Source organism: Oncorhynchus keta, chromosome 11 (genome assembly GCF_023373465.1).
Source record: "Oncorhynchus keta strain PuntledgeMale-10-30-2019 chromosome 11, Oket_V2, whole genome shotgun sequence".
NCBI classification, from domain to species: domain Eukaryota; kingdom Metazoa; phylum Chordata; class Actinopteri; order Salmoniformes; family Salmonidae; genus Oncorhynchus; species Oncorhynchus keta.
Genome location: NC_068431.1, coordinates 39215106 through 39354025, shown reverse-complemented (window position 1 = coordinate 39354025; position 138920 = coordinate 39215106). Strand labels below are relative to the sequence as shown.

The 138920-nt window shown below is 42.3% G+C and overlaps 6 protein-coding genes across 9 annotated transcripts; 3 read left to right on the top strand and 3 right to left on the bottom strand.

Annotated features, from left to right (window-relative positions):
• Positions 1–6074: 6074 nt before the first annotated feature.
• Positions 6075–11566, bottom strand: nup62l (nucleoporin 62 like). Of its 4 annotated transcripts, none has more exons than XM_035780604.2 (13): positions 11244–11566; positions 10619–10844; positions 9783–10177; positions 9579–9662; positions 9309–9341; positions 9063–9182; positions 8809–8905; positions 8518–8662; positions 8324–8373; positions 8041–8175; positions 7824–7935; positions 7014–7080; positions 6075–6882 (listed from the first exon to the last, which is right to left on the bottom strand). In XM_035780604.2, the coding sequence occupies exons 1-13, from the start codon at positions 11260–11262 to the stop codon at positions 6791–6793; spliced, it is 1575 nt and encodes a 524-aa protein (XP_035636497.1). In that variant the 5' UTR covers positions 11263–11566; the 3' UTR covers positions 6075–6790. The 4 variants fall into 4 exon arrangements, with proteins under 4 accessions (XP_035636497.1, XP_035636494.1, XP_035636496.1 ...); XM_035780601.2 differs by having other exon boundaries at positions 9309–9407; positions 11244–11565; XM_035780603.2 differs by having other exon boundaries at positions 9309–9407; positions 11260–11565.
• Positions 11567–25843: 14277 nt separating this feature from the next.
• cnga2b (cyclic nucleotide gated channel subunit alpha 2b) lies at positions 25844–46440 on the bottom strand. Its single transcript, XM_035780600.2, has 7 exons — positions 46141–46440; positions 34593–34715; positions 34218–34337; positions 33861–34037; positions 33451–33558; positions 33179–33285; positions 25844–33000 (listed from the first exon to the last, which is right to left on the bottom strand). The coding sequence occupies exons 2-7, from the start codon at positions 34697–34699 to the stop codon at positions 31514–31516; spliced, it is 2106 nt and encodes a 701-aa protein (XP_035636493.1). The 5' UTR covers positions 34700–34715; positions 46141–46440; the 3' UTR covers positions 25844–31513.
• Positions 46441–47485: 1045 nt separating this feature from the next.
• Positions 47486–64962, bottom strand: LOC118390241 (plastin-3). Its single transcript, XM_035780598.2, has 16 exons — positions 64795–64962; positions 58444–58548; positions 58000–58151; positions 56703–56832; positions 55854–55986; positions 55613–55694; positions 55144–55309; positions 54751–54893; positions 54140–54235; positions 53810–54005; positions 53622–53700; positions 53379–53496; positions 53043–53176; positions 51069–51192; positions 50710–50834; positions 47486–50460 (listed from the first exon to the last, which is right to left on the bottom strand). The coding sequence occupies exons 2-16, from the start codon at positions 58502–58504 to the stop codon at positions 50328–50330; spliced, it is 1872 nt and encodes a 623-aa protein (XP_035636491.1). The 5' UTR covers positions 58505–58548; positions 64795–64962; the 3' UTR covers positions 47486–50327.
• A 14155-nt stretch (positions 64963–79117) lies between these two features.
• On the top strand, positions 79118–122544 carry LOC118390239 (transcriptional regulator ATRX). The gene is made up of 35 exons (XM_035780596.2): positions 79118–79388; positions 89405–89514; positions 89600–89655; positions 89762–89805; positions 90122–90243; positions 90379–90495; positions 95644–95753; positions 98897–98964; positions 99083–100893; positions 101039–101105; positions 103830–103981; positions 104220–104384; positions 104506–104620; positions 104747–104846; positions 105071–105244; positions 105399–105543; positions 105655–105764; positions 106881–107024; positions 107592–107769; positions 107876–108013; positions 108203–108378; positions 108518–108635; positions 108751–108881; positions 108992–109029; positions 113903–114048; positions 114208–114364; positions 114504–114604; positions 114719–114827; positions 115033–115210; positions 118384–118578; positions 120258–120401; positions 120635–120751; positions 120885–120980; positions 121087–121215; positions 121320–122544. The coding sequence occupies exons 1-35, from the start codon at positions 79369–79371 to the stop codon at positions 121434–121436; spliced, it is 5898 nt and encodes a 1965-aa protein (XP_035636489.1). The 5' UTR covers positions 79118–79368; the 3' UTR covers positions 121437–122544.
• Positions 83210–84039, top strand: LOC118390240 (protein transport protein Sec61 subunit beta). The gene has a single exon (XM_035780597.2). The coding sequence runs from the start codon at positions 83325–83327 to the stop codon at positions 83616–83618; it is 294 nt and encodes a 97-aa protein (XP_035636490.1). The 5' UTR covers positions 83210–83324; the 3' UTR covers positions 83619–84039.
• A 7295-nt stretch (positions 122545–129839) lies between the features above and the next one.
• Positions 129840–134188, top strand: LOC118390734 (cysteinyl leukotriene receptor 2-like). Its single transcript, XM_035781450.2, has 2 exons — positions 129840–129945; positions 130469–134188. The coding sequence occupies exons 1-2, from the start codon at positions 129909–129911 to the stop codon at positions 131503–131505; spliced, it is 1074 nt and encodes a 357-aa protein (XP_035637343.1). The 5' UTR covers positions 129840–129908; the 3' UTR covers positions 131506–134188.
• The last annotated feature ends 4732 nt before the right edge of the window (positions 134189–138920 follow it).

Sequence of the window (138920 nt, the reverse complement as noted above, 5' to 3'; positions counted from 1 at the left end):
GATGTCTATATCATGCTCAATTAAGTGGGTTTGCAATAGTGTGTCCGAAAACAAAACAGGGTAGTTTCTAATAAGAGCTACCAATTCATCACTTTTCTCAGAGTCTAAATGATCGACCAAAACCAAGGTTTTGCAAAGTCTGGGAGTTTTTCAACCGATCTTGTAAGACCTCATCCGAAACACTAACTTCCTCTTCTCCCCCCTCCACCAAATTAAAGCCACAAGATGCAGTGACTGGAGCAACAGTCAATGCTGACCTCACTGCTGGAGTGCTTTCAACTTTGCTTAGATCACAGGAGTGATAACATTTTAACAGGTTCACATGGCATAATTTAGAGGACTTCCTATGACTAGGGGTTTCAATAAGATAGTTCAACTCTGACACTTTACGCAACAGTGAAAGGACCACAGTATTTTGCCTGAAAAGGGGAACTTACAAGATGCAGAAGAGCAAGTACCCGATCACTGGGACTAAACTCACGCAGCTCAGCCTCTGTCATTGCAGTTTCATTTTCTGTTGAGAACATTTTAGTTTATTTCACCAGTTCACCAGCCCTACACAACTTCAACCTAAAACCATTTACATAGTCAGTAAGGTTCCGAAGTGGTTCCTCAGGCAAACCACCATCCTGCAACACTGCTAAAGGCCCACACACCTTATGACCAAACCCTAAGTAATTTGGGCTAAACCCTGTGCTTTCCTGCACTACTTCACGAGCAGCTAGTAACAGCCAAGGTAAACCCTCCTCCCAATCTGAAGACAGTTCTGTACAGTATGCACGAAGCAAGGATTTTAAAGTTTGATGAAAAAATTCCAAAGCTCCCTGGCTCTGGGCATGGAATGCAGTAGACTTGTTTAACTTTAAGCGGTTTGAGAACCTGAGGAAATAAATGAGGTGAAGTTAGACCCCTGATCTGACTGGATAATTGTTGGAATCCCAAATGTTGAAATAAATTGAGTTAACGCTTTAACTACTGATTTTGAAGTTATGGTACGCAAGGAAAAAGCTGCCAGATATCTGGTTGCTTGACACAACAGTTAATAAGTAGCTATGACCTGACTTGGACCTTGGTAAAGGCCCAACACAATCGATAAGATGCTCAAAAAGTTGCCCTACGGCTGGTATTGGATACAAAGGTGCTGGCTTTACAACCTGGTTTGGCTTACCTGTGCGCTGACACATATGACAAGATTTAATAAACTGAGCTACATCCCGCTTTTAACATGGCCAGAAAAAAATAACAGAGTATGTGATCATAAGTTTTACGAACACCCATATGACCTGCCACATCACCATGTGAAGTTTGCAACACTATTTCGCAAAGTAGTATGTACAACTATTTGAAAGATTGGTTCTCCTAGACCCTGATCAGTGTGGAACCCATTTCCTGACCAACAGCCCATCAAGAAGAAAATAACACTGAGCACTATACCTCATCACTGAATCAGGAACAACTTTATCAAACAGATCAGCCAAGGTAGTATCAGCCTTTTGCTCAGCCATCAATGAATTTCTAGAACTAGTCAACTGTTCTGTCTGGAGTTTCACTGGCAACTCAAGACTTTCTGGCTTACTCTCAATCTCCTTACGAGAGGCCGCACGGGTAACCGCACAAACTGGAAATGCCTCAGGAGACCGTTTTGACCCAGAGATTCCCTTGCAGGGGACACTGAAGGTTGCTTCTTACAGATGTTTAGTTTGCCATCTGCCCACACCTTACTACCTGCCAAGTCATTCCCCAAAATCATGTGGACTCCCCTACTGGCAACTGGGGTCTAAACCCAAAATCTATATAACCTAAAATGTGGTCTGGTAGAGGGTAACTTCATGTAAAGGACAAGATAAGAACTAAACCCATACCATTACACAACTGCCAGTATCAGACTCGTTAGAGAATGGCTAAACAGATTCCAGAATAAAATAATCTAAAGCTCCAGTGTCTCTTAAGATCTTGATTGAAACATTTTGGTTGCCATCTACCAGGGACACTACACCATCTGAAATAAAGGCTGAAAAATCAGTGGGAAGACTGAGAATCAAACTCAACTAGTGGCTTAGAAATCTCACCCTGGTGGTCAGAGGCTGTAACAGTAGCTGCCATTACAGCAGGTTTAACTTGACCTGACTTTTTATTTAAGCAGAGGACAATCTTTCTTCTAATGTCCTTCAACTAAACAGTAGCGACAGGTATTAGCATTAACCGGTGCTTTACGTCCTCCAGAACCAAACTTGTGCTGAGGTCTTTGGAAAGAAGCTAAAAAAAAAGGTGCCCTACTACTCCTAGGAGTAAAGTTATTTTTATGGTACATGTCACTGTTTGACTCAGTGGCTTTTATGTGTTGCCTGTACTCATCTGCAAGGATTGCTGCATCACTTGGAGACTTACCTTTACATTCAACCTGTTCAGACAATTTTTTTAACTGTTCTAACAATCAAATTAGACAGACCCTCAAAAGTACTACATTCAGAAGCTGTACACCAACGATTAAATGCAGAAGTCAAATCACGAACAAACTCAGAATAGGTTTGTGAATCTAACTTTTTCCTGTAACGAAAACATTGACGATATGCCTCTGGCACAAGCTCTTAGACCTTCAGAACTGCTGATTTAACTTTACCAAAAACTTTACTGTCAGCTACACTCAGTGCTGCAAAAGCCTCACATGTTTACCTGTAAGTACACATTGCAACAACATAGTCATGTCCAAATCTGACCCAGCTCTCGCTTCCGCAATACGCTCAAATAAAGAAAAGTATGTGTCTGGATCTGACTCATCAAATTTAGGCAACAAACGAAGATTGTGAAACATCAAACTGGTAGTCCTTCTGGTCTATTACCATTTCTCAAGCGCACTCTAACTGCATTTGCAACAGCTCCCTCTGCTGCTCAAAAGTCAATGAATGGCTAGACTGAACTTGCACCCTCACTACTAGCAGACTGACCCCCCAAAAAACACACATTTCCCTAAGACCCTGCTTTAATCAAGTTAAGTCACATTTTTTATCAACAATCTCAATCTGATAATGTTCAGCAATTTCAATTAACTGCTCCTTAGTACACAACTCTAAGGCTACCCTCTGAAGGAGCTTGAACAAAACTACTCAGAATGGAAGACATTTTCCTCAACCAAAACAACTATTACAAACGCTCCAAAAAACACAACTCACCTGCTGTCAGTCTGGGTTCAAGGACAGGAGCCACACCCCACTATCCTCCAAAAAAATGGCCCTGGTCTTCGTGCAGTCACATGTGGTGGGTTTTATGCACACAACCAGTGGAGTGGGAAAAGAACCAGAAACTGGCACCCCCCCCCCATAACTACGGAGGTGCTCCCGAGCCGATGTAGGGGAAAGGGAAAGGGATGCTCTACACGTTCACTGCCACCTAAAACACCACGAGCCTCCTATTGACACTCGCTGATAAGCCTGAACAGGAGAGGACTCCCACCTGAACAAAACCCAGAAAAACCGAGTGAATTGCTAACCAAATTCAGCTACCAAGCTAACTGAACCAAAAGGACACATGGCTCTCAATGCTCTCATCAACAATATTGGCCCAACCAAAACATCCCCTCAAACAAAATTTGTCAAACTAACCCAAGTTAAATACAGAATAATCAAATAAGCCAAATTACAAATAAACAAAACATATCAATAAGACAGACAATCTAGACAACCTTAATCAACTATGACAATTTTAAATTAGACTAAAATACTAGACTAAAGTACAATTAACTTTAACTTACGGATGAGCCTACACTTGTCACAGGCCGGCTCATAGCCTGTGGCAAAAATGAGGGGACACAAACAGGTATAGGCCAATCAAAAATGTTCTTTATTATAAACCAAAACTATTAACTTTAAACAAAGAAAAATGAATGAGGTGTGAAAGTATCATAATGTAGGGTGTGTGTAAAGTGCAGGGATGCGTGAATATGACAGTGAAAACTACGTAAAACTACAAAGGAACAAACAAAACAGGATCATACCTGGAGGAGCAGAGAGAGACATGAGTGGTTAGTGAAGCAGTTTAAATACCCTGAACCCATGTGGCTCCAATCACTATCGACCCTCTGCCTGTAGGAGGAACCGCCCCTGCAATGCAGAGGGGCCATGACATCTCTCAGATTGTTCACAGCTTTGTGGAAGTTACCTGTGGCACTGATATTTAGGCCAAGGTACGTATAGTTTTTTTGTGTGCTCTAGGGCAACAGTGTCTAGATGGAATTTGGATTTGTAGTCCTGGCAACTGGACTTTTTTGGGAACTCCATTATTTTTGCCTTACTGAGATTTACTGTCAGCGCCCAGACTTGACAGAATCTGTGCAGAAGATCTAGGTGCTGCTGTAGTTGGGGACAGATGCACCAGATCATCAGCAAACCGTAGACATTTGACTTCAAATTCTCGTAGGATGAGGCCGGGTGCTGCAGACTTTTCTTGTGTCCTCACCCATTCATTGATATATATGTTGAAGAGGGTGGGCTTAAGCTGCATCCTTGTCTCACCCTATGGAAATGTTTTTTTGGCCAATTCTAACCATGTTTGTATATATGGATTTTATAATGTCGTATGTTTTTCCCTCAACAATGCTTTCCATCAATTTGTAGAGCAGACCCTCATGCCAAATAGATGTTTTAAAATCAAAGCATAAGAAGACTTTGCCTTTGTTTTGTTTGTCAATTAAGGTGTGCAGGGTGAATACGTGGTAAAAAGTCTGCGGTTAATGATAATGCATAGGATTTTCCCAAGATTGCTGTTGACGCATATTACATGGTAGTTATTGGGGTCAAATTAGTCTCCACTTTTGATTGGCTCTTTCCTTCTTTTCCTACAGTGACTGACCTGAGTCGACAAGTCTTCCACCTGAATGCAAAACTCGAGTTGCACCACATCTGCCTAATGCACATATTCATTTTGCTCCTATGACCAGAGGAAGTGAAATATTCCTTGATATTTAAATAATGTTACAAGCTGCTAATCATAAAAACACTGGACTATAAATACACTTGGCTACTCATTCATTGCAGTGCAAGTAGAAGTTGGGAGAAGCGTGTTTAATGTTTTGTAATAGGGTTGACAGTGCTGAATAAAAACATGACCCCTCATAAAGAATACAGCAAATAGCTGCTGTTTTTGACAGTCTCTGGTCGTGGTTTTGAAAGCTATGAAATCTCACATAGGCTAGTATCAAACTTAGCTGTGGCCGAGGCCATGATTTGAGCTAACCAATTGGTCAGCACAGTAGGCACACTCGATTTAGCAACAGATCTCCCGGTCCACCAGATAGACGGAGTTTGAATTTGCAGACAAATTAAATGGTTAAAAATGGGAACACTTTGTCTATCCGGTGCGCTGGGCTTCTGAATCAAATGCACCTACCACCAACAGTGCAACACCAATATAAAAAAAGGAGTGCAAGCCTTTATTGGTTAGCTTTTCTACAGAAATGTTAGGTGATCAACTAGAAATACCTTGAAGATCGACCAGTCGTTTGCAATCGACCAGTTGGTGACTGTTCTAGACAAATTTCATGGGAACGTTGCAGGGACATTTCTGTGTATCAATTGTCAGGCCGGAGAAGGACATGCATTACTACCAATTCTGTCTGAAGGGGATCCTCCAGAATTACCGACACCAAGGTCTGCTGCATGGTGCACTAAATGGATCTGGTTCAAGAGGGCCAGAGCGACCTGGTGAGCTGGGGTTCACACAAACTGGACACATTTTAGTACATATACTCAGACACGCATTGCATTTTAAGACACTTTTGTTACTGTCCCCACTAAAACAAATACTTAACATGTAATCTTTGAAACATTGAATTACTGTGGAATTCTATTCCTTCCTATGGAAGACTGCCAATATGGCCACCAGTGCATAGCATCAGCAATCCAGAGTTTATATAGATCATTGGTCTACCCCTGACCAATGCATACAAGCAGCACTGCTACCCTGTATAACACATTTTCCTTAAGACTGACAGTTGTCTGATTTTAAAAAGATTTAGAAAAATCTATGAAATGCTCATTTTACTGTTAGTGGACACCAACACCATTTTTTTTGTCACAAAATGATATGCACAGTATTTTTATTAGGAAAGAAACAAATTATGTTCTGCTTTGCATAGTCACTAACTAGCTTTACAATGACCTGCTGTTGTCTGTCGGGGCTAGTGTACATTTCTATATGGATATGGAGTAAATGTAGTCAAGGCTTTGATGCTGAATTCTATAAATGCTATGGAGGTGATAATTGGTGGGGGAGGGATATGGTCAAAACTCAAATACAGTGTCTCACACTGAACAAAACATGGAATGGTACATTCATTAGTTTTTTTTGAACTGCCAAATAAATACATTTGTGTTGTGTTCAGCAACACGTTGGTTAATTGAAGCTCAATTTAATCCGTAGCACTAAAGACCTCCGCTACAGTGGTCGCAGAGACTGCGTTCACGGTAAATGCATGTTGACTCAATCTGAAATTACCTTTCTACAGCGCTGAGCTTACATTTTACAGAATGAATCGAGCCCTAAAGCATATGAGCACAATATGTGCCGAATTGTTCCTTTACTCAAAGAATGTATTATTTGCCCATCACCGGTGTGGAAGTTCATATCCAAAACCCTAGCTTGGAGTATTTATAAAAAATAATTAAAATAAATAAATATCACAATTGATGCATTAAGCACATCTTTATCATAACTCCTCTCAAAAATATCTTCATTGCATTAAAAACAAGCCTAAAGCACATTCACATTATTTTCTGAGACATTACAATTCTCTAGGTTAACCAAATGTTATACGAAGAGTCTTCTCCTGCTCTATGCGTCGGTTGTCGCAGAGTTTGGACACATCCTCCACCCTTCTCTGTAGAAGCACTGAGGAAAGACAAGGAGATATGACATAGTTAATATCGATTGAAGGAAGTCTTGACTCCATATCAGAAAGGTCAAGTTAGTTGTGGAAGTAGTTTACTCAATCTTCACTAGACCACAGGTTAAATACTGACCCGAGTTCTGGTCAATCCATTGAAGAGAGTCCATGTGGGCATTGAGAATTTTACAGATCTGCTGAAGCTAAAAGAGGGGGGAAAAGTGTCAGCATAACCAATTATTCAATTCCTCCTCCCTAAAATTTATTTTTTAAAACTATACAAGGGTGTATTCATTACAGGTAAAAAACAGTTATGAAAAATGCTGTTTTTGCCAATAAAAAAAATATTCCTAGTTATACAGTATGTACAGATCTACTTAAATTACATACCCCTGCACATCAACTGTATTAATGAGCACATTGTACTGGTACCCCTTGTATAGTCAAGTCACCATTACTTATTGTGTATTACTACATGTTTTACTTATTGTGTATTACTACATGTTTTACTTATTGAGTATTATTACATGTTTTACTTATTGAGTATTATTACATGTTTTACTTATTGAGTATTATTACATGTTTTACTTATTGAGTATTATTACATGTTTTACTTATTGAGTATTATTACATGTTTTACTTATTGAGTATTATTACATGTTTTACTTATTGTGTATTATTACATGTTTTACTTATTGTGTATTATTACATGTTTTACATATTGTGTATTATTACATGTTTTACTTATTGTGTATTACTACATGTTTTACTTTTCTATTATTTCTCAATTTTCTTTCTCTGCATTGTTGAAGGGCCCATAAGTAAGCATTTCTCTGTTACTCCACACCTGTTTACAAAGTATGTGACATAACATTTGATTTAGAATAACTGTAGCAATATAGAAGCATCCAGGTATTCAAGTAGACCATCTGTTTTTCTTTCTCACCGGGTCACTGGTATCAGCTGGCCCACAGGATGTGTTCAGGTGTTCAATTATTTCCTTTAGATCTTGGGACATCCTCTTCAGCTGGGCGTCCACGTTCTCTGAAAGCTTGTACCTTCAGAAAGAGAATGCATAAATATGAAATATCAGAACCATATAGTCATGAATCAGTTCTCACTGTGCATTGGTTCTCACTCAAAGCCCTTTGTTAAAACCTTACGTTCTCTCGCGTTCCTCATCGGCATTCTGCATGTAGATGGTTCCACTCTGTTCTTTGACAGACTCCTCCAGTGGGGACAGCAGGTCCTCCAGTTCCTTCTGTTGTGACAGGATGAAGTCCAGCTCCTGGTCCAGCCTGGGATGGGTTAGAGAGCAAAAACACAAGGTCATCCCATAACTTTGACACAATAGTAACACAATGACTACTTCTCACAGATAAAGGACAGAATTCAGAATCTGGTGTATTCAAATACTCCATTAGACATAAACCGGTTAACTCCCACCTTCTTTGGTCCAGTTTCACCTTCTCCATCTCCCTGTGCAGTGATGTGATCTGTAACAATGAGATGAACATCCCCTTAAAATCTGCCATGAAGACACCAAAGTTCAATTGAAGGCCATTTCATGAGATTGAAACAAATAGCATGGCCTAGATTCTAGTGGTGCAGTTACCACGAGAAGTGCCATGTCTGTTTACCTTCTCTCCATTCTCCACCAGTGTGCGGTCCCAGGCGTTGACCTGGGTAGCTTGCTGCAAGAAGTGCCTCTCCTGGTCCTCCAGCTCAAGACTCCACTTGTTGATGAGACCCTCTAGTTGGGTGTAGGACATCACTGGAGGAGCACTGCAGAGGGGGAGTAAATGGACAGAATCACATTGAAACGACTAGGGCTAAGAGTGGATAAGGATGCATTTAGAGAAAAGTAAAAAAAGTTGAGTACAGAAGCAGTGAGAGACGTAATGAACTTGGCTGGCTAAACCCTGCAGTACCTTGCTGTAACAGTAGTGATGGTTGTGGCTATTCCAGTGATTGGGACCGTTGAGCAGATGCCAGTGGCACCCGCAGGTTTCATACCCAGTGAAAAACCTGTTGTAGCGAAAACATAAAATCCACTACAGTGATGAATTCCTCAATATGACCAGAATTAATCAACGACAAACAAGCCCAGTTACAGAATTTTGCATAAACGAGCAACAATATCAAGCTTTAGTTATTCCAATAACCCTGTATGATGGTACGGTACCTGTGCCAGCTGATGCTGTGGTGGTGGCAGTGACTGCTCCCAGGGGTTTGAGCATGAAGCCCAGGGTATTTCCTGCTGCCGATGTGGCAGCCGGGGCAGCTGAGGTGGGGGCAGCACCCACTGATCAGGAGAGAGTACGGGTAACAGACAAGAAAATTAATGCCACCACAGAATGCCAGAAAGACCATTTAACTTTAGTTATGAGTTATTTGCTCTCTCAGGCAAGAGTTAGAGGATAAAACTCACGAAAACCTGTGACTGCTGCCGTTGATGCTGGTACTGCAAAGAGAGAAGAACCTAATGAGGCCTGGGTAGCCAAGGCAGTTACAGCAGGGGCTGGAGTAGCTTTAGAGAAAGAAAAATAGATCAACTTGATATCAGTTGAAAAACAGGCACACACATGTCCATTCAAAGATAAAACATTTTCTGAGACAGATTCAAACATTTATTTTTCGCCAATTTGTCAGCTATTTATTTGAATGACATATGCCAAATGTCTCCGACTCCCCCATTTACCTGAAGGTTTGACACCAAAAGCAAATCCTCCACCCTGGGTTGTGGTTGGTGCAGCTGTTGAGGCCGGGGCCACAGAGTTCAGACCTGAGGGAAATAAAATACACTCATTCAGGATGCACAAAACACGCTAATGTAATCATGTCATATACTGTACATTAACCATGATCTGATCAACTGAGCTGACTAGAAGCTCAGAAAACTCACCTGTGGACTGGTTCCCCAGGGAGAGGGTGGCAGGGGCGCTGTTCCCAAATGAGAAGCCCCCTCCTGCGGTCACAGTAGGGGCTGCCTGGACCTTGGCGGCACCAAAACTAAACCCACCTCCCATCATTTGAGTGGTTGCAGCAGGAGTTCCTAAAGAGAGCCCACCAGCTGCTGCTGCTGGTTGAGCCGGGGTTTGGGCAACAGGGGCTCCAAGCCCCCCTGCGGTCCCAAAGCTGAACCCCCCTCCTGTGGGAACAGCAGTGGTTTGTGTGGCGAAACCCCCACCAAGTCCAAAGCCTGCCCCAGAGGTGGGGGTTGCCATCCCCATAGTTATCCCTGTCAGTGCTGGTTGAGAGGCAGCAGGTGTGCCCAGATTGAGTTTAGCAATGGGAGTCCTAGAGATAAAAGAGCACATTAGAAAATCTACATTACAAATTCTACTAAAAGTTTGCCTTGCTAACCACTCCTTTGTTCCAGCCAAACGCTACGCCCATGGATGTCAGTTTCTGCTCCGCAATGAGTCGATCTGAGAACCTCCCAGAATCTTCACTGAATGCGAACACATTCAGGGCAGTCTGAATGGTCCAAAAACCGCCTTTAATTGGTTAGCGACGAGACAAACACTGGTAACTATTTTGTTTAACACCTCTTGTTCCCCTCGTCCCCAAAAATGACTTTAATGATGGCAGTCTCAGACTAAAAGTATGAGCAGCCGAAGAATTGTGTGAGTCGTCAGGCTAACTAAAAGCTCAAATGGGTAACAACCTACCCAAGATTAATATAAGTGCTATAACTATCCAAACATTCATGTAAATTACATCATCCAATGCACCCACCCAATAGAGAAGCCTCCACCTGCTGGAGTACTGTTCTGTGTAGGGTTCCCAAAGCTGAATCCTCCAGTTGAGTTTGTACTGTTTGGGGGCTGGGCAGGATTGGGGGGTCCAAAAGAGAAGCCACCACCTGAAGTTGTAGGTGCAGCACTTGCAATCCCAAAGCCTGTGGCTGGCGCAGCTGTGGTTTTGGGAGCTCCAAAGTTGAATCCTCCACTCATTGTCCTATCTAGGTAGGAGGACACAAGGTAGAGATGAATACAATGACATTACATCGTACCGATGTCATAGTCCCTTCAACGTCTTCACCCACTTGCACAATTTAGCTAGCCACATAATAAGATATGCAGAGTTATACTGGTCAACCCCATGTCACTTCTTTGACTTATCTATTTTTTACACTGAAAATATTTATAAACAGACATTCTGGGAGAACGGTTGCTATACTATAGCAAGTTGGCGTACTTACTTGGCTAACTTTAGTGTTCTTGCTAGTAAGTTAGTTACTTAACGTTAGCTAGCTCGCTACTAAAATACGAATGAGTTAGCTAGTGAACAAAACGCCATATATTAACGTTGTATTGCAATACCACCAGCTAAACAACAGTATACATGTTCGTTCACTGACATGGAAAAAATATTACCATACCTCCCCTCTTCTTCCGACAAGAGATGAAATTGAACGATTTCTATCTGCGCGCACTATGAACGCTTTTGAATGCGGTAACGACATCGCTATGTAACTAAGTGCTTCCGGGACAATGATTTTTGGAATCCTTCATAAGAGTCCCGTCCTGCATACTTTGTAAATGAAATAGGGCGAAAATGGAAAACGTAAAGGTGGATAAGGGAGTGAAGAGTGGTTAAGTTTGATAGTTTGGTTGTTTGCTATTCGAAAACGCGCCTTACAGATCCGACTTGATAACCTAAAGCTATAAACTTCACAACTCTTTAAAACATCAATGGAGCCACAACCAATGGTTTAGATCATTGGCTGCAACAACGCTGCCCTTAAAAAAGGATGGCCATTTTGAAAGCTGCAGTATATATTTTGGACACAGTAATTGCAATATTACTGCAGTAAAAATGTGTTATTTTGGACAGTACCTGCAGCATACTGCAGTTATACTCGTGTACTGTGGTTACACTGCATTCAACAAGTAGAATTATCATTTTATTTTGTAGTAGTACATGCAGTGGATTATTTATGGCTTCAAATAAGTGCAGAAGGGCATTAAAATAAGAATTTATTTGAGCAAACAAGATTCTAGAAAAGCCCCCTTCAATTTAGACTTTTACAGATTGAGAAAAATTGAATGTCAGAAAATGCAGGTACTAAGGTTCAAGGCCCCCACACAGACAACGTTTTCAAAATGTAGTTTCTTTATTTCGTTCAAGGACTAAAGAGTGAACACATTCAAAAACACAGATACATAAACAAGAACAGTCCATCCTGGTAGAAGACACAATTGCACTGCGTTGAGTCCATTTGGGGATTGGTCACTGCCGCACAGTTGCTGGACTCCATTGCACGCCACTCTAGCACAGGCCTCAATGAGGGGGAGAACAGAGCAAGGGTGAGGGGATCATTCTCAAGGAGCATCTCAAAATCACTCACATGGGTTCAGAAAGTTGTTTCATATCTGGGAAATTGTGTGCATTAGTGAGCTCCTCCAATGCAGTTTTCAAACACTACTGATCGTTTCAAAGTAACATCATGTGATCAATGACTTCTGAAGCTCCTGCTGCCTCTTGTTCTTCTATATAATGGCGGTCCGCAAACAAACAAAGGTGCATGCCGCTACCTACTATGCAGTCAATCACAGTTTATAACATTATCTACCCCTAAATCCTCCTACCTAACTCAGTACTTCTGAGAAAATAAGAGCCACATCCCATAGGCCACTATAATATTAGCTACCTCACGAAGCGAACAACCATCTGAGTCACTGTAGACACAGACAGACCTGGCATTTCTCTATCTGAAAATTACATCTTACTACGACTGCAATTATTCTCTGATTTATGTTCAAGATAGCTTTGTAGCTATATTCAGCTGCCTCTAGATCCAGTTCACTTTTAATAGTCTCAAATTGTTTGCCATGCTGTCACTAGCTAGCTACAGTACACCTTTACTGAATGACAACAATGTAGCCTGAACACTTCGGTCTAGCTAGTTGGCTTTAGACATTGATAAATTAACATACGGAGGGATAACAAATTCATGCAGCTGTAGTCGTGTCACTTGTTTAGCCATTTACCTGCTTTAAAAAAAATATATATATTTTTTTTTTAAAGAGTGAAAGTACTCAACCTTCAGTCATACCAGCAGGTCTCCCATGAAAAAGTGATGTTGACTTCAGTGGGATAACCAGGTAATTAAAGCTAAAATGTTCTGTTCACTCAATAAATAGAAGTGTGTGTGGTTCAGTGGCAGATTCTCCTAAAGAAAATAGACCAAGATAGTATCAGCAGTTCTCAATCAGATGACACACCTGGTCTCATTCATTTATAGATGTTATTTATATTGAGAATGATTTCCATATCTGTTATTGTTCATGGTGTAACTATGTGCTATTTTTAAAAACATGCAGTAAACAAAACGCTGCCACCATTGTGGGTGCCATATAATTTGTGTGCATATCTTTAAGTTATGCACATTTCATGTTAATATTCCATTACCCTAAGTCCTCCATTCTCGAACATGAAGCTGCCTGACCCTAGCCGGAAGGACCAGAGAAGTGTTAGCTTAAGGTATGAATTCATATTGAGTCAAATTAGGTTCTTATTTAGTGACTGACATGAATTGGAGCATGAACAGGCTTAGTCTACACTCCAGTTGAACAACGGCCATGTAATCCATTTGTCAACAACGATTGTGCCAATTAATGCATATCACAACTGTCAAGAGGTGTGTACACACTAAGCCTTAGAGGTTTTGTAACTTCACATGATTAGGCCTATGTAAATACAGATCTGAATGTTTGATATCCTTTCTACTGTAAACAGTTGATTGTAGTTCATGCCAAAGCTAATAATTTAATATTCTACTACAAGGACTGTCAGCTTTTAGATGTGTGCATTGTTAGATACTACAGTACTGTTGGAGCTAGGAACACAAGCCTTTCACTACACCTGCAATAACATCTGTTAAATATGTGTATGTGACCAATAAAATGTCATGAGACTGAAAAGTAGAGATGGATGCTGGAGAAGGGGGAGTGACTACAGACAGAAATAAGTGCTGAAAATCTATTTCCATTGATGGAATTGGTTTGGACTTATTTGATGTATATTTATTTGCAGGTACTGTGCATCCATTATTGTTCATTACTATTATGTTAATGTGGTGAATGTCTTTTATTAAACCAACTTCGATAGTAGGTTCGTTGTACAAAGGATTGTGCTCCAAAAATCATAAATATGGCTTTGATTTCATTATAGTAAACCTCAACGTAAAGCAATCTGTTTAATATATTGTCTTTATATGCATTACAATGGCAAATGAAATGTCCTCCAGATGCAAGACGTTCTCCAGCAATGGCTGAAATGTTACTTTTGAAAAGCAACATTCCAACCACAAGCACAGTACACACACTGAAGGGTAAAAAAAAACACATTAACAAGTGTTTTTTAGACAACTTTGTAGGCATTCAATAAATTGGTCTGATAGGAATGGGATGTCATCATGCTTGAGGAACAATACAGAACAAGAAGAGGAAAGCCCCCACTTGTGCAATGTTATGACTTAACTGGACCACCTATTGAGATGTGCCTCTTGTTAAAGTGAATCAGGTGTTACATTAGGTGAAAGGAGACAAGTATCATTAAGAAAATAAAAAGCAGTGTATTTACATACTGTTTCCACTAAACAGACCTAAAACATCTGGGTTTGTTGCATGAAGAAATTAATAAATAGGTGTTGATGATTTAGAATGTAACTGCCGAGGTAGAATATTGAAAGTCAAACATTCTATTTTGTGTGTTAAGATTAAGATTCTTCTTCTTTTTTAAAAACATTTCACAGGATATGCCTTGCTCTAAAGAAGCACTCAGTTAATCACAGTGGGTTCTCTCCTCTCCTATAAAACTATTTGGTCTGAAGGACTGAAGGAATAAAAGCTATTATATTAAAGACAAATTCCATAAACTGATGTATTTATTTATTATGCTACGGCTGTAAACGACTGACCCCATCAACCCCTACATGCACATATCTACCTAGCACCTCTGCACATCAGCGTGTATATAGCCAGGTTATTACTCATTGTGTATTTATTCCGTGTTTTTTTTTCCATAGTTTCTCTGCATTGTTGGGAAGGGCCTGTAAATAAGCAGTTCACTGGTACTACACCTGTTGTTTACAAAGCATGTGACAAATACAATTTGATCTATATAATACAATTCTCCTCATGGTGCAAAATGTAACTTCTAGACTTAGGGTTTTTACTACTGTTGGTTGTGGTCATTATGTAAAACAATTAGAGGAATCATTTGGAACAGCATTGTGTATACCTTTCTCCATGTATAAAAAGTATGCAAACATTTTGCAGATTCACACCAAAACAAACCTTTGTTGCAGTTTTAGAAGATGCTGCTTCAAACACTTAAGGAGAAATGTCAGAGACTCATTATCGCCAGACTCGCCAGAACTAAAACATTCGCATGGAATTTATCACACCCTTTGTGATAAGCCATATCTAAATTGCAGTAGTCTAACAAACAATCAAACAACAAACTACCATTTGCATTTATAGGTGACAAAATTATTGTCTTCCCTCTTCATCGATTGTCTTCTTCTTCACATGGATTGAAATTGGTTGTGCTCTGTGTTAGTTACCATAGGCTACCCATACTAATAAGGAAATCAGGTCAATCGGGTGACCGAGGTAAAGACAGTTTCAAGTTGGATATTCGACAGATATTCACGCTTTCAAACCACTTGAGCCAAATAAGTGTCATTATGTTGGAAAAATTGGCTACAACATTGCACAGGTCTTATTTTCACGATTTGGACATTAATTTGCTTTCCAAAGAGAATAAACATGTGTAAATGTGAGCACCATTTTGTATTCCTAGTTGAATTGGTAAACAAAGTACAAGTATTTTTTGCATTCGAATTTCAATAGCTCCTTGGTCATGTGACCTACTTGACTCAAACAAGGTCCAGAATGTCCACTGACTACCCTTCTATATTGCACACCCTTTAGTTAGTCCACTTTCATCTCACAAGATTTTACATACATTTTTCAAAATGTAAAATTTCAATAGCTCCTTGGTCATGTGACCTACTTGACTCAAACAAGGTCCAGAATGTCCACTGACTACCCTTCTATATTGCACACCCTTTAGTTAGTCCACTTTCATCTCACAAGATTTTACATACATTTTTCAAAATGTAAAATTTCAATAGCTCCTTGGTCATGTGACCTACTTGACTCAAACAAGGTCCAGAATGTCCACTGACTACCCTTCTATATTGCACACCCTTTAGTTAGTCCACTTTCATCTCACAAGATTTTACATACATTTTTCAAAATGTAAAATTTCAATAGCTCCTTGGTCATGTGACCTACTTGACTCAAACAAGGTCCAGAATGTCCACTGACTACCCTTCTATATTGCACACCCTTTAGTTAGTCCACTTTCATCTCACAAGATTTTACATACATTTTTCAAAATGTAAAATTTCAATAGCTCCTTGGTCATGTGACCTACTTGACTCAAACAAGGTCCAGAATGTCCACTGACTACCCTTCTATATTGCACACCCTTTAGTTAGTCCACTTTCATCTCACAAGATTTTACATACATTTTTCAAAATGTAAAATTTCAATAGCTCCTTGGTCATGTGACCTACTTACTTCAAACAAGGTTCAGAATGTTCACTGTCTATACCTTCAAATCTTACACTCTGATGTTTGTCTACTTTCATCTCATGCTATTAGACTTAAATCTGTAAGCTTTGCAGGCCTTCATTTCACATGGGTGTTAAAAAAATATTTTGAAGTTAACAAATGTTCCAGCCTCGCAATAACTATCTTTCACATGGACACTGAAAAGATCCGCAAATGAATGTATGTGGTATGGATCAAGGACAAGAGAGGTGTTCGAACAGAGGTGCTTAAAGGAAGGTGCACAGGTAGGCCTCGTGAAAAACAATGTTTCATATGCTCTTTTTAATCACAGTAATAGGCAGTGATCTGTCAGTCAGAGTGAGCTTGATAAGGTGAAATAATCATTTTCATAGCATCACTTTCATATACTGTACATTAAGACAAATCCTTCAACGTTGAGGATTAGAACGCAGTTTCCATAACCATAATGACTTGATATTTGAGTGCATTCACAACCAGCCATCTGCAGACAACTTACAAAATGCAATAGCGCATTTGAGGGTTAGTTTTTCTGATGAAAATAGTTATTTGATGCATGGCCTACTATTTCTAACTGGAAAAATACATTCTTACGTCTTTTGTGAGTAAAATCCTTTTTCCAAAATGGATTTAGGTACTTTTTTGTGAAGAGGTATGAGGGTTGTGATATGGGTCATTTAATCGTAAAATCATTTAAGGGATCAATACATTTCTATATTGCTTCCCCAGTATCTGCATGAACCATCAGGCCAAGTGTTTTGGTTGACCCTGCTGGACAGAAAGAGAAGGAGGAATCGGAACATGCTGCATTCAAATTCAGATCTTTGTTATTCCATTGTACTGGATCTAATACATATTAGCATTTTACCTACATTCATAAGTGTAATACATTTTTATGACAAACTGTGAAAAACTCTCTTGACTGCTGGCTCTGTCGCTTTCAGACATGCACAGAGCAGACTGAAAGGGGAATGGTAGCTCTTGACTTGAACCACAGGGGTTCTCTAAAGAGAGAGTAATCCAAAAGGCACAGACACACCCCTTGACTTTCAGTTGGCACCGTTGACCTGTATGTATTCTCTCCTGATTGGCTCTGTGGTGCACAGTCTGGCAGTCTGACTAAAGTGCCAGAGGTATATGTATTTGTATTTATGGGAACAAATATTTCCTCACACTTTGGATCCTATTTTTTGGACAGTTAGAAGACACAATGCATCAATGCAAAAAAACAAAACAAAAAAAAAGACTAATAACTGTCCATGAGTAACCTCAACCTTGTGGGTCTGTGGGTGTTTGGGAAAATAAGGTACCAACTCAATTCTACCAGTGACGAGTCTCTCATGCCCCTATGAATGGGGACTCAGGGCAATAGTTTATAATCTAAACCAGACCTTTTTTACTGGAGTACACTAGCCCCTAATTGGGGCTCTTTTCTTGACACATAGTAGCAGTTTACCAGATAAGAAGTCAAGAAGAACAAAAGTAGATTGTTGTAAGGGATTATTACATCCTGTCCTGGCCCCATTGTCATATCCATTCTGGATTCTGAGTGGTAAAATCAGAGCTGAAAAATGCCTCTATGTACAGTGAGGGAAAAAAGTATTTGATCCCCTGCTGATTTTGTACGTTTGCCCACTGACAAAGAAATTATCAGTCTATCATTTTAATGGTAGGTTTATTTGAACAGAGAGAGACAGAATAACAACAACAAAAAATCCAGAAAAACGCATGTCAAAAATGTTATACATTTATTTGCATTTTAATGAGGGAAATAAGAATTTGACCCCCTCTGTTTCGAGGCTGACGTTTGGCAACTCAAACCTTCAGCTCCCTCCACAGATTTTCTATGGGATTAAGGTCTGGAGACTGGCTAGGCCACTCCAGGACCTTAATGTGCTTCTTCTTGAGCCACTTCTTTGTTGCCTTGGCCATGTGTTTTGGGTTATTGTCATGCTGGAATACCCATCCACGACCCATTTTCAATGCCCTGGCTGAGGGAAGGAGGTTCTCAACCAAGATTTGACGGTACATGGCCCCGTCCATCATCCCTTTGATACGGTGAAGTTGTCCTGTCCCCTGAGCAGAAAAACACCCCCAAAGCATAATGTTTCCGTTAACCCACTGTTCCTAGGCTGTCATTGAAAATAAGAATTTGTTCTTAACTGACTTGCCTGGTTAAATAAAGGTTAAAAAAAATGTCATGTTTGAATATGAAATTATTTGTGATGGGATGAAATGGGATTTTAGCTTCTAAAATGTGAGATGTGGGTTTTCATAAGATAGGGCTGCTCAATCAGTGGCCCGCCCTGTGAAGGGACATGGGCTATAAAACTTTTCAAACACGCCCTCCTCTCCCTTCCTATATAAGCCCTTGACGACAATAGAACTTCCTGTTCCGGGGATGTAGGACGACGGTCCTATGTCAGAATGGTTCAGATAATAACTACAGAACGAAGCCAACATCAGCGTGAGCTTTGGTTGCGAATGGTATGAACATTGAACTCTTATTCACTACAGAAGTGATACCTCCTAGCCGTTGAGTTAGCGACCACAGCTGCAAACGCAGGTTAGTAAGGAACAGACAGAGTATCCCGTCTCCCATACAACGACGTTACTACAACGTATCCAATTGACCACCAGAGACATTCTTCAAAGGACTCGGTTGGGAAACACGGCCTTCCATCTACCACCAACCTACCGAAGCGCAGCTCAGAGTAAATATTTATTGCATTTTCCTTTTCCAAATGGGCGGTAATTTAGAATGCATAAGATACTGTATTTAAGATAGCACAGCTTCGCCTTTGTTCCTCAGTCTTCCCGCTCCTTCACTCAACTCAGACCCTTTTCTTTTGTGTAACAAGCTGTCATATCTGTTCTGCCCGCCAGGGACGTTTTCCTTTATGATGTAATTTGTAATCAAGTTATGATTAATTGTGTGTATGTATAATTCTGTGTGATTAGTTAGGTATTTAGTAAATAAATAATTAAACCCAATTTTGTATTGCTGATTCAACTTGTTAGCCAGGGTTCGTGCAGATAAAATAATTTACAACTTTCAGATGAGACTGAATTAATATGACGATTGATATTGACTGCTATTGATGTCAAATATTACTAGGTCTTGAAGAGTTTATTTGGAAGATGACAGCTCTATAAATATTATTTTGTGGTGCCTGACTCTCTAGTCAATTACATTTACATGATTAGCTCAATCAGGTGATATTAATTACGGAGAAATTATTTTATAGAATAGCATGTCATATCACTTAATCCGGCATAGCCAAAGACACAACACTGTATGAAAGACAGTGGGAGCCAGAAATCTTTCTGATTGAGAGGGGGTCAAATACTTATTTTCCTCATTAAAATGCAAATACATTTATAACATTTTTGATGTGTTTTTCTGAATTCTTTTGTTGTTATTCTGTCTCTCGCTGTTCAAGTAAAAAAAAAAAAAATCACCTTTATTTAACCAGGTAGGCTAGTTGAGAACAAGTTCTCATTTGCAACTGCGACCTGGCCAAGATAAAGCATAGCAGTGTGAACAGACAACACAGAGTTACACATGGAGTAAACAATTAACAAGTCAATAACAGAGTAGAAAAAAAGAGAGTCTATATACATTGTGTGCAAAAGGCATGAGGAGGTAGGCGAATAATTACAATTTTGGAGATTAACACTGGAGTGATAAATGATCAGATGGTCATGTACAGGTAGAGATATTGGTGTGCAAAAGAGCAGAAAAGTAAATAAATATAAACAGTATGGGGATGAGGTAGGTAAAATTGGGTGGGCTATTTACCGATAGACTATGTACAGCTGCAGCGATCGGTTAGCTGCTCAGATAGCAGATGTCTGAAGTTGGTGAGGGAGATAAAAGTCTCCAACTTCAGTGATTTTTGCAATTCGTTCCAGTCACAGGCAGCAGAGAACTGGAACGAAAGGCGGCCAAATGAGGTGTTGGCTTTAGGGATGATCAGTGAGATACAACTACTGGAGCGCGTGCCATGACACGGGTGGGTGTTGCCATCGTGACCAGTGAACTGAGATAAGGCGGAGCTTTACCTAGCATGGACTTGTAGATGACCTGGAGCCAGTGGGTCTGGCGACGAATATGTAGCGAGGGCCAGCCGACTAGAGCATTCAGGTCGCAGTGGTGGGTGGTATAAGGTGCTTTAGTAACAAAACGGATGGCACTGTGATAAACTGCATCCAGTTTGCTGAGTAGAGTGTTGGAAGCAATTTTATAGATGACATCACCGAAGTCGAGGATCGGTAGGATAGTCAGTTTTACGAGGGTAAGTTTGGCGGCGTGAGTGAAGGAGGCTTTGTTGCGGAATAGAAAGCCGACTCTAGATCTGATTTCAGATTGGAGATGTTTGATATGAATCTGGAAGGAGAGTTTACAGTCTCGCCAGACACCTAGGTACTTATAGATGTCCACATATTCAAGGTCGGAACCATCCAGGGTGGTGATGCTAGTCGGGCGTGCGGGTGCTGGCAGCGAACAGTTGAAAAGCATGCATTTGGTTTTACTAGCGTTTAAGAGCAGTTGGAGGCCACGGAAGGAGTGTTGTATGGCATTGAAGCTCGTTTGGAGGTTAGATAGCACAGTGTCCAAGGACGGGCCGGAAGTATACAGAATGGTGTCGTCTGCGTAGAGGTGGATCAGGGAATCGCCCGCAGCAAGAGCAACATCATTGATATATACAGAGAAAAGAGTCAGCCTGAGAATTGAACCCTGTGGCACCCCCATAGAGACTGCCAGAGGACCGGACAGCATGCACTCCGATTTGACACACTGAACTCTGTCTGCAAAGTAGTTGGTGAACCAGGAAAGGCAGTCATCAGGAAAACCCGAGGCCACTGAGTCTGCCGATAAGAATATGGTGATTGACAGAGTCGAAAGCCTTGGCAAGGTCGATGAAGACGGCTGCACAGTACTGTCTTTTATCGATAGCGGTTATGATATCGTTTAGTACCTTGAGCGTGGCTGAGGTGCACCCGTGACCGGCTCGGAAACCAGATTGCACAGCGGAGAAGGTACGGTGGGATTCGAGATGGTCAGTGACCTGTTTGTTGACTTGGCTTTCGAAAACCTTAGATAGGCAGGGCAGGATAGATATAGGTCTGTAACAGTTTGGGTCCAGGGTGTCTCCCCCTTTGAGGAGGGGGATGACTGCGGCAGCTTTCCAATCCTTGGGGATCTCAGACGATATGAAAGAGAGATTGAACAGGTTGGTAATAGGGGTTGCGACAATGGCGGCGGATAGTTTCAGAAATAGAGGGTCCAGATTGTCAAGCCCAGCTGATTTGTACGGGTCCAGGTTTTGCAGCTCTTTCAGAACATCTGCTATATGGATTTGGGTAAAGGAGAACCTGGAGAGGCTTGGGCGAGTAGCTGTGGGGGGGGCTGTTGGCCGAGGTTGGAGTAGCCAGGAGGAAGGCATGGCCAGCCGTTGAGAAATGCTTGTTGAAGTTTTCGATAATCATGGATTTATCGGTGGTGACCGTGTTACCTAGCCTCAGTGCAGTGGGCAGCTGGGAGGAGGTGCTCTTGTTCTCCATGGACTTCACAGTGTCCCAGAACTTTTTGGAGTTAGAGCAACAGGATGCAAATTTCTGCCTGAAGAAGCTGGCCTTTGCTTTCCTGACTGACTGCGTGTATTGGTTCCTGACTTCCCTGAACAGTTGCATATCGCGGGGACTATTCGATGCTATTGCAGTCCGCCACAGGATGTTTTTGTGCTGGTCGAGGGCAGTCAGGTCTGGAGTGAACCAAGGGCTATATCTGTTCTTAGTTCTGCATTTTTTGAACGGAGCATGCTTATCTAAAATGGTGAGGAAGTTACTTTTAAAGAATGACCAGGCATCCTCAACTGACGGGATGAGGTCAATGTCCTTCCAGGATACCCGGGCCAGGTCGATTAGAAAGGCCTGCTCACAGAAGTGTTTTAGGGAGCGTTTGACAGTGATGAGGGGTGGTCGTTTGACTGCGGATCCGTAGCGGATACAGGCAATGGGGCAGTGATCGCTGAGATCCTGGTTGAAGACAGCGGAGGTGTATTTGGAGGCTCAGTTGGTCAGGATGACGTCTATGAGGGTGCTCTTGTTTACAGATTTAGGGTTGTACCTGGTGGGTTCCTTGATGATTTGTGTGAGATTGAGGGCATCTAGCTTAGATTGTAGGACTGCCGGGGTGTTAAGCATATCCCAGTTTAGGTCACCTAACAGAACAAACTCTGAAGCTAGATGGGGGCAATCAATTCACAAATGCTGACCTTTTTTAGCGAATGTACAATCATCGCAAAATGAATTATGGGGAGTTTTAGGCCCCGAAGTGAACATAATTGCAAACTGGACTAAAAACGAGGGTTGAGGGGCTTACGTTGCAAACTTCCCTTGCTTAGCTAATCATTTGGACCGCCCTCCAAGATGGTGTGGGGATTCCCCCAAGGACATAAGGAGAGGATAAGGGGACGTGGATGTGTCTTTTATCAGACCCAAACAATTCACATGCTTGCCAACCAGATGTAATGACGAGTCAATGTACAATGTCCTAAGCGCAATCAAGCAAACACCATCTCTTCCTTCCTAATCTGACTTTTGAATCTTGGTCCACCGACCTTTCTTTGGAGGGCATATAAATGCCGGCCCTTGGGCTCAGAGTCCTATCTTTTCTGACACACATCTATCAAAATGTCTCTGATCTTACGTTTGGCCTTACTCCTACATAGTGGAAGATTAATATAAATTGTATCTAGTTTTAAAGCTCTTTTGGCTATCTGGTCTACAATTTCATTCCCTTCCACACCTGAATGGGCTGGACATGGCTCACATCAACACCATTATCCCAGAAACCCTAGACCCAGAAACCCTCGACCCACTCAATTTGCATACTACCCCAACAGATCCACAAATGCAATCTCTATTGCACTCCACTTTGCCCTTTCACACCTGGACAAAAGGAACACCTATGTGTGAATGCTATTCATTGACTACAGCTCAGTGTTCAACACCATAGTGCCCTTTAAGCACATCACTAAGCTAAGGACCCTGGGACTTAACACCTCCCTCTGCAACTGGATTCTGGATTTCCTAACTGACCACCCCCCAGGTGATAAGATTAGGTAACAACACATCCGCCATGCTGATCCTCAACACGGGGGCCCCACAGGGGTGCGTGCTCAGTCCCATCCTCTACTCCCTGTTCAATCATGACTGCATGGCCAAGCACGACTCCAACACCATCCTTATTCTTGCTGACGACACAGCAGTGGGTCAACAAAACTAAGGAGATGATTGTGGACTTCAGGAAACAGCAGAGGGAACACCCCCCTATCCACATCGATGGAACAGTAGTGGAGAGGGTAGCAAGTTTTAAGTTCCTCCGCATACACATCACAGACAAACTGAATTGGTCCACCCACACAGACAGCATCGTGAAGAAGGCGCAGCAGCGCCTCTTCAACCTCAGGAGGCTGAAGAAATTCGGCTTGTCACCAAAAGCACTCACAAACTTCTGCAGATGCACATTCGAGAGCATCCTGGCAGGCTGTATCACCGCCTGGTATGGCAACTGCTCTGCCCACAACCGTAAGGCTCTCCAGAGGGTAGTGAGGTCTGCACAACGCATCACCGGGGGCAAACTACCTGCCCTCCAGGACACCTACACCACCCGATGTTACAGGAAGGCCATAAAGATCATCAAGGACAACAACCACCCGAGCCACTGCCTGTTCACCCCGCTATCATCCAGAAGGCGAGGTCAGTACAGGTGCATCAAAGCTGGGACCGAGAGACTGAAAAACAGCTTCTATCTCAAGGCCATCAGACTGTTAAACAGCCACCACTAACATTGAGTGGCTGCTGCCAACACACTGACTCAACTCCAACCACTTTAATAATGGGAATTGATGGGAAATGATGTAAAATATATCACTAGCCACTTTAAACAATGCTACCTAATATGTTTACATACCCTACATTATTCATCTCATATGTATACGTATATACTGTACTCTATATCATCTACTGCATCTTTATGTAATGCATGTATCACTAGCCACTTTAACTATGCCACTTTGTTTACATACTCTTCTCATATGTATATACTGTACTCGATACCATCTACTGTATCTTGCCTATGCCGCTCTGTACCATCACTCATTCATATATCTTTATGTACATATTATTTATCCCCTTACACTTGTGTGTATAAGACAGTAGTTTTGGAATTGTTAGTTAGATTACTTGTTGGTTATTACTGCATTGTCGGAACTAGAAACACAAGCATTTCGCTACACTCGCATTAACATCTGCTAACCATGTGTATGTGACAAATACAATTTGATTTGATTTGGTAGGGCTGATCACAGATAACGACGAGACAGCCTATAGGGAGGAGGTCAGAGACCTGACCGTGTGGTGCAAGGACAACAAACTCTCCCTCAACGTGATCAAGACAAAGGAGATAATTGTGGACTACAGGAAAAGGAGGACCGAGCACGCCCCCATTCTCATCGACAGGGTTTTAGTGGAACATGTTGAGAGCTTCAAGTTGGCGTTCACATCACCAACAAACTAACATGGTCCAAGCACACCAAGATAGTCGTGAAGAGGGCACAACAAAATATTATCGGAATGGGTCCTCAGATCCTCAAAAGGTTCTACAGCTGCACCATCGAGAGCATCCTGACAGGTTGCATAACTGCCTGGTTTGGCAACTGCTCAGCCTCCGACCGCAAGGCACTACAGAGGGTAGTGCGTACTGTCCAGTACATCACTGGGGCCAAGCTTCCTGCCATCCAGGACCTCTATACCAGGTGGTGTCAGAGGAAGGACCTAGAAAGTGTCTGAATACCTGTTGTATTCAGCGCATGTGATTTTGATCCAGCAGAATCTCACTACTACACCCAGTCTATCAATTCTCCATAATAACATTAATACCTCCAATAGTAGGGGACTCCTGTTATATTTACCAGATGATACACTATTTAATACAGACAGAGAATCTGAGCCTACTATAATTCTAACAGGTTGTACGTCCCCGAGTCACTGGAGGGCAACTATTATCGCCAACAGTTCAACTGAGTATACTGACAGTTCATTTGTTAGTCTTCTGCACATCAAATTCAGGAATGTAAATGACCGCTCCTGTGTGCCCACTCTGGGTCCTTCGATCCATCTGTGAAAAGAGCTTAAAAAAAAGCATAAAAACTTCTACCAATGGAATTGTCAACCAGTTTCCCTATCTCACTGACTTCAGACCAATACTCACTCTCACTGTATTACATTACCCCTCATACACCAGTAGGAGTCACTGTTTAGGCAGGAATTGTTGGACCGCGGCTTCAGATGTTATTTAAATATAGGTATCTCTTTATTTAGGTTGATGGCATGACATTGAAACAATGACATTGAATCAACATACCATTTTATTGTCAACTTTGAAACAAGGTAAAAAAAAATATTTTTAATCAAATATGAAATTCAACATAATTTCAACCACCCAATTGAATATAGGATGAAAAATAGACATTGACTAAATAGTAAGAATATGCAAAAATTTCAACATCTAAAATATGATGAAAATGTGACCTGGATTTGGTGTTGCATGTTCAAACGTATTTACAACACCACATTAATTTAATTTAGTTGCAATTTCCATGTCGATTTTATGTGAGATTTTTAACCATTCTGAGAGGAATATTCAACACAATTTCAACGTAATAGATAGTTTTGATGAGTATGTTGAAATTAGATTGATGTAACAACCTGTTAGTCAGGTTAAGTCAATGTATTTAAGTTTTACCATCATTTCGATGTTTGCAATGCTGGTTGAATTGATAAGAAAACAGTACTGGTTGATGACTTTTTGCAAATCCAGATGTTTCAAACATAGATTCAACGGCACAATACGTTGACAAATTATGTTGAAACAACGTTGATTCAACCAGATTGTGTCCAGTGGGTTATGAGTAACCTTAGAGTAAGACCTGTTGGGCTGAAAACATTTAAATTCACATTAGAACACATATGCCATGAATTAGTTAAATGTGTTCAAAGATTTGGTAGGTCATACAACTATTAGCTGTAAAAGACAATATCTCATGATTACTAAACACATTACAGGCCACAGTATGGTAATCAAATTGTGTCAAAATACCAAATGTTTTCAGGGTATACAACAAATCTCCAAGACCTTGAAATACACCAGAGACTGTTCTAGGGACTGCTGATTGCTCTGTTGTTGGCCCACTTCATCATTAGGTAAGAGTTATATGAGGTTGGTTGAGGGCACTCTCCAGGATCTGTCTTACCCTCTGTGCTGCTTATCTGTTCTCATGTAACCTACCTTCGGGGTTAAGAATGTGGAAAATGACTGCATGTGACTTGTGTGTATACGCCTGCAACTCATTGCTCTACCCTATATTCTTATTCTTCTTATTCTGCTTAAAGAACTCTACATCTTATCTTGGCATTGAACTCAAAGAAAACACTTGATTTTCACAGTTATGTTTGTTACATACTGTCACGACTTCGGGCTCCTCTTCTTGTTCTGCGTCACCGGCTTTCTAGCCATCGCCGCTCCATTTTTCATATATCCATTTGTCTTGTCTTGCTTTCATACACACCTGGTTTTCATTTCCCCAATCAATCTAATTGTATTTAACCCTCTGTTTCCCATCATGTTTTGTGTGTAATTGTTTTCATGTCAAGCAAAGTTCTTTAGCGCTTTACTTTATTGTTCTGTTTTTTTGAGCGCGTTTGTTTTGTTGTGCTCCCGGTTTAGAACTATAGTAAAGTGTACTTAATTTATCATACTCTGCTCTCCTGCACCTGACTTCGCCTTTATACACACCTTGACCGAATTACACACAGAGAATATGGAGTCAGCAGGAACAGGTACCCCGGTTAGAGGAGTCGAGGAACGAGTCCAGGAACATTCGGCCATGCTACATCCTCTTGGTGCCATGATGGGTCGCGTTGTCCAGACCATGGACCACTGGGAGAGACAGGAGGTCTCTCCAGTGCCTCGACCAGCACAACCGGGGTTATCTCCACCTGTTCCATCCGGAGGGAATTCTGGGGGGATGCGTCTCTCCCTTCCCAGGGAGTATGATGGAACGGCAGCACAGTGCCAGGGATTCTTGCTACAACTGGACCTCTACCTGGCCACTGTGCACCTAGATCCCTCGGGAGGGGAGAGAGTGGCTGCTCTCGTCTCCTGCCTCACAGGAAGAGCGCTGGAGTGGGCAAACGCCGTTTGGAGAGAAGGCTCCAGACCACTTTCACCCGTCGCTTCAGGGCCGTCTTCGACCATCCACCTGAGGGCAGAGCGGCGGGGGAGAGGCTCTTTCATTTGAGGCAGGGGACGAGGAGCGCCCAGGACTTTGCCCTTGAATTCCGAATCTTGGCAGAGGACGTCTGACGTGAGCTGGCCTGCAGGGATGCCACCATTACCTTTGACCAACTGGTGGATTTGTCCATCCGGTTGGATAACCTTCTGGTCACCCGAGGACGTCCAGAGGGGGCTCTGTTCGTTCCATCATCCAGTAACCCCGCCCGGTGCCCATGGAGTTAGGAGGTGCGGCGCATAGGGAGACGGGAGGAGGAGCCGTCACGTGCGCCATCTGTGGCTGCAGAGGAAACACTGCCGGTCGGTGCCGTGGCATCACCCCAGGTGAGTTTGCACCACACTCATCCAGAGTCCTCTGTTGATCAACTATTTGTGCCTGTTTGTTTTCCCTACATTCCCAGCATGAGGCGCTCGTCAATTCAGTCACAGCTGGGAATTTTATCGACAGAGCATTAGCCATTCGGTTAGGGATCCCCATTTTTCCTACAGTTAGACCTTTCCCGGTACACGCTCTACATAGTTGACCATTAGGGTTCGAGCTAATCAGCGAGGCCACCATCTCCTTGGCTATTTTTATGCAGGGGAATCATGAGGAGAGAATCAGTCTCTTTCTCATTGATCGATCAGCCTTATCTCAGGTTTTCACCCCAAAAGTAACGTGCAGGTAGAGAGAGTCAACCAGGATGTGGGGTTTGTGGGGCCATTTAAAGTCCTGAGGAGGGTGACCGAAGTATGTTACAGATTACAACTACTCTCTTATTATCGTATTAACCTCTCGTTCCATGTGTCTCTCCTCAGGCCGGTGGTGGCTGGTCCACTCCTGGAATCTGAGGTGCAAGAGGTCCCTCCGTCCCCCAGGAGGTCCCTCCGCCCCGGCATACATCGTTCGTTCCATCCTGGATTTGAGGCGTCGGGTGGGGGACCTTCAGTACCTCGTGGAGTGGGAGGGGTACGGACCGGAGGAGAGGTGCTTGGTTCCGGTTGCAGATATTTTGGATCCCGAACTACTGCAGGAGTTTCACCGTCGCCGGTCGGATCGCCCTGCACCTCGTCCTCAGGGTCATCCTCGAGGCCGGTGTAAGAGCCGCGCGTCAAGGGGGGGTACTTCCACCGAAGTCGGCTCCTCTCCTTCTTCGTTCGGCAATCGACGTCACCGGCTTTCTAGCCATCGCCGCTCCATTTTTCATATATCCATTTGTCTTTTTTTCATACACACCTGGTTTTCATTTCCCCAATCAATCTAATTGTATTAAACCCTCTGTTTCCCATCATGTTTTGTGTGTAATTGTTTTGTGTGTAACACCTCCTGTCTCAGCCTCCAGTATTTATGCTGCAGTAGTTTATGTGGCGGGGGGCTAGGGTCAGTTTGTTATATCTGGAGTACTTCTCCTGTCCTATTCGGTGTCCTGTGTGAATTTAAGTGTGCTCTCTCTAATTCTCTCTTTCTCTCTTTCTTTCTCTCTCTCGGAGGACCTGAGCCCTAGGACCATGCCTCAGGACTACCTGACATGATGACTCCTTGCTGTCCCCAGTCCACCTGGCTGTGCTGCTGCTCCAGTTTCAACTGTTCTGCCTTATTATTATTGGGCCATGCTGGTCATTTATGAACGTTTGAACATCTTGGCCATGTTCTGTTATAATCTCCACCCGGCACAGCCAGAAGAGGACTGGCCACCCCACATAGCCTGGTTCCTCTCTAGGTTTCTTCCTAGGTTTTGGCCTTTCTAGGGAGTTTTTCCTAGCCAGCGTGCTTCTACACCTGCATTGCTTGCTGTTTGGGGTTTTAGGCTGGGTTTCTGTACAGCACTTTGAGATATCAGCTGATGTACGAAGGGCTATATAAATACATTTGATTTGATTTAATTGCGCTTTACTTTATTGTTCTGTTTTTTGAGCGTTTTGGTTTGATGTGCTCCCGGTTTGGAACTATAGTAAAGTGAGCTTAATTTATCATACTCTGCTCTCCTGCACCTGACTTCGCCTTTATACACACCTTGACACATACAGAGCCTTCAGAAAGTGTTCATACCCATTGACTTATTCCACATTTTGTTGTGTTACAGCCTGGATTCAAAATAGACTAAATAGTTTCTCTCAATGATCTGCACACAATACCACATAATGACAAATTGAAAACATGTTTTTAGAATATTTTGCAAATTTATTGAAAATGAAATGCATAAATTAGATATTTATGTAAGTATTCACACCTTTGGCTGCAATTACAGCTGTGAGTCTTTCTGGGTAAGTCTCTAAGAGGTTTCAACACCTGAATTGTACAATATTTGCACGTTATTCTTTAAAAATTCTTCAAGCTCTGTGAAGTTTTATTGCAAGACATCCGTCTTGCCATAGATTTTCAAGCCAATTTAAATCAGAACTATAACTAGACGACTCAGGAACATTCGATATTGTCTGGGTAAGCAACTCCAGTGTATATTTGGCCTTGTGTTTTAGGTCCTGCTGAAATGTGAATTTGTCTCAGTGCCTGTTGAAAAGCAGACTGAACCACGTTTTCCTCTAGGATTTTGCTTGGGCTTAGCTCCATTCTGTTTCTTTTTATCCTAAAAAAAACTCCCTAGTCCTTGCTGATGACAGACATTACCCATAACATGATGCAGCCACCACCATGATTGAAAATATGAAGAGTGGTACTCAGTGATGTGTTGGATTTGCCTCAAATATAACACTTTGTATTCAGGACTTAAAGTTAATTTGTTTGCCAGGTCTTTTGCAGTTTTACATTGGTTTCTTATTGCAAACAGGATGCATGTTTTGGAATTGTTTTATTCTGTACAGGTTTCCTCTTCACTTTGTCATTTAGGTTCGTATTGTGACGTAACTACATTGTTGTTGATCCATCCTCAGTTTTCTCCTATCACAGCCATTAAACTCTGTAACTGTTTTAAAGTCACCATTGGCCTCATGGTGAAATCCCTGAGTGGCTTCCTTCCTCTACGTCAAATGAGTTAGGAAGGACGCCTGTATCTTTGTAGTGACTGGGTGTATTGATACACCATCCAAAGCGTAATTAATAACTTCACCATACTCAAAGCAATATGCAATGTCTGTTTTTAATGTTATTTATCTACCAATAGGAGCCCTTCTTTTCGCGGCATTGGAAAACCTCCTTGGTCTTTGTGGATGAATCTGTGTTTGAAAAATCACTGCTCGACTGACGGACTTTACAGATTGTATGTGTGGGGTACAGAGATGAGGTAGTCATTAAATAATCATGTTAATCACTATTATTACACACATAGTGAGTCCATGCACATGTTTACTCCTGAACCTTTTTAGGCTTGCCATAACAAAAGGGTTGAATACTTACTGACTCAAGACATTTCAGCTTTTCATTTTTAATTGATTTGCAAAATTGCAAAAAAAACTATTCCAGTTTGTCATTATGGGGTATTGTGTGTAGGCCAGTGACACGAAATCTAAATGTAATATTCAGGCTGTAACAAAACAAAATATGGAACAGGTCAAGGGGTGTGAATAGATTCTGAAGGCACTGTACTCTTAATGCAACCGTCATAAAGTTAATATGAAAATTATTTTCTTATTAGGAAGGAAATGTATTGTACATTTGTGCATACCCTTGTGAATTTGAAAGTGCTTAGAAAGTGCTAGGCCTAGATCCATGGTCTCAGGCAGCTTTCAAGTTTGAACAGTGGATTCAGTCGGCTCATCATTTCCATGGTCACCCTGCTCAACGGTATTGGCAACGGCCAGAGTGTCTGCCTCAGCCTCAGAAGCTGAGTCTTCGTCAGAAAGGTCTGCGTCTGAGAGGATCCCACAGCCCGTGTGGCACAGCTGGCGCTCCAGGTTGGTGATGCGCCGCTTCAGCCGCTGCTGTGTGGCCGTGTACTCGCTTAGCAGGCGGGCGAAGCGCGTCTGCAGGGTGTCCAGAGAGGACTCCAGCCTCTCCACCTTCTCCTCAGTGTCCTCTCCACCCAGTCTGCCAGCCTCTGCATTCTCATCCAGGAGGCCCTCCTTCATAAGGATCTCCTTCCCCCTCTCCTCCAGCACCTTCTTAGCATCAGGGTACTCGGTCACTGCTTCCATCAGGTCATCCTTAGAGAGGCAGAAGAGGTCAGAATAGCCGATGCTGCGGATATTGGCTGTCCTGCGGTTTCCCATTTTGCTGCCCTGGATGTTGAGGATACTTATCTCCCCAAAGCAGCTGCCGGCGGTGAGGAGGGCGTACTGTGTGACCCCGTCATTTGCCACCACTGCCAGCTTCCCCTCTTTGATGATGTACATCTCCTTCCCTATGTCCCCTTTGCGGCAGATGTAGTCCCCTGGGCTATAGACCTGTGGCCGGAGTTTCAGGACCAGCTCCACCAACAGTCCAGCCTCACAGTCCTGAAAGATACGCACTTTCTTCAGGGTCTCCAGGTGCACATTGATGGCGATCTCAGCCCGCAATTTGTTAGGCAAGTTCTTCAATACCTCCTGCTCATCCACTGCTTTCTTATTAGTCCAGAGGTAGTCAAACCACTTAATGACACGTGCTTCCAGCTCCTTGCTGACCCGGCGGAAGTGCATGTAGTGTTTGATGGCATCAATACGGGCCTGAAACTCTGCACGTGTGGCATTCATGTTGGAAATCATGGAGCCAACATTACCCACAATCGTGGCAAAGATCAGCACCCCAACGAGGAAGTCAAAGACCACAAAAAGATACTCCTCATCCCGTACAGGTGCAGGCATCTCTCCAATAGTGGTGAGGGTGAGGGTGGACCAGTACAGGCAGTAGACATAGCCCCGGGTTAGGGAGCCATACTCAGGGTTGGAGATGTTGGGGTACACCCAGGTATCAGAGCCAAACCCTAGAGATTTGGAAATAGCAAAGTAGATGCAGGCGTTCCAGTGGATGATGACCAGGATGTAGAGCACCAAGTTGCAGATGCGGAAGATGTTGGGGTAGTTCGTGCGTGTCTCAGTGCGGTCAAAGAACTCAAACATGCGTGGGAAGCGCAGCAGGCGATTGAATCTGAGCTCTGGGGTGTGGATTCCTGTGGATATGTAGGCCAGATCAGTGGGTAGGATGGACACGAAATCCAGCTTGAACTGAAATGTGCGGACATAGCTGTCTCTCAGCTTGGAGAGGTCCTTCACCAGCAGACCCTGCTCCAGAAACCCTGTGGTATAAAGAAGGTGTTGCCATTAGCACAAAAATATCTACCCAGGTTATCAATTATCTCTCACATCTCTATGTTTGGATCAGTAAATAATAAATATAGCTATACATAATATAACAAAAGTGTGTTTAGCCTCAAGCTAGGACCTGGTTTAAGGGTGTATATGATGGTGATGTACCTGTGCGGAGTCGGACACATGTGTCCAGGATGTACAAAGCGTCTGAAAGGTAGTCCAGCACCAACCAGCAGATGTAATTGCTTGTCTGCAGTTTGTCAAAGCATGCCCTACACATAGAAGAGAAAAAGAGAATACTTAACTCCAGCATCAAACTTCCATCTATCAGTCCAACATTTATATTGTTTCATTTTACTGATGAATAAACATCCCCTCTGGTGTTGTGCTATGTGTGGACTGTGGACCAAACAGAAAATGCCTGTGTTCTCAACTACCTAGCCACAATGAGGATCCAGTTGTAGAGCACAGCTATAGCAATAACAAACAGCCAACGGTAGTACATGTCGTCTGATGGGGACACAACGAACACACCCCATTTTTTCCTGAGAAATAAAAGAGAATGGTTCATGTCAAATAAGGTTACACAGCCTTTTTGTTTCTGCAGGTAGACATGGGTGGGTCTGATCGTCAAGGGCCATGTGTCTGAAAGACTAACCACTGAACATATATCAGCTTTAATAATGATTACATTATTATGATGAAGCTGTAGACTGTATCAAATGGGGTCCATTTAAGGTAGTAAAGCAGACAATGGATTTTTATTAAACTGAGGTAGATACATGTTGCATTGTAATTCAGAACAGTTTATAGCGTATTTAGAGAATCATCACAGAGACAGACATACCTAAATCTCCCTTTGGTATTGTTGCCATTGGCATCAGGCTGCGTATTGCTGATGCGACTAGGGGCAGTTCTTAGCTCAGGGCCACGGAAGCGTTCCAAGAAAGAGTCTGGCCGCTCCTCCTCCTCTACAAGGCTCCTGTGTGCCCACTCCCTCAGAATCACTACCAAATTCACTAATCTGAGAGAGAGATAGAGAGAGAAAGAGATACATGTAAAGAGTAGCAGAGTTTGTATAAAATAACTGTATTAAGCAGAGTAAATTGGGACAGATTAGCACATGGGTGAGGCAATTTCATCATCACACTATCTATCAGTTGTGAGCTTTGGAAACTACCATTGCTGAGGTACCAGAATTTACCTAGACAGAGCTCCCCGTCCTTGAAAAGAGTTCCTTGAGTTGTGTCCACCATCGAGAGCGGCCACCCGTGCCAGCTCTGAGGATGTGTCATCATTATCATGATCACATTCTGATGGCACTCTAGGAGAAGAGCAGACAGAGGCAGACACAGAGAAGATGCACACTTGAGCAGGGGTAGGTATACATTTGGATGCACAAACAATGACCATTTGAGACTCTGATTAGCAGTTGAAAAAGGGAGGCAGGGTCAAATACTGTACATGGTGGTACATTGTGTAAAACAGGAAGAGTTGTATATAAGCATAAAGGATGCATGCAGCAAAGAAATATAATTCTAGAACTAGAACCCTATGCAGGCCTCTCTGTGTAACCCACCTGCTGAGAGTACTCTCAGCTCTCTCCCTCTCTGGCTCCTCCTCCACAGTGGTCTTCACTGAGAGACGATGGGGGGACAAGTCTCTGTCGGCCACCTGGCCTGTCATCTTCAGCTGAAATGAGCTTTCAATTCATACAGAGAAACATTAAGAGTCTTTCCATTCCATCTGATTTGATACGCCCAAAAACTGACCACTACTTGACCATAATTATGAGCTTTTCATACAGTATGTAACTAACATCTGCATGGCACCATGGTATTTAGTCATATAATCATGAAATGTGGCTGGTGTTTTGCCATGGTCAGGGCCAGATTAATGCAGGGGCTTAAAGGGGCTGAAGCCCTTGGGCCCAGCCCCTTGGGGGGCCCAAGAGGAAGCAAAGTGTTTTTAATAAAATCATACACTGAGTACAGTCGTGGCCAAAAGTTTTGAGAATGACACAAATATTAATTTTCACAAAGTCTGCTGCCTCAGTGTCTTTAGATATTTTTGTCAGATGTTACTATGGAATAATTACAAGCATTTCACAACGGCTTTTATTGATAATTACATGAAGTTGATGCAAAGAGTCAATATTTGCAGTGTCGACCCTTCTTTTTCAAGACCTCTGCAATCCGCCCCTGGCATGCTGCCAATTAACTTCTGGGCCACATCCTGACTGATGGCAGCCCATTCTTGCATAATCAATGCTTGGACTGTGTCAGAATTTGTGGGTTTTTGTTTGTCCACGCAACTCTTGAGGATTGACCACAAGGTCTCAATGGGATTAAGGTCTGGGGAGTTTCCTGGCCATGGACCCAAAATATCGATGTTTTGTTCCCTGAGCCACTTAGTTATCACTTTTTCCTTATGGCAATGTGCTCCATCATGCTGGAAAAGGCATTGTTCATCACCAAGCTGTTCATGGATGGTTGGGAGAAGTTGCTCTCGGAGGATGTGTTGGTAGCATTCTTTATTAATGGCTGTGTTCTTAGGAAAGATTGTGAGTGAGCCCACTCCCTTGGCTGAGAAGCAACCCTACACATGAATGGTCTCAGGATGCTTTACTGTTGGCATGACACAGGTAGCGCTCACCTTGTCTTCTCCGGACAAGCTTTTTTCCGGATGCCCCAAACAACCCGAAAAGGGGATTCATCAGAGAAAATGACTTTATCCCAGTCCTCATCAGTCCAATCCCTGTACCTTTTGCAGAATATCAGTCTGTCCCTGATGTTTTTCCTGGAGAGAAGTGGCTTCTTTGCTGCCCTTCTTGACACCAGGCCATCCTCCAAAAGTCTTCGTCTCACTGTTTGTACAGTTGCACTCACACCTGCCTGCTGCCATTCCTGAGCAAGCTCTGTACTGGTGGTGCCCCGATCCCGCAGCTAAATCAACTTTAGGAGATGGTCCTGGCGCTTGCTGGACTTTCTTGGGTGCCCTGAAGCCTTCTTCGCAACAATTGAACCCCTCTCCTTGAAGTTTTTGATGAACTGATAAATGTTTGATTTAGGTGCAATCTTACTGGCAGCAATATCCTTGCATGTGAAGCCCTTTTTGTGCAAAGCAATGATGACGGCACGTGTTTCCTTGCAGGTAACCATGGATGACAGAGGAAGAACAATGATTCCAAGCACCACCCTCCTTTTGAAGCTTCCAGTCTGTTATTCAAACTCAATCAGCATGACAGAGTGCTCTCCAGCCTTGTCCTCGTCAACACTCACACCTGTGTTAATGAGAGAATCACTGAGATGATGTCAACTGGTCCTTTTGTGGCAGAACTGAAATGCAGTGGAAATGTTTTTTGGGGATTCAGTTCATTTGCATAGCAAGAGGGACTTTGCAATTAATTGCAATTCATCTGATCACTCTACATAACATTCTGGAGTATATGCAAAATAAATAATACATTCTTAAAATGGTTGGGAATTACGTATACTAAGGCATTTGTGAAAATTCTATAGCAATATACAGTGGGAAAGTGGCAGTGCGTTTAGACAATTGATAGACACGGCAGTAAATAAAATCTAACAAAAAAGACATGTCTCATCCAGGACCAGAGTCTATGCAGACCTTAGCCAATCAGTTACAGTAGGCCTTTATGGAAACAAGCCATTTGCCACAGGAGCCTGCCATCATTCATTTGAATTGGACTGTGCAGTAGCACCAGTGCGTCTTTAGATCATTAGAATGCATTTGGCAAAAGCCAAAAAATACACCTGAATGGATTTCTGCAAATATGTAAATACCTTGGGAGTCTTCTTACATTTGGAAACTTTACAGTCCTATTGATCACACAACCATGAATAGGTAGGCTGTATTTCCCTATACATCAACAAGATCACCATCTAAAGCTAGCCAGAGTAAGCAGAGTTCAAATCTAACAAAGGAACATTAGATAAACCCTCTCAAACTTTTTCAGCTAGTTGGCCGTAAGTAGCCTGCTCATCCTTCTGCAGCTTGCCTGCCAATGCCTGCTTGTCCCAACCAAGCACCCAAGCTAACTGGCTAAAGTTGACTAGCTTGCTACCTCCAAACACAGATAAGAACACACCTCACTCTGACCATTTTACTCGCCATAGCAGAGCTAGTTAGGCTGTTTACATGCTATCTAGCGCGTTCGTGACTAACATACTTCTTTGCTGACTGATACCTGTCATATTCAGCAGGTGTTGCGTGTTCGTAATTTCATCAGTCATTCTGCACTCTGGCACACTCAGATGAGAGTGCTCTGAAATCATAGTAGACAGCCAGAGTGAATTTGCGAACGCAAGAGATATGCTAACTGTATAACAGTCGTTCAAGTTCAGCAAAGCTAGCAAAGCGATTCACATTTCTTGCTAGCTAACCAACTGACACCTGACACTCTGGCTGTGTAGCCACCGAAAAACAATATGAGGGAAAAGTCAGTCACTCACTAACTCCTCCAATGATATGACATCCTCCTACCAACTCACTATCTAGCTAATATTAGGCTCTGTGATTTTAGCTATCTACATAAATAGATGCGCTAGCCTACTAGCCACGTTATAACTGACTTGTGATAATTTCCCTTGCTAGTTTGATTGTATTGACATTCCTAGCCTCAGTTGCAGTCAGCCGTTTTTGTCAGAAATAGTTAGTAATTTAAACTGAAACAGTGCATCCCGAATGGAGACAGCAAACAATGTACCAGGCCAGCTGTGATTTACGTGATAGCAATATCTTTTGGACAACCAACAAATGTATTGGTGAATTATATTAATCATGCATTGAACTGTATCCATCTATTCTGCCCACAATGCCTGGAATGTTAAGTCAAATATAACCTATTTTTAAAACCTTTAAAGTTAGTTTTGTAGCATAAACTGGGAATTTGATATTTTGACTGATATTATGATTGTCTGTTTGAATCATATCTGAAAAGTAGTTCAAACGCTATCAGTTCGACTTTAATGTTTTGTACACTCAATGTACACAACATTAAAGCAGTATAAACAGTATACACTCAATGTACAAAACATGAAAACAGTATAAACAGTATAGACTGAGCATGGACTCTACAAGGTTTTGAAAGCGTTCCAGAGGGATGCTGGGCCATGTTGACTCTAATGCTTCCTACAGTTGTCAAGTAGCCTGGATGTCCTTTGGGTGGTGGACCATTCTTGATACACACGGGAAACTGTTGAGTTGAAAAACAAAGCAGCGTTGCCGTTCTCGACACACTCAAACCAGTGCGCCTGGCATCGACTACCATACTCTGTCAAAGGCACTTCAATCTTTTGTCTTGCCCATTCACTCTATGAATGACACACATACACAAATCAATGTCTCAATTTTCTCAAGGCTTAAAAATCCTTATTTAACCTGTCTCCTCCCCTTCATCTACACTGATTGAAGTGGATTTAACAAGTTACATATATAAGGTATCATAGCTTTCACCTGGATTCATCTGGTCAGTCTACGTCATGGAAAGAGTTCTTAATGCTTTGTATATATATATATATATTTACTGCAACCGCCAACCACAGGCGGATTCAGGAGCCCGCTCTCAGTGAGTGTACAGTAGACAGCCTGCTGCGGTCTGCTGCTTCTCTGCTAATCCTCAGATCGAGAGGAGAGGAGGGTCAGTTTGTTATATCTGGAGTACTTCTCCTGTACCATTCGGTGTCCTGTGTGAATCTAAGTGTGCGTTCTCTAATTCTCTCCTTCTCTCTTTCTTTCTCTCTCTCGGAGGACCTGAGCCCTAGGACCATGCCCCAGGACTACCTGACATGATGACTCCTTGCTGTCCCCAGTCCACCTGGCCATGCTGCTGCTCCAGTTTCAACTGTTCTGCCTTATTATTATTCGACCATGCTGGTCATTTATGAACATTTGAACATCTTGGCCATGTTCTGTTATAATCTCCACCCGGCACAGCCAGAAGAGGACTAGCCACCCCACATATGCTCTCTCTAATTCTCTCTTTCTTTCTCTCTCTCAGAGGACCTGAGCCCTAGGACCATGCCCCAGGACTACCTGACATGATGACTCCTTGCTGTCCCCAGTCCACCTGGCCGTGCTGCTGCTCCAGTTTCAACTGTTCTGCCTTATTATTATTCGACCATGCTGGTCATTTATGGACATTTTAACATCTTGGCCATGTTCTGTTATTATCTCCACCCGGCACAGCCAGAAGAGGACTGGCCACCCCACATAGCCTGGTTCCTCTCTAGGTTTCTTCCTAGGTTTTGGCCTTTCTAGGGAGTTTTTCCTAGCCACCGTGCTTCTACACCTGCATTGCTTGCTGTTTGGGGTTTTAGGCTGGGTTTCTGTACAGCACTTTGAGATATCAGCTGATGTACAAAGGGCTATATAAATACATTTGATTTGATTTTGATTTGATTAGATTTGATTTGAGGGAGGGGGCCCACCTGGGTAACTGGGGGGCCCTGTCTTGGTTAATAAAAATACAAAAAATGAACTACATAATAAATAAATGTGACTGGTCAATTGTGTGAGTCAGGGACTGGCCCAAGCCCATAGTGGGTGCAAGAGGCAAAAAAAACATCAACAAAAAACTATTCTGTTATTGTTTTTATTATTTTATTGTTTTTTATCCAACCACAGGCACCCGCTCTCAATGTTCAAAATACACCAGCGAGCATAATTTAGACACAGAGGACCAATAGTTTAAAAAACCAGTGGATTACATTTTATCACAAGCACATACAGGTAATAACCAAAATAAAGGAAACACCAACATAAAGTGTCTTAAAATGGTGTTGGGCCACCACGAGCTGCCAGAACAGCTTCAATGCGCCTTGGAATAGATTCTACAAGTGGACCTAAATCATGCCAGGAAAATATACCCCACACCATAACATAAACGATGTATCCCTCATTTACTAAAGTGTTTCCTTTATTTTGTCAGTTGCAGGTTGCCTATTGTTGGGAAGGCCGCAATTGGGGCAGTTTGGACACCAAATATACAGCTTGTTGTGTTGTCGCCGTAGATACACTACCGGTCAAAAGTTTTAGAACACCTACTCATTCAAGGGTTTTCCTTTATTTTTACTATTTTCTACATTGTGAAGACATCAAAACTATGAAATAACACGTATGGAATCATGTAGGAACCAAAAAAGTGTTAAACAAATCAAAATATATTTTATATTTGAGATTCTTCAAGTAGCCACCCTTTGCCTTGATGACAGCTTTGCACACACTTGGCATTCTCTCAACCAGCTTCATGAGATAGTCACCTGGAACGCATTTAAATTAACAGGTGTGCCTTCTTAAAAGTACATTTGTGGAATTTCTTTCCTTCTTAAAGTGTTTGAGCCAATCATTTATCCCGTGACAAGGTAGGGGGGTATACAGAAGATCAATATAAATCCATATTATGTCAGGAACAGCTCAAATAAGCAAAGAGAAATGATAGTGCCAAAATAGTCATCATAAAATATATTTGTTTAACACTTTTTTGGTTGCTACATGCTTCTTCCATATGTGTTATTTCATAGTTCTACAATGTAGAAAATAGAAAAAAAGAAAGAAAAACCCTTGAATGAGTAGGTGTTCTAAAACTTTTGACCAGTAGTGTATAATCCATAGAAGGGCTTCAGAACCTCTCACCCTGGAAATTATAGTGTTAAACTCATGGATACCCTAGCAATGGCTGCCAGTCCTGACTTGAATGGGAATTATATTTCTATGGTTGGTTGCGGCTGTCTGTTTGCCTTTTGCCATTAAAAAATAGAATCGCAGGAAAAACTTAGTTTGGAAAGCAAATGCCTACCACTGAAAAGAGAAGACGAATCTGTCTGTAAAACCAATATAAAAAAGTTTTCTTATAAAAAAAACAACGCCACGGGGCCTAGGATTTCTTAATCCGGCCCTGGCCATGTTTCAGCGGTGTACTGTATGTGGAAGATAAGGGCTATAGTCATGGTTTGGTACAGATGTAGGATCTTCATTTGAGCCAGTCTGCTACAGCAGGAAAATTATCCTTCAGCAACAGGAAATGTTAATTATTAGTCTATGCGGATTATACTTAATGGACATTTTTGTAGGGGTTGATACATTTTTCATAAGGGAAAATAAAGTCTGAAATGGAAATTACAAACTTAAGAAGCCTTTTAAAACCTCAAATACACTACAAGTTTTATGTTTCCTGCATTGTCCTGCAAAAGGTCGATCAAATTAAGATCCTACATCTGTAACTCTCTCTTCAGTGTTTAGGGAGTGTGTGACAGATAGAGCAGAGGGACAGAAGACGACTGGGACTGCCAGCCACATTCCCTCATCTGGGGCCCCCGAAACAGGCTGTTGTCACCGTGGTGACTATTTTGGCATCCACAGCAACCAGGGTTGTCAGCCAATACTACCTCCTGCTCCTCTCACCCGTCAGGGGTTGGGAAAATATGTATAGTCTATTATAAAGGGTGTATGTTGACGGCATATGAGGATAAACATTGTTTGAGAGCAATGATACGGTATGGTGACACTGTATGATCCTTCTAACCCCACTATACTGTGTGAAATATGGTCTCTAAGTTGTAGGCTTCTGAGTAAACATCCTAGCCACAACCTTCTGTTCTGAGAAAGATACTTTTTTTCTGAGAAAGAGAAATGTGGTAGCCTAAACCATATTGAGCATAATCCTTTAATGTTTCACTAACTATAGGGGGGTACAGGAAATTAGCTTTAAAACTGCAAGAAGTGTAATAAATCAGCATCATAGGAAAATGTGTAGAATAGCAGGACATTTGTTCAGGCAAACGTTACTTTTATAGTTGAAAATAATTGATTCGTTGCATTATTTTAGCTTAAAATGTACATTTAGGGGAATTGTACAAGGGAAAAGATTTGTTTATGACATTTTCTAAATAATTTCAATATTATTAATTTCCAAGTTGGCTCTATGGCCTTGTCCGGCGCAAAGGATCCCAATTTAAAACTATCCAAAAAAGTGTTTAAAATTCTATAAACTGTCAAAAAATGATATTAATTGAAAAGTTATTGTATGTCGTTTCTTGAAATAGCCATCCGTGACTGTAAATAATATTTCTTTCAAAACTTTGATTCCTAAAAGATGTGTCTGACGATTTGGTTACCATAAGGTCTTCAAAAGCCAAGTCAACAAACAGGTCACTGACCATCTCGAATCCCACCGTACCTTCTCCACTGTGCAATCTGGTTTCCGAGCCGGTCACGGGTGCACCTCAGCCACACTCAAGGTACTAAACGATATCATAACCGCCATCGATAAAAGACAGTACTGTGCAGACCGTGCCAAGGCTTTAGACTCTGTCAATCACCATATTCTTATCGGCAGACTCAGTAGCCTCGGTTTTTCGGATGACTGCCTTGCCTGGTTCACCAATTACTTTGCAGACAGAGTTCAGTGTGTCAAATCGGAGGGCATGCTGTCTGGTCCTCTGGCAGTCTCTATGGGGGTGCCACAGGGTTCAATTCTCGGGCCGACTCTTTTCTCTGTATATATCAATGATGTTGCTCTTGCTGCGGGCGATTCCCTGATCCACCTCTACGCAGACGACACCATTCTATATACTTTCGGCCCGTCATTGGACACTGTGCTATCTAACCTCCAAACGAGCTTCAATGCCATACAACACTCCTTCTGTGGCCTCCAACTGCTCTTAAACGCTAGTAAAACCAAATGCATGCTTTTCAACCGATCGCTGCCTGCACCCGCATGCCCGACTAGCATCACCACCCTGGATGGTTCCGACCTTGAATATGTGGACATCTATAAGTACCTAGGTGTCTGGCTAGACTGCAAACTCTCCTTCCAGACTCATATCAAACATCTCCAATCGAAAATCAAATCAAGAGTCGGCTTTCTATTCCGCAACAAAGCCTCCTTCACTCACGCCTCCATGCTTACCCTAGTAAAACTGACTATCCTACCGATCCTCGACTTCAGCGATGTCATCTACAAAATGGCTTCCAACACTCTACTCAGCAAACTGGATGCAGTTTATCACAGTGCCATCCGTTTTGTCACTAAAACACCTTATACCACCCACCACTGTGACTTGTATGCTCTAGTCGGCTGGCCCTCGCTACATATTCGTCGCCAGACCCACTGGCTCCAGGTCATCTACAAGTCCATGCTAGGTAAAGCTCCGCCTTATCTCGGTTCACTGGTCACGATGGCAACACCCATCTGTAGCACGCGCTCCAGCAGGTGTATCTCACTGATCATCCCTAAAGCCAACACCTAATTTGGCCGCCTTTCGTTCCAGTACTCTGCTGCCTGTGCCTGGAACGAATTGCAAAAATCGCTGAAGTTGGAGACTTTTATCTCCCTCACCAACTTCAAACATCAGCTATCTGAGCAGCTAACCAATCGCTGCAGCTGTACATAGTCTATTGGTAAATAGCCCACCCATTTTCACCTACCTCATCCCCATACTGTTTTTATTTATTTACTTTTCTGCTCATTTGCACACCAATATCTCTACCTGTACATGACCATCTGATCATTTATCACTCCAGTGTTAATCTGCAAAATTGTAATTATTCGCCTACCTCCTCATGCCTTTTGCACACATTGTATATAGACTCCCCTTTTTTCTACTGTGTTATTGACTTGTTAATTGTTTACTCCACGTGTAACTCTTTGTTGTCTGTTCACACTGCTATGCTTTATCTTGGCCAGGTCGCAGTTGCAAATGAGAACTTGTTCTCAACTAGCCTACCTGGTTAAATAAAGGTGAAATAAAAAAATAAAAAATAAATAAGGACCCCTTAGTCATGTCCTACGTGAATGTAATGTGGTGCAGCAAAATAACTAATGGTTTATAAAGTTCTCTACTAGATCTCTACTAGTTCTCTGATATAATTAAACAAACAATATTGGATCTCTCTGTACTTTGCTCTGTTCATCTTTCCCTCAATCCTGACTAGTCTCCTAGTCCCTGCCACTGAAAAACATCCCCACAGCATGATGCTGCCACCACCATGCTTCACCGTACGGATGGTGCCAGGTTTCCTCCAGATGTGACGCTTGGCATTCAGGCAAAAGAGTTCAGTTGTGGTTTCATCAGACCAGAGAATCCTGTTTGTCATGGTCTGAGCGTCCTTTAGGTGCCTTTTGGCAAACTCCAAGCTGGCAGTCATGAGCCTTTTACTGAGGAGTGACTTGCATCTGGCCACTCTACCATAAAGGCCTGATAAGTGGAGTGCTGCAGAGATGGTTGTCCTTCTGGAAGGTTCTCCCATCTCCACAGAGGAACTCTGCAGCTATGTCAGAGTGACCATTGGTCACCTCCCTAACCAAGGCCCTTCTCCCCCGATTGCTCAGTTTGGCCGGGCGGCCAGCTCTCGGAAGAGCCTTGGTGGTTCCAAACATCTTCCATTTAAGAATGATGGAGGCCACTGTGTTCTTGGGGACCTTCAATGCTGCAGAAATTCTACGGACAATCCTTTTGACCTCAATGCTTAGTTTTCCTCACATGCACTGTCAACTGTGGGACCTTATATAGATGTGTGTGTCTTTCCAAGTCATGTCCAATTAATTGAATTTACCACAGGTGGACTCCAAGTTGTAGAAACATCTCAAGGATGATCAATGGAAACAGGATGCACCTAAGCTCAATTTTGAGTCTCATAGCAAAGGATCTGAATACTTATGTAAATAAGGTATTTCTGTTTTGAATTAATACATTTGCCTGGACTTTAACCCGATCGAACATCTCTTTTAGAGACTTGAAAATAGCTGCGTACCAACGCTCCCCATCCAACCTGACAGAGCTTGAGAGTATCTGCAGAGAACAATGGGAGAAACTCCCCAAATACAGGTGTGCCAAGCTTGTAGCATCATACCCAAGAAGACTCATGGCTGTAATTGCTGCCCAAGGTGCTTCAACAAAGTACTGATTAAAGGGTCTGAATAGTGATGTAAATGTGATATTTTAATAATTTTGGGGGGTAGAAATTAGCAAAAATTTCAGAAAAACTACTTTTGCTTTGTCATAATGGGATATTGTGTGTAGATTGATGAGCAAAAAAGAGCAATTTAATCAACTTTAGAATAAAGCTGTAACCTAACAAAATGTGGAAAACGTCAAGGGGTCTGAACACTTTCCGAAGGCACTGTATATATAAGTTTGGAGATTTGTATGACATATTTGAATAATATAGTGTTAGAATTAAACAATCAAGGACTTCAAACACCTATTGGACAATAATTCTAAAAATTAAATGTATTTTTATAGTGTCTGACGGAGTTGACAAAAATGCAGTTAGTGAGCATTTTATGAATAAAAATTTGAAAATGTCCTTTACATGCTGTGATAGCTGATACTTAGTCTATCAAAATATATATTTCACTTTTTTGTTAATATATATATTTTTTAAGTGAGATGGCCCCGTCTTTCAAGAATACTGAGCTCGAAAATAGCAACATTTTCTCTCAGCCTCATGGCAAAATTTGTAAATTAGAACAAGATTAGCTATACACCTGCACATATTTCTCTCTGGCCTTTGCTCGGAACTTACGGGGGCTCTGCAAAACTGTGCTATGCCACTGACATACCTCTAAATTGCCATTACATTCTGACACGTGGAAGCACTGAAAGTATTGAGAAGGGTGGTGTTAGGGCCATGACTGGCTCATGGAAGTTGAAGCAGACAAATTATGATGGTGTTTAGACAACTGTTTCCAATATTTTACTAATTGGTGGATCATTAGGGGAAACAGTCAGCCTGAGTCACAGTACTCTGCACAGTGAGCCAATCTAACTGCTCCCACAGGACCAAGCTCTCCACATCATAGCTGACAACAGGTGCGTTTCATCACTTGAGGCAGCGAAGGTAGTGACTGTCTGTATGCCCAGTATATCATGTGTCTCATGACCGTGACTAAGTTGCTACAGTAACATAGTGATAAATGCAGGCAACAAGTGTCTGTTGACCATATGTCATTTCCAATGGCAATGGGAAAGTGCCTCATGCTACATAAGAACACAGACCAAAATAATAAAAATAACAATGAATGCAATAAACACATAGTATAAACACATAGTACAGTGCCGTTTCGCTAAAAGATAAATGTTTTTAGGAAGGTGATTACTCACCAGCTTGTTTCTATACCCTACTTGCCTCCAATCACTCCAGTAAAATCCTTATGGCCATTTCAAAGACAACCAGAGTTCCTTTCCAGCTATTGTTTCCATTGCGGAGAAGATGGAACTGCAGGAGCATGCATTACTGAAGGAGCACCAAGCCAACACATTTCATACCTCTTCCTTACTTCGTCAACATGTCACGTCCTCTAATTGTGTCAGGTTTTTGAAGTGGTTCCTCTTTCTTCCTCTGGGGTCTCCTCCTTTCTTCACTTGTGGAAAGCATAGGCACTTCTTGTCAACATGTCTAAGTCAACAGGACTTCCAATAGACTGACTGTAGGCAGAGCAGGATGGGTGGAGGGGAAGAGGAGGGCCGAGAGAAAAAAAGGGCGGGGACATGGAGAGCTTTCAGGGGTTAAAATGAGTGCTTAGACTCTCTGTCATAATGAGAAGAACAAGCACCAAGAGAGTAAAGTCCGATCAGCAAGTCACATCAAGTGGGTGACAGACACTTCATCCCCCGTGTAGAGAATTGACTCTGGTTAGCTTCTGTCCTGTTAATTCAGTCACTAATGAACACTAACAGAGAAAAAAAGTAGACACTCCCCAATGCAGCATTCAGTGCCTGTAAATCCAGATAATGAAGCCCATGAGAGCCAATGCAGTCTGTCATCTCATCTCGTCTTTCACCCTCATAGAGCTCTCTGACAGACTGTCTCCACTTAGTAAACAGTATGTGACAGAGAGGACTTAGAAAGCCTGAGGGGGCTTGTGGTTTAGAGCAGTCTCAGCATCTGTTCAGGATTCAGACCAGTGAACAACGTCCAACGATCTGCTATCTGAGTTCCCCACGGTTTAATCACTACTCCACCGAAACTAAAGAACCTCTATATGGACAAGAGAACACATCCATCCAACAAACACTGAAGTTAGTGCCATTGTGTACCTGAATTTACAGAGTTGCACTTAAGTACAGCAGCCTACTGTTACTTTATGGATTGAAACTGTTGTGAATGTAAACAAGTAAAGCACGCAGGTTTCTGGAGAAAATAAACAATGCATTTGGGTAAATAGGTAAAATGCACTGTAGTGTAAAGCCTAGGGCGGAGCAACCACATCACCTGTTCCCTCCACAGACTGTAGAGATTAACCTGCAGGCAGACAGTCCACAGAGCATCCGTCCCTTCAGACCTCCCACAGCACACAATGAATACAGGGAAACACCAATCACTATGCATACCTTTTGTTGTCTGCTTGGCAAAGGGCAGAAAATACTATATGACCAGGGCTGAGATAAAGTTCCACAATGTATTGTATATGTCGGCCTATGTATAAATAACAAGCAGATTCTTACGCATTGTTCATTTTCTTCTTTATTATTTGTATAAAGCACTTCAGAGTAAACATATACACATGAGACCAAAATGCAATGGTACGGTAACTATGGAATATAATGAAGCTATCTGCAAGGCAGAAATAGTTTAGGCTATTTTTTTGGTAATGTTGAATACAAAAGAAAAGAGGAAACAAATGCGCATCAGAAGTTGGCATTAAAAGATACTGCACAACCAGGGAAACCGAACTGTCAAGTGAGCTCCCTTGGTTTCTTCCAGAGTAATAAGACATACAAATAGCACAATAGGAAAAAGCCAGACAGACACCCAGCTGCTCTCAGTTTACTAGCTATCTACCATAATCCCCCCAAAATAAAGTAAATACAGGAATACAGAGAATACCCTTCAGGTTTGGTCATTACTAAGGTTTGACCTTATGGCTTCCGTAGATATGCAGCTGTTGAGAAGACAAGCTATTAAGATATGCATGCATTTCAATAAGGGAGAGGAGAAAGTTCAGGTGCAACACCTAAACCACCACCATTTCAGTTTGTCCAAGTTAAATATTGTTATCCACTGTGTAAGGGATGATATGATTATGTATTATATAGTGTACACATCAAGGATATAATTGTAACATAATCAACCGGAGTAGAACTACTCAGAAACACAACCTGTTAACTGGAAAAATACATACATACTTATACCATACAGCATTCTGAAACATGAATTGAGATAGTGTTGCATATCGAAAAGTAACATAGGAAGTTGTCCTCTGTAACACGAGGCATAGTGTTCTTCAGTAACTTTATGTTATGGGCTTACCGCAAATAAGACTGCACAATATTTTGTAGTATACATACCTCCGTTCAAAACAAGGTTGAAATTTTAGGTTTTTGATTGCAGTGTTACAGTTTTTTTTCAATCACTTTGGTGCAATTTTCACAAGTATGTGATACATTTTCACAACGCTTAGTACAAAACAGATGATCAAAAAGGCAGTTTTTAAACTATGCACAAATTCAACTGACTAAGTACAACACACATTCACCTTTTCATAAAACTTAAATCAGTGTTTCATCTAGAAATAAATAAGTCTTACATTGCAATACGTTCAAATAAAGTACATTCTTTTCACAATACAATGCTCACGTTACTTTTGATATGATTGTATTTTTTACTCTTACCTAATCCGAATGGTCTCAATTGATAATCACTTAACCATTTGGTAAACCTGTAGAGTTTAAACTGGTTTGTCTACTAGATTGAGAACTACACCATGAAAATGTTTGTAAAGTATGAACATAAAGTATGATATATAATGTATTATAAACTGGGTGGTTCGAGCCCTGAATGTTGATTGGCTGACAGCCGTGGTATCAGACCGCATACCACAAGTATGAAAAAACATTTGTTACTGCTCTGAAATACATTGGTAACCAGTTTATAATAGCAACAAGGCACCTCGGGGATTTGTGGTATTTGGCCAATATACCACGGCTAGGGGCTGTGTCCAGGCACTCGGCGATGAGTTGTGCACAAGAACAGCCCTTAGCTGTGGTATACTGGCCATATACCACACCTGTTCATGCCTTATTGATTAAATATATTATGATGGTGACCCTTTATTTTACTTCAGAGTAAGTAAAAAAACACAATATACAAGACCAGATATGTACTGTTTGTAACAATTGAATCCCCTAAATAATTGTCTCGAGGGCCATATTGAGATTTGTTTTATTTTAATTCAGCTGAATGCCGCAGATTTCCCCCCCAGGACCTATTTTTTTGTCGAAAGCTATTTGCCGGCCAGAAAAGGGTCCATTATTTTCCACAGGCCGTATGTTGCTCACCACTGCCCTGAACATGTACCCAAAATTACAGGGGTCTTTTTGATTGGGGGGAGGGGTTACACCGCTTTACTATAATTGCATTGGTCAATACAATACTAATTCATAATATGCCATTTATGTAGAGCAGGCACTTTTATCCAAAGTGGCAACAGTGAGTCAACACATTTTCCTGTGACCCCAGTAGGAATTGAACCAAAAACTCTGCGGTGTTGCTAGTGCCATGCTCTTACTGAGCCACATAGGGCCAATAGAACACAAGTACAATACAATATTAGAATACAGGTGGAAGGTGTATGATTGCCATCCCCATGAGTGTGCCACCCTCCTTCAGGCCATGAATGAGGCATGCAATGACATCAATCCAGATCAATGTCAGGCTTGGATTCACCATGTCAACAGGTTTTTCCCCCAGGTGCATGAACAATGAGGACATTTACTGTGTTGATGAGAACCTATGGTCAACTGTTTAAAACTGGCTTGATGCAAACTCGTGCCTGCAAAACATTGTTTCTTTCATTAATTTAATTTGTTTCATTTGATTACAGTAGACCTAGTGTAATTATATCTGAACAATAAATTTATATTTTGCATCAATGACTGAAAGAATGAACACACATTAAATAGAAATTTGATTTTCAGTAAATGTTGATGGGTAATGTAAGTGTATTCCCTAATGTGAAAACAGTGTAATGTGCTGTAGCATACTACATTTAAAGGGCAATTTTGAAACATGTATCTTGCATGTTTACTAATGGATTAACTGGTTGTTAAAATAACTAAGTTGAGAAGATATCATGATGCTGTGTTTAGAGTTTTGTACAAAAAGTTGTGAAAATGTACCACACACACGTGAAAAAAAGCACAAAACCGATTGAAAAAAAACTAAAAACTAAATGTCTATTGGTAACAATTTTCTTCCACATGTCTTTCTTCATTCCCGGGTGGCCCTTAATAAAGCAAAAGGCTTGTGGGTAGTTGTGTGGGAATGCCAAAGTGGCACAACCAGTCCGTTAAGCCCTCTTCATCCCCCGGCCCATCAAGCAGGCGAACACGGTCATCACCATCTTGGGCTTGACCTCCACCAGGTCGTCTGGGAGAGCGTAGACACGCGCGCCGATCTTCCTCGCCATGGAGACGGCATATCTAAGAAGGGAAATGGGTGGTTTAATTTAATATTGATCAGCACTTTCTTCTATGACTCGACATCTCGGACACATTCCTATTTGTTTAATATTCATTCTTATGACTTCTGAATATATACTTCACAACCCCTCCATATTTCAAATTTTTAACAGATAGTATAGCAAAAAACAGGAAGTAATTGAAGCTTGAGTTCTTCTTACAGGTCAATATCTATGATCATCAGGACAGGTAGATCAGTGGAAGACTTACTTGGCGTTCTCCAGCTTGTCCTCAGCTGAGAGGCTACCAGTCTTGACCAGGTCGTAGCTGATGCTTCCAGGTTGGATGGCATCAATCAGGTCCACCACTGGTAAACTGGTGCTGATCTCTTTGTCCTGACAATCAAGGGCAGAGGACAGTGTCAAATACCTGCTTCACAAATCAGCTCAAGTACAGTGTCAGAATTTGTGGCATGCCAGATTAGGTCTGCTGATTGGAGGATTCAATGTAGTGACTGCATTATCACTACAGAACATAGTTGTATGGCAAATGTTGTATGCATCTAACAAAGATATAAACAAATGTATTAAAAACAAACAACCTAAATATATTAATAAAGCTTTACAAACCTTGAAGCTTGAGATCTTGGTCGTTTTCCCTGCCTCTGACAAGGTTGTATTGACCCATTTAACAATGATGTCATCATTAGCTTTTTGTCCATCTCCTAAGTCCTCCAGTACATTCAGCGTATATCTAGCAGATGTCAAGAGTTAGCTCACATATTGGTCAGTTTCTTGGGCACTCGGCAGTGTGCAATGGTCAGCATGTAATCATTGAAGGCCAGTCAAAAGTAAACCAAAAACAATCCACCTATTCATCAAGTTCTGCTTAAGAATTAACAATCCACTGTTTAAATATTCCAGTGCAGGTTTACAAAACATTTGCCCCTATGCTGCCTTACCTCTTCTTTACGACCTTGATTTACAGAGAAATAATCGTGAGAGCATGTCATAAATATTGCTGACAGTGACGCCACAGATACTAGCACTGCACCAGGACTAACTGGCAATTCTAGTTAGTCTACACGCACCACCCACTTCAACACCTGGCCCCGCCTAGCAGAGGCATTGAGACAACAACTGGTTGGTATTTTTAAGTAACAATGCAAAGCTACATTGGAGCTGCATATTTTTGGTTTCAGGAAACAACAAATAAGATAAGATTGTCAAAATATATTTTGTCAGAATATGAAAACAAGACAATTGCCCCTTTGCGAAGTCCTGCCCCCAGATCGCGCCAAAGGATAGCAACTGTCGTTGAGTCTGAACACCTCGGACAAGCTCATGATTCAAACGCATGAAAGCCAATGAGAGCTATGGCAAAACAGAGTTTATCAAAAAGTAGCTAAATAACAGTGCACGAGGGAAACTTGCTACTCTGATTTCTGAAATGCAGAGCCTGTTGAAGTATTTTTAGAATCTGAAATTAGACTTTTGTTACTTTGTTTGCTAGCTCAGCTGGTTAGCTAGTGCTTTCTCAATGACCACCAAACCTCGCTAAAGCTAGCTAGCCAGTTAACAAAACATTTTCTCAAAATGTATGTAAGCTAGCTAAGTTAGCTATATTATGAATACAACCAATCATCCATCGTCTGTCGATATCAGGATACCACTTGAGTACTAATTAGCTCCAAGTGGTTAGTAGTAACGTTGACTGCGTGCATTCAGAGCCATCCAGTGGCTAGCCACACTACAAACTTCATCGTAACAGGTTCCCCTGAAGCAATTGTAATGACAGTCCACCACAACATATCCAATAGTATCCTAATTATCAATGGATAGTCTGAGTTTAATTTTATTGTGTAGTAAAAACACAGTTTGGCCTCCCGAGTGGCGCAGTGATCAAGGCGCTGCATCGCAGTGCTAGCTGTGCCACTAGAGATTCTGGGTTCGAGTCCAGGCTCTGTCACAGCCGGCCACAACCTGGCCGGCGCACAATTGGCCCAGCGTCGTCCGGATTAGGGGAGGGTTTGGCCGGCAGGGATGTCCTTGTCCCATCGCACACTAGCGACTCCTGTGGCAGGCCCGGGCGCAGTGCACGCTGACACTGGCGCCAGGTGCAGTGTTTCCTGCAACACATTGGAGCGGCTGACTTCCAGGTTAAGTGGGTACTGTGTTAAGAAGCAGTGCGGCTTGGTTGGGTTGTGTTTTCAGAGGACGCTCGGCTCTCGACCTACGCCTCTTCCGAGTCCGCACCAGAGTTGCAGCGACGAGACTAACTACCAATTGTGTACCACGCAATTGGGGAGAAAACAGGGCAACATTTTTTTTTAGATTGTTGTGAAGGGTTTTCTCCAGAGGTTTGAATGGGGAATGGAGCTTCCTGGGAAAATGTTGTCTGAGTGGGGCGGTGGTCAGCGAAGAGTAAATTGGAATCAAATTTCCTTTCAGAGCTTATCCCCTCTTTATTTACCTGTGCGTTCATATGTTTTTCCATAAACATCAAAGTAACAGCAACATATTTTGCAGTGGTGAAAACAGAAAATGTCTCCCTGGTTATGAAAGGTATGTTACATATTGAACTAAGCATGTGCCAGGACTCACCTCCTCATCAGCTGCCACACCAGGGCTAGCGTCAGGGTGGCATTGCCATCGTTCAGGTCCTGCCCACCGATGCCAACGAGAGAGAACTTCGCCGTCGTCTTCCCCAGCTCCACCGCATAGTTGCAGTTCTCCAACTGAGCAGAGAAAGCATAGCAGTTGTCAAGAGAAACACACCTTTAGTCTCTCTCCAGAACTGGAGCTGTGTTCTTTTGATCTATGAGCTTCTGAATAGTTGAAGACAGAGACAGTAAATTCTGCCATTTGATCATTATTTAGCATTTTTTCAAAGTAAAAATTATAGGAGGAACATACATTTTATTTGAGAATATAGTTAACCTTTTTCATGTTGGTACCAATCTTGGGATATGGTGGTTTGTTGACTTTGTTGGTCCAGTCGACGGGCACTTTGATCTTTTCATAAAGTTGGAGGATGACCAAGGCGTCCGCTAGGTCTCTATAGAGGAAAGATAATCGTTATATAGGTTACCTGACCCTGTGTATGAATACCACTGGTAGGGAGAAGTAAGGTATTGGCATGTTAATTTTCAATGTAAATAATTACTTGCATTTGGTACATACCCATACAGATGATTGACATGTGGGTTTACACCCAGGGAATTCATCCAGTTCCGGAATGTTCTTTCTTCTCGTGTCTCACCTAAACAGAAAAGATGTTCGGGTGATTTTATGGTTTCAGGGAGTACAATGTATACTGGACAAAATCCACCCAGCAATCATAACCAACAGATGTCTAGCTCGGCACCCACCTTCCAGCAGCCCCCAGTCGATGTCCTCTCCCTCAGGCTTGGTGAGAGATGGGTACTTGTTGAAGAGATTGGCCACAAAGGCCAGGTTGAGTTTGGGGTTGCCGGCGACGACGTCAGCTGGGGTGACAAACTGTCGACAGCCCAACCTGTCAGCCTGCTGAAGCATGTTCTCTGCCCTTTTCAGGTCATCCTTCTCCTGCAGGTAATAGACACACCACAGGTTCATACCAGGGATGTATTTTATTTATCCCTTCTGAATGTACGTATATTAACTGAAAACAATTGATTCTCTGTATACGAAATGTGTATATTCTCCGTTAAGGTGCTTACACTGAAGCCTGCCATGCTGATGTCTATGCGTGGTTGATCTTCCTCTGTGCCTTTGGGGGAAATTTGGTTGAGAAGGTGGAAATAGGCTCTGGAGTCCTGAAACAGAGACCGACATCTCGTTTGAACCTCAGCATTGGAAAGATATACAAGTACACTGGGATACAAGGTTGTGCAGGCCACATGGGAACAAGACGACACAGGACACAATGGATAGGTATGCAATGACCATGACGAACAATGGAAATATTAATACTGTACAATGATCTTGATGACATGTATGAAGCCATTGTCAATTCTTATACATTATGGAAGTTGATCTATGAAGTACCTTTACAGGTTGAAAGGTCTGTCAGCTGAAGAAAAGATACAGTCAGTCAGAAATATCATAAAGCACAGGCATAAAAACCAAAGATATCATCAGAGCAAAGAATTGTTTGCTTTGAAAGAATAGAATTAAGAGTCCAGATTTGGTTGAAGCCTTGATTGTCTAATCAATTTTATTAAGCCATAGTTCCACTTCTTTCTGAGGAAAACATAAAACTATTTCACCTTCATTAAACATACAGATACAGTGAATACGAACCAAACATACATGGACCGTACATCCCTACCTTAATGTCGGAGCTGAAGTTATTGATCTTCTGCCAGCCAGCGTTCTCCAGGTGAAAGTTAGCCCAGCGCAACAGCAGCTCCTCTGGAGACAACTTCATCAGGTCCTCCAGGGTCTCTCCATCTCTCAGCAGAGCAGCCAGGGCTGGGGGGATTCACAGGACATTCGCTCAGCTACAGCACCTCAACACTCACTGACCAAAGAGTTCTTTAACCAGGAAAAGCCACTCCAACACTGAGGACAAACTGGCTGGACGTCATAATGTTGTGATATAAAAGGAAAGAGACCTTTGCTCCTTGTAATGGGTAAATGTACCATGATGAGGAATATCACGACGGTTAGATACAGGTTCATGAGTCGCCAAGACAGTGATTGTGCTGTGAAAGTTCCTCACCTTCATTTCGGCTGAGCTCAATGTCAGCAAAAAGGCCGATCTTGATGATCTGCCACAGCAGGCCCAGTACCAGGTGGGGCTTCCCCTCCCTTAGGTCCAGAGCCCCGATGTTCACCACGTGGCAGCCAATAGCAGAGGCCGAGTTCAGAGCCAGGTTCAGATTCTCCTGCAGGATGAAGAAACAAAACACTTTGAAGTCCCTTGCAGGAAAAAGGAAAAAAAACAAAACAGATCCTCCCACATTCATACATGAAACATAAATAGAGATGAAACTTTATCTATTGGCTAAATCGCTAACAAATTACTATTTCTTTCCCACAAATTGGTCTTTTGACCAATCACATGATATTTTTCAGCGCTGATCTGATTGGTCAAAAGACCAATTAGTGATAGAAATATCAGAATTGGGCTGTGTTTCTAGGCAGCCTAAGAATATGTATGTAACCAGTCTGGTTGAGTTTGTACAGACCTGTATTGTGAACGGTGTCAACTTCTTCTTGTTTATGGTCCTCTCGTCAATTGTGTCTGGCACCGACAGGTTGATCATTTTACTACAGGAGCACATACACAGCTGGTTTATGAGGGGTCCTAATGTTGGGAGACGCCGATATGCCCCATTTCAACCAACCAGGTGTAAGGAAAATTAGCTGTGTTAAGGGCTGTAAGGGCAGAATTACACAGTCATAGCGATTTAAATAATTATGTCTCACCAGAGAACGATGCCGTCGCCCATGGCCTTGAAGAGGGAATCTGAGTTGGGGTCCATGGGCAGGGCATGCTTGCAGTCAGGGTCATTCTCCAGCGCTGTGTTGAGCCAGTTAACAAACGCGTACCGCTCCTCCTCTGCACAGGGCAGCACAGGGAAACTCTCAGCCAACACAACCAGCACCACTTTATACACCTTCTCTCACTACATGGGAATAATGTTATGTTTCACATCCAAGGAAACCCAGTTATTGGATTCAATTGACTAGGGCCCCTAGTGTAGAGTAGGTAATCAATCCACTATGAGATGAGCGACAGAGAGCATCTACCAAAACTCATGAGAAAGGTTCCCTTAAATTAGATCAAAAGGCCTATACACTTGAGTAAACAAAACATTAGGAACACGTTCCTAATATTGAGTTGCACCCCCTCAGAACAGCCTCAATTAGTCAGGGCATGGACTCTACAAGGTGTTGAAAGCATTCCATAGGGAGGCTGACCCATGTTGACTCCAATGCTTCCCACAGTTGTGTCAAGTCAGCTGGATGTCCTTTGGGTGGTGGACCATTGTTGATATATACAGAAAACTATTGAGAACAAAAAACACAGCACTGTTGCAGTTCTTAAATATTTAGTCTTGGCCATTCACTATATGAATGGCACACATACACACTGATTGAAGTGGATTTAACAAGTGACATCAATAGGGGATCATACCTTTAACCTGTATTCACCTGGTCAGTCTCATGAAGAGCACGTGTTCTTAATATTTTGTACACACTGTGTATATACACAGTACAGCATACTGTAATGCAATCCCCTCAACATTAGTAGAAGGAGACTGAGCAGCTCACCAGAGAAGGAGTGTTGCGTGCCCTCACTGGACTGCGTAGATGTACCCCCAATGGCCAGGATCCCCTCCTTCCTGTTAATGGCCTTGCGGAAGCTTTTGGCAATGTCACTGCTCTTCAACTCCTGGAATATCTGCAGTAGAAGGGGCAAAGTGCATTTTAGCTTCAACGGCCAACCTCTTCAAGATCCTAATACATTTCTGCTTAAATTATGCTCAGTTATTATCATAAGCATTATCACAAGATAAATCAGTGTAAGCCTGCAATGGTGTTGCAGGCTTAGCAACAAAAACACAGGTGTTTAGCAGGAAGCCAAGCGCCTCTGTGAACCAAACCTTTTTATCCTCCTTTCTAATTCAACATGTTACAGGATACTGTACGAAGTCTACTCCAGACCACAAACATAGGATCAAGTGGTGTTAGCCTACACTGCCCATGCACTGTAGATAGAGGTCCATGGAAAACACAATAGGCATTTTTTATTATTTAACTACGCAAGTCTGTAAATAACAATTTGTTCTTAACTATGACAGCCTACACCGGCCAAACCCGGACGACGCTGGGCCAACTGTGCGCCGTCCTATGGGACTCCCAATCACGGCTGGTTGTGATACAGCCTGGAATCGGACCAGGGTGTCTGTAGTGACGCCTCTTGCACTGAGATGCAGTGCCTTAGACTGCTGCGCCACTTGGGAGCCCAAAATGTACCTTCATAAGTAATGACCGTCTGTTATTTAATTTACAAATTTATTTTATTTATATGGTTTACAATTATCTTAATCTCATACTGTACCCACCATATTTTAAAATGAAAACACCCCCCCCCACCCACAAAAAAGTTCCTCTCGTCAGTGAGCTATGAGAAATGGCCTAAAATAGAGAGATTAGTAATATTTATTTTAGGATCCCATTGGTTAAATTATTACTCTAAATAGAGACTGGCACAGGCCAATGAATTTCTGTTCTCTCATCATGGGTGAAACGAAATACAGGAACTCTCACCATCTGACCTCATTTCCTCATTCCTGTGTGTGCTTTAGTGGACACTCAATTGACACGTTAAAGAGATAGTTCACAAGAATTTCAAAGGGGAACTTGATTTCACAAAGGAGCAAAAGATGGTCCCCTTAGTCAGACAGGGATAGGCAGAACTCCAAACAACAAATCCCTCATTAACTGGAACAAACTCGCCAAACCTGACTCGCTGACACCAACTCCCTGAGGATGACTGGCCAAACCTGACTAGCTGAAACCCGACTCCCTTAGGATGACTAACACACGACTGTCAAACATGACTCACCGACAGAAACTCATCAAAGCTGATCTTGTTGTCCTTGTTGCGATCCAGCTTCTGAATGATCTCCCTGACTTTGTAGCCAGGCAGTGGAAGGTTGGCCTCCTTGAACAGTTCATGGAGCTCATAGTCACAGATGGATCCATTGCCATCGAGGTCTACAAAAGCACAGACAGACCGCAGTTTGAGCATATTTTCTAAATACGTTTCAGCTAACACACAATACTTTTTTGCTTGAATCCTTGGGCTAGTTCAGAAACAATAGGAAAAAAAGCAGGCAAGGGACGTGTAAGTGAAAGTGAATAACTAAAAAGTCAGGGACAGTACAATGAAGCAGTTGTAGACTATGTTTAATGTAACAAACATTTATTATGAAACAAGCCATACTGGTCGTACTAATGTAGCAAATCAAATCAATCAACTGTAAAATCACAGATGTAGCCAACTCACCAATTTTGCCAAACGCCTCTCGCAGCTCCTCCAGCTCGTCTTTGGAGATCTTTCCTGCCATGTTGATGGAAATGACTGAAGGTGGTCAGTCAAGAGAGGTGGGTCCTGTGCAGACAAACAGGTCGGTAAATCAGAGAGAGACAGGGAACAGAAGTCCTGAACAGTTCAGATCATGAGCGGCAGAAGGGGAAATGACAGTAAGGGGATACCATTACATTACTTCCCTTACGAGCAACCCTCTCTGTAACAATATGACCCTCCATGACCTCTGAGCGGGTTTGGAGGAGAAGAGGACACCAGTATTAGTCCTGTCTACTGAGCATTTAAATCCTTGTTGCAGTGGGAGAGAACAGAAGATAGTGTCACTTTAGCATGACAGATGACTTATTCTGTGGCTCACTTGGCTGGAACCTGAGCTCACACAGAGACAGAGACACTAGAGTACTGCTGCCTCACTGACCACTCCACATCAGCACAGCACGTGTCTAATTGGATATTAGGTTACTACAGTATGTTTATATAAATGATAGATAACCCCACTTGAAGGATGTCACTATTGGTAGGCCTATATAGAGTCAGATTAAGTGCAGTTAGTAGGGGGGGATAGGAATAGCGGTGAGAGGTCACAACTCAGGAATGAGCCAGCCATAAGTATTTTGGCGATAGTCACCCTTCACATTGAAATATTTGTCTCACTATTCAAGGGCACCAACAAATACCAGAGATAACAGAATACAATCCATTCCATGCGCTTTCATGTTTCCTTCACCAACGTTTGCTTATTTGTAGGCCCTAGTGATCTCCATTCTTCTCATGGATAAGTACTTCGTTGAGGCACTGCCACCCCTCCCATGTTGAAATGCAGTAAACAGGTCTGTCTATAAAAATAGGCTACATCAGCTGCATACATGTACATTTTTGTAATTTAGCAGACACTCCTATCCAGAGTGACTTACAGCATCAATTAGGTTTATGTGCCTTGCTCAAGGGCACAGACAGGATTTCCACCTTGTAGGCTTGGGGATTTGACCCAGCGATCTTTCAGTTACTGGCCTAACTCTCTTAACCGCTAGGCTACCTGCCGCCCTGTACTGTTCCCACTCTGCACCATCCAAAGCTAAACTGGAATAAGCACATTCTCCTTCCATAAAGAGTTCACCCATGAAGGCTTGCACTGACAAAATACTCACAAGTATGAATGCAATTACAATGTTCTTTTTTTAACAAATTACTCCTCCCTGAAGACATAGGCTTGGGAATCTGGATTCCTCACAATCATGCTTTCAGAACATAATTAATAGGCTTGGGTAGTATACCGTTTATACTTTGGGAAAAGCCACAGGATGGCTCTTCAATACCCCAGAGTGCTGAAGCGTGTAAAAATCATATGTCCTCGGTTGCAACACTCACTACCTAGTTCAAAACTGCCTCTGAAGCACAGTCAGTACAATAACTGTTCGATGGGAGCTTCATAAAATGGGTTTCCGTGGCCGAGCAGCCGCACACAAGGCTAAGATCACCATGTGCAATGCCAAGCATTGGCTGAAGTGGTGTAAAGCTTGTCGCCATTGGACTCCGGAGCAGTGGAAAGAGTTCTCTGGAGTGATGAATCATTCTCCCCCATCAGGCAGTCCAATGGACAAATCTGGGTTTGGCGGATGCCAAGAGAACACTACCTGCCCCATGCATAGTGCCAAATGTAAAGTTTTGTGGAGGAGGAATAAATGGTATGGGGCTTCAAAAAAAATCATCTTCATGGTTTGGCCTAGGCCCCTTAGTTCCAGTGAAGGGAAACACTACAGCATACAATGATATTCTAAACAATTCTGTGCTTCCAACTTAGGGGCAAAAGTTTGGGAAGACCCTTTCCTGTTTCAGCATGACCTATTTATAGTGCAGTGAAGTGCACAGAGCAAGGTCCATACAGAAATGATTTGTCGAGATCGGTGTGAAAGAACATGACTGGCCAACACTGAGCCCTGACCTCAACCCCATTGGGATGAACTGGAACGCCGACTAAATCGTCCAACATCAGTGCCAGACCTCATTAATGCTCGTGGCTGAATGGAAGCAAGTCCCTGCAGCAATGTTCCAACATCTAGAGGAAAGCCTTCCCAGAAGAGTGGAGGCTGTCGTGGCAGTAAAGGGGGACCAACGCCATTAATGCCCATGAGTTTTGAATGAGATGTTCGACAAGCAGGTGTCCACATACACTACATGACTAAAAGTATCAAGATCAAGCAGCAGAGACAATCCCCTCCTGGATTAAGATCCCTGCTGCCGAATATTTGTTTTGTCTGTGCTGCAAGCTGTGTTTTGAGATACTTTCATAACTTCATAGGCTGGGCTGTCTGTCCTAGAGGTAAATGTTTGCATGTACTCGTTAGCATTTACCTAACATGCAATATGAGAAGTCGTTAGTACTTGTTAGCATTCTGGTAAGTGTTGGTTTTTGGCCTTTTATTATAAAAAAAGAATAATAAATTACACCCCTTGTGTGTGTACTACTGATAAAACTGTATATCCCGGGATGGCACAGGCACGGTATGGAGATCTGGATACAGCACAACCAACATGTCAAATGGGCTATACAATACAGTGAGTCAGTGCATAACAAAATGTACTTGCTAAATATAAGTCCTGGGTATGAAGAAATGATCTATGATAATAGATCAATTGATTAGAGAGGCCTAAATCATGAGTCATGACCATAAATAAGATGGCAATATCAGTCAGTTCAGTTCCTCCAATGGGACCAATTTCTCCTAATCTGCATCTGGCATCACAGGCACACATTCAACAGGACGAACAAAGGACAAAAGACAAGACAGAATGTGTAATCACTGCCATGAATGAAGATCATTGATTGCCTTGACACTCACATAAACTAAGGGGGCAAAGAGGTGCTTTGGTTTCTGCTTACGACACTCACACTCCTTATCAAGCAGCTGGAAATGAAATTCAGTCAAAACCATACAAGGCAATCGTTTTCCCCCCAGAGAGTAGCAATTTCCTATGTGAGTCATGTAGGGGCATTTCCCCAATAATCAAACCATCTCATTCTGCAAGTTGAAATTCAAAATTACAGGGCGCAATACTGCTAGAATAGGCCTACAACATGAGGGGTAAATTTAGCCTAGCCTGATCAAAATTCACACATCCTCACACCCATACCTCTTGTTTATTTTGTATTGTTTAGCCATTGTAAGACTATACAACGAGAGAAAACATACAACCCTAAGTAAACCTTTGTATTATCATTAGGAAAATTACCAACCATGTGAATGACTATTACTGTGTAACTGTATTTGAGCCTCGCCTGGATGTGAAATGAGGCCACTGGAGTCAGACCAGCCATAATAAGGGACTCCAAACATGACCTCATATGCCAACCCCTGTCACACCCCAGACAGAAAGAGAGAGGGCGAGAGAAAGCAAACGAATGAGAGAGGGGGTGGGGGTTACATACACAGAGCAAAAATGGAGGCGGTAGAGAAGTAGTGTGCACACAGTAGAGTATAATCATTACTGGTATAGAAGAATAAGGACATTGTAATGTGAACCATCATGTCTAGACATGGGGATAAACGTTAAGAATAACATCTCTGTCAACACCTAAAAATAGCAGGCCTCAATGGCAGTTGACAGAACAAGCTGTTTTTGGACGGGTGACAAAGTTAAATACATTGGACGGATACAGGTAACAATGTTCTCTGAATAGAAGTACATTTGCATAATAGCATGATCACAAAATGTGATATGATTCAAATGCATTATTCAAATTGACAATGCTTTGCTTAGCAGCAAGTCAACGCAACAATTTACACATAATTATAACATCTTGACATATGGCTAGGCACTCTAGTACAAGACCAGAGGATTTAAAGAAAAGTCATTCTGCGACTAATACTAGCCCCACCTCCACGGCAATTAGACACTTTGCAGCAGCCGGCGACAGCTGTTAATTGCCACAACATAAAAAAAACATTTACAAGTTTGAACTGATCTTTCTGACAGTTGAGTCAGATCAGGGGAGGGTTCCCAGATGGTAGAGACAACAGGGTAGAGCCAAGACCACACCTTGCCAGTGCTTCACCCGCCCCGTCCGTGACATGGGAAATGTAAGGCACATAAATAGAATGGGCACCCCTCCCAAGTGTGGTCAAGTTCATGTGCACACACCCAGCGAGCTCCTACAGGAACATGAGGATTTTCTGCACCGTCAGCTTTCCACTTACATGTGATATCTTGAGCCTATTCTAAACTACATGTTCTTTATGACATTACAGATCAACTTCCTGTCAGCTTGTGTGGGTACAAGATAAGCATAATTATGTTTACTGACAGGTGACTCACTGACAGGTGACTCACTGACAGATCCTAAAGATCAAAACCACAGTGTGACCTATTCCAACATGGTTAGAAAGAACAGCTTTCTGCCCGTGAAAAACAGCTGACACATTGCTGATGTGCCAATGCTAAAACCAAACTTTGGGCTTAAAGCTGTACTATGCAGAAATTGCTCCGCCATTTCCGTGTTGCAAAAATACATTTCAGTTTATGTGACAAAACAAGCACGTATAGTGTAGATAATCATTGTACCATCTAAACCGCTGTGAAATATATTTTTCATAACCAAACATATTGTATTTTCAGCTGTTTAAAGCTGGTAAACATTTTTTTTAATTAACAGGAAGCAGACATAGCCCACACAGAACAGATATACCGCTTCTTAGACTTGCTGTCAATGTGAATAACCGATCTATAACTAACATTTCTATGTGAATTTGGAAGAGTAGCCCAAAAAGTTACTTATTGCAGCTTTAACCGGCCAAGGCAAAGCTATGTGATTACTCATTTTATGAATAAGGACAACAAAAATCAGACCATACTAAGACAGAAGAATGAGCCAGCTATAATGCATTCACTCACAGAGAAAGGAACTAGACTAGCCAGGAAAAGATCTTAACCAAAGATTATTTATATACAATACTATACTTCACCTCTTCCTCTCGGTCTTCACTGCACTATAAATAGGTCTAAACATGTCATGCCTTTACTCCACCACAAAATGCACACATTTGTACAACTGTATGCACAAAGTATTGTCTATAGGGGTTGTTACTAGCAAATGGATATAAAATATGCACTGTGGAATGACTGTCCTTGCATCCTTAGCTATGTCTAGGAATGTGAGTGACTAGCCTACATTTATTTCCCTGACTCCATCCCTCTGCTTCATACTAAAAGCGCTGAGGATGACTTGGGCTTAAACACAATCTCAAGATTGTGGCTTTAACACACACGCATGCATTGGGTGAAAAAAAATTGTATGAACAGTGTGGCATTATCTCCCACAAAGTTTTTTTTTTAAAGTAGGCAACAGGTATCCTGCATGCATGGAAAGAATGTCATCAGACTGGTGACTGAATTCTTGAAGCAGCCAGTTATTTGGTCTACGCATAGCAAGCAGCAAGATATCACTATGGTTGAGAATGCTGCCTACATGGGAGAGAGGATATGCATGATTGCATTAAAGTCAGTAATGTAGCAATGATGTCCTCGTTCTTTTACATTCCTAACCAGCATCAGTCAGCACTAATATTTAGGACATTTTTCAAATCCCCTATAATATTGAAACATTGCTTCAAAATAAATAGTATAGGTCATTGTGTAATATTTCTGAGGATAATAGTTATTTCGAATGTAATTCAAAACATTGCCAATAGAGTCTGGCTGGTATGTACTTATTTGGGTAGGCTACGAACAAAAAAAGTACGTTTTTGAGGGCGCAGTAGACTATGTGGCACGAGTCTACTCCCTGTTTGACTTTACGGCAGGCTACTAGGTTAGGTCGTACAAACATATCGGCACTTTAATAGGCGCGGGATAGAAGAATACTCATCAAATATCCTATCATGTTGGCAGAAAACAACCAACTGCAGCTGCCACTTTTCATGGCAGACGCAATTAACGTTAGCTAGCTAACGCTACTGATTGTTCTTCCAGGTGCAATGAGTGGGTGGTAAAATGGATGCACAATGGTATTCCCCGTCGTCCTTTCTTTACATATATTTTTTAATATATTGCAATTTTAAAGATCTTAACGTAACCAATCACGTATTCACCCTAAAAAAAAGCTATTTCCTCAAGTAAAGTTGGGACGATGAACGAATAATGTAGCTGGCTAGCTTGGGTTGCTAGCTAAATGGCTAACAGATGCGAACGTACTGCAAGCTAAAAATAAAAAGCAAACAGGCAAACTAATACTGTAATGGATGAACAATTCGAAGTTTTTAACAAGTTTCAACAAACCATGATGTACTTTTTTGAATCTTAAGAATAACTTACTTTAGCTAACTAGATGCCCCCCAAATTCCACAAAACGTCCAGCTCGAGCCCAGAGACTTCCTCCCTCATCCAGCAAGGCACGGAAAAGTGAGCGGGTGGAATGTTATCCCCGCCCGCTGACGACCCATTAGGTGTTCAGAGTAGCCAGAACATTCCAACCCTACCGTTACACTTGTTTCACTGGGCTGCACTGGGGTCGGAACGCCATCATGGTTAGATTAAGAGAGCTGAGCCAGCATGAGATATTGTTCGGAAAACGTTCTTCAGTGCAGGGATGTGATATGCTACTGTACTCCAAATATGTACCTTTATCCAAACTGATACATTGAGAAGATTGAAATATTGCTTATTTTTCAAGAAAATTGTTGTTTTTGTCCTCATGCTAGCTAGTAGCAGCCACTGCAGCCATTTTGGAATTAGCAATTTTGTTGTTCATAATAGAGTCCCACAGTGAAGGTGTCATAATACCCATCAAACATAGAGGTCAAACAGGGAAATGAGTCCAGTCATTTTTACACACCATTCATTTTACCCATAGGAAGAATGAAAATGTGCTTCATATAGGCTTACCCTGTCATGATGTTTTGATAATCATGTAAATCTCTCTCAAGGACAATCTTTTATCAATATATTCAGCTCTATTTATTCTCATATTCCGAAATGGTAATTAGCATCAAAGAAGACATTCTGCAAGACTAAAAATCCATGCAAGCTCCTGCACATAATCTCTAACTGAAACCTTTGTTTAACAGGCATTGTATCAATTTAAAACTTGCACAAGATAGTTCACAGAATTGTCCATTTAAAGACATTTAACCAATTTATTCATTACAACATTTAGTTAATCGAGTTAATCCAGAGATTTTTTTTAACCTTTGCCTCGATTCAGCAGTCTCGTCCAGATCACCATGGTATTTGTAGTTCTTTATGATAGCCACATTAGCAGCTAATTAGAATTTCATTTTTTCAGGATAAATACAGCCAAATATATTGATAAATCACCTTGTCCTAGAGCGGTTATCAAAACTTCACACCAGGGTAAGCCTTTCAGCAGAAAATGTGTCAGACAAAGCAAGAGCTGATGCTGGAGCATTTTGTGGGGCTTTCAAGGCAACTGGGAACTCTGAAAAATACGAAGTCAAATCATGACGTCAGTGATCTTTAGGTCGAAAAGTTGGTGCTCTAGAAAGAGTCAGAGATTTCCGAGTTCCCAGTTGTTAACTCAGCATCAAACGGCAACGGAAGGAAGACTTCATCAGCGTGTCACACACCACTTTGCAATGAGCTGGAGGCAGTACTCAAAACTCATATAATTAATTGTTTGAAACCTGAACGTTTGAATACATATTATGAGGCATGTCTTACCTTGCTTCAAAGTAGCCTATTAGAACTCCTCTCTTTCTAAATTTCTAACAGTTATTTTAATCTCTGTAACATGAAACTGCTCTCATGTGCAGTGTCCTTTTGACAATGCTGTTTTCCTGCTAATTACATGATGAAACAAATATTCGGGCATAGCCTACTGCCTTATGTGCATTGCTGTGCTTATGTGAAAAAAGTATAGTTTATCAACATTTAAAGCTAAACGTTCTGATCTGTTGCATCAGACTCATTGCTTTTTTAACATTTTTTTATGTAGCATAGGTTGTACGAATTTGGGATCTATCGCCCGACAACTGTCCCAGAGTAGGTTTGGAATAGGCTAGTTCTTTCTCGACAAGCTGACCAATAAAATAGGTAGCCTAAACTTTTCTTCTATAATAGATTGATATAGGCTAATGATTTTGCTGTTTGCTACTCATCTTATTGGCTGATGAAAATTAAGTGTGGGCAGTTATTCTAACATGTTTAAAGTACACATCAGAATTCAGTAAGCAGATAATTGCATCCTCAACGTGCATGTTCTGTTAATATGAATTACCATATTCTAAATGTGATTTTTGTCATTCTTAGCACCGTGGATGGATGCACTAATCAGGTTACGCACCCAATGCATATGGGTCCGGTAAATTTCTCAAATGTCTGGTAAATTAAAATGTTGCTGCTCAAATGTCCGGCGCCACATTTTCCTAATTCCTAAACCCTGCTACCAAGTGGAAAACTAAGGATCCGACTTCCGCCTAAGTTAGCAGGTCTGAAATGTTTTCAGTTTCCGACATGAAGTGGACTCGGAATCAATCTAACCATCATGGCGTTCCGACCCCAGAGCAGCTCAGTGTAAACAAGCGTAATGGTAGGGTCCAAATTTTCTGGCAAGTGAGAGCAAATGAATGGCAGTTTGCCCATCACATAGAAGTCATGTTCCCCTGCTCAGGCCAGGCAAGGCCCCGGGCAAAGATGGTGGATAAATTAAGATAGTTCACTCATGCCGTTTATCTTTTTTTTATGGTCAATTCCGGTCTACTTAAATGGGTGAGTCTCCCATAGACGCCAAAGCAATCGAGGGGTTGGTTGTTTAGCAACAAAATCGATGCCTTCACAACTATGGGTCAAACATACGGGGTTGGCTTAGATTGTTGACAACATGTAAACTATATTTCATCGCCAATGTTTATTGAAAACATAAATACATTTGCACAATAAGCAATTGTCTCTCAAATACATAATTCCAGTTGTTGGTTAATTAGCTAGCGAATTTTAGCCATATTTGTATAGCCATGACATCAGTCAAAACACCTCAAAACAAGACATGGTACCAAGAACAAGATCAAACTAGCTGAAACGAGCCACCTTTAATTCCCCACATGGCAGCTTGTTGTTATTAGCGAGGATTCCATCCAATTGCCGGCAGATTTTCATACAAATATTCTAAAATGTGCAGAAAGAAAATATGCACATTTTCCCACCAGTGGTGTTTCCACCAAATGGTCTTGGTGCAGATAAAAATGCCTGATGACATTATGCACACAAAAAGTCATTTTCATGTACCGAATAAAAATCTAAAGTTTAATGTGTTTCCATCGCATGTCTATCTAACGATAGTTTTGTCTCAAAAACTGTTTCATTAAATAGCAAATGTGCCTACCCTGGTCTTGACATGTGCGCTTTAGCCAACAGCTCGCAGATACAGTGTGGGTAGGCATGGTGAGTATGGGTATTTGTCAAACGGCAGTCAAGCATCTGTAACCGATGTGAAATGGCTAGCTAGTTAACGGGGTGCGCGCTTTCGATTGGTGACTTCACACGCTCTTAGACCTTGAAGTAGTGGTTCCCCTTGCTCTGCAAGGGCCGCGGCTTTTGTGGAGCGATGGGTAACGATGCTTCGTGGGTGTCAGTTGTTTATGTGTGCAGAGGGTCCCTGGTTCGCGCCCGAGTTGGGGCGAGGAGAGGGACGGATGCTATACTGTCACACCGCCAGAAACAGACCCTCGATATTTATTGGAAAGGAGCATCAAGATCACTGTGCACGTTCATCACCCTGTGAAATTCATCATACATGATTTAGTCTGTAGCCTAATTAATTGCATGGTTTCTCGAGTGGTAGTGGGAGGACCACACTCGCGTGACTCGAAGTTTAATTCGATATGATGGTTGTGCATAAAGGCGTTTCCACCAACATTTCTGTCATTGTTAATTTTAAACACAAAAAGATCCCGCCATGTCGAACGAACAAATTATCTTTAGGTATTTAGACAATTGTACCGAAACATAACTGCTGTCGTGATTTTTCTTTCATACGGTATGACTTTACTCGCATAAAAACTGGATGGAAACGTGGTTAGAGTTGCTAGCTATCTGGCCATCCTGAATCCCAACAACACACAGACTTCTGCCCTATTGAATCGTGCGCCTCGTTTTCGTGACATTGTCAGCTACCCGGCTATATTGCAGCTGGGTCTGGGCTACTACATCACTGATTTGAATTAAACCAGAAAAAAAAACAAAGTGGGATGTCTCGCTTCCTCTTCCGTCTGGCCCAAGGTGTAACATTAGCCATCAAATATATATATATTCTGTATTTGGAAGAGATGCCTGCCCTTAATGACTCAATTCCACTGCCCCTGCCACCGCTGCACCACCACTGTCCATATCAGGCAAGCCTCTGCCTTGCTCATGGAAACCTCAACATCGTACTCCCCATCGCTAACGGCCCGCTTCGATAGTACATCAGATCTGCCTCATTTCACTCCGCCCCACATGAGCTGGGATCAAAGTAAATCTATTAGTCGACCATGGATTAGGATAATCTCATATTCTGTTTGCTACGTGATCTAAATGACAACTACTCTGGTTTGACTTCCTCCACCCACTGTCAAAACCAACCGTATGGCCATCAACTCAGGCGTGTATACAGCGAGGAGTTATGTCATACCCCAGTCAATACGGTGGGTTCGGAACTATTCCGTTTGAGACCCGGGGGACTCGGCATCGATTCGGACTCGGGGATGTGGCTTCATACGGGCGGAGCTCTTCCCGAGTCCGGGAGATTCATATTACTCTGGGTTCCGGCTAATGGTACTTGGGCCGAGTCCATTTCAGCATATCTGTCTGTCCCGTTATTTTTTTTCAGAAGTAGGCCATATGAGGTTTTTATTTGGCAGGTGATTGAAGAATTAAAAAACGAATTAATGTAATAATTTCACCTTTCACCTTCATCTATGCTATACATGAATTCGATTTTACTACATATTTTTTGGGAACCCCACTCACACTATTCATTTCAGTGCTTTGGCCATTCTTGGCTTAATATAATATTATTAGCGATATTTAGGCATATGCTGGTGGCTATGTTAATTAAAATACGATTTGGGATATATGATCCACGATAAACAGCACATCTCAGTGTCATAGGCCTATTTTTCTAAGGTAGACCTATCTATAAATGACGATACATCATAACAAAATACACCATATGAGTGGCCTAATGTAATTTGTACCTTCTAAACTGATACAAATGGTTGTATTATCGGGGCTTTATTTCGGCGTGAAACACATAAGGCCGTTTTAGTGGTTATTAAAATGAGCCTAAATCGCTGCATTTTACAGCCTAGACAATAATTGTGTACTAAACGCTCAAAACGTCATGAATGGGTTTGATTCCCGGGCCGTGAACGGAAAATTAATGCATGCATACTGTCGCTTAGGATAAAAGCGTCTGTTGATGTCACATTTATTATTTTGCACACCTCATATTTGTGATGCATCGAACATTTACCTGCATGGAACTTTTGACATTCTGGGCATTCTGAAATGAGACATTCTCATGTATTGTTTATGTCTATGTTCTTCATAGTTCGGTTGATAGATGCAATATTACTACCTACGTTTAATATTCTTTTTGGGGGGGGCATTGCTGGACTGATGCTGTCCATTTGCTGTGAGCTTTGGCTCAGTTCAGGCTGCCAGATCCGGGCCAAGTCTGTACCGTATTTCATTTCGGACTCGGGATGGCAGTTTTAGATCTGGCATGCCGGAATCAGGCCAGGTGGGGGACAGACTTTTTGTGCTACCTGGGACATTTCCTGACTGCAACCCCACTTTCCTAAACAAAAAAATGCTATCCCAGTCCGACCTGTCCTTGGGTCTTTTGATCCATCTGTGTATATGGGCATAAAATCCTGATATACAGTATCCAGTCATCTTTTAAATAACTTGGATGGATCAAACCCCTCCCTGTTTTTCGGTAATCTCTCCAACACTTGTAAATCAACTACTGGAGGTGGGAGTAGCCATGGTGGTGGACTCACAGGGATAGATAGGTACCATGGGGGTGAACTCCCTGCCAAACAGTCCCATCTGCCTTGCCTGGGTATCAGCCACCCATCCAAAGCTTATATTCTGTCCATAACCCATGTCTCTGTAAATTAACCCAATAGTTAATTGCCAGCTTTTGTTTTCTAATATGTAATGGTGTCTTCCCCATCCCCACCTGTAGAGCTGACTCTGGAGAGGTCTGAAAGGCCTCACTACATATTCTGAATCCTTGCGTCTGTACGACATCAATCCTTTTCAGTGATGTCCAGGCTGCCGAATCATACACTATACTTCGTTAGTCTATTACAGATTGAATCAAAGCAACATACATGGATGGTCCTCAGTGAGAAATGCCCAGCCACTAACTTCACTCCTGTCATATAGTGCATCACATTTAGAACTAAAAAAAAAAAAAAATCCTACTACTCCCTCAATCGGTTTCCCGATAGCGATGGAATTTAGGTTTGAGTGTTTTAAAGAGGCATATGTAACAGTATAACTTTAGACGTCCCCATGCCCATACCCGGGCGCGAACCAGGGACCCTCTGCACACATCAACACCAGTCAACCATGAAGCATCGTTACCCATCGCACCACAAAAGCCGCGGCTCTTGCAGAGCAAGGGGAACCATTACTTCAAGGTCTCAGAGCAAGTGACGTCGCCGATTGAAACGCTATTAAGCGCGCTAACTAGCTAGCCGTTTCACATCCGTTACACATATTTCCTTTTTATTTTTACCCATCTACCAATATGTTCCCGTCTTTGCATGGCATTGGAAAACCTTACTGGTCTTTGTAGTCGAATCTGTGCTTGAAATTCACTGTTCAACTGAGGGACCTTACAGATAATTGTATGTGTTGGGTACAGAGACGAGGTAGTCATTAAAAAATCACGTTAATAAACACTATTATTGCACAGAGTGTGAGTTCCTGCAACTTATGTGACTTGTTAAGCACATTTTTACTCCTGAACTTACCATAAGGGGTTGATTACTTATTGACTCAAGACGTATAAAACATAATTCCACTTTTATATTATGGGATATTGTGTGTATAGGCCAGTGACAAAAAAATATACATGTAATGAATTTTAATACAGATTTAACACAGTAAAATAGGATGGTAAACACTCCCACTAGTACATCACAGTGAACTTTGAGTGATTTTAATTAAGGCATTCATTCATGCAGACATGTGATGTTAACCATCCAATTTTACTGTGTTAAAATTAAAATGATAGTCCATCAAATAGCACTGTAATATAAAGTAAACTAGTGTTTTTCCTATTTTGTAGCTGGCATGTGGATTAGTGACAATGGATTAGTGATCTACTAGTGGCAAACGTGTGACCAATTGTTTAACATCCATTTTTACTGTTTTAAAATTTAATTATGTTCCCTCAAAATTCACTGTAATATACTGTAAACAAGTGTTTGTCCAATGTTGAAGCTGTCCTAGTATGGGCATGTTATACTGAATCAATAAGGCAGGAGGTGTGATATATGGCCAATATACCAAGGCCAAGGGCTGTTCTTATTCACGAAGCAATTCGGAGTGCCTGAACGCAGCCCTTAGCCGTGGCATATTGACCACATATCACAAACCCCCAAGGTGCCTTATTGCTATTCTAAACTGGTTGCCATTGTAATTAGATCAGTAAAAACAAATGTTTTTTCACACCCATGGTATACGGTCTGAAATACCATGACTGTCAGCCAATCAGCATTCAGGGCTCGAACCATCCAGTTTATAAATTGCAATCAGAACAGGGCTCCAGGCAGCCGAGCGGAAATGGAGGAAAACTCGCCTCCCTGCGGACCTGGCATCCTTTCACTCCCTCCTCTCTACATTTTCCTCCTCTGTCTCTGCTGCTAAAGCCACTTTCTACCACTCTAAATTCCAAGCATCTGCCTCTAATCCTAGGAAGCTCTTTGCCACCTTCTCCTCCCTCCTGAATCCTCCTCCCCCTCCCCCCCTCCTCCCTCTCTGCAGATGACTTCGTCAACCATTTTGAAAAGAAGGTCGACGACATCCGATCCTCGTTTGCTAAGTCAAACGACACCGCTGGTTCTGCTCACACTGCCCTACCCTGTGCTCTGACCTCTTTCTCCCCTCTCTCTCCAGATGAAATCTTGCGTCTTGTGACGGCCGGCCGCCCAACAACCTGCCCGCTTGACCCTATCCCCTCCTCTCTTCTCCAGACCATTTCCGGAGACCTTCTCCCTTACCTCACCTCGCTCATCAACTCATCTCTGACCGCTGGCTACGTCCCTTCCGTCTTCAAGAGAGCGAGAGTTGCACCCCTTCTGAAAAAACCTACACTCGATCCCTCCGATGTCAACAACTACAGACCAGTATCCCTTCTTTCTTTTCTCTCCAAAACTCTTGAACGTGCCGTCCTTGGACAGCTCTCCCGCTATCTCTCTCAGAATGACCTTCTTGATCCAAATCAGTCAGGTTTCAAGACTAGTCATTCAACTGAGACTGCTCTTCTCTGTATCACGGAGGTGCTCCGTACCGCTAAAGCTAACTCTCTCTCCTCTGCTCTCATCCTTCTAGACCTATCGGCTGCCTTCGATACTGTGAACCATCAGATCCTCCTCTCCACCCTCTCCGAGTTGGGCATCTCCGGCGCGGCCCACGCTTGGATTGCGTCCTACCTGACAGGTCGCTCCTACCAGGTGGCGTGGCGAGAATCTGTCTCCTCACCACGCGCTCTCACCACTGGTGTCCCCCAGGGCTCTGTTCTAGGCCCTCTCCTATTCTCGCTATACACCAAGTCACTTGGCTCTGTCACAACCTCACATGGTCTCTCCTATCATTGCTATGCAGACGACACACAATTAATCTTCTCCTTTCCCCTTCTGATGACCAGGTGGCGAATCGCATCTCTGCATGTCTGGCAGACATATCAGTGTGGATGACGGATCACCACCTCAAGCTGAACCTCGGCAAGACGGAGCTGCTCTTCCTCCCGGGAAGGACTGCCCGTTCCATGATCTCGCCATCACGGTTGACAACTCCATTGTGTCCTCCTCCCAGAGCGCTAAGAACCTTGGCGTGATCCTGGACAACACCCTGTCGTTCTCAACTAACATCAAGGTGGTGGCCCGTTCCTGTAGGTTCATGCTCTACAACATCCGCAGAGTACGACCCTGCCTCACACAGGAAGCGGCGCAGGTCCTAATCCAGGCACTTGTCATCTCCCGTCTGGATTACTGCAACTCGCTGTTGGCTGGGCTCCCTGCCTGTGCCATTAAACCCCTACAACTCATCCAGAACGCCGCAGCCCGTCTGGTGTTCAACCTTCCCAAGTTCTCTCACGTCACCCCGCTCCTCCGCTCTCTCCACTGGCTTCCAGTTGAAGCTCGCATCCGCTACAAGACCATGGTGCTTGCCTACGGAGCTGTGAGGGGAACGGCACCTCAGTACCTCCAGGCTCTGATCAGGCCCTACACCCAAACAAGGGCACTGCGTTCATCCACCTCTGGCCTGCTCGCCTCCCTACCACTGAGGAAGTACAGTTCCCGCTCAGCCCAGTCAAAACTGTTCGCTGCTCTGGCCCCCCAATGGTGGAACAAACTCCCTCACGACGCCAGGACAGCGGAGTCAATCATCACCTTCCGGAGACACCTGAAACCCCACCTCTTTAAGGAATACCTAGGATAGGATAAAGTAATCCTTCTCCCCCCCCCCCCTTAAAATATTTAGATGCACTATTGTAAAGTGGCTGTTCCACTGGATGTCATAAGGTGAATGCACCAATTTGTAAGTCGCTTTGGATAAGAGCGTCTGCTAAATGACTTAAATGTAAATGTAAATGTAATGTTAAGGACAATGGATTAGTGATGATCTAGTGGCAGACGTGACAAAATGTTTACCATCCATTTGTACTGTTTTCGAATGTAATTGAAATCACTGAAAGTTCATTATAATATACAGTAAACTAGTGTTTTTCCAATGTTTTAGCTGGCATAACATGGGCATGTTATGCTTTGCATATAAAATGACAATGGAATAGTGATCTACTCGTGGCAGACACAGGGATTTGGAACCAAAATTATTTTCCAATCTTTTCGTTCTAAACAGAACCATTATTGTTTTTGTTCCATTCCACTGTTCCAGCAAAATAATGTTCTGAACCGGTTCGAAACCCCCCAAAAGTATCAGTTTATATTGTTCCTTTCTGTTCCTTTTTAAACCTCTGAAATATATTCTTTGACATTTAGCTCAATATTAAATTACTTCACCAATCAGTGCAGGTAGAGCAGCTTGCTGTGGAGCGGATAACCAATTTAATCTGTATAGGAAAGTCATTAAGAACAAATTGTATTTTGCAGTAACTGCATGGTTTAATCATAATGAAAGACAAACAATTTTGAGGGTGAGGAGAGAGCGAGTGAGAATGGGGGAAGCTTGAGTTGAAGTACTGGACATCTTGTTATGACATGCATTATTTGAATTAGGCCCCAAAAATGTTACCTACGGAGGAGCAGCTTCTATGGAGGAACTTTTAAGGTCTGTGAACTTCCGAGTTGGTTTAACGTTGGACTAGAGAAAACGTTAGCTAGCTAGCGAGCTAACAAGCTTGTGTGTTCAGAGTATTGCTAGGAGAAAAAAAGCCATCTTACTAATGAATCCAATGTGAACCGTGATAACTATAGGATCCATAACTTGCATTGAAAAAGTAAATCCTTCTGTAATCTCTTCCTTTTGTCTTAGTGGGAAAGGGCAATGTGGAGTGCAATTGAGATTGTGTCATCTGTGGATCTGTTGGGTTGGTGTGCTAACTGGGAGGGGGGTCCAGTATGTCTGGGAAGATTGTGTTGTGAGCCATGACCAGCCTTTCAAAGCTTTTCATGGCTACAAATGTGAGTGCAAGGGGGCGATAGTCATTTAGACAGGTTATCATGGCGTTCTCGGGCACAGGGGCTATGGTGGCCTGTTTGAAACATGTAGGTATTACAGACTGGGTCAGAGAGATGTTGAAAATGTCAGTGAAGACACTTGACAGCTGGTCACCCCATGCTCTGATTACGCTTCCTGGTAATCAGTTTTACACTGCAGCCTTTTGAATGTTACCTGTTTAAAGGTCTTATATCGGCTATGGAGAGTGTGATCACACAGTCATCCGGAACAGCTGGTGAACTCATGCATAGTTCACCAGCTGAACTATGAAGGTATTCAATCAATCAAATGTATTTGTAAAGCCCTTTTTACATCAGCAGATGTCAAAGTGTTATACAGGAGCCCAGCCTAAAACACCAAACAATGCAGATGTAGAAGCACGGTGGCTAGGAAAATGTCCCCAGGAAGGCAGGAACCTAGGAAAAAACTTAGAGAGGAACCAGGCTCTGAGGGGTGGCCAGTCCTATTCTGTCTGTGCCAGATGGAGATTATAAGAGTACATGGCCATTTAAGGCCAAATTGTTCTTCAAGATGTTCAATTGTTCTTAGCTGACCAGCAGGGTCAAATAACAATCAGTTGTTGTAGAGGGTGCAACAGATCAGTACCTCAGGAGTAAATGTCAGTTGGCTTTCCATGGCCAAGCATTCAGAGGTCGAGACAACAGGTGCGGGAGAGAGAAAGATTCAGAAACAGCAGGTCTGGAACAAGATAGCACATCCGGTGAAGAGGTGAGGATTCCATAGCCACAGGCAGAACAGTTAAACTGGAGCAGCAGCACGACCAGGTGGACTGGGGACAGCCAGGAGTCATCAGTCCAGGTAGTCCTGAGGCATGATCCTAGGGCCCAGGTCCTCCGGGAAGGAGGGAGAGCGGGAGAGCGAGAGAATTAGAGGGAGCATACTTAAATTTACACAGGACACCAGATAAGACAGGACAATTACACCAGTTAACAGATTTTTAGCTCATCTGGTAGGCTCCCGTCACTGGGCAGATCGCAGTTGGTTTTCCCTTTGAAATCCGTAATAGTTTGCAAGCCCTGCCACATCCGACGAGCATCAGAGCCGGTGTAGTAGGATTTGATCTTTGTCCTGTATTGACCAGGTCTAACCTTTAGCTCAGTGTGGATGTTACCTGTAATCCATGGCTTCTGGTTGGGATATGTACATATGGTCACTGTAGGGACAATGTCAACGATGCACTTATTAATGAAGCCGATGACTGATGTGATAAACTCCTCAATGCCATCGGATGTATTCTGGAACATATTCCAGTCTGTGCTAGCAAAACGGTCCAGTAGCTTAGCATCTGATTCTTGAGCACGTCACTGGTACTTCCTGATAGAGTTTTTGCTTGGAAGCAGGAATCAGGAGGATGACGTTATGGTCAGATTTGCCAAATGGAGGGCGAGGGCGAGATTTTTATGCGTCTCTGTGTGTGGAGTAAAAGTGATCTAGAGTTTTTTTGGCCTCTAGTTCACTAGTGTCATGCTGGTAGAAATGAGGTTAAACATTTCAGTTTTCCTGCATTAAAGTCACCTGCCAAAAGTCACCTGTTGGTTATCATTTTCTTGTTTACTAATGGCCCTATCACAGCTATTTGGGTGCAGTCTTAGTGCCAGCATCGGTTTGTGGTGGTAAATGGACAGCTACAAAAAATATAAACTCTCTTGGTAAAGAGTGTGGTTTCAACTTATGAGGTATTCTAACTCAGGCGAGAAAACCTCAAGACTTCTTAATATTAGAGATTGCGCACCAGTTGTTGTTAACAAAGAGACACACACCACCTCTGAGCTTCTCCGATGCAGCCGTTCTGTCCTGTTGATATATAGGAAAACCATCTAAATGTACATTTACCATGTCCTTGTTCAGCCACGACTCTGAGAAACATAGGATATTACAGTTCATCACATCGATAGGATAGTCTCAAACCGAGCTCATGCAGTTTATTCTCCAGTGGTTGCACAGGTGACATGCCAATAGATCGAAGCGTAGAGGCAATTTATCCACTCTTCAACATGGTCTTTTCAGGTATCCCGCACACCAGCCTCTATAGGCCCATCTCATTCATCCTTCATCGAGTGTCGGGATTTGGGCCTGGTCTACAATAATCAATATGTCTCCGACTCATTGAATTAGAACTCGTTGTCCAAATGGAGGTCAGTGATAGCTGTTCTGATGTCCAGAACTCTTTTCAGTCATAGGAAACGATGGCAGAAACATTATGTAGAAACAGGAAAAAGTCTCTGCACACTTCCAGTCAGATGCAAATGTTTTTAATTATAGCTGAGCTTTCAGTCAGTCGACCTTCATCAGAACATATCTCCACAAACAATAGCGGGACAGATAAGGCCACACAGTGAGCCAGAGGTAATTGCAGACACCTGTGGTAATCTAAAGTACCCAAAAGGGCCACAAGGTGTCATAATATCAGATACAGGATAAAATAGAACTTGTTATAGATCTATTTCTACTAGAACAAAAACAGATGTACACAGGGAATGTGGTTAGTATAATTAATCCATACTCTCAAAGATAGCAATAAAGGTGAAAAACGATATAAAAAAGAAAGAAAAGGAAAACATATACAGCACTATATACATATGCAGAACCAGGTGAAATCTAGAAAACAACCAGATAAAGGTAAACGTAACCTGTCAGGGAAGTATCGGGCCCCAAGGGCTGTCATGAATACAGGACATCCTAATAGCAGGGAGTGTGTTAAGCTAAGATGATGTAAAGATTATGTACAAAAAAGTTAAGATCAGCCCAATACAAAAACACAGAAACCAGGCCCTGATCATGTGCAAGTTAGTAAATTTACATACACAAGCCCACCCCCTTACCAAGATGAACAGTCGTTGGTCTATTATAATCAAATGTTGTGGGCCAATAGTTCCATCCCAACTGAAATTCCCTTTGAAGGTAGTTTAGTAATTGGTAGCTTGGAAGACGATATTTTCAGAGTAGCTTCCCCAGTGCTAACCACTGCTCCTATAGGGTTATCCCACTTGGGGCACAGGTTGTTACTTGTTCCACTACCTACCCTCTTCATTCAGGAGAGTGTGGCTGTGGCCACAAACACCATCCTACTTATGATACCAGTGCAGTGAACAAAGACTGTGCACTGCCTCGTTCAGGTATTGAACTTGGGTCTCCCAGTCCACAGGCAGACTTGCGAACGAACCAATGTGACTAGAATGACGTTTTAAGTAACATTACATTTTTCAGGACATAGACATGTCTTATATGGGCAGAAAGCCTACATTCTGAAGTGTCCAATTTACAGTAGCTATTTCAGTGAAAAAATACCATGCTATTGTTTGTGCATAACAACAAAAACTTTTATCATGGCTGGTTTGATACATTCACCTCTGAAAGTAAATAATGTACTTACATTCAGTGATCTTGCTCTGATTTGTCACCCTGAGGGTCCCAGAGATAAAATGTAGCATAGTTTTGTTTGATAAAATCAATTTTTATATTCAAATGTAGGAACTGGGTTCTACAGTTTGAACCCCTGCTGTGTAGATTTGGGTGTTATTTTAGTCGAAAATTGAAAAAATGGTCCGATCCTTATTAACCCACTTAGGGGATATGGTAAGGGTGACCCAAGGGTCTTTACAATACCAATGTGGCTCCCATGCGTTGTGACTGTGAGATCATCTGCGCAACTCGAGTAGCCTACTATAAAAAGATGTCCAGGAAGCGGCCAAATTAACATTTGAACTCAAAATGACTGCAGCTCCGACCACACAGGACAGACTGGAACGCGCCCATTCTCAGATTTGCGCAGTCGCAATGATGAAAGCATTCGAGAAACACCGCCATTATTGCGTAGCAAGTCTGCCTATTGCATTGTGTTAGCGACCTAAACAAAAATTACCTGCAATAATGAGGGCAATTGTGAAATTTTGTGGGAGTAAGCCCATATAGTGCGCGCCGTTTGCATAAGGTGCCGTTGACCAGCTCAAGATGTCCGCAGAGATGCTCAGGTAACAAACATATCGACCGTTCAGCAAGCTACTGTAGCTAGTAGGGCAAGCCGTAGATGGCTAACCGTAACTAGCTAGCTTATTTGCTGCCTGCTAGCTTCCTAAAGTACTCAGTCCTCACATTCAAGCAAACTAGTCCGACTTGAACTTCTGACATTTACATCATTAGTACATACATCAAGATACACCTAGTTATGTTTACCCAACGTTATTGTATGATATTTATCTAGCTAGGGAACAAACTTTACTGCTAGCTAACTAGCTATACGTTAGTTGAATGACGTACATTAACGTTAGCTAACGAGCTAGATAGCTAATTGGTTTGTCAATGATCTGAGCGCGGTTTCCCAAAAGCATCTTAAGGCTAAGTTCAACGTTAGGAAAATATGGTGAATTTAGTCTTCAGATACCTTTGGGAAAACTGGCCCTGTTTAATTTTTTTTAGGGTAGCTCTCGGAGATAACCTTAGGGTTTAAATGCAATTTCAAATATAAGTTAGTTCATATAAGGAAATCCGAATGGTGAGTTAAATTTATTAGGCCCTGAATTTCACAGGGCAGGGATGGAAGTCATGGGCTGGCGTGGTTGCACGTTGTCTGAGGTTGAGTCTGGGTGGATGTACAGCCAAATTCTCTAAAATTAAGTTGGAGGTGGCATATGGTAGAGAACTTAACATTCAAATCTCTAGCAACAGTTCTGTTGGACATTTCTGCAGTCAGCATGCCAATTGCACGCTCCCTCAAAGCATGGGGCGTATGTGGCATTGTGACAACTGCACATTTTAGTGCCCTTTTAGTCCCCCACACAAGGTGCACGCACCAGTGTATTGATTATGTTTAATCTGCTATTTGATATGCCACACCTGTTAGATGGATGGATTATCTTGGCAGAGGAGAAATGCAACCTAGCAGGAATGTAAACTAATTTGTGCACAAAATCTGAAAGAAATAAGCTGTGTATGGAACATTTCTGGGATCTTTTATTTCAGCAGATAAAACATGGGACCAACACTTTACATGTTTTATTTTTGTTCAGTATACAATTCCGACACTGTTTTAACGTTTAGAAAAGCCAATCATCGCTTGCAAAACGATTTTTGAAAATACATAATAGCCCTTTCATATCAGCCAGAAAGGAACTTTCAAATAAAAATATACACTTACCGTTGCAGATTTGTACAGATCATATGCTGTGTGCCTCCAGTTGTAAAACTACACTTCCTCCCCAGTAACTTACACACAGGTGTTTGAGCAGATAGCTAATTGGCACAGGTGATCGCCTCTGTGTACCTTCTGTAATCAAGGGCTGTAACATGGACATTAGTCTGGTTAATCAGGCTTTAATACACAATTAATTGGTATATCGCCTGAAGCTAATGCTTGCAACATCATGTAACTGTTCCTTACCAGCCAGAATGATTAATACAATGAAATTCAAACTTAACCTGTTGTGCATGCTCAGACATGTCACCCACTGAGCATGTTTGGGATGCTCTGGATCGAATACTACGGCAGCGTGTTCAATATCCAGCAACTTTGCACAGCCATTGAAGAGGAGTGGGACAACATTCCACAATCAACAGCCTGATCAACTCTATGCGAAGGAGATGTCGCTCTAATGAGGCAAATGGTGGTCATACCAGATACTGACTGGTTTTCTGATCCACTCCCCTACCTTTGATTTTAAGGTATCTATTCCCAGTCATGTGAAATCTGTAGATTAGGCCCGAATGAATTCATTTAAATTGACTAGTTTCCTTATAGGAACTGTAAACAGTAACAGTAAAATCACTGAAATTGTTGCATGTTGTGTTGATATTTTTGCTCAGTGTAATTAAAATGATATATCAAAGCAAAAATTCAACCAATGCTAAGGCACCACATTGATACATTGTCGGTTAAATAGCCTAAATGAGCGCATGGAACTCCCGAGATGGCCAATGCAGCTGTTGGCCTATAACTTCCATTGTCAACTAATTAAAATGGATAAAGCCAACAAATAAAACAGAAAATATATGGATGAAAATTCCAGTTCTTTCATTCACCTCTACTCACTCAGCATGTTGGCCTTCCTTTCACTAATAAAGTGCAACATTTGTATCGACTGGATCTTGCATGAAGTTGTCTCTGAACTTGCAACATTGTCTCAACTAGCCTATTCCAGGTGCTCAGCTTCCTACACCAGTGAGCTTGGGACAGACAGCTGTTTTTGCAAGGGAAAGGTATTTTCTGACGTTTCAACTGGATATATCCAGTCATCGGCTGATATTTTGCTCTTTCACACCAGGCTTGGTGATTATGGAGGGGGAGAGATTATTGGAAAGATTCTTTCAGATAGGCCTACTGTGAGGAGCTATAATTTGCAATGGAGCTTAAATAAAAGACCCCCCCAAATCCACAAAAAGCTTATTTCTCTAAAAATGTTGTTCACATATTTGTTTACATCCCTGTTAGTGAGCATTTCTCCTTTGCCAAAATAATACATCCACCTTACAAGTGTGGTATATCAAGAAGCTGATTTAAATAGCATGATCATTACACAGGTGCACCTTGTGCTGGGGACAATAAAAGGCCACTTGAATGTGGACTTCTGTCACACAACGCCACGGATGTCTCGTGTTTTGAGGGAGCATGCAATTGGAATGCTGACTGTAGGAATGTCCATCAGAGCTGTTGCCAGAGAATTGAATGTTAATTTCTATACCATAAGCCTCCGTTGTTTTAGAGAATTTTACAGTACTTCCAACCGGCCTCAAAACTGAAGACTGTGTAACCATGCCAGCTCAGGACCTCCGTATCCGACTTCTTCACCTGCAGGATTGTCTGAGACCAGCCACCCGGATATTTGATGAAACTGAGGAGTATTTCTGTCTTAATAAAGCCCTTTTGTGGGTAATAACTCATTCAGATTGGCTGGTCCTGGCTACCCAGTGGGTGGGCCCCATGTCCTCCCAAGCCCACCCATGGCTGCGTCCTGCCCTGTCATGTGAAATCCATAGATCAGTGCCTAATTTATTTATTTAAATTGACTGATTTCCTTATGAACTGTAACTCAGTAAAATCGTTAATTATTTGTTAATTATAAATGTGATTTCTGTCATTCTGATCACCATGGGTGGACACCCTAATGGGTTACCCACCCAATGTGTAAATGTATGGTAAATTTCTCAAATGGCCGGTAAATTTAAATCTTCCTGGTCACGTTGTCCGCTGCCACGTTTTCCTACCGGAAATCCTGGTAAATGGAGATAAACAGTTGAAGTTGGAAGTTTACATACACTCAGGTTGGAGTAATTAAAACTAGTTTTTTAACCACTCCACAAATTTCTTGTTAACAAACTATAGTTTTGGCAAGTCCGTTAGGACATCTACTTTGCATTACACAAGTCAATTTTCCAACAATTGTTTACAGGCAGATTATTTCACTTATAATTCACTGTATCACAATTCCAGTGCGTCAGATGTTTACATACAGTAAGTTGACTGTGCCTTTAAACAGCTTGGAACATTCCAGAAAATGTCATGGCTTTAGAAGCTTCTGATAGGCTAATTGACATAATTTGAGTCAATTGGAGGTGTACCTGTGGATGTATTTTAAGGCCTTCCTTCAAACTCAGTGCCTCTTTGCTTGACATCATGGGAAAATCAAAAGAAATGAGACAAGACCTCAGAAAAAAAGTGTAGACCTCCACAAGTCTGGTTCATCCTTGGGAGCAATTTCCAAATGCCTGAAGGTACCACATTCATCTGGGCAAACAATGGTACACAAGTATAAACACCATGGGACCACGTAGCTGTCATACTGCTCAAGAAAGAAATGCGTTCCTTCTAAATTTGTGGCGATTTGTGTACAGCACTGCTGCCCTTTTGACGTGGACTTCAGTTTGAAGAACAGGTGAAGTTTTCTTTCAAAGTGAAATCCAAAGTGCAACTTAAAATGCCTGGACCAGCATCAAGTGCAACTAATGTCGGTGCAGGGAGCCGATCCCCCAGCAAGACAGCAGCCCCCTGCGCAGAAGGATCCACAGTCCGACAGAGGAAAGCAACGAGCAGTGGCACACGCAGTGCAGGCAGGACCAGTGTCAGCGGGCGGCACAGGGGCATGTGGCGCTTCTACATTGAGGACTCACCAGGACTCAAAGTAGGTCCAGTACCAGTGCTGGTGATGAGTTTGCTTTTCATCGCGTCTGTCTTCATGCTGCACATCTGGGGGAAGTACACCCGCTCCTAAACCCCGCCCCATGACCCTTCACCCTCAATCCCTGACCCTGCGGCGCAGCTTCTTAACACATCAGACCTGGACCAAACAACCAACCAACCTGAATCCCCAACAACACTACTCGCCTGTCCCGGTGGGTGGTATAGCCCCAATCTGTCTGGTGTTCTTAGAGCACGGCAACAGTCTAGTGTCCAACTCAAACTGAAATGCAGATCACCAGTGTGTTGACATTGAGCACAGATCATCTAGGACTGAATCCTGACATGAGACTCATCTCCTACTGGCTGCTGTAGGTCCTGTTAATGACAATGGGTGATTCCTCTCCAGTAAGGATCAGGCACCTAGTCCCCTCATCAGGACGTCAGTAAGCATCTATATATTTCAGCCTGAATTGGAACCTGTAGATGTTTTAACATCATTTGGCCATTTTTATTGTGATATTGTACAGGAAATGGACTCAAAACAGAATGAATCTTTTTTTTTTTTGTCTCCTAGAGATGAACGTACTTGGTTGCGAAAAGGGTAAATCAATCCCAGAACAACAGCAAATGACCTTGTACCTAATTCCTCCAGCATCTTCACAAATGTATCTATATCCACAGTAAAACGAGTCCTATATCAACAACCTGAAAGGCCACTCGGCAAGGAAGAAGCCACTGCTCCAAAACCGCCATAATAAAGACAGACTACGGTTTGCAACTGCACATGGGGACAAAGATTGTACTTTTTAGAGAAATTTCCTCTGGTCTGATGAAGCAAAAATAGAACTGTTTGGAGGCAAAAGGGGGAGGCTTGCAAGCCAAGAACACCATCCCAACCGTGAAACACGGGGGTGGAAGCGTCATGTTGTGGGAGTGCTTTGCTGCAGGAGGGACTGGCGCACATCACAAAATAGATGGCATCATTAGGGAGGGAAATTATGTGGATATATTGAAGCAGCATCTCAGACATCAGTCAGGAAGTTAAAGCTTGGTCCAAATGGGTCTTCCAAATGGACAATGACCCCAAGCATACTTCTAAAGTTGTGTCAAAATGGCTTAAAGACAACAAAATCAAGGTATTGGAGTGGCCATCACAAAGCCCTGACCTCAATCCTATAGAAAATGTGTGGTCAGAACTGAAAAGGCGTGTGCGAGCAAGTAGGCCTACAAACCTGACTCGGTTACAGCAGCTCTGTCAGGAGGAATGGGCCAAAATTCACCCAACTTATTGTGGGGAAGCTTGTGGAAGGCTACACGAAAAGTTTGACCCAAGTTAAACAATTTAAAGGCAATGCTACCAAATGCTAATTGAGTGCATGTAAGCTTCTGACCCACTGGGAATGTGATGAAAGAAATAAAAGCTGAAATAAATCATTCTCTCTACTATTATTCGGACATTTCACATTCTTAAAATGAGGTGGTGATCCTAACTGACCTAAGACAGGGAATTTTTTTACTAGGATTAAATGTCAGGAATTGTGAAACTGAGTTTAAATGTATTTGGCTAAGGTGTATGTAAACTTCCGACTTCAACTGTATGGCTTTGTGGAAATGCTAACCCTATAAAGGTGCTACACACAGGATGTATTTTAATATTTGCATTTTAATTTCAGAATTTACATAATATATCTGGCGATAATAGTGGATTGATAGTGTTTCACCCACAATATTTGTGATATTCGCCTATTGATTTCTCCCGCCGGAGCGGCATCTGTTGTCAAACTGGGAAAGCTGTTTTGACTTTGGCTGTGTTTTCTAGTGAAAATCAAAATTTTCTGGTTTCTAAAATTCTTCGCTGTTAGTTCAATTTCAGTTAGAGAACAAGCACTGGGTAATATCCTTATCTAAATTGTTGTGAAATACTTTTGGTCATGTAGTGTATGTGGACACCTGCTCGTCAAACATCTCACTCAAATCATGGGCATTAATATGGAGTTGATCCCTTTTGCTTTAAACTGCTTAGGGCTGCAATCCTGTTAACGGGATCGATATGACAACAGCCAGTGAAAGTGCAGGGCGCCAAATTCAAAACAGAAATCTCGTAATTAAAATTCCTCAAACATACATGTATCTTATACCGTTTTAAAGGTAATCTTGATGTTAATCCCACCACGGTGACCAATTTCAAAAAGGCTTTACAGCAAAAGCACCACAAATGATTGTTAGGTCACCACCAACTCACAGAAAAATTCAGCCATTTTTCCAGCCAAAGAGGAGTCACAAAAAACACAAATGGAGATCAAATTAATCACTAACCTTTGATCTTCAAAAGATGACACTCATAGCACTTCATGTTACACAATACATGTATGTTTTATTTCATAAAGTTCATATTTATATAAAAAAAATCTCAGTATACATTGGCGCGTTACGTTCACTTGTTCCAAAAACATCCAGTGATATTGCAGAGAGCCACATCATTTTACAAAAATAGTCATTATAAATGTTGATAAATACATTGCTAGACATGGAAATATAGATATACCTTTCCTTAATGCAACCACTGTGTCAGATTTCCAAAAAACTATACAGAAAAAGCAAACCATGCAATAATCTGGGACGGCACTCAGAAAAAAGAAATAAATTATCTGCCATGTTGGAGTCAACAGAAATCACATTGTCAAAAGTAAGGGAATATTTATAATCTTCATCAGAATACACTCTCAGGAATCCTAGTTCACCAATAAAAGCATGATTTGTTCGATAATGTCCATTTATTTATGTCCAAGTAGCTACTTTTGTTAGCGCATTTAGTACACAAATCCAAACGCTCGTGCAGGTCCACCCGAACGTCGGACGAAAACTTCAAAAAGTTATATTACAGATCGAAGAAACTTGTCAAACTAAGTATAGAATCAATCTTTATGATATCATAAATCTTCAATAACGTTCCAACCGGAGAATTCCTACGTCTGTAGAATTCCTATGTCCATGTGAAATGCGCATGACCAGGACCTGGCGCTCTGCCAGACCACTGACTCAAACAGCTCCCATCCGGCTCCACAACACAGTAGAAGCCTCAGTCAAGTTTCTACAGATGGTTGACATATCCCACTGTGTATTCAATAGGGGCTGGGTTGAAAATCGACCAACCTCAGATTTCCCACATCCTGTTTGGATTTCTTCTTGGGTTTTTGCCTGCCATATGAGTTCTGTTATACTCAGACATCATTCAAACAGTTTTAGAAACTTCAGAGTGTTTTCTACTCCATACTAATAATAATATGCATATATTAGCAACTGGGACTGAGGAGCAGGCTGTTTACTCTGGGCACCTTTCATCTAAGCTACTCAATACTGCCCCTGCAGCCATAAGAAGATGGCCTTCCCAGAAGACTTGAGGCTGTTTTCTACTAGATGTTGGAAAATTGCTGTGGGGACTTGCTTCCATTCAGCCACAGGCGTTAGTGAGGTCGGGCAATGATGTTGGGTAATAAGGTGTGTCTTGTCAGTGTTCCAATTCATCCCAAAGGTTTTCAAAGGGGTTGAGGTCAGGGCTCTGTGCAGGCCAATCAAGTTCTTCCACCAATTTTCGTCAAACCATTTCTGTATGGACCTATCTTTGTGCACGGGGGAATTGTCATGCTGAAACAGGAAAGGGCCTTCCCCAAACTGTAGCCCGTGCAAGCACATGCTTCTAGAATGTCATTGTATGATGTAGCATTTCCCTTCACTGGAACTACGGGGCCTAGCCCGAACCATGAAAAACAGCCCCAGTCCATTATTCCTCCTCCACTTTACATTTGGCACTATGCATAGGTGCAGGTAGCGTTCTCCTTGGGTCTGCAAAACCCAGATTTTGTCCGTCGGACTGAAAGATAAAGAAGCCAGATGGTGAAGCTTGTTTTTGTCACACCAGGGAACACGTTTCTACTGCTCCAGAGTCCAATGGCGGCGAGCTTTACACCACTCCAGCCGACGCTTGGCATTGCACAAGGTGATCTTAGGCTTGTGTGCAGCTGCTCGGCCATGTTGTGCTGATGTTGCTTCCAGAGGTAGTTTGGAACTCCGTAGTGAGGGTTGCAACTTAAGGACAGGCCATTTTTACGTGCTGCGCGTTTCAGCACTCTGTGGTCCCATTCTGTAAGCTTGTGTGGCCTACCACTTCACAGCTGAACCGTTGTTGCTCCTTGACATTTACACTTCACAATAACATCACCGCCTTGTATGGCATCTGACCGTAAGGCGCTACAGAGGGTAGTGTGAACGGCCCAGTACATCACTGGGGCCAAGCTTCCTGCCATCCAGGACAAATATAATAGGCGGTGTCAGAAGAAAGCCCATAAAATTGTCAGTCTCCAGTCACCCAAGTTAGACTTTTCTCTGCTACCGCACGGCATGCAGGACCGGAGCGCCGAGTCTAGGACAAATGCTCCTCAACAGCGTCTACCCCCAATCCATTAGACTGCTGAACAATTAATAAAAATCACAACAGGGCAATTTACATGGACCCCCCCTCCCTTTTGTACACTGCTGCTACTTGCTGTTTGTTTGTTTTACCTATGCATAGTCACTTTGCCCCAACCAACATGTACAGATTACCTCAACTAGCCTGGACACTGACTCGGTACTGGTGCCCCCTGTATATAGCCTCGTTATTCTTATTGTGTTACTTTATTACTTTTTTTTAGCCTACTTGGTAAATATTTTCTTCTTGAACTGCACTGTTGTTTAAGGGCTTGTAAGTAAGAATTTCACGGTAAAGTCTACACTTGTTGTATTCGGCACGTGATAAAGTATGATTTGACAAACTGGCTTGTTGGAAAGGTGGCATTCTATGGCGGTGCTAAGCTCATCAGTGAGGACAATCTACTGCCAATGTTTGTCTATGGAGATTGCATGGCTATGTGCTCAGCAGCGGGCTTTGCTGAAATGGCCAACTCCACTTATTTGAAGGTTTGTCCAGATGCTTTTGTATATACAGTTTATTCGGAAAGTGTTCATACCCTTCGACGTTTTCCACATTTTGTTATGTATGTTACTGTATGGTGCATCTTATCAATAACAAACTATCGTTTTTACAGCTGGTGGAAACCGGAAAGTAACCAGCATCAAACAGCTGTAAAACTTTTTGTTTTGTTATTTGTTAGATATTTCACAGCGATTTATTGGTACAATGATTCACTACACTATTCAGTGCTTGTTTACGCACAAACTGAAATTTAGTAGACGATGTAGAATTTTACCAACCAGGAAATGACAGAGCGATTTCCACTAGATAACGAGGCCACAAAGTCAGAACAGCTTTCCATTTTGACGATAGTTGCTGTTCCGGCGGGAGAAATCAGTCGGCGAATATCACAGCTAATCACAACACGTGATTGAAGTAATCCTTTGAAACACTAGCGCAAGATATATTTAGACATATTCTGAAATGACAATGCCGAAAGGCAAACTAATCCTACTGTATGTGTTGCATCTTCTAAAAAAGATATTTCTCGCTGATATAAAATGTTTTCCTTATGTTTCCAAAACAAAAGAGGTATTGCTTGCGGTTCGGTTAATGTTTGGAGAAAGCGTTGGATCGGTTAACAAAATTCTTCCAGCAAGAAGATGCCTTCATCAATAGGCGCTTAAAGTAGTCAATGTCTATGAATGGGCTAGCATTAGGGTAAAATAGCTAGCTAGCCTATTGAATCGTGATAACTGTTTCTGAAGTAAAGGGACAGAGAAGGACAAGGACGGAAACGTTCACATCATACCAGTAGCTATGGCATATCCACATACTTCGGAATTTAAACAAAGCTGTATAGCTTTCTAGAAAGAAACTTGTGAGGTATGCTGGATTTTTATTAATTTGGCTGTCATTCCTCTTAGCATTCCTCTTGGCACGAGCAAGCTCAATGTGTTGGTGACCAAACTGCATGGGTTCTTGGCTCATGCTCCAGAGGAAGATGACGACACACTGGTGACTGAAAGTCCTGAGGGTGAGAACTGTAATAAGTGCACCTTTAACTCAGTAGGTACAGCGGTGTTGTCTGGCCATTATTGTCTGCTGATTTTAATTCACAGGTATAATGACCAAGGACTGTGTGGAGCCACACTCAACAGACCGAACCTCCCTTGAGGTATTGACATGAAAAATATCCGTATTGGCTGTTCTAGACCAAAGAGTATTTAGTATTGTTGCAGATCTAGAAGATGTAGTTATTACATATTTCTTGTTGAATACAGACCTCAACAGACGCCTTGAAGCAGTCCAGATGTGGTTCCAGGAGGTGGGCTTTCTTCTGATATTTTGAAATATGTGATAGTTTATGTACATGTTGTTTATGGACAAGAAACGCATAAAAACATTATCCTCTAATGCAGAGGTTTTCAAACTTTTCGACTGGGACCCCAAGCCATTCCATATATTTGAACTATTCCTGAGTTAGCATGCCCAATTCAACTTGTCAAGTAATTACACACCCTTATTGAGGTCAATCAGGAGAGCTAGTTTAGGGCTCCAACGAAGTTGTGAGATGTCTGGGGGGGTCACTGAGGAGGTTTGAAAAACCACTGCTCTAATCGATGTCACTTGTTGTATTACAGAAAACCTTCCGTTGTGATTAAACACAGTGGACTGGATGAATCTGGTGCTTCAAATGAAAGTGATGATGACTGCTTGATCGTCAATTCAAACGGTTATCCTGATGTAACAAGATTGCCTAAAGGTTTGTTTTTCTACTACTTCTTTCAATACTGTAAGGGGATATTAACACTGGAAATGCATAATGTATGACTGACTGGATTATAAACAGAAAATGCCTTTTTCCATGCGTTTGTCTTTACATGTCTTATGCACAAAGGTACTGCACTGGTGAGGCCTGAGCCGGTGGAAAGTGTCAGAGATGACTTCCGAGGTACAGAATTCCATTGTGGAAAATCTGGTCATCTGAGGAGAGTTTTTCCCAGGAGACGTGGAGGTGAGCTTTCATGAATTAATATGAATATGCATGCATATCCATTACCCTAAAAGTGTGCCGCAGAATGACAATGAATTCATGTTTGTAATCAATCAAATCAAATTTGTACATGAGCAAATGTCACAAAGTGCTATACAGAGACCCAGCCTCAAACGGCAAGCAATGCAGATGTAGAAGCACGGTGGCTAGGAAAACTCCCTATGAAGGCAGGAACCTGGGAAGGCAGGAAACTAGGGAAAAACCTAGAGAGGAACCAGGCTCTGAGGGGTGGTCCTCTTCTGGATGTTCCAGGTGGAGATTATAAGAGTACATGGCCATTAAGGCCAGATTGTTCATCGGTGACCAGCAGGGTCAAATAATAATCAGTGGTTGTAGAGGGTGCAACAGGTTGGTACCTCAGGAGTAAATGTCAGTTTGCTTTTCATAGTCAAGCATTCAGAGGGTGAAACAGCAGGCGCAGTAGAGAGGGCAAGAAAGTTGGGGGGTTGGGGTGGGTGGGGAACAGCAGGTCTGTGACAAGGTAGCACGTCCTGTGAATAGGTCAGGGTTCCATAGCCTCAGGCAGAACAGTTGGAACTGGAGCTGCAGTACAACCAGGTGGACTGGGGACAGCTAGGAGTCATCAGTCCAGGTAGTCCTGAGGCATGATCCTAGGGCTCAGGTCCTCCGGGAGTGGGGGAGAGAATTAGAGGGCACATACTTATATTCACGCAGGACACTAGATGATAAGACGGGAGAATTACACCAGATATAACCCTAGCCCCCCCCACCACAAAGACTATTGCAGCATAGATACTGGAGTCTGAGACTGCGGAAGACGTCCGACGAGACCCCGGACAGGGCCAACCAGGCAGGATATAGCCCCACCCACTTAGCCAAAGCACAGCCCCACACCACTAGAGGGATATCAACAGACCACCAACCTACTACCCTGAGACAAGGCTGAGTATAGCCCACAAAGATCTCCTCCACCACACAAGCCTGAGGGGGTGCAAAACCCAGACAGGAAGATCACATCAGTGACTCAACCCACTCAAGTGATGCACCTCTCCTAGGGACTGCATGGAAGAGCACTAGTAAGCTCGTGACTCAGCCCCCGTAATAGGGTCAGAGAATCCCAGTGGAGAGAAGGGCGCCGGCCAGGCAGAGACAGCAAGGGTGGTTCGACGCTCCAGTACCTTGCCGTTCACCTTCGGATCCCTGGGCCAGGTTAGCTTTGTAGGTTAGCAGTAAAACCTTTAAAATCAGCCCTTGCCTTAACAGGAAGTCAGTGTAGAGCGGAAGTTCTGGTCAAGATACTAGCAGTCGTGTTTAGCACTAACTGAAGTTTATTTAGTGCTTTAGCCAGGTAACCCGAGAGTAGAGCTTTGCAGTCCTCTAATCTAGAAGTGACAAAAGCATGGATTAGCTTTTCTGCGTAATTGTTTGATAAAATGTTATATTTTTGCATTATTACGAAGGTCGAAAAAAGATGTCCTATTAATATTCTTGATATGTTCGTCAAAAGCGAGATCAGGGTCGAGAGGAACGCTGAGGTCCTTCAGTTTTAATTGAGACGACTGTACAACCAAGATTAATTGTCAGATCCAACAGCAAATCTTTGTTTCTTGGGACCTAGAACAAGCATCTCTTGTTTTATCATACTTTCAAAGTAAAACATTTGCTGCCATCCACTTCCTTATGTCTAAAACACAGGCTTCCAGGGTAGACAATTTTGGGGCTTCACCATGTTTCCTCGAAATGTACAGCTATGTGTTGTCTGCATAGCAGTGAATGTTGACATTGTGTGCATCTCCAAGAGGTGTGTGTGTGTGTGTGTACAGTTGAACCCGGAGGTTTACATACACCTTAGCCAAGTACATTTACACTCAGTTTTTCACAATTCCTGACATTTAATCCTAGTAAGAATTCCCTGTTTTAGGTCAGTTAGGATCACCACTTTATTTTAATAATGTGAAATGTCAGAATAATAGTAGAGTGATTTATTTCAGCTTTTATTTCTTTCATCACATTCCAAGTGGGTCAGAAGTTTACATACACTCAATTAGTATTTGGTAGCATTGCCTTTAAATTGTTTAACTTAGGTCAAATGTTTTGGGTAGCCTTCCACAAGCTTCCCACAATAACTTGAGTGAATTTTGGCCCATTCCTACTGACAGAGCTGGTGTAACTGAGTCAGGTTTGTAGACCTCCTGAAATAATCTCTGTAAACAATTGTTGGAAAAATTACTTGTCATGCACCGACTTGCCAAAGCTATAGTTTGTTTACAAGAAATTTCTGGAGTGGTTGAAAAACAAATTATGACTCCAACCTAAGCATATGTAAACTTCTGACTTCAACTGTATGTTTGTGTGTGTGTGTATGTGGTCCTAAAACAGAACCTTGAGGAACACCGAAACGTACAATTGATTTGTCAGAGGACAAACCATTAATAGAGACTGATATCTTTCCGATAAATAAGATCTAAACCAGGCAAGAACTTGTCCGTGTAGACCAATTAGGGTTTTCAATCTCTCAAAAAGAATGTGGTGATCGCTGGTGTCAAAAGCAGCACTAAGGTCTAGGAGCACGTAGACAGATGCAGTCTGACGCTATTAAAAGGTAATTTACCACCTTCACGAGTGCAGACTCAGTGCTTTGATGAGGTCGAAAACCAGAGTGAAGCGTTTTCAAGATGGCGTCTTTTATCTTGTTGTGTCCTGTGTATATCTTTTATCTTTGTGTATATTTTTCTTAACCCCAACTTCAACATACTCTCCTGCAGACTGCCTCACCCATTTTCTTTACTTCAGAACCGGAACCCCCAACAGAAGCTAGACAGCTAACTAGCTAGTAGTCAGCTAGCCATTGCTAGCTGTCATCAGCTAAACTTTAGCCCGGACAACTCCTGCCATTCTGCACAACGCGATTCAACCCAGAGCGTATCGGACTTCTTACTCTCCATATCCCTGGATTCCTACTGCAAGCTCTGAACCATTTCACCTGGATCATCGGAGCAAGCGATTGGCTTCTCCTTCCTAACGTCTCTGTCACAAAGAAAGCGCCAATTAGCCTGGAGCTAGCCTATGCTAGGCCCATCTCCTGGCTAGCTGAAGAGGTCCATCAGCCACTCCTTGGGCTACAATACCTATTTTGCCAATTGGCCTGGACCCCTTTTATTGCCGATCCGGAGCCCCGCCAATCCATCATGACTGGACTACCGACGTATTCTGCCCGAGGGTTTTTTTCAACTGGCTCCCCATCGTGATGTCCCCTGAATGCCCATCTGCTAGCCGTGACCCACTTGCTCTCTAGAACACACTGGACTGTTAGTTGAAGAGGTCCAAAAGCCTATTTTCTTGGGCTACAATACCTATTTTGCCTATTGGCCAGGGCCCTTTTTCTACACAGAGCCCTGCTGATCCATCACGACTGATCTGCCAATGTAACCGCGTGGGGCTACAACTGACTTCTTCCGTTCCGATGTCTAAGGCCCTTCTGCTAGCCTGCTTGCCCCAGCCTGCTAGCTGTCTGAATCGCTGTTTCTCCAGCTCGCCCAGTTACTCACTGGACCCAATGATCACTCCGCTATGCATGCCTCTCCCTGATGTCAATATGCCTCGTTCATTGCTGTTTTGGTTAGTTATTATTGCCTTATTTCACTGTAGAGCCTCTAGCCCTGCTCAATACGCCTTAGCTAACCCTTTAGTTCCACCTCCCACACTTTGTTGACCTCACCTGGTTTAAATTGTTTCTAGAGGCACTATCCCTCTCTTTGTCACTCAATGCCTAGGTTTACCTCCACTGTATTCACATCCTACCATACCCTTGTCTGTACATTATGCCTTGAATCTATTCTACCGTGCCCAGAAACCTGCTCCTTTTACTCTCTGTTCTGAAAGTACTAGACAACCAGTTCTTATAGCCTTTAGCTGTACCAGTATCCTACTCCTCCTCTGTTTCTCTAGTGATGTAGAGGTTAATCCAGGCCCTGCAGTGCCTAGCTCCACTCTCATTTCCCAGGCGCTCTCATTTGTTGACTTCTGTAACCGTAAAAGCTGTGGTTTCATGCATGTTAACATTAGAAGCCTCCTCCTTAAGTTTGTTTTATTCACTGCTTTAGCACACTCTGCCAACCCGGATGTCCTAGCCGTGTCTGAATCCTGGCTTAGGAAGGCCACCAAAAAATCTGAAATTTCCATCCCTAGCTATAACATTTTCCAACAAGATAGAACTACCAGAGTTCTTTCTTACTATCCAGTTTTGTGCCCAAACAATTTGGTCTTCTACTTTTAAAAATCCACCTTTACAGAAACAAGTCTCTCACCATTGCTGCTTGCTATAGACCCATCCATAGCACGTACTCCAGCAGGTATAGCAACTCCTCCTTTGGCAGCCTTTCCTTCCAGTTCTCTGCTGCCAATGACTGGAACAAACTGCAAAAATCACTGAAGCTGGAAACTCATATCTCCCTCACTAACTTTAAGCACCAGCTGTCAGAGCAGCTCACAGATCACGGCATCTGTAAATAGCCCATCCAACTACCTCATCCCCCATACTGTTATTTATCTCTACTTGCACACTCATCTTCTGCACATCCATCACATCGCCACTATGGCCTATTTATAACCTTCCTACCTCATTTGCACACACGCTATATATACTTTTTCTATTGTATTATTGACTGCATGTTTGTTTATTCCATTACTGCCACTTTAAGTGAGTTTGGTACACATCCGGAGGATAGGGTGCAATTTACTATGTTCCACATAGGAGGGCCAAGCACAGGAAGTAGCTATTTTATTATTTTAGTTGGAATAGGGTCCAGTATGCAGCTTGATGGTTTAGAGGCTGTTACTATTTTCATGAATGTGCCAAGAGATACAGGATTAAAAAACTTGAGTGTCTCCTTGATCCTAGATCCTGGCAGTTCTGTGCAAACAACTGAGCATTGGAGAAATATGCAGATTCAAAGAGGAGTCCATAATTTGATATATTTAATTTAATGATCATGATCTTTTCATTGAAGAAGTTCATGAATTCATCACTGCTGAAGTTGAAAGCTATCCTCTCTTGGGGAATGATGGTTTTTCTTAGCCAGCCTAAAACCCCAAAGAGCAAGCAATGCAGACTTGGAAGCATTGGTTGATCGATTGTGTGTTTTGTAGGAGGTGAACACTTGGAGATTGTTAGCTGTACAGCCTGTGGCCAGCAAGTTAACCACTTCCAGAGGGACTCCTTCAATCAGCATCCGGTACTCAAAGTACTTATTTGCAAGGTGAGGTGAACCTGGGTCTGTCAAAGATTGGGACAATTATAGTGAACACAAATATAAACGCAACAATGGCAAAGATTTTACTGCATTACGGTTTATATAAGGAAATAAGTCCATTTAAATGAATAAATTAAGCCCTAATCTATGGATTTCACATGACTGGGAGTCCATATGTTGGTCAGAGATACCTTAAAAGAAAACCACTCAGTATCTGGTGTGACCACCATTTGTGTCATGCAGCGTGACACATCTCCTTCACGTAGAGTTTATCAGGCGGTTGATTTTGGCCTGTGGAATGTTGTCCCACTCCTTTTTAATAGCTGTATGAAGTTCCTGGATATTGGCATGAATTGGAACACGCTGTCAATCCAGAGCATCCCAAACATGCCCAATGTCTGGTGATTATGCAGGCCATGGAAGAACTGGGTCATTTTCAGCTTCCAGGGATCAGGAACAGATCCTTACGACATGGGGCTGTGCATTATCATGCACGACAATGGCCCTCAGGATCTTCCCATGGTATCTGTGCATTTAAATTGCTCTCTATAAAATGCTTTTGTTTGCTGTCCGTAGCTTATGATGCACTCTGTTCACAACGTTGACATCAGCAAACCGCTCACCCACACATCGCCATACACGTGTTCTGTGGTTGTGAGCCAGTTGGATGTTCTGCCAAATTCTCTAAAATAACATTGGAGTAGGCTTATGGTAGCGAAATTAACATTAAATTCTCTGGCAACATCTGTTGGACATTCCTGCAGTCAGCATGCCAATTGCACACTCCGTCAACTTGAGACATCTGTGGCATTGTGTTGTGATAAAACTGCACATTTTAGAGTGCCTTTCTATTGTCCCCAGCACAAGATGTACCTGTGTAATGATTAGGGCTGTACCCGACAAAATCAAAAAATCTTGATCGTCCGAAAGTCGTCTGTTCAATTGCTCAACATTTTTAAACATGTATTTTCTGTATATAGACACACCCTAATATGTTTTAAGAAAATAAACTATATGCATTGAGTTTGTCTGATGCTTTAAGCTTACAGTTGGATTCCCCTAGGGCGCCAGAGGTCTCGATAACCAGAAGAAAAAAAACGTAACCTGACCCAACTATTTTCCTCCTGCTCCTGCTGGCTTTCGCACAAGTTGCTGGTAATGGGCTACATGAGGAGTTGGCCACCTTTCTCATGTGGAATGCCAATTTATCTTACCATTTCTACTGATCTGCGTGCCAGTTATGGTTTTCATATGCACATTTTAGTGAAACAGTTTAATTTATAATAATGTCTTCATATCTTAATCATTGTCATGTGGTTAATCAACATTCAATCTAAATGAAAATGATACAAACATAAAAAGTTACTTCTATTGCCATTGCCAACTACTTTAAAAAAGCCTACATAAAACCAACAAATAAAAACATTGTGCCTGCAGGTAGAATTTTTTTCTTCTTCTTAGAAATCAGATTGGCAACACACTGCCTGTTTGCAACAAACTTGAAACATTGTATCCATTATTAACTTGGGTCCAGCCAAAACTTGATCTAGCGAACTTGCAACATTGTATAAAATATTCTGGGTCTTCAATTTCCTGTGCCAGTGAGCTTGGGACAGACATTTGTAGGTTATTTGCGCAAAGGATAAGAAGCTGTGCTTGACTTGGGCAGGAGTTCACCTGAGCTGAGTACCAGCACCTCAAATGTTCTACTGCTTGAACTCCTGTTCCTCTTATAGAATATTAGCTCTAAAGTATTGTGGAGCTAAAATGAGTACCAAAACCTATTTCAGTCCAAGTCCAGCACTGACATTTCCACTGGATCAGAGCAGAGCATGACATTTTTCCCTTTCATGCTGAGTGGTTATCAAAAGGGAGAGCACTGGAAATATTTTCAAATACATTGAGGAACTATTGTCATTCTCAATGGATAGAAAACATTGAGGTGAAAACATTACTTTGAGGAGCTCCACAGGTCATTAGTGGTGGCGCGTTAAGCCAATCATAAATGTGCCGTTTGGGGATCCGATTAGTATTTCTATGCCTGCATTTGTGCGCAGGCCACTTCTGTGTATGCGTCCTTACTCAACATTGACAGGGGTGTTCCAAACAAAAGACGATGACTAAATTGACAGAACTCGTAAATGGAATTAATTAAACCGAAAGTTGTTTCTCACAAGTATAGCATAGGTTATGGACTTTGTAAATAATACGTCCACTCTGACAAAAGACTGGAATAATATTGAATGCATTAAAAGAAATGACCGTAACAAATGTTAGATTAGGAATTAACGGTTAATTTACTACTGGTGATATGTCATGGGGTGTTGATATACACTAATAATCAAATGCAAACAATTCACACAATGAAGATATGAAACAGTCAATGCACAAATTGGTGGGAGAGTGCATTGTTCATCTGGGTGCATGGTCAATCACACGTCTGCATTGGCCATGCAGGATTTATGGTGATATGGCCTCCACAGACGTCGGGGCATTCATACTTCTTGTGCTTTGCGGAGCAGGATGTGCTGCCCCCACCTACCATCAACCCATCATGTCAATGGGGAGCAATACAGAGCCCTCCGCATTAAAACATTTTGGAGGCGCATGGCGATGTGGTACAGAGCTCGATTTGGCCTCTGCATGCCTCTGGAGACTCCGCAATTGTCACACCTGCAATATGGAGCCGCCGACCACATTTTCGAATCGAGTACAACTGGGCTTTTAGTCCAAGACTCCAATGGATTAGTTCACTGAGATGGGCGTATATATACACTTGTTACAGCTCAACTAAAACAATCTCTGTCGACCAACAGCCTAACGAGCAAACAATCGACCAGTCAACTAATTGGGGTCAACCCTAGTAATGATCATGCTGTTTAATCAGCTTCTTCATATTCTTAACCTGTCAGGTGGATGGATTATCTTGGCAAAGGAGAAATGGTCACTAAATGTAAACAAATTTGTGCACAACATTTTAGGGAAATAAGCTTTTTGTGCATTTCTGGGATATTTTATTTCAGCTCATGAAACATGGGACCAACACTACATGTTGCATTTATATTTTTGTTCAGTGTGTCATTCTCCAAAAATATTTTGAGCTCAGCTACATTTTTGGAGGCTTTGTCCTTATTGTCTTATTTTCTCAGTCTTGTTTCAAGTATTACTCAAGTGATGACATCAGCAAGGATTGTGATGGCATGGATGAACAGTGCAGGTACGATGGGGTGGTTCTCCTAAACAAAAAGATGCTGCAAGCAAATCCTGAGACGTTAAAAAACATACAGGTTGTTACGTTAATCATTACTTCAAACTACTATATTTGCTTCTTACAGATGGTGTGCAGAGGGGGGAAACCTGATCTGCTGCGACTTTTGCCCCAATGCCTTCTGTAAGAAATGCATTTTGCGTAATCTGGGGCGAAAGGAACTGTCTGGCATCCTAGATGAGGAGAGTAAGTGGTACTGCTACGTATGCAGCCCAGCGCCTCTTCTAGACCTGGTCGTCGCCTGTGACAATGTTCTTGACAACCTGGGGAGTTTGTGGCAAGACCACCGCAAGAGGGGCAGAGGTGATGGCAAATCTGGACATTGTGACTCTCATCCCAGGCATTCTCAAAACATTCCCACGGGTCATTGGAACCATAGTGGCATAGATGGTCATGTGGTGTTCAACTACAACACCCTTCAAATTCCAGAGGAGATGGCCAAAAAGGCAAAAAACCTTGTGGACTCTACAAACACTGTAAACACAACTTTCGTGAAATTCATTCAAGGTGGAATGGGTTTTAAGCGACAATACTTGAAGACTTTCCAGTCAGTACTAAAGGGTCTAAAGAAGTCCCACACAGCTCTGGAGGAAGCCCTTTGGGAGGAGTTCAAAGAGATTGGTCTGCCAAAAGATGGGGGAAACTCCACTTTTGGTACTGATGCACCTCAACAAGCACAAGAGGGTTGTGTGGAAATGGACATTGTTGATAAAAATTGCCTGCATTACTTAAAGAAAATTGCATCTGAACATTTGGAAGAGAATGATTCAGACTCTAAAGGCTTTACGGATGATGAAAGGCCTTCGTCCTCAAGTGAAATGAAAGGTATCCTTGGCATAGAGATAATACCCCGTCGAGGTAGAGGCAGGCCACGGAAAAACTCCAAACCCGGAGAAGATCCTTCCAACATGACAAAACAACTGGTGGTGCAACTTACACCTGTCCCTGTTGAAAAACAGCCACCCTCTGGCCCCCCAGAGTTGGAGGCGGAGGAAAAAAAGGAGTTGGAGGAAGAAATAAAAGAAAAGGTGGATGAACGTAAGGGGGACTGTGAATCTATTGAACCTGCAACAGAAGGGGAGTATGAATCTGCTGAGGAGGGAAACGAATCTCTGGAACTGGAAGATGAACCAGAGAATAGACGCTCACCTCGGGTAAAGACCACGCCCTTACGCAGGCCAGGTGAGGGCAAGACCAAGTCTACCCCCTCAGGCGCTGACAGTGAGGGTGACTCCGAGCCTGATACCAGCCCCAATGTTGAAGTGCCTCAAGGAGCTGATGAGGGAGGGCTTGGGAGAGGAATTGAAGACTCGGACTCCGATGAGGTTCCTGCTGTCCTTCAGCGGGCAGCCATGGCTCGCAGTTCAGACGAAGCTGGGAGTGACGATGGAGACCATCGGAGCGTGACCAAGAAATGCCTCTTCGGCCTGAAGAAGAACACTGCCCTCTCTCCAGAAAGAGTGGTCCGCAAACGCAAGGTGCAAGACCGCTCCTCTGACTCGGACTCCTCCAGTGACAATCCAGACCTGCAGAAGGAGATCAAGACTATGAGCAGGCCCAGGGGGAGGCCTCGGAAGGTTAAGAGAGAGGATGAACCTACCCCCAGCAAGAATAGTCCACAACATAGGCCCCCGGGCAGACCTCGGAAGGTCAAGAAAGAGAATGAATCTGCATTCAGCAAGGAGGGTAATACCCAGGTAACCAAGCCCAAAAGCACACCTCGGTCCCAGCAGAAAACAAAGCAGTCGCCATCCTCTTCCAGTCAAGAAGAGGGAGACCAGGATTCTGAGTCTAGCGATGACAGTGGTGACCAGAAGATTAAGCCTATCACTGAGGAGGTGGCCTTACTGGGGTCAGCAGCTTTCCACCAGTCATCTGGTGAGTTGGTCTCTCACTTTCTCTACACTTTTGAGGTAAACCACTGCATTCATGAGCTGTATTTCAACCCTTTTCAGGTAGCCATGTAGATTTCATCATTGGCAAATGTTGAACTGACCCTTTTTTTTGTACTCTTAACCTGTAGGCGATGAAGAGCAGACCCGGTCTGGGCCTTCTTGGGAAGCAGAAGATGATGACGATCCAGAAAATAGGTATGGTTCCGAACAAACGCACTTAGCGTTTGTAATACACCCTAGGCGCGGGAGAAAGGCCACGCCACGGACCTCTAAGTTGGGTGCTAATAATGGTGACTCCTCCGTTGTCAAGACCCCTTCCCAATCAATCCTGTCTCGTCCAACCCGCAGCTGCAGTAAACCAGCAGCTATCCCATACAATTTCTAGTGTAGAGCAGAGGTACCGTGTCAAGCACAGGGAGAAACCCCTCCACCTTGCTAAGGCTGTTTTATGAATGATAGGCTACTTATGCCACTGTTTTCATTTACCTTTTTCTTAATTTTTTTTTGAAAATGTAATTTAAAGTTAAATGTGAGTTGTCTATTAGCAGAATGTGGCATCATTTGTCCATGTCTGTGCATTTCAAGGTGATTAAGAGGGGAAAATGCTGGTTATCGTATTAGTTTGCACAAAAGCCTGATGCACTTATTAAAACAAATTAAACAAATTATTTTATACCTCATAGTTTCTCATTGGTCAACAATACTGCAAGTCATCCTTATTTCTTCCACATATAGTATTCTAGTTTTTACCAAAAAGAACAGTATACTGTATATTAAGTATTTTAAGCCATGTTAAAGGTATCGATTGCATTATTTGTTAGTGTGATTATACTTTCTTTTTTTAATAAAAGCTAATGAACCACACCAGGTTACTGAATACACACCTGAACGTACCCTTAGACTTAATTTACAGGTCTGGCTATATTTATCTTTGACTATACTAGGGTGAATTACATTCCTGTCACTGGGAATTGGTCATCATGGAGTTTGATGTCATTTCCTAAGTGACTGGAATTTGGACCCCAACCCTCATATTATACATCCCCTAATGGTCAGTTCATGATCAGGTATTCTTTAGGGGGACCGTATTGTACATGACTGCACCCTTCTGGCTGCTGGATGTTGCCCATTTCTCTAAGGCAGTGTAAAAGCATACACATGACTGCTAGTATTAGGTGTTGGTGTATGGTTACTGTATGGAAGATTTTTTTCTTTTTCTTGATATATTTGAAGTGCATGTGCAATATGCCAGTGGTGAAGTGGCTGTATTTAGCACTGCTATTCTGACACAGTTGAGTACTAATACGATGGGTTGACTATACAATGATTCTCTGAACAGACTGGAAAACTATCTATTCTGCTTGATTGAATCTTTAACATTATATGATTTATTGCTTCTGGCCAGGTTGAGGGCTTAGCCGAGAAAGAGGACTTGTGATGCGAAACAGCAGTATACCAAAGACACTGATTAAAAGACTGTACTGTATTTGACTTTCTTTGTGCCTTTTTTCACCACAGGCACCTAGCTGAATTTCTTGTATGCTTTGTTTGTGATACTAATTGCATAATCATATTTAGAGTATTTTCATGTTTGTTTTGCATGCAAGGCCATATTTATTGGCCATTTACCTACATTTTAAATGATTTAAAAACCTCTAATTTAATGCAATTGTTTTTTACTTTGGAGGAGCTTGATGCCTAATAGCAACCGCTCTTCAAGCTGGTCCTGTAGAATGGTTGTAATGCATTTTATTCAACCACAACTTTGTCCTCTTGTGACCTCTGAGGTCAGCCTTACAACATTGCTGTGAGACGAGGAGACATGTTGTCTTACATAGTGAAGTGTCTTTTTGTTCTTCCATTTTCCCAGTTTAAACACTTGCGGTAAAGGCCTCAGGCCCAGGCTGTTGTCGGCCGCTGCTGTTTGATACTGCCTCATATGAGGGGCCCTCATGTAAACTTACTTCTCGCTGAGGCTTCATCTGAGGCTTCATTCAACTATTATTCTGACAAAAGGATTGTTTCTTAAAAACATATTCATGTGTAAGTAGATACATGTATTTCACCGAATATTGAACTTCGTAAAAAGCCCAAACAAAACCTTTTTAATATTTTTCATTTTTTTTACCCCACAAACTGTTTCCTGCATACCACCTAAAATAAAAGTGGTTGTAAGAACTTATTTTCAAATTGAACTAATAATTATGCTGTCATTAGCTCTGAGGTGCTGTAGTGTTAGCCTTGTTAAAGGCATGTTGTAGAGCATGCGTTAAACCAAGGATATGTTCTTACTTTTGTCATTGACTGAACTCTGTAAGAGAAACTATCCTTTGTAATAAATGAATACCCTTTATAATGTCTCGTATGTCTTCATTATTCTATATAGGACCAGCTTTGTTAATCTTGTGAGTGATACGTCTTAGATGTTTGTTTTGGAAGGGAAGGGTTGATTCAAATGTGCTAACAAAGTCGTTAGGTTATCTGGCCTTTGACTCCTCAATGTGTTGCGTTTTTAACATTAAATTAAGTGAAATGGTCTGACAGAGCATTTCAGCTGTCTATTTGGTCACATAACAGATATTTACATCAGTAAAGAAAGAAACATTCAACCACTTAAAGCAATGGCCTGTTCCCCCTCAGAATTATTTAAAAAATGTATTGTCGGTTGTTTACAGGTCAGGGAATGCAAAGAGGTATTAGAAATAGCTAGCATTGTTATTTTCATTAATTCTAGAAGAAATGTATCTCCTGGTGATATTGCTAAGTTTAAGATGAAATCCTGCGTCTTTATTGTAAATTCCTATGTAAGACCAGTTCCTTTAGAGAATCAACCTATTAAGCAGGGCTTGTTGGATTTGATGTGATGGTCATTAAAATGATCCTCCGGTCCCTTTTCCCTCTCTTCCTTGCTTCTGAAAGAATCGCTAAGAAAATGCTCTTGGCCCAAATCAAAGCCAACTACTCATCGGGGGAGGATTTCTCTTCAGACGAGGAGTCATCACAGGATGATGAATCTGACAGGGAAGAGAAGGCGCAGGAAGAGGGGAAAGATCAAAGCTCAGATGAGAATGGTAAGTGATCCCTCCTTTCCTCCACCGACATTTCCATTTTTTTATTTTGTCATTAAGCTGAAATACTGTCCTGACATGACCTGTTTCTTATCAACTGGGCATTTTAAAGTAGGCCCATATTGTAATTGTGGTGATCTAAGACATCGCCATGTGTCACTGCTTATTAGTGTACAGGTTGAATTAACATTTGATGTAGGAATATTATGTCCTCCTGACATTATTCATGTTTCTGCTGCAGGGGAGACCTCCAGTTTGACCTCTGACTCTGAGTCCAGTAAAACCCGTCACAGACACTGTCTGCTACGCCACAAGCTCAGCCTTGACGATGGAAATCCAAGTGATCAGAAAACAGCTGAAGAAAATGGGAACGAGCAGAAAGTCAAGAAATCTAGAAGAACCGAAGGTGTGTGTGGGATGGGTTCTGTGGAACGACTTTATGATTGGATACCATCAGTGCCCTAGACTAGTCTTGGAGTTGGTCCAATTACTTTGAACTTATTTTCTGCTTTCTTCCATCGCCTCAGGTGAGACATTGGAGAGCCAGAGTAGTGATGATAGCCAAACAGAGCAGGAAGAGTCTGGTATGAGTGAAGAGCTGAGCCAATCTGAGAACGAGGGCAATGAACAGAAGCCCAAAAGGTAAGAAGACTAATTTGTTTTGTCAATGCTGCTATCCTGGAAGGAAACCATGTTTTCTGTCATTGTTACATGTAATTGCGGTTGCATTATTTTTCGTGAAATATCTTTGCTCTTTTGTCTCCTTAGCTCATCTACCTCTAGAGTCGAGAGGGAATCAGTCCGTAGTTATCTACAGAAGAAGCAGCAACCCTCATATATTGTGCTGTCTGACTCCAGCGTCGATAAGGTAATAACGAGTGGATGTCACCATCTCATCTTACTTTTGCATGGTCAGTCAACCTTTTAAATTCTTCTTAATAACTTCATGATGTGCAACTATTTGATTTCTGAGAGGTATGATCATCATTCTGCTATTCTTGTTTACTGTTTGTGTATCAGGTGCTAAATGTTAAATTGTACTGGTAAAAGCGTTGTTGTGCTGGTGACCTCCGGATCTGTCTATCTAAACAGAGTGACGATGACGAGAAAGACGGAGACAATAAAGGTACACCTAAGGGCCGCAAGAAGATCCGCAGAATCATCATAGATGAGCACCTCCGCTCAGAGACCCAGAGAGCCCTGAAGGAGGAGGAGGATAGATGCAGACGCCTGGCAGGCAGAGAGCAGAGGGAGGACTTCAGAGAAGTACACTACACACAGCTGACCCTCTCATTCACACTCACTGTTGAAACCATGCTCTCAGAAATGTCATACTGTTAAGTCTATTTTATTTAAATACGTTATATATTATATCTATATATGGTTTATCAGTTTTGGTCTAATGGTGGTTTCCTCGCAGGTGATTGTTATTGACGATGAGGTTTCTCAAGTGGCCTGTCCAATCACCACGAAGCTGGTCTTGGATCAGGATGAGGGGACCAGGGAGCCACTCATTCAGGTGCACAGGAACCTGGTGACCAGGCTCAAGCCTCACCAGGTGGATGGTAAGTCTTGGTTTTTATTTCAGTTGTACAAGTCCAATACATACAATAATTAACATAGTAGCAAATACACCAGTGTCCCCTTCGATTTGCTGTACTTCTTCCTTTTGATAGGTGTGCAGTTTATCTGGGACTGTTGTTGTGAGTCAGTGAAGAAGGCCAATTCAACCCCTGGATCAGGTTGCTTACTGGCCCACTGCATGGGCCTAGGGAAGACACTGCAGGTAAGAGGAAGGGAAGAGAGAACAAAATGAGTGTTTAGCATTTGATATGGATCCCCATTAGCTGTTGCAAAAGCAGCAGCTACTCTTCCTGGGGTCCTAAAAAAAATAATAATAAAACATGACATAATACAAAATAATAATAGACATGAACAGCTCAAGATCAGCGCAACGTACCAGTTGTTTGGACACATCTACTCATTCATTTTTACAATTCTTTACATTGTAGAATAATAGGGAAGACATCAACTATGAAATAACACATATGTGTGTTAATAACACAGTGTTAAACCATTGCTTGTGTTTCTTGGCTCAAGTAAGTCTCTTCTTATTGGTGTCCTTTAGTTGTGGTTTCTTTGCAGCAATTCGACCATGAAGGCCTGATTCATGCAGTCTCCTCTGAACAGTTGATGTGTCTGTTACTTGAGCTCTGAAGCATTTATTTGGGCTGCAATTTCTGAGGCTAGTAACTCGAATGAACTTATCCTCTGCAGCAGAAGTAACTCTGGGTCTTCCGTTCCTGTGGCGGTCTTCGTGAGAGCCAGTTTCATCATAGCGCTTGGTTTTTGCGACTGCACTTGAAGAAACTTTCAAAGTTCTTGATATTCCGGATTGACTGACCTTCATGTCTTAACGTAATGGACTGCCGTTTCTCTTTGCTTATTTGCGCTGTTCTTGCCATAATATGGACTTGGTCTTTTACCAAATAGGGCTATCTTCTGTATACCACCCCTACCTCGTCACAACACAACTGATTGGCTCAAACACATTAGGAAGGAAAGAAATTCCACAAATTAACTTTTAACAAGGCACACATGTTAATTGATATGCATTCCAGTTGACTACCTCATGAAGCTGGATGAGAGAAGGCCAAGAGTGTGCAATGCTGTCATCAAGGAAAAAATGGTTGCTACTTTGAAGAATCTGTACAATACTATGTGTTGCCTTAAATTAGTTTTGGACTTTGGGTTTGTGAAGAGACCCTTGGTGGCATGTCTGGCAGGGTATCTATGTCTGTCAGAGTTGTGACAGACGTGTTGTCATATGCATGTGTCAATAACAAAACAGTATATTTTGTTAATGATACTAGTCTCTTGATGAAATATTTTTCTCATTTAGGTGGTGACATTCCTCCACACAATGCTGCAGTCAAGGTGCCTGAACTTCAGGACTGCCTTGGTGGTGTGTCCACTAAACACTATCCTTAACTGGGTCAACGAGTTTGACAAGTGGCAAGTTAACATGGGAGCTGACAAAGTCAAGGTAGTTGTAGATTAGATTTTTTTCTTTGAAGGTAAATAAATGCAGAGGTTATTCATATACAATGTAGCATCAAGAAATAGCAATGGCGTTATTTTGTAGGCACTAACTCCGCCATGGTTAAGCCTCTGTGGAAATAAATTGTGCTTTTGGATAAACACCGAAAATAAGACTTCAGAGATTTTATATGTTTTGTTCTATGAGATCAGCTAATGTCACTTTTTGTGAATTTTGAGCACATAGAAAAAGCACCTAAATGCATCATAATTCATGGAGGCCATGTTGACTGACTGACATCTCATAGAACAAAATGTATAAGATCTCCTAAGCTTGTGTTGACCTCAGACCTTGTTTTCGGTGTTTATCCCAAAACCCTGTTCTTTCCTCGTTAATTGTCGCCATAGGAATGGCTGAATGAACCAGAGGCAACTCATTTCAGGGTTTTTTGACTACAAGCTGGCGAGCTCTATATTCAAAGTATTTCATGTTTCTTTCATCTCCCTGTCTCGACCTCTTCATTTCTCTCACCATTTTTCTCTCGGTCTCTATACACTAACATATGCCTCGTAGGTGACAGAGTTGGCAACACTGAAGCGACCTCAGGAGCGTTATATTGCCCTGCAGAAATGGCAGAAGGATGGTGGTGTTATGATCATGGGCTATGAGATGTACCGCAACCTCACACTAGGCCTCAAAGTCACCCATAGACAATTCAAAAAGACCTTTAACAGCACACTGGTCGATCCAGGTACATCCTCTACTAAATCTATGCATGTAGTGTTGAGAGGTATGCACCATTAATTTATTTGTTTATTGTGTTGAAACTCTAATACACTACATTTGTTGTACTCCAGGTCCAGACTTTGTGATCTGCGATGAGGGGCACATCCTTAAGAACGAGGCGTCCAACATCTCCAAAGCTATGAGTGCCATTAAGACCAAACGGAGAGTGGTGTTGACAGGCACCCCACTGCAGAACAACCTCAATGAGTGTAAGGAGCTTCAGTCTATGACAACCTTTCCATTTAAAACTGTACTCTGACCAGTATCCCAACGTTTGGCCAAGTTAATTCATATTTCAGTTTTCATTTATCTCAAAACTGATTTTAGGAGAACATAATTTGCATGATCATTTCCTTGTTAATGTTCAAGTCTAGTCATATATATTTTGGTTCTTTCAGACCACTGCATGGTGAACTTCATCAAGGAGAACCTTCTAGGCTCAATCAAGGAGTTCCGGAATCGGTTTATCAACCCCATTCAGAATGGCCAGTGCGCAGACTCCACCCCCAGAGATGTCCGCATCATGAAGAATCGCGCCCATGTCCTTCATGCAATGTTGGCAGGATGTGTACAGGTGAGATGGCTCAATTACTAGGAGTGTATGGCACTTTCATTTGTAGTTTATCAGAACCACTGACAATTTTTGCAAGTATTTGTTTGTTATTCTTTGTCAGTCTCCAGTGGATACACTTAGTGTGTTTTTCTTTTCTCAGAGGAGAGACTACTCAGCCTTGACCAAGTTCCTGCCCCCTAAACATGAGTATGTTATGGCAGTGAGGGTGACCCCCCTCCAGTACAGACTGTATCGCTACTACCTGGACAACTTCACTGGTAAGAACTTTAGCCAGTTAACTCAGAAAGCTCTGTAATGAAATGTGTATGCTATTTAGAGACATTTTGGCTTTAAATGAGAGTATAGGGGGGAAAAAGCTATGCGTGTCTGTAGGAGCAGGATCCGTAGTTGAGGGAGCCAGGGGCAAGACTGGAACCAGCCTCTTCAAGGACTTCCAGATACTCAGCCGAATCTGGACGCATCCCTGGTGTTTGCAGCTCAACTATATCAGTAAAGAAAATAAGGTAAAGACCCATCAGATGCAGATTTGACCAAAGGTACTATTTTCTCATCACCAGACAGATCCTGATGCATCAGTCAAACTGTCACCAACTGAGATTCTCTTTGTTTTCAGGGCCATTTTGATGGAAAGCACCAGGGGAAAGCTGAGAGGTGTGTAAGCATGAATATTCAGGCTACCCCTTGTCACAGATCTCTAAAGTATGCTTGCACGGTATCCATATTGTCATACCTTCATACCTAACTTTGCGCATACCGGTATATTCCGTAATACCAGCACGGAACACAAGGGGTGCTATTTTCAAATCCGACTGGGCCTCTGTAATCCGAAGGTTAGCAATGCTAACAAGTAAATGTGAAGTCCCATAGAGAATGCTAACTAAATGCTAATGAGTCCATTGCTAACATTTTATACAGTCTCTGACCTGAACTACTTGTAGGACAGACATCCCTGCTCATAAAGATATACAAGTAACTCAAAAATACTACTTAGTTTGCTGCAAGCACAAAATAAATATTAGACAGCGATGCTCTTGATCCAGGAGGGGATTCTCTGCTGTTAGTATATATGCCATTTAGCAGACGCTTTTATCCAAAGCGACTTACAGTCATGTGTGCATACATTCTACGTATGGGTGGTCCCGGGGATCGAACCCACTACCCTGGCGTTACAAGCGCCATGCTCTACCGACTGAGCTACAGAAGGACCACAAGTGAAGCTTGATTTTGGAAAAAGCTAACCACTTAGCTATAGCTAGTTAGCTATTTAAATAACTAAATTAGCAAATCAAATGCATAATAGCAGAGCATTAGAACATTTGACAGTTAACTCATTTGTTTAAAGATATCTAGCTGGAAAACATTTAGTTATGAATTCCATACTGTAACTAGATCACATGCTTCACAACAGTAAGTGACTCAAGGCTATGGTCTCTTGCCTGGGAACTACTATGTGACTGGTAACTACTGGTAAGCTTGATAATGAAAAATGATGTGATAGGTGAAATGAACACGGTTTCTTTATCTCCTAATGTATTGCGTAAGTTGACTGCAGGTAAAACTTAAATCGTTTCGATGGTATCGACGGTATTGGAAAAAACATCCCGTGGCTATTTCCAAATAGCTCAGTATACGGTATATATGGTATACTGCTAAAGCCTACTCTTAAGCGGTCCACAAAGTTCATGCATGTCTATGTACGCTTGGGTGGAGTCTGATTTTTATTGAACTTTTTTTGTTTATTTCACTTATTTCTTTTAGCAATGCACACCTTTTGGTAACATAATACCTCGCCTGTCCATTTGTTTCTAGACTCCCAAAAAGCAAACTTCACAAGAAGGCGATAGCAGAGGTTTTCTTTTTGTCTGCCCGTTTGTGGTAAAGGAAAAGAAGAATCACATTGAAAACATCACCACTGCAAGCTAATTTGAATGAAAACCAACTGCATATTTAAATAATACCTACATGTAATGAAAGTTTAGTTTAACATTTTAATGAACCTTTATTTAACTAGATAAGTCAGTTAAGAACAAATTCTTCTGCCTTGTTCAGGGTCAGAACGACAGATTTTTACCTTGCCAGCTCGTGCATTCGATCTAGCAACCTTTCGGCCCAACGCTCTAACCACTAGGCTACCTGCTGTTTTACATTTACTTAGTTTTGTGCCTTCCAGTAGACTACATCTTGCTAGCTACACTACATGACCAATAGTATGTGGGCATCTGCTCATCAAATCGCATTCCAAAATCATGGGCATTAATATGACTTTGGTCCCCCTTTGCTGCTATAACAGCTTCCACTCTTCTGTGAAGGCTTTCCACAAGATGTTGGAACATTGCTGCGGGGACTTGATTCGATGGGGTTGAGGTCCGGGCTCTGTGCAGGCCAGTTCAGTTCTTCCACACCGATCTTGACAAACCAATTCTGTATGGACCTCACTTTGTGCACTGGGGGCATTGTCATGCTGAAATAGGAAAGGATCTTCCCCAAACTGTTGCCACAAAGTTGGAGGCACAGAATTGTCTATAATGTCATTGTGTGCTGTAGTGTTAGGATTTTCCTTCACTGGAACGAAGGGGCTAGAACCATGAAAAACAGCCCCCGACTATTATTCCTCCTCCACCAAATTTTACAGTTGGCATTACGCATTCTGTCAGGTAGCGTTCTCCTGGCATCTGTCAAACCCAGATTCATCCGTCGGACTGCCAGATGGTGAAGTGTGATTCTTCACTCCAGCTGACGCTTGGTATTGCATATGGTGATCTTAGGCTTGTGTGTGGCTGCTCGCCCATGGAAACCCATTTCATTAAGCTCCCAATGAACAGTTATTGTGCTGACATTCTTTCAGAGGCAGTTTAGAACTCTGCAGTGAGTGTTGCAACCGAGGACAGATGATTTTTATACGCAGTCCAGTTCTGTGCGCTTGTGTGGCCTATACTCTTGCGGTGAGCTGTTGTTGCTCCTAGACGTTTCCACTTCACAATAACAGCACTTAGCGCTGCCCCGGTCAAATTCGACGAACTGACTTGTTGGAAAGGTGGCATCCTGAGACGGTGCCACCCTATGACGGTGCCACGTTGAAAGTCCCTGAGCTCTTCAGTAAGGCTGTTCTACTGCCTATATTTGTCTATCGAGATTGTATGGCTGTGTGCTCGATTTTATACACCTGTCATCAACGGGTGTGGCTGTAATAGCCAAATACACTAATTTGAAGGTGTGTCTATATATATGATTTAAAAATATATAAATATATGATTCTCTCACATACACACGTATCTAGTTAAATACAGCAAGCAAGCTAGTCTTTTAGCTCCCCACATCTCCATCATGTGAAATAATCTGATTTATAAATAATATGCCCTGACATATACTTGCCAGTGTAATTTATACCAGTTTGATATGATGCTTGAATGTATTCGCTCCTTTATCAGATAAGCATAGAATGTGCCTATTTACTCCATGAGGAAAAAATAGCATGGCTACAACTGTTTTCACTCTTTCAAAATGGCCTACAATCACGTAGGTATTACTTCTAAACAAAATACATTTTGCAGGTGTTTCTAATAAGGCTACATCGTTTGAACTGTCGCTGAGATGATACACTGCTCAAAACAATAAAGGGAACACTAAAATAACACATATTAAATACTTTTTTCTTTACATAGTTGAATGTGCTGACAACAAAATCACACAAATGATCAATGAAAATCAAATGTATCAACCCATGGAGGTCTGGATTTGGAGTCACACAAAATGAAAGTGGAAAACCACACTACAGGCTGATCCAACTTTGATGTAATGTCCTTAAAACAAGTCAAAATGAGGCTCAGTAGTGTGTGTGGCCTCCACGTGCCTGTATGACCTCCCTACAACGCCTGGGCATGCTCCTGATGAGGTGGCGGATGGTCTCCTGAGGGATGTCCTCCCAGACCTGGACTAAAGCATCCGCCAACTCCTGGACAGTCTGTGGTGCAACGTGGCGTTGGTGGATGGAGCGAGACATGATGTCCCAGATGTGCTCAATTGGATTGAGGTCTGGGGAACGGCGGGCCAGTCCATAGCAACAATGCCTTCCTCTTGCAGGAACTGCTGACACACTCCAGCCACATGAGGTCTTGCATGGTCTTGCATTAGGAGGAACCCAGCGCCAACTGCACCAGCATATTGTCTCACAAGGGGTCTGAGGATCTCATCTCGGTACCTAATGGCAGTCAGGCTACCTCTGGCAAGCACATGGAGGGTTGTGCGGCCCTCCAAAGAAATGCCACCCCACACCATGACTGACCCACCGCCAAACCGGTCATGCTGGAGGATGTTGCAGGCAGCAGGACGTTCTCCACGGCGTCTCCAGACTGTCACGTCTGTCACATGTGCTCAGTGTGAACCTGCTTTCATCTGTGAAGAGCACAGGGCGCCAGTGGCGAATTTGCCAATCTTGGTGTTCTCTGGCAAATGCCAAACGTCCTGCACGGTGTTGGGCTGTAAGCACAACCCCCACCTGTGGACTTCGGGCCCTCATACCACCCTCATGGAGTCTGTTTCTGACCGTTTGAGCAGACACATGCACATTTGTGGCCTGCTGGAGGTCATTTTGCAGGGCTCTGGCAGTGCTCCTCCTTGCACAAAGGCAGAGGTAGCGGTCCTGCTGCTGGGTTGTTGGCCTCCTACGGCCTCCACGTCTCCTGATGTACTGGCCTGTCTTCTGGTAGCGCCTCTATGCTCTGGACACTACGCTGACAGACACAGCAAACCTTCCTGCCACAGCTCGTATTGATGTGCCATCCTGGGTGAGCTGCACTACCTGAGCCACTTGTGTGGGTTGTAGACTCCGGCTCGTGCTACCACTAGAGTGAAAGCACCGCCAGCATTCAAGTGACCAAAACATCAGCCAGGAAGCATAGGAACTGAGAAGTGGTCTGTGGCTCCTTTATTGGGGGTGTCTTGCTAATAGCCTATAATTTCCACCTGTTGTCTATTCCATTTGCACAACAGCATGTGCAATGTATTGTCAATCAGTGTTGCTTCCTAAGTGGACAGTTTGATTTCATAGAAGTGTGATTGACTTGGAGTTACATTGTGGTGTTTAAGTGTTCCCTTTATTTTTTTGAGCAGTGTATATTTGTTGCAAAATATACTGCTTATTTATTTTTGATGCATAGCCTATAGATCAGCTCAGGAACTAAGCAAGTTGTTTCAGCCTCATCTACACAACACTGCCACCATCTCAACGTAAGGAATAATACATTGCGTTTCAAAATGTGCGTTGCACAAATGTGCGTAGCAAGCAACATAGGTGCCAGGACTTCATACTGCAAGGAGCTGTTCATTTTGTGACAAAAAACAGCATTCACGTACAGCGTTGCTTAGCGTTTGCGTTAACTGCGTAACGTCTGCCGAGCTCTTTAATTACTACGACAGTGTGATGCTTGAAGTGGGTTGCTTGAAGTGGGTTATCTATCACCATCAAAAGGTAATCTCATGCAAATAATAGATTGTTGCCTTTCATCCTTTCCTTTGTCCCACTCAGTAAAGAGAAGGAGAACAAGGGAAAATTGCGTAATGCTGATGAAAAAAGCAATGATGTGGAAGTGATCATGGTGTGGAACAGTTCATCAAAGGGTGTCAATGTGGAAGGAGACCAGCGAGCAGGGCCACTGGTTCCAGTGGTAGATGGTAGGAGTCTCTTAAATTAAGGAAATTACTTTACCATCTATTTTACATTAGCTTCTTGTGTTACAATTGAACATTTTAAATGATTTACAATTAAGTCATTAATATAAGGTGAACATATTCATGTGAGGTCAGTGGTGATATTGTATGCTCTGTGTTCAGCGGTGAGAGCGTCCACCAGTTTCAGGCCTGACAGTCCGGCTGCAGACTGGTACAAGTCAATGCTGAGTGATTCTGACGCCACCATCCTGGGACACTCAGGGAAGATGGTGCTGCTGTTTGAGATTCTCAGAATGGCAGAGGAACTGGACGACAAACTGTAAGTGTGCTTGAGAAATGCATTCAGGCACCGGGGGGGGGGTGTGTGTATTTACAAAAATAACTATCGAGTTAGCCAGAGGTTTATAGAGCAGATTTGTTGAATCAACCTTCATCCATTTTTGTTTGTATATTCACAGGTTGGTGTTTAGTCAATCCTTGATCTCATTAGACATGATTGAAGATTTCTTGGACCTCGCTAACAAAGCCAAAGACAACGGCCAATCATCCCTATACAAAGGTACGGTTTCCATTGGCTGTTCACATATTCAAACATATGTTATAGTTTTACAAAACAATTGTTTTCTTCAGAGAGTCTATAATTGTGTCATTTGTTTCCTTTTCCAAACTGTAGGTGATGGCAGCTGGATCAGAAACATTGACTATTACCGTATTGATGGGTCCACTAGTGCCACATCCAGGAAGAAATGGGCTGAAGAGTTCAATGATGCCACCAATGAGCGGTACGTCTCTGACTGCTGTACTATTCTACATCTCAAATTTCACTGTGCCAAACCTCAACACATTATGTAGCAAAACACTAGTATTGTATTATTATTCATGACAAAGCATCAGTAATTGTAGACAGTATGATTTCTTTAGATGGTCTGTTTAAGATTCTACTCACACTCACTCCTTTGATTTCATTTCTTACCAATTTACGTTCAGAGGTCGTCTGTTTCTCATCTCAACAAGAGCTGGGTCCCTTGGGATAAACCTGGTAGCAGCTAACAGGGTCATAATTTTTGACGCTTCGTGGAACCCCTCCTATGACATCCAGAGCATCTTCAGGGTGTACCGTTTTGGCCAGCTGAAGGCTGTGTTTGTCTACCGCTTCTTGGCACAGGTAATGACATCTCATATGCACCCCATCTTCTGTAATATGATTGTGGGACAAATTTGGTGTTTTTTACATACACAGTCACATCCAAAATTGTTGATAAGATTAGCAATAAATAAATGTAAACGAATACAAATACGAGTTATATTGTATGCAAAAAAAATAAAAAATGTCTGAGATTCTGTTAATAAAAAATCAAATAAAAGGTAAATTATTGGCACCCCTAATGATTCTTATAAATATAATCAAACAATGTGATCTGCATTAACATTCTACTATTTAAAGTTAAAGGCCAGGCACCACGCCCTAATAGGGGATTTTTTCTCTCAATCATATCAGTCAGCTTTTACCAGTTGAATGTAGATACGCATAATACTTTAAAAGGTAATATGCAAATTAGGTGATATTTCATTAAATATGCACATTTTGCATATCCCACAAAAAAAAATGGTTCACTGGATTAAGTCAGCATAACTATTTAGGTAAATTGGTCCTGAAACTTTCATACACGTGAAGGGGAACCAATTGTATTGATTCAAGTTATTTTTCAGGACACTGGTGACACTCCAGTACGTAAAATGCATTTTTGGCTAATTTTTCAAAACAAAATGTTACTTGACAACATATCAACAATAACCTCTGGGAAAGTCTCGAATATATCTAAGGATAACCACAATCTGGTGAATGTTGATTCTTCTGACACTGAGGAAAATTAGTTGGCATGTGGGAAGAGTCTGACTTTCGGTAAATGGCAGTTAAAGACAAGTACACTGAATTTAGACGACCAAACATCCATTTTGACCCAATCACCATCTCTTCAAAGTAAGTTACTACATATAGTCCAGTTTGTTACATTCTCTAAAATAAAATATACATTTTCATGAAGATTTTGACATTATGTTCACTTTCTGAATATTTTATATATATATATATATATATATAAAATATTCAGAAAGTGAACATAATGTCAAAATCTTCATTTTTCATATATATATATACCAACAAATCTAAAAATTGATAGGTACTGTAGATGCAAAAATGTCATATCAGTCTGTGGTGCCTTGTGTCAAAGAACTGTATTGTGGCCTTTCATGGCTTCCTGTTTCACTGGGTATAAAAATGTGGAAACATGCATGTTAGGTTCTGAACAAACAGAGTAAAAACTAAAACAGGCGACTAGATAAAGCTCAAACCAAGTTTATTCACCCACTGGTTCATGCAGCTGCAAAGACGAAGCATGATTACACAAGCACATTTATTTATAACCTCCACCTTGGCGGGGGTCAACTTCTACACCTCTAGACAGCCAATACATATCTGTTAGGCAGGAACTTAATTGGTTCCTCTCACTTGTGTAGTCATGGACCTGCCTGATGCTAGAACCTTTTGGGGGTTGATGTGTACAGTGCATTCGGAAAGTATTCAGACCCCTTGACTTTTTCCAAATTGTTACGTTAGTCTCAAATTTAATGAAATTTCACATAAGTATTCAGACCCTTTACTCAGTACTTTGTTGAAGCACCTTTGGCAGCGATTACATCCTCGAGTCTTATTGGGTATGACGCTACAAGCTTGGCACACCAGTATTTGGGGAGTTTCTCCCACTCAACTGCAATCCTCTCAAGCTCTGTCAGGTTAGATGGGGAGCGTCGCTGCGCAAGCTATTTTCAGGTCTCCACAGAGAATTTTGATCAGGTTCATGACCCGGCTCTGGCTGGGTCACTAAGGACATTCAGAGTTGCGGAGAGATCACTTTGAAGGTTAAAACCACTGGTACAGTGTTAAACTTTCCTGGTAGAGGACCCAAGTGTATCTTGTCCCCCACGCACAGTGAGGAAGATGGTTCCGGAGGCACAGAAAAGTCCAAGGGCCACAGTTGGCGAGCTGAGAACTTGGTTGCATCTTGGGCTCACCATGTCTCCAAATCTACAATTACATGCCACCTCCATGTCAATAGGCAATTTGGAAGTGTTGTCATAAAAAAGCCCTTTATTGAGGGCAACCAACAAATGTGAACGCTCAGTTAGCTGAATGGCCTTGTTGTATTGGAACCAGGTGCTATGGTCAGATGAGATAATATTACAGCTCATACATACTGTAAAATATGGTGGTGGGTCTTATGGGGCTGTTTTATTTCCACTGGTCCTGAGGCACTTGTTGTGGCGCCCGTATGCTTCCCAGACGGAACAGTTAGTGCATATATTATGACATTTTGTGACTTTGTTTTGGACTTCGGCAAGTGTTCTTTCGGCTGTTCGAGCACACCATTGTTTTTCTCTAGGTAGCTGAAGTCTACACCCCCTCGTCGGCGATTGATCAACAGTAGGTATTCCTTAATGAAGTGCCTTTTGTCATTTTTCCACTTGAGAAATATTGCACCAAACATCCTAATCAGATGCAAAATTGTGCGGCTAAAATCTCTTATGCTTAAACATCAAAATTAATGACAGATTTCTTGAGAGATGAATTCTGATTAATTTGTGGAAGTGTATACCTGCTACGGCATCTCAAGATGGACAAACCGTACTATTGCCTGCTGCTTTTTTTCTTGTTTTTCATGCAAAGGTTTTTTAAGGGAATATGTGACCACGCTCGTTTGGTTCGGCTAGCTGAGGTTGGCTAGCTCAGGTTGGCTAGGCGCCAGCCAAATTGATGCATGCTGATGCCTTTAAGGTCCATGGCATCATGACATGAACTCTACCAAGTATCAGGACATTTTAGCCAAAAACCTTGTTGCCTCTGCCAGGAGGTTGACACTGGGCCGGAAGTGGATCATCCAGCAAGACGATGACCCTAAGCACACACACAAATCTACAAAGTAATGGTTAATTGACCACAAAATCCACATTTTGCATTGGCCATCTCAAACCTGTGGTTCGAGTTGAAGAGGACAGACCGAAGGTTATCAATAATCTGGAAGGATTCTGTATGGAATGGTGTAAGATCCCTCCCAATGTGTTATTCAATCTCATAAAACTTTATAGAAAAAGGTTAAGTGCTGTTATCCTCACAATGGGAGGGTGCATAAAGTATTGAAAATAGGGGTGGCAATCATTTTGACACTTTGGCAGGTAAAGAAATGGTTTTCTCAGCTCTATATATATATATATATATGGTGACCATTTTGGATGTGACTGTAATTCTGTAATCACTGATATTAAATTGCTGATTCTTTCCAGGGCACCATGGAAGAGAAGATCTATGACCGGCAGGTGGCCAAGCAATCTCTATCGTTCCGGGTGGTGGACCAGCAGCAGATACAGAGACACTTCACTCTGTTTGAACTGACAGAGCTTTACATGTTTGAGCCAGACCTGCTGGATGACCCCAACTCTGAGAAGAAGAGCAAGCGGATCACACCCCTGCTGCCCAAGGTGACCAAAGCTACAAATTAAACACACAAGACTATTAAATTCTCAATTGACCCTTTGCTAATCCCCACCTACCTTAGTGTATGATCACCACTTTATTTTAAAAATGTAAATTGTCAGAATAATAGTAGAGAATGATTTATTTCAGCTTTTATTTCTTTCATCACATTCCCAGTGGGTCAGAAGTTTACATACACTCAATTAGTATTTGGTAGCATTGCCTTTAAATTGTTTAACTTGAGGTCAAACGTTTCGGGTAGCCGTCCACAAGCTTCCCACAATAAGTTGAGTGAATTTTGGCCCATTCCTCCTGACAGAGCTGGTGTAACTGAGTCAGGTTTGAAGGCCTCCTTGCTCGCATATGCTTTTTCAGTTCTGCCCACAAATTTTCTATAGGATTGAGGTCAGGGCTTTGTGATGGCCACTCCAATACCTTGACTTTGTTGTCCTTAAGCCATTTGTGATCAAGCTTTAACTTCCTGACTGATGTGTTGATGTTGCTTCAATATATCCACATAATTTTCCTGCCTCATGATGCCTCATGATTTTTTATGGTGGTTTTGGAGCAGTGGCTTCTTCCTTGCTGAGCGGCCTTTCAGGTTATGTCGATATAGGACTCGTTTTACTGTGGATATAAGATACCTTTGTACCTGTTTCCTCCAGCATCTTCACAAGGTCCTTTGCTGTTGTTCTGGGATTGGTTTGCACTTTTTGCACCAAAATACGTTCATCTCTAGGAGACAGAAGGCGTCTCCTTCCTGAGCGGTGTGACGGCTGCGTGGCCCCATGGTGTTTATACTTGGGTACTATTGTTTGTACAGATGAACGTGGTACCTTTCTTTTGATTTTCCCATGATGTCAAGCAGAGGCACTGAGTTTGAAGGTAGGCCTTGAAATACATCCACAGGTACACCTCCAATTGACTCAAATTATGTCAATTATCTTATCAGAAGCTTCTAAAGCCATGACATCATTTTCTGGAATGTTCCAAGCTGTTTAAAGGCACAGTCAACTTAGTGTATGTAAACTTCTGACCCACTGGAATTGTGATACAGTGAAATAATCTGCCTGTAGATGTCCTAACCGACTTGCCAAACTATAGTTTGTTAACCAGAAATGTGTGGAGTGGTTGAAAAACAAGTTTTATTGACTCCAACCTAAGTATGTAAACTTCAACTGTATATACACTTTTGGAGCTAACTAGTGCTCTCAAATCGTATCCTGATGTCAATAGCAATGTTGTGAATACCACTCATAATACACCTTGTTAGCAAGCTAAGTTAAGTGGCGAGCTAGTGTTAGAAACATTTGGTAGTCAATGAGACTGAGAGCTAGCTAACCTGCTGAGCTATCAAACAATGTAACACAAGTATAATTTCGGATTTGAAAAATACTCCAAAAGGCTCTGCATCTCAGAAATCACAGTAGCAAGTACTCCTGGTAAATTGTTAAATTATTTAACCATAAAAAGTAAATAAATAAATAACTGTTTTTGCCATAGCCCTCATTGGCTTTCATACGATTTAAATGTAAGCTTGTCTGAGGTGTTGGACACGATGACAGTTTCTGTCCATTGGAACGCTGTGATTGGTTGACCAAAATTCTAGGGCTTGGCGAAGGGTGAATTAGTATTTTTACTTCAACAGTTTAGTAGGGATTGACATTGTGTGTCTGTTTCCCAGGACATCGTCCTGGCAGAGCTGCTGCAGATCTGTAAGGAGCAGATTGTCCGATACCATGAACACGAGTCCCTGCTGGACCACAAAGAGGAGGAGGAGCTCAGTGAGGCCGACCGCAAAGCTGCCTGGGCTGAGTACGAGGCAGAGGTAAAGAGGAACTCTACACATTCTCTGACAAAACAGCTAAATATGTTTTCATAGACCGTGGTGAGCAGCCTCTAATCTCACTCTGTCCTGCTCTCGCCTATGAACACTGAGAAATTATGGTTTTGAATCAATTCAACATCCTTACTTGAATTCTAGTCTATCAAGAAGTAAAGTATTAATGATATATGCACGGTGTGTAAAAACAGGTGTATGTTTATCTCTCCTCTACGAAGGGTGCATTCTTCTTGAATAAGTCAGCACTCAGCAGCACCAACGTTCCCAGCCCCTCCACCTCTCGTATGGCCAACAGTCTGTCATCCCTGTACAAGAAGACCAATGAGCAGCTGATGGTATTAGCCATGTCTCCCCACCAGACCTGTGTGGAAATGAGTTGCTTTTCTCTAAAGTTTATGTTTGAGATTCTCTCAATAGATAGATGCCTCTCACATCAACATTTGAATGCGTCTCTCTCCTGAATGACAGAACATGATTAATGCCAGCCGTGACAAGGTCAGCGAGGCCATCAAGTCCCTGCATTCCTTAAAAAACCTCTCCATGGATGACTATGTGTTGCGCTTGGTTAGTCCCTCGTATTATATTACGTTAATATGATAATTGTCTCCCTGAAGTAATGTGTGGAAAAAATGTAATGTGCATTACGATGACATGTGACTTGTTTTTACAGTGGCACGATAACCCAAGTCTAGATGAGAAGCAGGTGAAAGTCCTGGCCCAGACCTGGAAAACCAGCAATGACAAGGAGCGGGAGCGAAGACTAGCCTTATATCATGACCTTCTCTCAAAACAACAATCAGTAAGCTTCAAATGTCAACAACAACATTGTTCTAATTTTCTTTCTGCTTTGATATTCCTTTGTAACTACTTAACCCTGCATCTTTCCCTTACTCTCCTCGACAGCTTACAATGTGCATCCAGACCATTTTGACCAGTAGAAAAACTGAAGTGACACAGACTGCCACGGTCACCAATCAGACACCAGCCTTGACAGACTCCGTTAAGAAACCCATGCAGTGAGGCAGGAGAGACATCTCTAGCCTCAGTCCCATTCCACTAGAGGACACTCTAGTCTAACCGCAGTAACTATAGAGATACTTAATCCCCCCCAAAGGGGTGATAGATGAAACATTTCCATTAAGGATTTCCTTTATTTTACATTGAAAATGAATGTATGTGGCGGCAGGTAGCCTAGTGGTTAAAGCATTGGGCCAATAACTGAAAGGTTGCTGGTTCGAATCCCCGTCATTAATGGCTGATCCCTAGCTGTGAAGCCACTTTCCGAGGGTGTCTTGTGAGGAGTAGGAGATGCAAAAAATTCACTATGTACATGTGTGAAATAGGACAAATGTAAGCACCCAACCTATTATTATTAAACTCTTACCCTACAAAGTCCAGAGCCTGCTGGTTTTCTGTTCTACCTAATAATTAATTGAATGCACCTGGTGTGCCAGGTTCTAAATCAGTCCCTGATTAGAGGAAACAATAAAACAAGCAGTGGAACTGGCTTTGAGGTCCAGAGTTGAGTTTGAGGATTCTATAGTAAAAGATATTATGTTAAAGGGGCAGTGCAGTGAAACATTTGATTTTCCAGTTATGTGTTTCCACACTGGGGTTGGAATAACACTCTGAAATTGTGAAAATTATGATAAACTAAAAGGGCATTAAGAGCTTTTTGAAAGAAAATGCCTGGAATTTCAGTCTTCAGGTGGGATTGAGTTTTTGGTCCATATCATGACATCTGATCTGATTATTCTGCCAACAACCAATCATCTTTGCATATGTATCCTCCTACTTTAGAAGGGTAAGTGGGGTAGGCTCCAGAGTGTCGACGATCCTATCTGTCAATAAGGGCTGTGTATGTAAATCTATTTATATTTGTATCAACACACCCACATGATCAGACTGAACATTTCAATGGCAAAATGAGGCTCAGGGAAATAAATTATACAAAATATATTTTGGAGTTATTTTCATGATAAACACAGTGATGATTTATTCAATTTAAAGACTGCATGGGGGGCTTTAAATAAATATTCTGCCTTGGAAAAGGTTTTCCTATGTGATTAATGGTGTAATTGTCTTTCTCTGATCCTATAATAAAAATCTGTTCATTCGTTTTGTTAAATGTGTGGTGTTTGTTCTGGTGATTTTTTTTTGCCTTGGTTATTACTTTATTTTATGGTTACAGTCAGAAATTAAGGTTTAATCAAACGGAAGAAAAACGCAAATACATGTGCCAGTGCCACAATGGAGCAATTTGGCAGTTTACAATAACTAAAACTGAATTGCAATGCATCTTACATAAGAACATTAAAAGATAAACTCAATAAAAAGTACTGCATCTAGTGTCTGTTTTAAAATCCTAAATAAGGATGGTTTTGATTTTTAACATTCAGTACATCTGATCTCCAGTAGTTCCTCGTTCTGTGTTTTCCTTACTCCTGGTTGTTATCCCTTGTAGGTGGCAGCCAGCTGGAGATTTTTTGAACCCTGCAGCTTGAGAGAACATTTCAGACAAAGCTCCTCATCTGTAGGGTTTGGCAGGCCACTGAGTATGTTGAATAGTCAGAACCTAGGATGAACTTGAGGGCCCTCTGGACTCAAGGTCTGGCAGCACACACACACACTTACATGCACCAACTTATTAATGGACTGATGAATTGTTTTCTTCTTGCTTTGTTTGCTCTTTCTACATGTTTATCTCTAAGCTACCCAGGAAAGGGCTAAAAATAGCCCATATTAATATGTTGCCTTAGAAATAAGGTTAATAAAATCAATAACTTGCTAACATCAGATTACATTCATATATTAGCCATTTCTGAGACTCACTTATATAATTCCTTTGATACAGCAGTAGCAATAGGAAGATATATAACATATTTTTTGGCCAGGGAGGCCTGATTCACGCAGTCTCCTTTGAACTGTTGATGTGTCTTACTTAAACTCTGTAAAGCATTTACTTGGGCTTCTGAGGTGCAGTTACCTCTAATGAACTTATCCTCTGCAGCAGAGGTAACTGGGTCTTCCTTTCCTTTGACGGTCCTCATGAGAGCCAGGTTCATCATAGCGCTTGATGGTTTTTAAGGTTTTTCTGGATTGACTGACCTTCATGTCGTAAGGTAATGATGTACTGTTTCGCTTTGCTTATTTGAGCTGTTTTTGCCATAATATGGAATTGGTCTTTTAGCAAATAAGGCTATCTTCTGTATACCACCCCTACCTTGTCACAACACAAACGCATTAAGAAGGATGAAGCAAAGGATGACTCATTTTAAGAATTTAAAATCTAAAATATATTTTGATTTGTTTAACACTCTTTTGGTTACTGCATGATTCCATGTGTTATTTAATAGTTTTGAAGTCTTCACTATTATTCGACAATGTAGAAAATAGTATAAAGATAAACCCTTGAATGAATAGGTGTGTCCAAACTTTTGACTTTTACTGTAGACGAGTCAGACGAGTCCCAAGACCCTTGTGGGGGTTGTAGCAAAAACGGAGAACACCATCGTGTTCATGAGCGTCTCATGAGCGTCTCATCTTTCCATAGAGAGGTCATAATAGTTTTATTTAGTCTTATGGTATGATAAACACCACTCTAGCTCTCTCACCTTTCACTGCAGATGCAGAAGTGCGACATCGGCGGATGTGGTGGTTTGAGACGTGTCCAATGCAAAAACATCTCTAGCTTAAACTGACAGATATTTATGGGGCTATTTTATTATGCTAATTCTATTTTTACAGGGGGCGGCATCGACTCTGGAAATTCCAAATGGTTTGCATAGTCAACTTACACACAGCACTGACACACACACTTAACCCACCAGACATGCCCCCAGGGGTCTTTTCAGAGTCCCCGGGTCCAGAACAAATTCCAAGAAACGTAGAGTATTTTACAAAGCCATGAGTGCATGGAACTCCCATCTCATACACCGCGAGTGAACAGCAAACCTGGTTTCAAAAAACAAATAAACAACACCTCACGGCACCACGCCTCTCCCCCATGGGACCTACTTGTTGTATGTACTGACATGTATGTATAACTGATAGATGCACACTACATGTTTTTAAATGTATGTAAAGTATTTTGTCTGTAGTGTATTTTTCATTATATATCGGACCCCAGTCAGAATAGCTTTTGCCATTGGCGTCGTTTAATGGGGATCCAAATAAATCAAATCACTGGGTAAAAACTGGTTGAATCAACCCACTGTGCATACACTGGTTAAATCAATGTTTTCACATCCTTTCAGCAAAATTACGTTGAAGCAACGTGGAATAGACATGGAATTGACGTATGTGCCCAGTTGGAACGTCATTTGAACCCAAACAATCAATGTGATGACGTTAAATCAACCTGGGAAACTAATTGGATTTGCAAAAAGTCATCAACTTAAATGACCTTTGTTGTTGTTGAATTCACGTTGTTACCCTACCACTGGTTGGCTATTGAATGTTCAAGATGTTTCAAGACATACCTTCAAACTCAGTGCCTCTTTGCTTGACATCATTGGAAAATCAAAAGAAATCAGTCAAGACCTCAGAAAAAAACTGTAGACCTCCACAAGTCTGGTTCATCCTTGGGAGCAATTTCCAAACGCCTGAAGGTACCACGTTCATCTGTACAAACAATAGTACGCAAGTATAAACACTATGGGACCACGCAGCTGTCACACCACTCAGGAAGGAGATGTTTTTTTATTTTTTTATTTCACCTTTATTTAACCAGGTAGGCTAGTTGAGAACAAGTTCTCATTTACAACTGCGACCTGGCCAAGATAAAGCATAGCAGTGTGAACAGACACACATGGAGTAAACAATTAACAAGTCAATAACACAGTAGAAAAAAAGAGTCTATATACATTGTGTGCAAAAGGCATGAGGAGATAGGTGAATAATTACAATTTTGCAGATTAACACTGGTGTGATAAATTATCAGATGGTCATGTATAGATAGAGATATTGGTGTGCAAAAGAGCAGAAAAGTAAATCAATATAAACAGTATGGGGATGAGGTGGGTAAATTGGGTGGGCTATTTACCAATAGACTATGTACAGCTGCAGCGATCGGTTAGCTGCTCAGATAGCAGATGTTTGAAGTTGGTGAGGGAGATAAAAGTCTCCAACTTAAGCGATTTTTGCAATTCGTTCCAGTCACAGGCAGCAGAGAACTGGAACGAAAGGCGGCCAAATGAGGTGTTGGCTTTAGGGATGAACAGTGAGATACACCTTCTGGAGCGTGTGCTACGGGTGGGTGTTGCCATCGTGACCAGTGAACAGAGATAAGGCGGAGCTTTACCTAGCATGGACTTGTAGATGACCTGGAGCCAGTGGGTCTGGCGACGAATATGTAGCGATGGCCAGCCGACTAGAGCATACAGGTCGCAGTGGTGGGTGGTATAAGGTGCTTTAGTAACAAAACGGATGGCACTGTGATAAACTGCATCCAGTTTGCTGAGTAGAGTATTGGAAGCTATTTTGTAGATGACATCGCCGAAGTCGAGGATCGGTAGGATAGTCAGTTTTACTAGGGTAAGTATGGCGGCGTGAGTGAAGGAGGCTTTGTTGCGGAATAGAAAGCCGACTCTAGATTTGATTTTAGATTGGAGATGTTTGATATGAGTCTGGAAGGAGAGTTTACAGTCTAGCCAGACACCTAGGTACTTATAGATGTCCACATATTCTAGGTCGGAACCATCCAGGTTAGTGATGCTAGTCGGGTGTGCGGGTGCAGGCAGAGAATGGTTGAAAAGCATGTATTTGGTTTTACTAGCGTTTAAGAACAGTTGGAGGCCACGGAAGGAGTGTTGTATGGCGTTGAAGCTCGTTTGGAGGTTAGATAGCGCAGTGTCCAAGGAAGGGCCGGAAGTATACAGAATGGTGTCGTCTGCATAGAGGTGGAGCAGGGAATCGCCCACGGCAAGAGCAACATCATTGATATATACAGAGAAAAGAGTCGGCCCGAGAATTGAACCCTGTGGCACCCCCATAGAGACTGCCAGAGGACCGGACAACATGCCCTCCGATTTGACACACTGGAGTCTGTCTGCAAAGTAGTTGGTGAACCAGGCAAGGCAGTCATTAGAAAAACCGAGGCTACTGAGTCTGCCGATAAGAATATGTTGATTGACAGAGTCGAAAGCCTTGGCCAGGTCGATGGCGGTTATGATATCGTTCAGTACCTTGAGCGTGGATCAGGTGCACCCGTGACCGGCTCGGAAACCAGATTGCACAGCGGAGAAGGTACGGTGGGATTCGAGATGGTCAGTGACCTGTTTGTTGACTTGGTTTTCGAAGACCTTAGATAGGCAGGGCAGGATGGATATAGGTCTGTAACAGTTTGGGTCCAGGGTGTCTCCCCCTTTTGAAGAGGGGGATGACTGCGGCAGATTTCCAATCCTTGGGGATCTCAGACGATATGAAAGAGAGGTTGAACAGGCTGGTAATAGGGGTTGCGACAATGGCGGCGGATAGTTTCAGAAATAGAGGGTCCAGATTGTCAAGCCCAGCTGATTTGTACGGGTCCAGGTTTTGCAGCTCTTTCAGAACATCTGCTATCTGGATTTGGGTAAAGGAGAACCTGGAGAGGCTTGGGCGAGTAGCTGCGGGGGGGGACGGAGCTGTTGGCCGAGGTTGGAGTAGCCAGGAGGAAGGCATGGCCAGCCGTTGAGAAATGCTTGTTGAAGTTTTCGATAATCATGGATTTATCGGTGGTGACCGTGTTACCTAGCCTCAGTGCAGTGGGCAGCTGGGAGGAGGTGCTCTTGTTCTCCATGGACTTCAGTGTCCCAGAACTTTTTGGAGTTAGAGCTACAGGATGCAAATTTCTGCCTGAAGAAGCTGGCCTTGGCTTTCCTGACTGATTGCGTGTATTGGTTCCTGACTTCCCTGAACAGTTGCATATCGCGGGGACTATTCAATGCTATTGCAGTCCACCACAGGATGTTTTTGTGCTGGTCGAGGGCAGTCAGGTCTGGAGTGAACCAAGGGCTATATCTGTTCTTAGTTCTGCATTTTTTGAACGGAGCATGCTTATCTAAAAGGGTGAGGAAGTTACTTTTAAAGAATGACCAGGCATCCTCAACTGACAGGATGAGGTCAATATCCTTCCAGGATACCCGGGCCAAGTCGATTAGAAAGGCCTGCTCGCAGAAGTGTTTTAGGGAGCGTTTGACAGTGATGAGGGGTGGTCGTTTGACTGCGGATCCGTAGCGGATACAGGCAATGAGGCAGTGATCGCTGAGATCCTGGTTGAAGACAGCGGAGATGCGTTCTGTCTCTTAGAGATGAACATACTTTGGTGCAAATCCATCCCAGAACAACAGCAAAGGACCTTGTGAAGATGCTGGAGGAAAGGGGTACAAAATAATCTATATCCACAGTAAAAATGTGCCCTATATCGATATAACCTGAAAGGCCGCTCAGCAAGGAAGAAGCCACTGCTCCAAAACCACCATAAAAAAGCCAGACGATGGTTTGCTACTGCACATGGGGACAAAGCACATACTTTCAAGGGTGTTGCAAAATGGCTTGAGGACAACAAAGTCTCGGTATTGGAGTGGCCATCACAAAGCCCTGACCTCAATCATATAGAGCACTTGTGAGCAGAACTGAAAAAGCATGTGCGAGCAAGGAGGCCTACAAACTTGACTCAGTTACACCAGCTCTGTCAAGAGGAATGGGCCAAAATTCACCCAACTTATTGTGGGAAGCTTGTGGAAGGCTACATGAAAAGTTTGACCCAAGTTAAACAATTTAAAGGCAATGCTACCAAATACTAATTGAGTGTATGTAAACTTCTGACCCACTGTGAATGTGATGAAAGAAATAAAAGCGTAAATAAATAATTCTCTCTGCTATTATTCTGACATTTCACATTCATTTCACAATAAAGTGGTGATACTAACTGACCTAAAACAGGGAATTTTTACTGGAGTTTAAATGTATTTGCCTAAGGTGTATGTAAACTTCCAACTTCAACTGTATCTCAATATTTGTATTATTTATTTTATACAGTCTATTTTGTTTTATTTTTTGCACCTTACATGGATTAAATTATGTATATTATTTTTGCATCTCGGCCTCTTCGGGCTATTCCTTTTCATTATCCCTTTTCATTATTCCTTTTCATTATCCCTTTTTATTATTCCTTTTCATTATCCCTTTTTATTATTCCTTTTCCTGGTTTGACTGCAAGTACCTTTTGAACTCTAATTTTCTCCTACACACCGCCCACCTTTTCTTTTTAGCCTGAGCGCAAACCATCAGACTGGCTTTTACCAGTGGTGTAAAGTACTTAAGTAAAAATACTAGTACTACTTAAGTAGTTTTTAGGGTACAGTATCTGTACTCTACTTTACTATTTATATTTTTGGAAACTTTTACTTCACTACATTCTTAAAGAACATGATGTAGTTTTTACTCCATACATTTTCCCTGACACCCAAAAGTATTTGTTACATTTTAAATGCTTAGCAGGACACGAAAAGGTCTAATTTACACACTTATCAAGAGAGCATCCCTGGTCATCCCTACTGACTCTGATATGGCGGACTCACTAAACACATGCTTGGTTTGTAAATGACGTCTGAGTGTTGGAGCGTGCTCCTGGCTATCTGTAAAAAAAAAAATTTAAAACTAGAAAATGTGGCTGTCTGCTTTGCCTAATATAAGGATTTTTGTTATTATATATAATCTTACTTTTGATACTTAAGTATATTTTAGCATTTACTTTTGATACTTAAGTATATTTAAAACCAAATATTTTTAGACTTTTAATCAAGTAGTATTTTACTGGGTGACTTTCACTTTTACTTGAGTTCTTTTCTATTAATGTATCTTTACTTAATGTACTGTATGACAATTGGGTACTTATTCCACCACTACTTCATAGTCCTTTTTTCTCATCTTTATCAAGGGATCCATTAATTGTGGACCTCATTGCAGCTCAGTATTTGTATTATTTATTTTATACAGTCTTTTTTTGGTCATCTTTATCAAGGGGTCCAATAAATCTGGTCCCACTGTATTTAAAGGTTAAGTGAGAAAAAGGGTCAACAATAAATGCGCACGAATTGGCGGGAGTCAGTTCGTAGTGGAGAGAGACCTTCCTCCAGCATGTCTTTCCCACACAATGACAAATATATATTCATTCCATGTAGAAACAGTCTCAACCATATATCAAATGTTATCTTAAGTTCTCCAAAGCCACAGCCTTGTCATAAAAACATAATTGAACAAAAAGTTGCATAGCAGTTGAATAGCCTCAGTGAACTGTTTACAATGGGAAATTAGGTACATTTGGACTTGGAGAGCAGCAGTGGTAGAATTGTGAGACAGCAGAGGAAGTCACGCCCTGCGTGAACACTGAAGGCATATTGTAGAGGTAAAGTGATTGCACTCATTTCTCTTTGGCTTCCTCTAAACAGACACACGTCTCTCAGTGGACACGGCCATCAGAAGACTGATTCAACAGGGTTCACTGGACTGATGACAAGGATGCAACAGTATTGGACCACGGAGAGAGGTACTGTCAACTTTCTCATGTTTATTTTTGTTCTACTAGAAATTGAACATGGTAGCCACGGGACCAAAACAGCGGAGAGGTTGAGCCTCACACTTAGTTGTTGTGGAAATTGACCTAGTATGCTGTTTACTTTCTGCATCAACATTATATAGATGAGTCTACCTGTAATAAAATGTGAAAAATCCTTCCTGTAAATTGGCTCTGGCTATTTTTGTTAGATTTGTACATGGATTGAAATGGTATGAAATGGTAAACCTATTTTTCTATCACTCATACTGTTGGTCAGTTTTGTAAAGTAACCAGAACATCTGATAGTAAAGTGAATATTTATGCCCTCTATTTATGCCTCTCTAGTGGCTGTAAAAATGTATACAGGCAGCATCGGAAGAGGAGAGGAACGTAATTAAATGCCTCAACATAATGTAGTGTTAGTTTCACTTTTCAGTCTCTCTATGCTGTCTTTTAACCTTCCAACACACGCAGAACATTTTCCATACCTTTGTCTCCCTCCCTTTATTCAAAGGTCTAACTGGAGGCACAGACAATATGAGTCTGGAGTCAGGGATGAGTAATCTGACATGTGATTGTCCCATCGACAGCTTCAAGCACAGTGTGTTTCCTGCTACGTACCTGCTCATCTTCTTCCTGGGCCTAATAGCCAACAGTGCCTCCCTCTGGGTCTTTCTGAGCATGTACAGGAGGAGGAGGAGCATCACCATGGTCAACCTGTACATGGTGAACCTGCTGATGTCTGACCTCATGCTGGTGTGCTCTCTGCCCCTGAGATCAGCATACTACCTGCTGGACTCCCATTGGCCGTTTGGGGACCTCACCTGCCGCCTGGTCTCCTACGTATTCTATATCAACATGTATGGCTCTGTCTACTTCCTGCTGGCCCTGAGTGTCCTCCGTTACCTAGCCGTATCATACCCCTATACCTTCATGAGTCTGCAGGGTGGATCCTGTGGTTGGGGAGGGTGTCTGCTCATCTGGATATTTGTGTCCCTGGCCTCTACACCCCTACTGAGTATTGGGACTATCCAGGAGGGGGAAGAGCAGACCCGCTGTCTGGAGCTGGGTAGCAGCTTGGGTACCATCATTCTTCTGAACCGTGCTGCCCTGGTGGTGGGCTTTGCCCTGCCCTTCACTGTCATCTCTGTCTGCTACATATGTGTGCTGCTCAGCCTGAGGCAGTGTAGGGCTGGGGTGGAGGCGATGAGGAAGCCCTCTACAAGAAAGTCTTTTGCCCTTGTCATCCTCGGTCTCTGCATCTTCCTGATCTGCTTCCTGCCCTATCATGTGGTGCGAACCCTCTTCCTGGCAGCAGAGCGGAATGCTCAACTAAATGGCTGTGAGGATTCTTGCAGCTACCTCCAGGGGATTCGGAAGGCTGCCGTGGTAACGCTCTGTCTTGCAGCGGGTAACAGCTGCCTGGACCCGTTCCTTTTCTTCTTTGTGGGAGAAAACTTCAGAGATTTCTGCACAAAAAATTGTTGGAGGCAGAGGAGAGTTATTAACAACACAGAGAGACCAAGGATTCAAGAGCTGCAGCCCATATAATTAACAGTCAATTTATAATAAACTTGGTACTTTAAGCTTATCAAAAATGTTGCATTCACTTTCACATTCAAATCAAATGTACCCCTCGTCTATGGATGGATGATTTGTAGTTATAAAATTCCTGTAGAGCCAAATTGTTTGTGCATTTATAATTATAATAGTTCTGTGAGCCTAATAATATAATGCATGTCATAACAACAAGATGCCCAACGTTTCCAGCCAAGCCTCCTCTACCCTCTCTCTGTCTCTCGCAACCCGCAAAATGTCACTCGCATCTTGCACCCTACACTCGTCTGTCTGATTCATGTTAATAGCTTGCCCGCTCCACAGCAAGCTGCTCTATCTGCACTGATTGGTGAAGTAATTTAATGTTGAACTAAATGTCTTTTTTTTTATTATTGATTTCAGATATTTAAAAATTAAGAGTTAGCAATGATATAAACCGTTACTTTTTGGGGGTTCAAACCGGTTCAGAACTTTATTTTGCTGGTCGGAACAGTGGAACAGAATAAAAAATATATATTTTCACGACGAAATGATTGGAAAACAACATGGGGTTTCAACCCATGAACGCCAGTGACACATCTTAAGGCCTCTCATGAAATTATCAAATTAATCATCAAATTGCTAACATTTGAAGAGAAAGTGCAGACTCTCCACGTGGTTTTCAAAACAGCCCCACCAACCTGGACTAACATAGTAAATGTAAATCCGTTGACACTCCAATTAGTCTGGTATGTTCGTTTAGTCAGTGGTGGAAAAAGTACTCAATTGTAATGCTTGAGTAGTCATGCTTTTTGGCAAATGAGAAGAAAAGAAGCGACTTTTTAGCTTCAGTTAACCATCCTGAAATCTCATTAGAAATTAGGTGTACATAAGCACCATTTGTGAGAAGTGATAATCTTCTATTTGTAATAATAATCATAATATGTGATGAGTATGTGTCACGTTCTGACCATAGTTCTTTTGTGTTTTCCTTGTTTTAGTGTTGGTCAGGACGTGAGCTGGGTGGGCATTCTATGTTGTGTGTCTAGTTTGTCTATTTCTATGTTTGGCCTGATATGGTTCTCAATCAGAGGCAGGTGTTAGTCATTGTCTCTGATTGGGAACCATATTTAGGTAGCCTGTTTTGTGTTGGGTTTTGTGGGTGGTTGTTCCCTGTCTTTGTGTTTTCTGCACCAGCTAGGGCTGTTTCGGTTTTGCTGCGTTTATTGTTTTGTAGTTTGTTCATGTTAAGTGTCTCTTATTAAAGAACCATGAACTTCAACCATGCTGCGTTTTGGTCCTCATCTTCTTCCCAGGAAGAAAGACGTTACAGTATGACTATTAGGCGTAGGCAACAGATCTTGATGAGATGTCATTTAAAGCGATTGGAGTGCCCTTCGTGGTGCTGAAAGGACAGCTCCAGGATCGTGCAATGACGTTAGAGAAGTTCAATGGAACTGTAGGCTGTCCCAGTAGTCATAGTCTTGCATCTGTTTGCATTTGTTTCATTGGATAATTAATTATATGGCGAGTTTAACAAATTTCTGTCTTTAATACTGAACAAAAATATAAACGCAATAAGTGAAATGTTGGTCCCGTGTTTCATGAGCTGAAATAAAATATCCCATTAATGTTCCATAAGCACAAAAAGCGAATTACTCCTAAAATGTGTTTACATCCCTGTTAGTGAGCACATATCCTTTGCCAAGATAATCCATCCACCTGACAGGTGTGGCATATCAATAAGCTAATTAAACAGCATGTTCATTACACAGGTGCACCTATGGCACTGTGCTGGGGACAATAAAAGGACACTCCAAAATGTGTAGTTATGCCATCTCTCTTTTGAAGGACATATCAAGACTGTTTCAAGGACAGCTTTTTCCCATCTACGTAACATTGCAAAAAATTCATCCATGCTTTTGTCACTTCTAGGTTAGACTACTGCAATGCTCTACTTTCCGGCTACCCGGATAAAGCACTAAATAAACTTCAGTTAGTGCTAAATACGGCTGCTAGAATCCTGACTAGAACCAAAAAATGTGATCATATTATTCCAGTGCTGGCCTCCCTACACTGGCTTCCTGTCAGGCAAGGGCTGATTTCAAGGTTTTACTGCTAACCTACAAAGCATTACATGGGCTTGCTCTTACCTATCTCTCTGATTTGGTCCTGCCGTACATACCTACACGTACGCTACGGTCACAAGACGCAGGCCTCCTAATTGTCCCTAGAATTTCTAAGCAAACAGCTGGAGGCAGGGCTTTCTCCTATAGAGCTCCATTTTTATGGAACGGTCTGCCTACCCATGTGAGAGACGCAAAACTCGGTCTCAACCTTTAAGTCTTTACTGAAGACTCATCTCTTCAGTGGGTCATATGATTGAGTGTAGTCTGGCCCAGGAGTGTGAAGGTGAACAGAAAGGCTCTGGAGCAACGAACCGCCCTTGCTGTCACTGCCTGGCCGGTTCCCCTCTTTCCACTGGGATTCTCTGCCTCTAACCCTATTACAGGGGCTGAGTCACTGGCTTACTAGGGCTCTTTCATACCATCCCTAGGAGGGGTGCGCCACTTGTCTGGGTTGAGTCACTGATGTGATCTTTCTGTCTGGGTTGGCGCCCCCCCTTGGGTTGTGCCGTGGCGGAGATCTTTGTGGGCTATACTCGGCCTTGTCTCAGGATGGTAAGTTGGTGGTTGAAGATATCACTCGAGTGGTGTGGGGCTGTGCTTTGGCAAAGTGGGTGGGGTTATATCCTGCCTGTTTGGCCCTGTCCGGGGGTGTCATCGGATGGGGCCACAGTGTCTCCTGACCCCTCCTGTCTCAGCCTCCAGTATTTAGGCTGCAGTAGTTTATGTGTCGGGGGGCTAGGGTCAGTTTGTTATATCTGGAGTATTTCTCCTGTCCTATCCGGTGTCCTGTGTGAATTTAAGTATGCTCTCTCTAATTCTCTCTTTCTTTCTCTCTCGGAGGACCTGAGCCCTAGGACCATGCCTCAGGACTACCTGACATGACTCCTTGCTGTCCCCAGTCCACCTGGCCATGCTGCTGCTCCAGTTTCAACTGTTCTGCCTGTGATTATTATTTGACCATGCTGGTAATTTATGAACATTTGAACATCTTGGCCATGTTCTGTTGTAATCTCCACCCGGTACAGCCAGAAGAGGACTGGCCACCCCACATAGCCTGGTTCCTCTCTAGGTTTCTTCCTAGATTTTGGCCTTTCTAGGGGAGTTTTTCCTAGCCACCGTGCTTCTACACCGTGCTTCTACACCTGCATTGCTTGCTGTTTGGGGCTTTAGGCTGGGTTTCTGTACAGCACTTTGAGATATCAGCTGATGTAAGAAGGGCTATATAAATAAATTTGATTTGTATATTGTACAATTATATTTTTTTACCCCAATTCTGACTAAAACTACACATAATTTATTATAATTGTACTGACTAAAACTACACACATCATTTGTAACGAGTGTCTTCAGGTGAAAGAGAGGAGGACCAAAATGCAGCGTGATGATAATCCATATTTTAATGGGACACTTAAACAACGAACAAAACAATGAACCAACAAAAATCAACGAAGACGAAACAGTCCCGTAACGCGACCACTAACACATAGGAACACTGGTAACAGGAACAATCACCCATAAAATACCCAAAGAATATGGCTGCCTAAATATGGTTCCCAATCAGAGACAACGATTGACAGCTGCCTCTAATTGAGAACCAATCTAGGCAACCATAGACTTACAAAAACAGCTAGATAGGTACCACCCCCATAAACATACAAAACCCAGAGACAAGACCAACACATACATCACCCATGTCACACCCTGACCTAACCAAAATAACAAAGAAAACAAAGAATACTAAGGTCAGGGTGTGACATCATTAATAATAATTTTATGATTCTAATCAATTTCATACATTTATATGGTTTCCGGGTGGAATATTCTAATCATTAATTTAAACATGTAAATTCCATCAACAGTTTGTAGAGTTAGGTGACCTAAACTGGGATATGCTTAACACCCTGGCTGTCCTACAGTCTAAGCTAGATACCCTCAATCTCACATAAATTATTAAGGAACCTACCAAATACAACCCTAAATCCGTAAACACGGGCACCCTCATAGATATCATCCTGATCAGCCTGCCCTCTAAATATACCTCTGCTGTCTTCTACCAGGATCTCAGCGATCACTGCCTCATTGTCTGCGTCCATAATGGGTCCGCGGTCAAACGACCACCCCTCATCACTGCCAAACGCTCCCTAAAACACTTCAGCGAGCAGGCCTTTCTAATCGACCTGGCCCAGGTATCCTGGAAGGATATTGACCTCATTCTGTCAGTAGAGGATGCCTGGTTATTCTTTAAAAGTGCTTTCCTCACCATCTTAAATAAGCATGCCCCATTCATAAAATGTAGAACTATGAACAGATATAGCCCTGGGTTCACTCCAGACCTGACTGCCCTCGACCAGGAAAAAAACATCCTGTGGCGTACTGCATTAGCATTGAATAGCCCCTGCGACATGCAACTTTTCAGGGAAGTTAGGAAACAATATACACAGGCAGTTAGGAAAGCAAACAATAGCTTTTTAAACAGAAATTTGCATCCTGTAGCACAAACTCCAAAAAGTCCTGGGACACTAAACTCCATGGAGAATAAGAGCACATCCTACAAGCTGCCCACTGCACCGAGACTAGGAAACACTGTCACCAACGATAAAACTACTTAATAATTAATTGAGTATTGAGAATTTCAAATGCTTTCCACCTGGCTACCCCTACTCTGGTCAATAGCCCTGCACTCCCTCAGCAACTCAGCCCATTTCTCCTTTACCCAAATCCAGATAGCCGATGATCTGAAAGACCTGGAAAATCTGGACCCCTTAAAATCAGCTGGGCTAGACAATCTGGACCCTCTCTTTCTAAAATTATCCGCTACAATTGTTGCAACCCCTATTACTAGCCTGTTCAACCTCTCATATCGTCTGAGATCCCTAAAGATTGGAAAGCTCATCCCCCTCTTCGGTCATCCCCCTCTTCAATGGGGGAGACACTCTAGACCCAAACTGTTACAGCCCTAATATCTATCCTGCCCTGGCCTTTCTAAAGTCTTCCAAAGCCAAGTTAACAAACAGATCACCGACCATTTCGAATCCCACCGTACCTTCTCTGCTATGCAATCTGGTTTCCGAGCTGGTCATGGGTGCACCTCAGCCACGCTCAAGGTCCTAAATGATATCATAACCGACATCGATAAAATACAATACTGTGCAGTCGTCTTCATCGACTTGGCCAAAGCTTTCGACTCTGTCAATCACAACATTCTTATCGGCAGACTCAACAGCCTTGGTTTCTCAAATGACTGCCTCGCCTGGTTCACCAACTACTTCTCAGAAAGAGTTCAGTGTGTCAAATCGGAGGGCCTGTTGTCCGAACCTTTGGCAGTCTCTATGAGGGTGCCACAGGGTTAAATTCTCTGGCTGACTCTTTTCTCTATATACATCAATGATGCCGCTCTTGTTGCTGGTGATTCTCTGATCCACCTCTACGCAGACGACACCATTCGGAATACTTCTGCCCCTTATTTGGACACTGTGTTAACAAACCTCCAAACGAGCTTCAAAGTCATACAACACTCCTTCCGTGGCTTCCAACTGCTTTTAAATGCTAGTGAAACTAAATGCATGCTCATCCACCGATTGCTGCCCGCACCCGCCCGACTGACTAGCATCACTACTCTTGACGGTTCTGACTTAGAATATGTGGACAACTACAAATACTTAGGTGTCTGGTTTGACTGTAAACTCTCCTTCCAGACTCACATTAAGCATCTCCAATCCTAAATTAAATCTAGAATTGGCTTCCTATTTGACAACAAAGCCTCCTTCATTCATGCTGCCGAACATTCTGTTGTAAAACTGGCTATCCTACCGATCCTTGACTTCGGCGATGTCATTTACAAAATAGCCTCCAACACTCTACTCAGCAAACTGGATGTAGTCTATCACAGTGCCATCCGTTTTGTCACCAAAGCCTCATCTACTACCCACCACTGCAACCTGTATGCTCTTGTTGGCTGGCCCTCGCTACATATTCGTCGCAAAACCCACTGGCTCCAAGTCATCTATATGTCTTTGCTAGGTAAAGCCCCACCTTATCTCAGCTCACTGGTCACCATAGCAACACCCACCTGTAACACTTTAAGCATCAACTGTCAGAGCAGCGTACTGATCACAGTACCTGTACACAGCCAATCTGTAAATAGCACACCCAACTACCTCATCCCCATATTGTTATTTATCTTCTTGCTCTTTTGCACCCCAGTATCTCTACTTGCACACAATCAAATGTATTTATATAGCCCTTCTTACATCAGCTGATATCTCAAAGTGCTGTACAGAAACCCAGCCTAAAACCCCAAACAGCAAGCAATGCAGGTGTAGAAACACGGTGGCTAGGAAAAACTCCCTAGAAAGGCCAAAACCTATGAAGAAACCTAGAGAGGAACCAGGCTATGAGGGGTGGTCAGTCCTCTTCTGGCTGTGCCGGGTGGAGATTATAACAGAACATGGCCAAGATGTTCAAATGTTCATAAATGAAAAGCATGATCAAATAATAATAATCACAGTAGTTGTCGAGGGTGCAACAGGTCAGCACCTCAGGAGTAAATGTCAGGTTGCTTTTCATAGCCGATCATTGAGATTATCTCTACCACTCCTGCTGTCTCTAGAGAGTTGAAAACAGCAGGTCTGGGACAGGTAGCACGTTCTGTGAACAGGTCAGGGTTCCGTAGCCGCTGGCAGAACAGTTGAAACTGGAGCAGCAGCAGCACGGCCAGGTGGACTGGGGACAGCAAGGAGTAATCATGCCAGGTAGTCCTGAGGCATGGTCCTAGGGCTCAGGTCCCCCGAGAGAGAGAAAGAAAGAAAGAGAGAATTAGAGAGAGCATACTTAAATTCACACTGGACACTGGAGAAATACTCCAGATATAACAGACTGACCCTAGCCCTCCGACACATAAACTACTGCAGTATAAATACTGGAGGCTGAGACAGGAGGGGTCAGGAGACACTGTGGACCCATCCGATGATACCCCCGGACAGGGCCAAACAGGCAGGATATAACCCCACCCACTTTGCCAAAGCACAGCCCCACACCACTAGAGGGATATTTTCAACCACCAACTTTCCATCCTGAGACAAGGCCGAGTATAGCCACATATCATCTGCACATCTATCACCTCAGTGTTAATGCTAAATTGTAATTATTTCACCTCTATGGCCTATTTATTGCCTTACCTCCCTAATCTTCTACATTTGCACAGACTATAAATAGATTTTTCTATTGTGTTATTGACTGTACGTTTGTTTATGTGTTTTTGTCGCACAACTTTATCTTGGCCAGGTCGCAGTTGTAAATGAG

Excerpts from the sequence above, each read along its gene's own strand:
- LOC118390241 (XM_035780598.2), bottom strand. The coding sequence starts at position 58,504 with ATGGCAGGAAAGATCTCCAAAGACGAGCTGGAGGAGCTGCGAGAGGCG. Across the intron at positions 54,236-54,750 it reads ACTTCAGCTCCGACATTAAG|GACTCCAGAGCCTATTTCCA; the intron begins GTAGGGATGTAC and ends TCTCTGTTTCAG. Across the intron at positions 54,006-54,139 it reads TCAGCATGGCAGGCTTCAGT|GAGAAGGATGACCTGAAAAG; the intron begins GTAAGCACCTTA and ends TATTACCTGCAG.
- nup62l (XM_035780601.2), bottom strand. Across the intron at positions 8,906-9,062 it reads CACAGCATCAGCTGGCACAG|GTTTTTCACTGGGTATGAAA; the intron begins GTACCGTACCAT and ends TCGCTACAACAG. Across the intron at positions 8,176-8,323 it reads GTGAAACTGGACCAAAGAAG|GCTGGACCAGGAGCTGGACT; the intron begins GTGGGAGTTAAC and ends AACCCATCCCAG.
- cnga2b (XM_035780600.2), bottom strand. The coding sequence starts at position 34,699 with ATGACAGGCCAGGTGGCCGACAGAGACTTGTCCCCCCATCGTCTCTCA. Across the intron at positions 34,338-34,592 it reads GCTGAGAGTACTCTCAGCAG|AGTGCCATCAGAATGTGATC; the intron begins GTGGGTTACACA and ends CTCTTCTCCTAG. Across the intron at positions 33,559-33,860 it reads AATACCAAAGGGAGATTTAG|GAAAAAATGGGGTGTGTTCG; the intron begins GTATGTCTGTCT and ends TTTATTTCTCAG.
- LOC118390239 (XM_035780596.2), top strand. The coding sequence starts at position 79,369 with ATGTCCGCAGAGATGCTCAG. Across the intron at positions 104,385-104,505 it reads GAAATCTAGAAGAACCGAAG|GTGAGACATTGGAGAGCCAG; the intron begins GTGTGTGTGGGA and ends CCATCGCCTCAG. Across the intron at positions 114,828-115,032 it reads AATGATGCCACCAATGAGCG|AGGTCGTCTGTTTCTCATCT; the intron begins GTACGTCTCTGA and ends ATTTACGTTCAG.
- LOC118390734 (XM_035781450.2), top strand. The coding sequence starts at position 129,909 with ATGACAAGGATGCAACAGTATTGGACCACGGAGAGAG. Across the intron at positions 129,946-130,468 it reads GTATTGGACCACGGAGAGAG|GTCTAACTGGAGGCACAGAC; the intron begins GTACTGTCAACT and ends CTTTATTCAAAG.
- LOC118390240 (XM_035780597.2), top strand. The coding sequence starts at position 83,325 with ATGCCTGGACCAGCATCAAGTGCAACTAATGTCGGTGCAGGGAGCCGA.